Here is a 133,556-nt window from a genome sequence, read left to right on the forward strand (position 1 = left end):
CAGAGAGCCACATAAAATTACAGAAATACTCATCATAAATATTGATGAACGATACACAGTATATTGGATAGGCAATCACTTAAAAAAACTACAAACCTCAGATTTCCCACTTCCTGGTTGGATTTTTCTCAGGTTTTTGCCTGCCATATGAGTTCTGTTATACCCACAGACATTATTTTAACAGTTTTGGAAACTTTAGACTGTTTTCTATCCAAATCTACTAATTACATGCATATTCTAGCTTCTGGGCCTGAATAGCAGGCAGTTTACTCTGGGCACCTTATACATCCAAGGTACTCAATACTGCCCCCTATTCCCAAAGAAGTTTTAAGAACAAATTCTAATTTACAATGACGGCCTATGGGACTCCAAATCATGGCTGGATGTGACACAGCCTGGATTTGAACCAGGGACTGTAGTGACATCTCTTGCACTGAGAAGCAGTGCATTAGACCGCTGCACCATTCGGGAACCCTGTGCATTAGAAGCATGCAGCATAAGGTTTGGCTTAATGAGCTGAAGTAATTCATACAAATATCATTCCCAATTCACCTCTCCTACAAGACATTTCAGTTACTGTACATTTGAAATAAAAAATAATGACACTGGACATTAGTGTGATTGTCATACATCAAACTTGGGAGTCTCAGTAACTGTCCCAGAGGCCGTTGTATGTCCATAGCAACCGGTTGCCAAGGTCCTGGGGAAGTGTGTTCAGATCTTTGCGGCAGGTAGCTTAATGGTTAGAGCGTTGGATTTGTAACCGAAAGGTTGCAAGATCAAATCCCTGAGCTGACAAGGTAAAAATCTGTCGTTCTGCTCCCGAACCAGGAATTTAACCCACTGTTCTTAGGCCATCACTGAAAATAAGAATTTGTTCTTAACTGACTTGCCTAGTTTTAAATAAATGTGAAATTTGTTAAAAAATAAATCCCCACAATCACCAGGTCTGCTCCACTGAAGGTACAACTAACACAATAAATAAAAACAACATCTGTTAAAATGACATTGAAATTAAAATGAAATAAAATCAAGAGAGGCAGTGTGCATTGAGTTTAAGCCTTCTTACAATATGAACTGCTGTAGCTCCCAGGCCTGTACCACTCTATGAGGTTGGTAGGAGTCCTCCTCCCTGCGGTTACTCAATTCTACACATTTTAGAGGCTGCTGCCCTATACACATAGACATGGAATCACTGGTCACTTTAATAGTGTTAACACACTGCTTTACTCATTTCATGTCTGTATACTCTATTCTATTCGACTGTATTTTAGTCAATGCCACTCCAACATTGCTCGTCCTAATATTTATATATTTCTTAATTCCAGTCTTTTACTTTTAGATGTGTGTATTGTGGTGAATTGTTAGATACTACTGCATTGTTGGAGCTAGGAACACAAGCATTTCACTACACCTGCAATAACATCTGCTAAATATGTGTGTGACCAATAAAATGTGATTTGCATCTCATATACATGTGTCGGCTCCAGGTAGAGGCTGCCCTTAGTCACAGATCTAGGATCAGTAAACTCCCCAAAATCCTAACCATTATTATCCCCACAGCTTTTCCTCTAAACCATTCTGCATGGTGGACCTGGAAACAGAGGACAGGAGACAGTCAGGACTGAAGAGAATGTCTAACTAACAAAGATCCAACCATCAAGCTGTATATACAAATGTATAAATTTGAATGACCATGTATGGATAGCTGTTTAATGAATAGCTTATTGGGATACATGTGTACGCTACCACATGTGTGTTTTATCACACTTTAGATTAAAGCTGCAATATGTAACATTTGGGGGGATATACGACCAAATTCACATAGAAATGTGAGTTATAAATATATCATTCCCATTGAACCCAAGTCTAAGAAGTGGTTATATATGTTCTATATGTGCTATTTCTATGCTTCCCGTTCTTAAGTTTAGTTTTTCCGTTTATTTCAGGTTTTGTACACCAGCTTCAAACATCTGAAAATACAGTATTCTTGGTTATGGAAAATATATTTCACAGTGGTTAGATTCAGTGGTCACCAACCTTTTCTGAGTCAAGATCACTTTCGCAGTCAAAAAGCAAGCTGAGATGTACTGCTCAGTATCAAGGCACAAGGCGAGACCCAAATGCAGACATAGGAGGCAGATGGTTGGAGTCTTACAATGTTAATTAATCCAAAGTGGTAGGCAAGAGAATGGTTGTGGACAGGCAAAAAGGTCAAAACCAGATCAGGAGGTACAGAGTGGCAGACAGGCTCGTGGTCAAGGCAGGCAGAATGGTCAGGCAGGCAGGTACAAAGTCCAGAAACAGGCAAGGTTCAAAACCGGGAGGACTAGAAAATGAGAATGGGAAAACGGCACAGAAGAACTGGCACAGAGAGACAGGAAACACAGGGATAAATACACTGGCCCAGAGACACAGGAAACACAGGGATAAATACACTGGAGAAAACAAGCTACACCTTTAGGGGGTGGAGATAATAACGAGGACAGGTGAAACTGATCAGGGTGTGACACTTTTTACATTAACCTCACACAAACAGTTTTGTAGGAATGAGGTTTGGGCAGTAGGCCTAATACATTATCACAGCATATTGGCTATATGATTGGCCTAACCAGACCATACTATATTTCAAAACTCAAGCTTCGATAACAAAATAGATCAGTTGGTTTAGCACTTGTGAGGCACTGTGGAGCATGAATTGAAATATGTTGCTTTTCTATTTTACTAGACTGATGGTACCTGCATCTGATGGTCAACAAGGTCAAATCACGACGTTAGTGATCTTCAGGTGAAAAGTCGGAGCTCTAGAAAAATGCCAGAGTTTCCGACTTGGATGACCGCTCAAATTGATTTTTCCCAACGAGACTGACCAGAGACTGACCAGAGAGGGGACACTGTCTTCCACCTGCTCTCTCCTTCCTTTCCTCCAGTGAGACTGACCAGAGAGGGGACACCGTCTTCCACCTGCTCTCTCCTTCCTTTCCTCCGGTGAGACTGACCAGAGAGAGGGGACACCGTCTTCCACCTGCTCTCTCCTTCCTTTCCTCCGGTGAGACTGACCAGAGAGAGGGGACACCGTCTTCCACCTGCTCTCTCCTTCCTTGCCTCCGCTGAGACTGACCAGAGAGAGGGGACACCGTCTTCCACCTGCTCTCTCCTTCCTTTCCTCCGGTGAGACTGACCAGAGAGAGGGGACACCGTCTTCCACCTGCTCTCTCCTTCCTTTCCTCCGGTGAGACTGACCAGAGAGAGGGGACACCGTCTTCCACCTGCTCTCTCCTTCCTTTCCTCCGCTGAGACTGACCAGAGAGAGGGGACACCGTCTTCCACCTGCTCTCTCCTTCCTTTCCTCCGCTGAGACTGACCAGAGAGAGGGGACACCGTCTTCCACCTGCTCTCTCCTTCCTTTCCTCCGCTGAGACTGACCAGAGAGAGGGGACACCATCTTCCACCTGCTCTCTCCTTCCTTTCCTCCGGTGAGACTGACCAGAGAGAGGGGACACCGTCTTCCACCTGATGGTGAAACTCGAGTCGCACCGCATCTGCCTCATGCACAAATTCATGTTGTTCCTTTGACCAAAGAAAGTTAAATATTCCTTCATATTAAAATCTACACAACGAGCTGCTAATAATTATAAAATGCAGGTAACAGTAACAGCTCAACACGATTTTATAAAAGGAGCGCAAGCCTTTATAGTTTGTTGGCTTTTCTACAGTAATATTTGGTGATCGTCTAGGAATGCCTTGAAGATCGACCGGTTGGAGACCACTGGTTTAGATGGAACAATGATTCTCTATACTATACTTGCTTGTTTTGTCAGATAAACTGAAATTAGGCAAACTATTCGAATTTTAGCAACCAGGAAATGTTAGAGCGATTTCTGCATAGTGCACCTTTAAGGGTATGCTTCCTACAGAATAACTTTATAACACATTCATAACTGATATACCTATGTACTGCTTATGAATGTGGTATGAGTCATAATGTCCTAATGTGGATATCGTTCAAGTAAAGGGTTTAGGCTAGTCCTATTTGTCTTATGTCTTACATCTGCAAACCTCTAGTGATAAGACTGCAAACTACACCAGTCCAGATATAGTCAATGTGCTGCAAAGTGTATGTGACTTCTGAATAAACTGTAAGAACGAACTGACTACCATTTGCCCCACTCTTTTAGAGAATTACTGAGTGGATTAGAAATGCAAGGCCTTTGAACTAATCTCCATCTTGTGCCTTGGTACAGAGGTCAAACAAGTATAAAAAAAAAATAACCTAGCTAATCTTCCTGCTTTGAGGTCATTCTATTACAAACTAATTACCTCACACATTAATAGTAATGTTTCTTGTGGTTGACATTAGACTGCAGTGTACAATACAGAGCAGAGATCACTGTGTGTATGCTGGGTTCTGATTAACGTAAGGCCTTAATATCACGTTGTTCGTAATAATGGTCGGACCAAGGCGCAGCGTGCATAGAGTTCCACATGTTTATTCAAATGAAACTCACCAACAAAACAATAAACAGCAAACAAGATGTAACGACTGGAGTGCTCACAGGCACTACACAAAAACAAGATCCCACAAACTATAAGGTGGAAAAAAGGCAGCCTAAGTATGATCCCCAATCAGAGACAACGATAGACAGCTGCCTCTGATTGGGTACCATACCCAGCCAACAAAGAAATAGAAAAACTAGAAGGCCCACCCAAATCACACCCCGACCTAACCAAATAGAGAAATAAAAAGTCTCTCTAAGGTCAGGGAGTGACACTTAAAGCTGGGATCCGCAAAAGGTTAAACAGTTTTAGTTTTACAACGAGAAGATGAGCATCCAGCAACTTAATAATGATTAAAAATATCAAGTGCCGAAAAGCTTGCTCAATAGAAAGGGATTGCTGTGGGGTGAATTTGCGGTATGGATGTGGTACATGTATGTACATGTATACAGTACATGGTATGAATGTAAGGGTGATTCTACAGCTTTGGCAGAATGCCCAGACATTGTAGACAGTTGTGAGATTAGTGGAATGGGGCGTAACATAGTGGACCTCCCTCACCAAAATATGAATACAACAGTGTGTGTGCTCAACAGCTCTCCGATCATGGCGTAGCGCTGCAAACAGTGCTTGCTGAGGTAAGGAATACCCCTGTGAAGAGGAAGGACAGACATCACAACATTCTAAGCCTAAAAGCCTATGTGTGCCATGCAACATGAGATGCATACTCTCAAAACAACACTCCCCAGCAGTTGAGGAAAAAGGCCTGGTGGTGTTGCTGTCAGCCATGCTTATAGGAATGAATGAGCTGATGGCCAACAATAGCAAAGTTCAGTAGCTGCCTGTGTGGTTAGAATAGTCCCATTGTGGTTAGAATAGTCCCAGTGTGGTTAGAATAGTCCCCGTGTGATTAGACTAGACCCAGTGTGGTTAGAATAGTCCCAGTGTGGTTAGAATAGTCCCAGTGTGGTTAGAATAGTCCCAGTGTGGTAAGAATGGTCCCAGTGTGGTTAGACTAGACCCAGTGTGGTTAGAATAGTCCCAGTGTGGTTAGAATAGTCCCAGTGTGGTTAGACTAGACCCAGTGTGGTTAGACTAGACCCAGTGTGGTTAGAATAGTCCCAGTGTGGTTAGACTAGACCCAGTGTGGTTAGAATAGTCCCAGTGTGGTTAGACTAGACCCAGTGTGGTTAGATAGTCCCAGTGTGGTTAGACTAGACCCAGTGTGGTTAGAATAGTCCCAGTGTGGTTAGAATAGTCCCAGTGTGGTTAGACTAGACCCAGTGTGGTTAGAATAGTCCCAGTGTGGTTAGACTAGACCCAGTGTGGTTAGAATAGTCCCAGTGTGGTTAGAATAGTCCCAGTGTGGTTAGAATAGTCCCAGTGTGGTTAGACTAGACCCAGTGTGGTTAGACTAGACCCAGTGTGGTTAGAATAGTCCCAGTGTGGTTAGAATAGTCCCAGTGTGGTTAGACTAGACCCAGTGTGGTTAGACTAGACCCAGTGTGGTTAGAATAGTCCCAGTGTGGTTAGACTAGACCCAGTGTGGTTAGACTAGACCCAGTGTGGTTAGACTAGACCCAGTGTGGTTAGATTAGCTTCTGTGGCAGCGGAGGTTATAGTCCCTGCTGTGTGAGGATGGAGCCATGTCCCTGGTTAGGATCAGCAGTAAGCACTGAAAACTATGAGTGGAACTCCTTCAACAAGACATTCACAGAGCAACTGAGTGAAAGCTCACCACTGTCTTTAGCCAGCCTAAGCAACTTTCATGGTCACAGTCTATGCTCAAAGTCCTATGTGAGATAGAGGTGAGAACATTATACAGAGGTTCAATAAAACAGCTATGAAGGCACCTGCCTGTCACCTGGCAGTTTGCCCTGTTCTGTGAAGGGAGTAGTACACAGCTTTCTACAAGATCTTCAGTTTCTTAGAAATTTCTTGCATTTCTAGCATTAATTTCTCAGAATAAGAATAGACTGATGAGTTTCAGAAGAAAGGTCTTAGTTTCTGGCCATTTTGAGCCTGTAATCGAACCCACAAATGCTGATGCTCTAGATACTCAACTAGTCTAAAGGCCAGTTTTATTGCTTCTTTAATCAGAACAGGTTTCAGCTGTGCTAACAAAATTGCAAAAGGGTTTTCTAATGATCAATTAGCCTTTTAAAATTATAAACATGGATTAGCTAACGCAACGTGCCATTGGAACACAGGAGTGATGGTTGCTGATAATGGGCCTATGTAGATATTCCATAAAAAATCTGCCGTTTCCAGCTACAATAGTCATTAACAACGTTAACAATATCTACACTGTATTTCTGAACAAATTTGATGTTATTTTAGTGGACTTTTTTTTACCAGTTAACAGTTCTAAGGGACCTAAGGGACCCAAGGGACCCAAAACGTTTGAACGGTAGTGTATATGTATATGACGTGTGTTTAGACAGTATGGACATTATATGAATAGAAAAGGTGTGTACAGCAGTAGTTCTATAGGATGAGCCTTGACTAGAATACAATACACACATATGAAGTGGGTAAAACAGTATATATAAACATCATTAAAGTGACCAGTGTTCAATGAGTATGTAAGCTGCAGGGTAGAGTACTGGATGGTAGCCGGCTTGTAACAGTGGCTAAATTCAGGGTAGGGTACTTGGCGGAGGCGATTAGTGGTGACTAACAGTTTAATGGCCAGGAGAAGCTGATTTTCAATCTCTTGATCCCAGCTTTGATGTACCTCCACCTTCTCTGCCTTCTAGATGGTAGTCGGGTGAACAGGCCGTGGCTCGGTGGCTGAGGTCCTTGATGGTCTTCTTGGCCTTCCTGTGACACCAGGTTCTGTAGATGTCCTGGATGGCAGGCAGTGTGCCCCTGGTGATGTGTTGGGCTGACCGCACCATGGTCCTTGAAACAACCTACAAGGCAGCATCCTAACTTATCATCCTCTAAGGCTGAAATGTAATATTTTCAGCCTGTAAGGAATGGAGCTCACCCACTGTAAATGTAAATATTATCCACAAAACATAAAGTGTCCCTTATAAGTATACACGTATCAGTTATTATACACGCTAACAACCAGCATAGATCACAAGGTAGCTTGCGAGCCAGCCAACAAGACTACCTAGCAAGCTCGGAAGACTTGCCAAGTTAGCTGCGTTGTTTCTTGCATGTGATTGGCTGTGGCTTTGGGGGCGGAACGCAGCCTGGGAGAAAAACTGCCTGTCAGGTATTTTCAGCAATGCCCCTCATTGCGATCAACGTAGCCACGGGCTCCTTAAGGTGGGTGTCCTGCATTTTGTCAACATATTCAAACACCACTAACTTACAAAAAAAGTTGATTTGTCCAGCATTTCAGTAAGACTTTCTAACCTGTATATTTTGCAGCAGATAGGAAGAGGCAAATCAAGACGTTTCATTCTCGCCAAAATATGTCCAAAATGTGCCCAATGCGTTTCTATGGTCAAGATGATCTCGTTATAATACAGATCTCCATTTGCAGTCACGTTGCTCTTTTGACATGATATATATCATAAGGATGTGGTACTGGTGATGTTGAACACTTCTCCAATCTTTGTTGAAATCTGATATTCTGCACAGCGCAAGGCGAGATGTAAAGGCAACGTTTGCAATGTAAAATATCGTCAACCAATCACATTTGTCAAATCCTTTCGGTCTAAATTCCAGCGAAACTTGAAGAGGACCTTAACTACTTACAAAAAGCATGCTTCTGATGAAGATCTACAAAAGTAAGTAAATAACCGTATTAGACTGAAAATGTATAAGGTGATTAGACTGAAAAGATATACGGTGATTTCGTTAAACTTGTGAGGCTCTCCATGCTCATTAGTTGCTCATTCAACATCATTTGCCTCTACTTCACTCAATCTGTTTTTCAAAGTCTCCCTTCCTAACTATTTTATATCCCCTGAGACCAACCAGAACATTTTAATTGGCCAAGAATTCACAGATTTTCATAAAACAGCCACACATTTCGTGTCTTGTTCCTGCATGACCAAATTTTGCGCAACGCAAATGAGTAGCCTATATCTCTTGATACTACCCATCCCGGATCCGGGAGTGTAATCATCGACTGGCCCTAATTAGCATAACGCAACAGACATAAATATTACTAGAAAATATTCCTATTCATGAAAATCACAAGTGAAATATATTGAAACACAGCAGCTTAGCCTTTTGTTAATCACCCTGTCATCTCAGATTTTCTAAATATGCTTTACAGCCAAAGCAAGACAAGCATTTGTGTAAGTTTATCGATAGCCTAGCATAGCAATATATCCAGCTAGCAGCAGGTATCTTGGTCACGAAAATCAGAAAAGCAATCAAATTAAATCGTTTACCTTTGATGAGCTTCGGATGTTTTCACTCACGAGACTCCCAGTTAGATAGCAAATGTTCCTTTTTTCCAAAAATATTATTTTTGTAGCCGAAATAGCTCCTTTTGTACTTCACCTTTGGTTGAAAAATCGAGCGGAAATTGCAGTCACGAAAACACAGAAAAATATTCCAAATTAGTTCCATAATATCGACAGAAACATGGCAAACGTTGTTTATAATCAATCCTCAAGGTGTTTTTCAAATATCTATTTGATAATATATCCACCGGGACAATTGGTTTTTCAGTAGGAGCGAAAGGAAAAATGGCTACCTCTGTATTTTATCAGAGAATCACTCTGAGAGCCTTCAGGTGACCACTTACACAATGTAGCCGCTTATGGGTATTCTTCAACATAAAGGCATAAAACTACGTCACAATGCTGTAGACACCTTGGGGAATACGGAGAAAAAGTAATCTGGTTGATAGCCCATTCACTGCTCAATAGCGACGCATTGGAACGCAGCGCTTTCAAAACATGAGGCACTTCCAGATTGGATTTTTCTCAGGCTTTCGCCTGCAATATCAGTTCTGTTATACTCACAGACAATATTTTAAGTTTTGGAAACTTTAGAGTGTTTTCTATCCTAAGCTGTCAATTATATGCATATTCTAGCATCTTGTCCTGACAAAATATCCCGTTTACTTTGGGACGTTATTTTTCCAAAAATGAAAATACTGCCCCCTAGTCACAACAATATGCTTAGTTACTTCCGTGCACCAGGAGTTTTTTTTGTGGGTGTGCTGCCACAAAAAAAAAAAAATCGCTGTACTGTGAATGTCCAGCAAAATCAGCTCTTTGTCCCGCATTTGGGAATTGTACATGTTGGTCACCCTAGGAGGTATCATGCAGCTGAAGAAATGAATGAATTGCTTATCTCCTGATCTCGACAAAACAACTTTTGTTATGTAGTGATCATGAGATTTAAAAAAAAAAAAAAATTCATATGTTCTCTCTGGATTTCTGTAGATATAAGTAGGACAAGTGACATCCTGGCAACAAACTTTCTATCGGAGTTGTGCCTGTTGTTCATTTTATACCTGTGGTTCACATGCGTATCTACCCTCTCATGGCTAGAATGGTCCCACCTGAGCTTGCCTCCCGACTGCCGTCCATTTTCTAAGATATTTTTAATTATGACATTTATTTTCATTGTTAGAACTGCCATTTGAGTATTAGGTCAATATAAGGGATAATCTGTGGTGGTGGTGGTGACACCAGGGACCCTTGCTCGCTTTGCATTGTGGGACTTTAAGTTTCAATTAAAATTTGTTTGCCAGTGTGTGCATTTGAGGCTTTGTGTCAAAACAAAAATGCATATAAGTATCACAAATCAGTAAAGTCAATAATAACAATAATGTATATTTGTTCATCAGCCCTCACATTCAACTGACTGGACACACACACCGTGTCTATATATACAGTACTTTCGGAAATTATTCAGACCCCTTCCCCTTTTCCATATTTTAATACGTTACAGCCTTATTCTAAAATTGATTAAATTAATGTATTTCGTCATCAATCTACACACAATACCCCATAATGACCAGGTGAAAACAGGTTTTTAGGCATTTTTGCAAATGTATAAAAAAAACAGAAATATCTTATTTCCATCAGTATTCAGGGGCGGCAGCGTAGCCTAGTGGTTAGAGCATTGGACTAGTAACCGAAAGGTTGCAAGTTCAAATCCCCGAGCTGACAAGGTACAAAATCTGTCGTTCTGCCCTTGAACAGGCAGTTAACCCACTGTTCCTAGGCCGTCATTGAAAATAAGAATTTGTTCTTAACTGACTTGTCTAGTAAAATAAAGGTAAAAAAATAAATAAAAAAAACAAACAATTCAGACCCTTTTGTGATGAGACTCGAAATTAAGCTCAGGTGCATCTTGTTTCCATTGATCACCTTGAGATGTTTCTACAACTTGATTGGAGTCCACCTGTGGAAATTCAATTGATTGGACATGATTTAGAAAGGCACACACATGTGTATATATAAGGTGCCAAAGTTGACAGTGCATGTCAGAGCAAAAACCAGGTTGAGGGAAATGTCCATAGAGCTCCAAGACAGGATTGTGTCGAGGCACAGATCTGGGGAAGGGTACCAACACATTTCTGCAGCATTGAAGGTCCCCAAGAACCCATTCTTAAATGGAAGAAGTTTGGAACCACCAAGACTCTTCCTATAGCTGTTCGCCCGGCCAAACTGAGCAATCAGGGGAGAAGGGCCTTGGTCAGGGAGGTGACCAAGAACTCGATGGTCACTATGACAGAGCTCCGGAGTTCCTATATGGAGACGGGAGAACCTTTCAGAAGGACAACCATCTTTGCAGCACTCCACCAATCAGGCCGTTATGGTAGAGTGGCCAGAAGGAAGCCACTCATCAGTAAAAGGCACAAGACAGCACGCTTGGAGTTTGCCGAAAGGCACCTAAAGGACATTCAGACCATGAGAAACAAGATTCTCTGGTCTGATGAAACCAAGATTAAACTCTTGAATGCCAAGCGTCCAGTCTGGAGGAAATCAGGCACCATCCCTACGGTGAAGCATGGTGGTGGCAGCATCATGCTGTGGGGATGTTTTTCAGTGCCAGGGCCTGGGAGATTCGTCAGGATTGAGAAAGATGAATGGAGCAAAGTACAGAAACATCCTTGATGAAAACCTGCTCCAGAGAACTCAGGACCTCAGACTAGGGCGAAAGTCAACCTTCCAACAGGACAACGACCTTAAGCACACAGCCAAGACAACGCAGGAGTGGCTTTGGGACATGTCTCCGAATGTCCTTGAGTGGCCCAGCCAGAGTCCGGACTCGAACCCCATCGAAAATCTCTGAAAATAGCTGTGCAGCAACGCTCCCCTTCCAACCTGACTGAGCTTGAGAGGATCTGCAGAGAAGGATGGGAAAACTCCCCAAATACAGGTGTGCCAAGCTTGTAGCGTCATACAAGAGAAGACTTGAGGCTGTAACCATTGCCAAAGGTGCTTCAACCAAGTACTGAGTAAAGGGTCTGAATACTTACAGTACCAGTCAAAAGAAAAACCCATTCAAGGTTTTTTATTATTTTTACTATTTTCTACATTGTAGAATAATATTGAAGACATCAAGACATCAGAACTATGAAGTAACACACATGGAATCATGTAGTAACCAAAAAAATCTAAATATATTTGGATTCCACAAATGAACTTTTAACAAGGCACACCTGTTAATTGAAATGCATTCCAGGTGACTACCTCATGAAGCTGGTTGAGAAAATTCCAAGAGTGTGGAAAGCTGTCATCATGGGAAAGGGTGGATACTTTGAAGAATCTGAAATATATTTGGATTTGTTTAACAGTTTTTTGGTTACTACATGATTCCATATGTGTCATTTCATAGTATTTATGTAGGTGTGTCCAAACTTTTGACTGTTATTGTATGTAAATGTAATATTTCGTTTTTATTTTATACATTTGCAATCATTGCTTTGTCATTATGTGTGTAGATTGATGAGGGGGGAAAAATAATGTAATCCATTTTTTAATAAGACTGTAATGTAACAAAATGTGGAACAAGTCAAGGGTTCTGAATACTTTCCGAATGCATTGTATGTGTCTGGGCTTGAGCTTCTGAGAATCTGGGGACATTAATTAAAAAAATATATATAGTGTATCTTGACAATATACCTGAATAAAGCCTAAACTCTTAAAAAAGGTGCTATCTTGAACCTTAAATGGTTTTTCGGCTGTCCCCATAGGATAACCTTTTGAAGAACCCTTTTTGGTTGCAGGTAGAACCCTTTTGGGTCGCATGTAGAAACCTTTTTAAAAAGGGTTCTATGGGACAGCCGAAGAACCCTAAAGGAACCATTTTTTCTAAGAGTGTGCTCATATCATAGGCCTGCTTGGGCCTACTAGACCTACTCTTGTGGTCTCCTGGTCATCAGTAGAAATGTAACAGAGGACCAAGGAAAGTATATAGTACAATGTAGGCCTACTGCTTATGCAATACTGTTTGAACAGTATAACACTGCCATCTACAGTAGTGACAATGTATTTCATCTGTGAAGGAAACTGTATTGACCAATCAAATGAACAAACCTGTTTTAATGAGTTTTCAGGGGAAAATGGCCCCAAAGGCACCATGCGTCTTTTATTGTTAGATTATACACTTTGATTTGATTATATAATACAACCCCCTTAGTTTGAAGATAACAGAAAATACTAAAATTCAATGCACAATTGGTAACCAAGGCCACAATAAACCACCTTTTAACCAACTTGCCCATACCATTCAGATTATGATACATAAGATACAGTATCTCATCATCAATGTCAACAAAAACACACGTTTTCAACGGATGCTGAAAGTCACAAAAACTAACAGAAAACAATTAATTATGATAATGATAATAAAAAACATGGGCCTGTAAAAAAAGATAAAATTGAGAAATCCACTAGTAAAGATTAAGCAGTTGTTTTAAATCTAGCTCTTGAAGTATGACATTCAAAGCCTGGTGTACTAAATCCACCATACAAAGTCTGATGTAATGAATTCTTATGACAGAAGTCCAGTGAACCGTCCAAGGCAGAGACCATCCCCTAGCTAGGGGATGAAAGTTATTGTGTCATTAGGATAAAGTTCAGCTCAGCAATACTTGTAACACCACCATTTCAATGGCAAAGGATAAACACATATGGCCCATATCCCAGCCCAGCCCTGCCCTCCCACCATTCTTTTCAATATAAATAACAATCAATGGTCACACACCACAGCACAGAGGATAGCTCTCTTTCAAAACATCAAATCGTTTTTTCATTGGCTGATGGCATTGGCAAATTAAGATTAATTTCTTGAAGGTTCGCTCATAAATAGAATTTAGGAAAGATAAACTTATTTTAGGGTTAGGGAAAAGGCATACGTAGTCAGTTGTACAACTGAATGCATTCAGCCGAAATGTGGCTGCCTTAAGCAACATCATGGGCAGAAACAGCAGATTTTTCCACTGTGCCGGCTCAGGAATTCAAACCAACAAACTTTCGGTTACTGGCTCAACGCCCTTAGCCACTAGGCTACCTGCCGCCTTGCCAGATTGAAAGTGATATCCATCAATTGGGATCTCTTGAATGGGGAGATTGGATTAGAATTACCATGAGTTCTTACATGAGTTAAAACTCACTGTAAAATTTGGTCAGTTCCAATTTGGCAAATTCTAATCTAGTGAACATTTCACGGTAAGGTTGTATTCGGCGCACGTGACAAATAAAATTTAATTTGATTTGATTCTCAAGCCATGTTTTTAAGAAAACAGTGTTAATGTTAATCACAAATATAAACACGTCCCCAAAAGAATCCTATGTAACACATATTCCTGTTGCATCCGCTGACTCCCAGTACAGAAACGGTTCATTTCAATAACATAACTAAAGGCTGAAAATACAAATATTTGTTGCTTCACCCCTTCTTGATCTTTTAAGTGCACCACAGCACATTGATGTGTTGTTGTCTAGAGACCCGTAAAAGCCCAGGGATTGGAAACTGAATGATCTGATCATGCTATGCCCTTGCTGTACACGTGGACTGCAGCTAAACTTGTAACCATTCATGATAACACATCACGAGAAAAATGTATAATAGTTTATTCCATAACATAATATTCCTGGATCAGAAGTGCGCTTCAAGGATCTAGATGAGAAAGGATGAACTGCATAGTCATGTTCAGTTTCCTATTCTCCTATTCAATGATGCATTTACATCTGTCCACTTTATTTCTGTTTATTTAAAGACAAGAGGTAGTAAATAAGGCATTCCAGAGTGGCTGGCAACTGATCCATACTTGTCTTTGGAGAAAGGCACTTGGTTGCCATCCTATCTAATTTATAAACACCCCTCGGTAGAGCCCTTCTACGTTTAGGTTATTTTGTGTTTGCTCTTCTTCCATGGTTGTTGTACCTGTACCATTCCAATCTATCCACTTCTTCTTATATTGCTTAGAGTGTGTTCCCTTGGAGACAAAGCTCTTAACTTAGTTCACTTTCTCATGCCCTCAGTGAATCGCAACCTACTGTACATTTACAGTCATTACCAATTTGACCCACTTGTCTCAGCATATTTAACTATATGGGTTAAAAAGTTGCCTTTAAAACAAAACAATGAATTCTCCTAATTTCCTTTCTTGTCTTTTGAGAGACTTCCTCATTTTTCCTATTTCACATAAATGTGTGGAAGTTTAAAATGTTTTCATGTCAGTTCATTCTAACGTCGTTTTGAATGTTACTTGGCAGTTGAGCAGTCTGTACTGTACATATTGTCACGCAGTGCTTCGTCAGCTGATTCCCAAACCTCACTGCAGAACGGTGGGTGGGTCAGTCTTCGACGAGCCTGTAGACGTGGTAGAGCGGTGGATGGGTCAGTCTTTTACGAGCCTGTAGACGTGGTACTGTGCCCCGTGTTCACTTGTTGAGACCTCGAACACAAACGCTATACACAGCAAGGTCTCCTGAGTGTCACGGTCTGTCACCACCTGGGGAATGAACAGTAGGTCAACACTAGGTAAAATACATGTCATCCAACGGTAGTTGTATATAGTAGGTGAAACATCAATCAATTCACAAAGCACAACAAAAGGAGGAACAATGAAGCAAAACAATGAGGTCAAAAACATAATCTATTGTTCTAGGTTGAAATACAGTGACAGTCTATTCCCAAATAGTAAATTAGTTACTATCTTATTATCTTGTAATAAAGCATAATGTTACCTGAAGTATAGTGAAGTTTTCCAGAACACTGTTCATCATGTATTTTTCTGGCAGGTGTTTGAGCTTGTGGATGAAGTTGATCATGTACTCGCACATGGGAGAGCGGTGGATCCTGTAGACACTCTTCCCTCCCTCCATCCGGGCGTACTCTGTCTGCAAAACAGCAAAACAACATCTGACTTGAGGTAAACATTGTGATTGCATGAAATGCAATTATAGTGTCTGACAGTAAATTTGATTAGACCTTTATCTAACCTGGTAAGTCAGCTGTTTTGTGACTATAAAGCAGACCCAGTGGATAATGGGCTCACCTCTACTTTCTCGACCACCTGTTTGCCGAAGGAGCAGACTTTGGTGGAGACGGTGATGGTCATGTTCTCAGAGCTGCTGTATTGGCTGCTGACTCCGTAGAAGGAGCCTGGGCCGTCCTGCATGCCACTGCTGTTGAGATCCGCCTGCAGAGAGAGGACACACACAAGTCAGATTAACGCTTGACTAACAGGCCTAACCCCTTTTCATTCTACTCTAAATGAGAGAATACTCAAACTACCAAAAGGGACAGTGTGACTGTGTGAGAGTGTGAGTGAGAGTGTGACTGCGTGATTGTGTGAAAGTGTGACTGACTGTGTGACAGTGTGACTGTGAGAGTGTGACTGACTGTGCGACTGTGTGACTGACTGAGAGTGTGACTGACTGTGTGACAGTGTGACTGACAGTATGACTGACTGTGTGACAGTGAAACTGTGTGACTGATTGAGAGTGTGACAGTGTGAGAGCGTGATTGTGTGACTGTGTGACAGTGTGACTGTGTGAGTATGACTGCCTGTATGAAAGTGTGACTGTGTGACTGACTGTGTGACTGACTGTGACAGTGTGAGAGTATGACAGTGTAAGAGTGTGACATTCTGACAGTGTAAGAGTGTGACTGACTGTGACAGTGTGACTTTTAGTGTGAGTTTGACAGACAGTGTGACTGTGTGAGAGTGGGACTGACTGTGTGACAGTATGACTGTGTGACAGTTTGATAGTGTTACAGTTTGACTGACTGTGTGACTGACTGTGTGAGAGTGTCACTGACTGTGTGACAGTGCGACTGTGTGAGAATGTGACTGACTGTGTGACTGTGACAGTGTGGCCTCCCGGGTGGCACAGTGGTCTAAGGCACTGCATCGCGCACTAGCTCCGACACATTGGTGCGGCTGGCTTCCGGGTTGGATGTGCATTGTGTCAAGAAGCGGCTTGGTTGGGTTGTGTTTCGGAGGACGCATGGCTCTCGACCTTCGCCTCTCCCTAGTCCGTACGGGAGTTGCAGCGATGAGACAAGACTGTAACTACTAGCAATTGGATACCACGACATTGGGGAGAAGGAAAAAAAAGTGTGACAGTGTGACTGTGTGTCTGACTATGTGACAGTGTGATTGTGACTGTGTGTGAGTGTGACTGACTGTGTGACATTGTGACTGTGTGACAGTGACTGAGAGTGTGACTGGCTGTGTGACTGTGTGAGAGTGTGAAAGTTTGGCTGTGTGACTGTGTGAGAGTGACTGACTGTGTGAGAGTGTGACTGACTGTGTGACAGTGTGACTGTGTGAGAGTTTGACTGACTCTGGGACAGTGTGACAGGTTGACTATGTGACTGTGTGACAGGCTGACAGTGTGACAGGTTGACTATGTGACTGTGTGACAGGCTGACAGTGTGACAGGTTGACTGTGTGACAGGCTGACTATGTGACTGTGTGACAGGCTGACAGTGTGACTGTGTGAGAGTGTGACTGCCTGTTTGACAGTGTGACTATGTGAGAGTTTGACTGACTCTGTTACAGTGTGACTGTGTGACAGTGTGACTGATTGTGCAAATGTGTGAGAGTGTAACTGGCTGTGTGACTGTGTGAGAGTGTAACTGGCTGTGTGACTGTGTGAGAGTGTAACTGGCTGTGTGACTGTGTGAGAGTGTAGTGACTGTGTGACTGTGTGAGAGTGTGACTGGCTGTGTGACTGTGTGAGAGTGTAACTGGCTGTGTGACTGTGTGAGAGTGTAACTGGCTGTGTGACTGTGTGAGAGTATAACTGGCTGTGTGACTGTGTGAGAGTGTAACTGGCTGCGTGACTGTGTGAGAGTGTAACTGGCTGTGTGACTGTGTGAGAGTGTAACTGGCTGTGTGACTGTGTGAGAGTGTAACTGGCTGTGTGACTGTGTGAGAGTGTAACTGGCTGTGTGACTGTGTGAGAGTGTAACTGGCTGTGTGAATGTGTGAGAGTGTAACTGGCTGTGTGACTGTGTGAGAGTGTAACTGGCTGTGTGACTGTGTGAGAGTGTAACTGGCTGTGTGACTGTGTGAGAGTGTAACTGGCTGTGTGACTGTGTGAGAGTGTAACTGGATGTGTGACTGTGTGAGAGTGTAGTGACTGTGTGACTGTGTGAGAGTGTAGTGACTGTGTGACTGTGTGAGAGTGTAACTGGCTGTGTGACTGTGTGAGAGTGTAGTGACTGTGTGACTGTGTGAGAGTGTAGTGACTGTGTGACTGTGTGAGAGTGTAACTGGCTGTGTGACTGTGTGAGAGTGTAGTGACTGTGTGACTGTGTGAGAGTGTAGTGACTGTGTGAGAGTGTAACTGGCTGTGTGACTGTGTGAGAGTGTAACTGGCTGTGTGACTGTGTGAGAGTGTAGTGACTGTGTGAGAGTGTAACTGGCTGTGTGACTGTGTGAGAGTGTAACTGGCTGTGTGACTGTGTGAGAGTGTAACTGGCTGTGTGACTGTGTGAGAGTGTAGTGACTGTGTGACTGTGTGAGAGTGTGACTGGCTGTGTGACTGTGTGAGAGTGTAACTGGCTGTGTGACTGTGTGAGAGTGTAACTGGCTGTGTGACTGTGTGAGAGTATAACTGGCTGTGTGACTGTGTGAGAGTGTAACTGGCTGCGTGACTGTGTGAGAGTGTAACTGGCTGTGTGACTGTGTGAGAGTGTAACTGGCTGTGTGACTGTGTGAGAGTGTGACTGGCTGTGTGACTGTGTGAGAGTGTAACTGGCTGTGTGACTGTGTGAGAGTGTAACTGGCTGTGTGACTGTGTGAGAGTATAACTGGCTGTGTGACTGTGTGAGAGTGTAACTGGCTGCGTGACTGTGTGAGAGTGTAACTGGCTGTGTGACTGTGTGAGAGTGTAACTGGCTGTGTGACTGTGTGAGAGTGTAACTGGCTGTGTGACTGTGTGAGAGTTGTAACTGGCTGTGTGACTGTGTGAGAGTGTAACTGGCTGTGTGAATGTGTGAGAGTGTAACTGGCTGTGTGACTGTGTGAGAGTGTAACTGGCTGTGTGACTGTGTGAGAGTGTAACTGGCTGTGTGACTGTGTGAGAGTGTAACTGGCTGTGTGACTGTGTGAGAGTGTAACTGGATGTGTGACTGTGTGAGAGTGTAGTGACTGTGTGACTGTGTGAGAGTGTAGTGACTGTGTGACTGTGTGAGAGTGTAACTGGCTGTGTGACTGTGTGAGAGTGTAGTGACTGTGTGACTGTGTGAGAGTGTAGTGACTGTGTGACTGTGTGAGAGTGTAACTGGCTGTGTGACTGTGTGAGAGTGTAGTGACTGTGTGACTGTGTGAGAGTGTAGTGACTGTGTGAGAGTGTAACTGGCTGTGTGACTGTGTGAGAGTGTAACTGGCTGTGTGACTGTGTGAGAGTGTAGTGACTGTGTGAGAGTGTAACTGGCTGTGTGACTGTGTGAGAGTGTAACTGGCTGTGTGACTGTGTGAGAGTGTAACTGGCTGTGTGACTGTGTGAGAGTGGAACTGGATGTGTGACTGTGTGAGAGTGTAGTGACTGTGTGACTGTGTGAGAGTGTGGTGACTGTGTGACTGTGTGAGAGTGTAACTGGCTGTGTGACTGTGTGAGAGTGTAGTGACTGTGTCACTGTGTGAGAGTGTAGTGACTGTGTGAGAGTGTAACTGGCTGTGTGACTGTGTGAGAGTGTAGTGACTGTGTGACTGTGTGAGAGTGTAGTGACTGTGTGAGAGTGTAACTGGCTGTGTGACTGTGTGAGAGTGTAACTGGCTGTGTGACTGTGTGAGAGTGTAACTGGCTGTGTGACTGTGTGAGAGTGTAACTGGCTGTGTGACTGTGTGAGAGTGTAGTGACTGTGTGAGAGTGTAACTGGCTGTGTGACTGTGTGAGAGTGTAACTGGCTGTGTGACTGTGTGAGAGTGTAACTGGCTGTGTGACTGTGTGAGAGTGTAACTGGCTGTGTGACTGTGTGAGAGTGTAGTGACTGTGTGAGAGTGTAACTGGCTGTGTGACTGTGTGAGAGTGTAACTGGCTGTGTGACTGTGTGAGAGTGTAGTGACTGTGTGAGAGTGTAACTGGCTGTGTGACTGTGTGAGAGTGTAACTGGCTGTGTGACTGTGTGAGAGTGTAACTGGCTGTGTGACTGTGTGAGAGTGTAACTGGCTGTGGTGACTGTGTGAGAGTGTAGTGACTGTGTGAGAGTGTAACTGGCTGTGTGACTGTGTGAGAGTGTAACTGGCTGTGTGACTGTGTGAGAGTGTAACTGGCTGTGTGACTGTGTGAGAGTGTAGTGACTGTGTGAGAGTGTACTGGCTGTGTGACTGTGTGAGAGTGTAACTGGCTGTGTGACTGTGTGAGAGTGTAACTGGCTGTGTGACTGTGTGAGAGTGTAACTGGCTGTGTGACTGTGTGACTGTGTGAGAGTGTAACTGGCTGTGTGACTGTGTGAGAGTGTAGTGACTGTGTGACTGTGTGAGAGTGTAGTGACTGTGTGACTGTGTGAGAGTGTAACTGGCTGTGTGACTGTGTGAGAGTGTAGTGACTGTGTGACTGTGTGAGAGTGTAGTGACTGTGTGAATGTGTGAGAGTGTAACTGGCTATGTGACTGTGTGAGAGTGTAGTGACTGTGTGAGAGGTGTAACTGGCTGTGTGACTGTGTGAGAGTGTAACTGGCTGTGTGACTGTGTGAGAGTGTAACTGGCTGTGTGACTGTGTGAGAGTGTAACTGGCTTGTGACTGTGTGAGAGTGTACTGGCTGTGTGAGAGTGTAACTGGCTGTGTGAGAGTGTAACTGGCTGTGTGACTGTGTGAGAGTGTAACTGGCTGTGTGACTGTGTGAGAGTGTAACTGGCTGTGTGACTGTGTGAGAGTGTAACTGGCTGTGTGAGAGTGTAACTGGCTGTGTGACTGTGTGAGAGTGTAACTGGCTGTGTGACTGTGTGAGAGTGTAGTGACTGTGTGAGAGTGTAACTGGCTGTGTGACTGTGTGAGAGTGTAACTGGCTGTGTGAGAGTGTAACTGGCTGTGTGACTGTGTGAGAGTGTAACTGGCTGTGTGACTGTGGAGAGTGTAACTGGCTGTGTGACTGTGTGAGAGTGTAGTGACTGTGTGACTGTGTGAGAGTGTAGTGACTGTGTGACTGTGTGAGAGTGTAACTGGCTGTGTGACTGTGTGAGAGTGTAGTGACTGTGTGACTGTGTGAGAGTGTAGTGACTGTGTGACTATGTGAGAGTGTAACTGGCTGTGTGACTGTGTGAGAGTGTAGTGACTGTGTGAGAGTGTAACTGGCTGTGTGACTGTGTGAGAGTGTAACTGGCTGTGTGACTGTGTGAGAGTGTAACTGGCTGTGTGACTGTGTGAGAGTGTAGTGACTGTGTGACTGTGTGAGAGTGTAGTGACTGTGTGACTGTGTGAGAGTGTAACTGGCTGTGTGACTGTGTGAGAGTGTAGTGACTGTGTGACTATGTGAGAGTGTAACTGGCTGTGTGACTGTGTGAGAGTGTAGTGACTGTGTGAGAGTGTAACTGGCTGTGTGACTGTGTGAGAGTGTAACTGGCTGTGTGACTGTGTGAGAGTGTAGTGACTGTGTGACTGTGTGAGAGTGTAGTGACTGTGTGACTGTGTGAGAGTGTAACTGGCTGTGTGACTGTGTGAGAGTGTAGTGACTGTGTGAGAGTGTAGTGACTGTGTGACTATGTGAGAGTGTAACTGGCTGTGTGACTGTGTGAGAGTGTAGTGACTGTGTGAGAGTGTAACTGGCTGTGTGACTGTGTGAGAGTGTAACTGGCTGTGTGACTGTGTGAGAGTGTAACTGGCTGTGTGACTGTGTGAGAGTGTAGTGACTGTGTGACTGTGTGAGAGTGTAGTGACTGTGTGACTGTGTGAGAGTGTAACTGGCTGTGTGACTGTGTGAGAGTGTAGTGACTGTGTGAGAGTGTAACTGGCTGTGTGACTGTGTGAGAGTGTAACTGGCTGTGTGACTGTGTGAGAGTGTAACTGGCTGTGTGACTGTGTGAGAGTGTAACTGGCTGTGTGACTGTGTGAGAGTGTAACTGGCTGTGTGACTGTGTGAGAGTGTAACTGGCTGTGTGACTGTGTGAGAGTGTAACTGGCTGTGTGAGAGTGTAACTGGCTATGTGAGAGTGTAACTGGCTGTGTGAGAGTGTAACTGGCTGTGTGAGAGTGTAACTGGCTGTGTGACTGTGTGAGAGTGTAACTGGCTGTGTGACTGTGTGAGAGTGTAGTGACTGTGTGAGAGTGTAACTGGCTGTGTGACTGTGTGAGAGTGTAACTGGCTGTGTGAGAGTGTAACTGGCTGTGTGACTGTGTGAGAGTGTAACTGGCTGTGTGACTGTGTGAGAGTGTAACTGGCTGTGTGAGAGTGTAACTGGCTGTGTGAGAGTGTGAGAGTGTAACTGGCTGTGTGACTGTGTGAGAGTGTAACTGGATGTGTGAGAGTGTAGTGACTGTGTGAGAGTGTAACTGGCTGTGTGACTGTGTGAGAGTGTAACTGGCTGTGTGACTGTGTGAGAGTGTAACTGGCTGTGTGACTGTGTGAGAGTGTAACTGGCTGTGTGACTGTGTGAGAGTGTAACTGGCTGTGTGACTGTGTGAGAGTGTAACTGGCTGTGTGAGAGTGTAACTGGCTATGTGAGAGTGTAACTGGCTGTGTGAGAGTGTAACTGGCTGTGTGAGAGTGTAACTGGCTGTGTGACTGTGTGAGAGTGTAACTGGCTGTGTGACTGTGTGAGAGTGTAACTGGCTGTGTGACTGTGTGAGAGTGTAACTGGCTGTGTGACTGTGTGAGAGTGTAACTGGCTGTGTGACTGTGTGAGAGTGTAACTGGCTGTGTGACTGTGTGAGAGTGTAACTGACTGTGTGAGAGTGTAGTGACTGTGTGACTGTGTGAGAGTGTAACTGGCTGTGTGACTGTGTGAGAGTGTAACTGGCTGTGTGACTGTGTGAGAGTGTAACTGGCTGTGTGACTGTAACTGACTGTGTGACTGTGTGAGAGTGTAGTGACTGTGTGACTGTGTGAGAGTGTAACTGGCTGTGTGACTGTGTGAGAGTGTAGTGGCTGTGTGACTGTGTGAGAGTGTAGTGACTGTGTGACTGTGTGAGAGTGTAACTGGCTGTGTGACTGTGTAGTGGCTGTGTGACTGTGTGAGAGTGTAGTGACTGTGTGAGAGTGTAACTGGCTATGTGACTGTGTGAGAGTGTAGTGGCTGTGTGACTGTGTGAGAGTGTAGTGACTGTGTGACTGTGTGAGAGTGTAACTGGCTGTGTGACTGTGTGAGAGTGTAGTGGCTGTGTGACTGTGTGAGAGTGTAGTGGCTGTGTGACTGTGTGAGAGTGTAACTGGCTGTGTGACTGTGTGAGAGTGTAACTGGCTGTGTGACTGTGTGAGAGTGTAACTGGCTGTGTGACTGTGTGAGAGTGTAACTGGCTGTGTGACTGTGTGAGAGTGTAGTGACTGTGTGACTGTGTGAGAGTGTAACTGGCTGTGTGACTGTGTGACAGTGTAACTGGCTGTGTGACTGTGTGAGAGTGTAACTGGCTGTGTGACTGTGTGAGAGTGTAGTGACTGTGTGACTGTGTGAGAGTGTAACTGGCTGTGTGACTGTGTGAGAGTGTAGTGACTGTGTGACTGTGTGAGAGTGTAGTGACTGTGTGACTGTGTGAGAGTGTAGTGACTGTGTGAGAGTGTAACTGGCTGTGTGACTGTGTGAGAGTGTAGTGACTGTGTGACTGTGTGAGAGTGTAACTGGCTGTGTGACTGTGTGAGAGTGTAGTGACTGTGTGACTGTGTGAGAGTGTAGTGACTGTGTGAGAGTGTAGTGACTGTGTGACTGTGTGAGAGTGTAGTGACTGTGTGAGAGTGTAGTGACTGTGTGACTGTGTGAGAGTGTAACTGGCTGTGTGACTGTGTGAGAGTGTAACTGGCTGTGTGACTGTGTGAGAGTGTAACTGGCTGTGTGACTGTAAGAGAGTGTAACTGGCTGTGTGACTGTGTGAGAGTGTAGTGACTGTGTGAGAGTGTAACTGGCTGTGTGACTGTAAGAGAGTGTAACTGGCTGTGTGACTGTGTGAGAGTGTAGTGACTGTGTGAAAGATGCATTTTTCTGCTTTCAACCATGTTTAAAATCCATACACTGTCCAGTAAAAAGGTGAGGATTACACAATAATAAAAGTCATTTGTCACCCACCCAAAATTTGACTAGGAAAAAGGCGTTCTGTGGGCCTTTCTCATAAAGCTCTTTGAGTCCGCCCTTCTTCTCTGGGAACTTGTCGTAGATCTGCCTGATGTCCACTGCCTCCAGCAGAGGGTCGCTGTAGGACGGGTTGGTCTGGCCAATGTGGACAAACAGGTGTTTGCTGTACTGCAGGGGATAGAGAGAGGAAGATGGTCAGACCAGCCATCATGATAGAAGTCTAGCTTGGCCATACTGAGTTAGCGCTAGAAATTGAATCTGTCTCGCGTGACTCTGTGGACTATAAAACAAAGGCCTTTATCGACAACTTTGATTAGCACGGGTGGGTTAGTGTGGTTGGTTTGGTGACTCACGTTGTCAGGGTCCCTCTGCACCTCCATGAAGGCAGAGTACTCTAGCATCCGCAGCTTGGAGGAGGCGATGGTCCGGTCCTGCCACACGGGCACCGCCGTAGCAGCCGGGGGGAGGGGGGGTGCCAAAGGCTCATAGTCTGACAGAGAGAGAGAGATAGAGAGAGATAGAACAGCAGAACACACACACACAGAGAGAGAGAGAGAGAGAGAGAACAGCAGAACACACAGAGAGAGAGAACAGCAGAACACACGCACAGAGAGAGAGAGAGAGAACAGCAGAACACACAGAGAGAGAGAGAGAAAGAGAGAGAGAGAGAGAGAGAGAGAGAAGCAGAACACACAGAGAGAAGAGAGAGAGAGAGAGAGAGAGAGAGAGAGAGAGAGAGAGAGAGAGAGAGAGAGAGAGAGAGAGAGAGAGAGAGAGAGAGAGAGAGAGAACAGCAGAACAGAGAGAGAGAGAGAGAGAGAGAGAGAGAGAGGCAGTCAGGCTGAGGTCTCCAAAGCTGATGTTTAATTTCTGTATTAATGTTAAGCACCAGATATAGTGCTGATGTGTATGTTATATCACGTGTATCATTACTGTCATCATTGGACAGTTCCCTCTTTTAGGGATCATGAATGAGGATGTACTGTATGAATGCTAACTGACTCCATACTCACTTGATATAGGGGGAGGGGGAGGGCCTGGTAGAGTTGTATATGGAGACGGTGCAAAAGGTTTGATACTGAAAGAGAGTGATTATCACACACAGTTGAGGAGTCAAACTTTTCAGTTTTCATCCAGCTGTGTTTATTCCACATATTTCCAAAAGTTAAATTCCATGTGAAACCTGGTTATGCTAGTGGCATGTGGCTTTGGGCTTCATTGGCATGTCAGACAGACGTGGATCCACAGTATTATGACACGTTTCTCAACATAGGCATGTGTCTGTGGCTGCACCAGCTAGACGTAAGTCCACCTCTGCTTCACTCTGTCACCACTCTACACCATACATTTAGTGATGCTATTTACATACACTGATTGGTTGGTGGATTGATTATTTGATTGATGTTTCTCTGTGTGTGATTGTGGCACATCATTTCAGAGCGATGCTTAAGTGTGACACGTGAACGTACACAATGGGCCAAATCCTAACTTCAGATACGCTTTTTGTGCAAGTCATGCATAGATGTCAATGGAAGATTTACTTTACTATTGGAGTGACAAACATGGATCTCAAGTTAGGTGCTGTCATAGACTAATGTAACATTATGCCCCCAGTTTGTCATGAAATCACCCTATCGTGTAACGTCTTTACATCCCAAATGGCCAGAATGGAACGACTTTGCAAACAACTTCATAGCATGTTTGGTCTTCTCTCTCTCAGACGTGAAGCTGGTTGTGCCCTGGTCGTAAAGTTAGTGCAGGAGCAGGACAAATACTGAAGCAGAGTTAGTGCTGCCTTGTGCTACAGCTGGACTAGGAGGAAACTTACGCATAGCTGGTGCGGCCAAACCCAGGAGTCCTTCCCTGGTTGAGCTCTAGAATCAGCCTGATGTGCACAAATGCGATCCGTTAAACGTGCCAAAGAGAACCCGCCATTCCAATTCCAGTCACAAGTGTCAATCAAACAAACAAACAACCAATCAAACGAACAGTCCAAACACCTGAACCTGTCACTCAACAGATAGTAAACACAGTCATACTCACTCCTGAGAGGGGCCGGGTTGTCCTGGGATAGGGCCTGGCCAAAACTGGAAGGCAAAGATAACAGAGTCGGTTTCACAGAGTTTCACAAAAGCTCTGTCCTCAAGTTATATATTCACAGGCTCATTTGGTCAAGCTTTACATGAAGTAGCTCAGGGACTGTACTGTACTCCCATAGCCTACATCAATTACTAGTACAACAATAATGTAAATACTGTCAATGCAGAGAAAAGGCAATCATTGCAACCCCAAACCCAGTGTAGAAGGGCTCACCCTGGCTTGCGGGGGGTAGGGAGAGTGGGGCAGTGGGGGTAGCTGGCTTTTGATCAGGCTCGGAGACACAATCTGAGCAGACGACAACGCTGCCATGTTTTGGAGGGCCTTGTCTTTAGATGCCTGGTCCTGTTGACGAGGAAGGGGAAGTGAGGGAGATGCACCACTAGAGAGCAGTCTAACACCTAGTATACACTGACCTGGTTGACATAACTATTAGGCTACTCACAGTGCCCCGAGAGGAACACAGTTGGTTCAATAGTTTAAAAAACAACAACAGTTACAACCATTACTACTAGCTATCACTACTATATATATACTGTAAATATAACATTATCTGAACTTCTTATGTACTCCCATTAGGATCTTTAGTAAACAAACAGTCAATCTAATAAATAAATGAAACATCTGAGTCTTAACTTCAACTACGTTTGGAGTACTAGTAGGCTACAATAATGAAAAAGAAGACGTGAAGAGAACATGTATATGATTAATTCATCGAAGCAGATCAAAAAGATTTTAAGCCACATAATCAAAGAGAACATTCCAGGAGTCACATGATTGTAATTAGTAGAGACCTTGAAGGAAATGCCTCCTGCAGGAAGACAGACTGTCTGTGAGAAACTGTGGTTGACACAACCACTCTTATTATAGAAAAAGACAGTAAAATAGAACAAAAAGTTCCTCTTGTTTCAAAACAGAGAAACAGGACTCTTGATGAATATATACCGTAGGACTAATGGCCGCATTGGCCAGTGCACTGCACTGTATGTGGTCAGATAACAATTGGAATGAATGTGATTTGTCTGGAACGTTCTGCTGATTGTAATGGTCAGAGATAGAAAAGCAAAGCGTAGATGGTTATGGTTAAGCTTGGCATGTTTGTACCTGGACAATCGAGAGCATTCAACTTTACTGTATGTCTACCAGCAACAAAACAATACTGAAACATCAGAAACAACACTTTGTGTGTGCCTCATCACACTTGAACCAGTATCTGAACCCTCATAGCAATATTGCAATCATATTGTCATTGTACAAAGCAGAGTAAGAGAGAAAAGTGAAGTATCTCTAAATGCCAACACCTTGGTATATTCTCATCACTGTGCAACTATGTGACATTTCGTAGAAGGAAACAAGATATCCTACATTTGCCTTGTTGGTAGTATTACTTCACGTCTTGAAATAGGAAAGACATGTACCTGTAGAAGCAGCAGAAATCTGACCTAAAGAATCTCCAAATGCCAAATCCTTACTGTAAACAAAGTCAAATGAAAGTACCAAAACACAGCGAGTGCACTGTGTGAAACTGGTAGCAGTGATTTACTGAGCCACAACTGACTATAGACTCTGACCAGGTAGAGGAACACAGGCAACGTTTATGTTTCTCTACAGTATCACAATGTGACGATTCTAGCACTAAATAGTGTTAGTGCAGCCCTAGGTTAAGTAGTACCGTACATATTGGTAGTGGATGGGGTCATATCTTTGAGATGCTCAATCGGATTGTGATATTGGTCCTTCAAAGTATTGATCAGAAAAAGTGTCTGGTTTTGCATCCACATTCTACCATGCCTCAACATCCTCTTGGATCACAATTTTTATCAATAATAGCCTATGGACATGGAAGCATTTTGCTACACCCGCAATAACATCTGCTATATATGTGTTCATGTTCGCTGTTGCAGACGTATTTTTGTACGTAGCATACACTAAACAAGTGTTACAGAGAAGTGTGTCCTCAGAGAAGCAGAACCACCCTGCAAAAACATGATAATCAATGATTATCATGATCAGGTACGATGCACAGCAATGTGGTTCCAAGCACACACGTTTCCTATGGCTAAGATCTGCTTTATTATAGGATAGCAGTGAGGTTGGGTTGCCATGCCAGCAGAGGGCATTAGCAGAGTGGACAATCCACTGGCACCGCCAAGCAGGTGGGAAGCAAATCGTAAAAGTCAAATCCACTTACCAAATTCATGGCCTAAATCAAAGGAAAGAGAAACCATTAGTATACACATCTAAAGGCATATAATTCCAGGGATTACGTGATAAACTATGGGTTTGCTAATAGGCTGTGTCAGTACAAACTAAAAACATCAATAATGAAAAAGTTCTAGATGTACTGTAGGCCACGAGGATGTTGACGTAAAATGAATGTTCTTATCCCTGACGAAAAGTTAGCTAACACTAACTGAAAGACAGCAGGTATAATTCATAATATAGATAGAGTTAGGTAACTAACTGAAAGACAACAGGTAAAATTAATTATAGAGATAGAGTTAGGTAACTAACTGAAAGACAACAGGTATAATTCATTATATAGATAGAGTTAGGTAACTAACTGAAAGACAACAGGTATAATTCATTATATAGATAGAGTTAGGTAACTAACTGAAAGACAGCAGGTATAATTCATTATAGTGATAGAGTTAGGTAACTAACTGAAAGACAACAGGTATAATTCATTATATAGATAGAGTTAGGTAACTAACTGAAAGACAACAGGTATAATTCATTATATAGATAGAGTTAGGTAACTAACTGAAAGACAACAGGTATAATTCATTATAGTGATACAAGGTATAATACATTATGATGCACACATAAATGTATTGCAAGACTTTATAATGACTGAGTATCATCTCCTTTTGAGCCTGTGTTTATTATTAACGCATTCTAAGGATAATGCATTAAATCTGTTTGCTCTAAGCCAGGGGTGTTAAACATATGACAGGTGGGCTGCATATCATCAGCAAAATGAATACTAAAGCAAGAGCAGAATGCTAAACTAACTATAACATCTCTTATGTAGTTATATCGGAATACTCCATAAGGAGCCCTGATGTAAAGAAATGGGAGCTGATTTTATCTGGGACAGGAACTACGCAATGGACAATAATGTAGGGAAGGGTACAGTATTTCCCTCTCATTCAAATAAATGTCCAAACATTGAGGTGGTTACAATAATCAGTCTACTAGATACAGTCTACCAGAAAATAAATAGAGAAGTCTAAATAAAGAAGGTCCAATAAACTTCAATGAAGGTAGAGGGTGAACTACCAACTACATTTTGGGGAAATGATTTATACAGTATGCTAACTGACGGTAATATACACTTGAACACAATTTAACTGCACACAGGCACACTTTAACTGTACGCTGATTCACTTTGTGTTTGTAATTGTTTTGGGGTTGAGGGATTGAATGAAGATCTAAACTGGATGAGGATTAGTGTAACTGTAACACCTCTGCCTGCCGTCCTCTGATGGAATGAAGACAAGTGGCATATGTTCATTATATATTCATATAAAAATATATATAGGACAATGACCATAAGCAATGACCATATATATATATATATATTTGGAGCAAAAAAGTATTTAGTCAGCCACCAATTGTGCAAGTTCTCCCACTTAAAAAGATGAGAGAGGCCTGTAATTTTCATCATCGGTACACTTCAACTATGACAGACAAAATGAGAAGAAGAAAAATCCAGAAAATCACATTGTAGGATTTTTAATGAATTTATTTGCAAATTATGGTGGAAAATAAGTATTAAAAAGTAAAGTAAAGTTTATCTCAATACTTTGTTATATACCCTTCTGTCAGGCAATCACATTGTAGGATTTTTAATGAATTTATTTGCAAATTATGGTGGAAAATAAGTATTAAAAAGTAAAGTAAAGTTTATCTCAATACTTTGTTATATACCCTTCTGTCAGGGATTTCCTCCTCTTCTTCCGAAGAGGAGAGGTGAAAAGGATCAGAGGACCAATATGCTGCGTGGTAAGTGTCCATGGTTCTTTTAATACGAAAATGTACACATGAACAACTGAATACAAAAAACTATAAACGTGGAATGAACGAAACCCCAAATAGTACCGTGTGGTGAAAAACACAGACACGGAAACAAACACACAGTGAAACCCAGGCTACCTAAGTGTGATTCTCAATCAGAGACAACTACTAACACCTGCCTCTGATTGAGAACCATACTAGGCCGAAACGAAGAAATACCCAAATCATAGAAAAACAAACATAGACTGCCCACCCCAACTCACGCCCTGACCATACTAAATAATGACAAAACACAGGAAATAAAGGTCAGAACCTGACAGTACCCCCCCCCCCCAAAGGTGCGGACTCCGGCCGCAAAACCTTAACCTATAGGGGAGGGTCTGGGTGGGCGTCTGTCCGCGGTGGCGGCTCTGGTGCGGGACGCGGACCCCACTTCACCGTCGTCTTAGTCCGCCTTATTGTCCGCCTCCGTGGCTTTCTAACCATGGCAACCCTTCTCAATGACCCCACTGGACAGAGGGGCAGCTCGGGACAGAGGGGCGGAAGCTCTGGCGCCTCTGGGCTGAGGGGCTCTGGCGCCTCTGGGCTGAGGGGCTCTGGTGCCTCTGGGCTGAGGGGCTCTGGCAGCGCCGGACAGGCGGGAGACTCCGGCAGCGCCGGACAGGCGGGAGACTCCGGCAGCGCCGGACAGGCGGGACCACCTGTAGGGAGGAGACAGAGAGACAGCCTGGTGCGTGGGGCTGCCACAGGAACCACCATGCTGGGGAGACCTTCAGGAGGCTTGGTGTTAGGAGAAGGCACCTGAAGGACCGGGCTGTGGGGGAGCACTGGAGTTCTGGTGCGCAGCCTTGGCACCACTTCCCCAGGCTGGATAACTACTCTAGCCCGGACCCTCCAGAGTGCAGGCACAGGTTGAACCGGGCTGTGGGTAAGCACGGGAGATCTAGTGCTTACTACGCGCACCTCTCCCTTAGGCTCCACTCCCACATTTGCCCGGCACGAGCGGAGCGCAGGCATAGGACGCACTGCACCCTTCCAGCGCCCCGGAGACACAGCACGCAGAGCCGGCGCAGGATACCCTGGTCCGAAACGGCGTACCGGCGACCAGACACGCTGAGCAGGCACCATACGCCCTGGCTGGATGCCCACACTCGCATGACACTCTCGGGGGGCTGCCCTATAGCGCACCGTGCTTTGGGCACGTACTGGCGACACTGCATAACACGGTGCCTGACCAGTAACGAGCTGCTTATAATAAGCACGAGGAGTGAGCTCAGGTCTGCTACCTGGCTTAGCCCCACACCTCGTGTGCCCCCCCCCAAATGTTTTTGGGGCTGCCTCTCGTACCTGTCGCACTGCCGTGCTGCCTCCTCATATCGCCGCCGCTCAGCTTTCACTGCCTCCAGCTCTGCTTTGGGGCGGCGATATTCCCCAGCCTGTGACCAGGGTCGCTCTCCATTTAATATCTCCTCCCATGTCCAGGAGTCCTGTGATGCTGGCCGCTGTTGTTGCTGCTGCTGCTGCTGTCGTCGCTGTCTTTTACCACGCCGCTTGGTCCTTGGTTGGTGGGTGATTCTGTCAGGGATTTCCTCCTCTTCTTCCGAAGAGGAGAGGTGAAAAGGATCAGAGGACCAATATGCTGCTTGGTAAGTGTCCATGGTTCTTTTAATACGAAAATGTACACATGAACAACTGAATACAAAAAACAATAAACGTGGAATGAACGAAACCCAAAACAGTACCGTGTGGTGAAAAACACAGACACGGAAACAAACACACAGTGAAACCCAGGCTACCTAAGTATGATTCTCAATCAGAGACAACTACTGACACCTGCCTCTGATTGAGAACCATACTAGGCCGAAACAGAAACAGAAATACCCAAATCATAGAAAAACAAACATAGACTGCCCACCCCAACTCACGCCCTGACCATACTAAATAATGACAAAACACAGGTGTGTCAGAACATGACACCTTCGTTGGCAATGACAGAGGTCAAACGTTTTCTGTAAGTCTTCACCTGTAAGGTTTTCACACACTGTTGCTGGTATTTTGGCCCATTCCTCCATGCAGATCTCCTCTAGAGCAGTGATGTTTTGGGGCTGTTGCTGGGCAACACGGACTTTCAACTCCCTCCAAAGATTTTCTATGGGGTTGAGATCTGGAGACTGGCTAGGCCATTCCAGGACCTTGAAATGCTTCTTACGAAGCCACACCTTCGTTGCCCAGGCGGTGTGTTTGGGATCATTGTCATACTGAAAGACCCAGCCACGTTTCATCTTCAATGCCCTTGCTGATGGAAGGAGGTTTTCACTCAAAATATCACGATACATGGCCCCATTCATTCTTTCCTTTACACGGATCAGTCATCCTGGTCCCTTTGCAGAAAAACAGCCCCAAAGCATGATGTTTCCACCCCATGCTTCACAGTAGGTATGGTGTTCTTTGGATGCAACTCAGCATTCTTTGTCCTCCAAACACAACGAGTTGAGTTTTTACCAAAAAGTTATATTTTGGTTTCATCTGACCATATGACATTCTCCCAATCTTCTTCTGGATCAACCAAATGCTCTTTAGCAAACTTCAGATGGGCCTGGACATGTACTGGCTTAAGCAGGGGGACATGTCTGGCACTGCAGGATTTGACTCCCTGGCGGCGTAGTGTGTTACTGATGGTAGGCTTTGTTACTTTGGTCCCAGCTCTCTGCAGGTCATTCACTAGGTCCCCCCGTGTGGTTCTGGGATTTTTTCTCACCGTTCTTGTGATCATTTTGACCCCACGGGGTGAGATCTTGCGTGGAGCCCCAGATTCGAGGGAGATTATCAGTGGTCTTGTATGTCTTCCATTTCCTAATAATTGTTCCCACAGTTGATTTCTTCAAACCAAGCTGCTTACCTATTGCAGATTCAGACTTCCCAGCCTGGTGTAGGTCTACAATTTTGTTTCTGGTGTCCTTTGACAGCTCTTTGGTCTTGGCCATAGTGGAGTTTGGAGTGTGACTGTTTGAGGTTGCGGACAGGTGTCTTTTATACTGATAACAAGTTCAAACAGGTGCCATTAATACAGGTAACGAGTGGAGGACAGAGGAGCCTCTTAAAGAAGAAGTTACAGGTCTGTGAGAGCCAGAAATCTTGCTTGTTTGTAGGTGACCAAATACTTATTTTCCACCATAATTTGCAAATATATAAATAAAAAATCCTACAATGTGATTTGTTTTTCTCATTTTGTCTGTCAAAGTTGAAGTGTACCTATGATGAAAATTACAGGCCTCTCTCATCTTTTTAAGTGGGAGAACTTGCACAATTGGTGGCTAACTAAATACTTTTTTGCCCCACTGTATATATATATATATGCATTCGGGAAACTATTCAGACCCCTTGATTTTTTTCGTTACAGTCTTAATTTAAAATGTATTAAATAGTTTTTCCCCCTCATCAATCTACACACAATACCCTATAATGACAAAGCAAAAACAGGTTTATAGAAAATGTTGTCTTGGCTGTGTGCTTAGGGTCATTGTCCTGTTGGAAGGAGAACCTTCGCCCCAGTCTGAGGTCCTGAGCGCTCTGGAGCAGGTTTTCATCAAGGATCTCTCTGCACTTTGCTCTGTTCATCTTTCCCCTCTATCCTGACTAGACTCCCAGTCCCTGCCACTGAAAAACATCCCCACAGCATGATGCTGCCACCCCTATGCTTCAATGTAGGGATGGTGGCAGGTTTCTTCCAGACGTGACGCTTGGCATTCAGGCCAAAGATTTCAATCTTGGTCTCATCAGACCAGAGGATCTTGTTTCTCATTGTCTGACAGTCCTTTAAGTTTCTCCCATCTCCACAGAGGAACTCTGGAGCTCTGTCAGAGTGACCATCGGGTACTTGGTCACCTCCCTGACCAAGGCCTTTCTCCCCTGATTGCTCAGTTTGGCCTGGCGGCCAGCTTTAGGAATAGTCTTGGTGATTCCAAACTTCTTCCATTTAAGAATGATGGAGGCCACTGTGTTCTTGGGGACCTTCAATGCTGCAGACATTTTTTGCATTGACACAATCCTGTCTCGGAGCTCTATGGACAATTCCTTCGACCCCATGGCTTGGTTTTTGCTCTGACATGCACTGTCAACTGTGGGCCTTTCTATAGACAGGTGTGTCTATATAATTAATGTACAATTAATTGTATTTACCACAGGTGGACTCCAATCAAGTTGTAGAAACTTTTCAAGGATGATCTATACAATCTAAGGATGATGATCAATGGAAACAGGATGCACCGGAGCTCAATTTCTCGTCTCATAGCAAAGGGTCTGAATACTTAGGTATTTCTGTAAAAAAAAAAAATGTTTAACCTGTTTTAGCTTTGTCATTATGGGGTATTGTATGTAGACTGATGCGGAAAATGCTAATTTAATCAATTTTAGAATAAGGCTGTATGTAGCGTGATGTGGAAAAGGTCAAAGGGTCTGAATACTTTCAGAATGCACTGTATATGTATATATATTCTGCTGAATATAAGCAGAAGGAGCATGATGAGGAATAGGGCACAATATTATCTGGAAATAGTAGTATAGCAGACACTTGTTCTAAGCATACTGCTATAGTAGTGTATAGAGTATGATGGTTTAATTCTAACATGTAGGTATTTGCATTCGATTGGAGTAGTTAACTCTCATACAGAAGAACATTCAGAGACATCCAATGGAGATTGGGGTCAGAGCGGAGAGAAGGGTTGAAGACAGAGGAAGATTTGAGGAAAGCCTATAGGCAGAAGCATGGCTGGCATAGGTACAGTAGGGACAGGCGTGCAGCTGTAGCGACAAGGCCATCATGCAGCAACACCGTTCACCACAGACAGATCATACTGCTCACAGCATTCCTCTAGGCTACACCGCAGGCTGAGTTACTATATACAGGATAAGCAGTATAATAAAGACAGCTCCTATAATGTAATTTCTTTACAGCTTTGTACAGTACTGTACTAAGCATTGGGATGTATTTCAGTGGTCAACAGATGACCATATTTTTTAGACTGTTGCGCCCTGTGCCGTGCATGCATGGTAGCTACTAGCTATAACTTGTTGCTCTAGTCTCTCCCAGACACGTTAGCCTACATGATGAGTCACACAGTGACCTCAAGCCAATACACCCCAATGCAGACTGGGGGTCTCCTACAGTACTATTTACCAGGGTTGGTATTTTCTAGTCACGGAGAACCTATCCATCTACAGCTGTAAGAAGAACTAAAGTACTAATTGGTTAGCGCAAAGCCAAGCCTTGACCAGCCCCGCCCAGCCCGCAGAGAAGCGCATACCTTCAGCTTTGACTGGATCTCGCGAGATTTTCTCCGGGCGAGAACCTGCAAATGGCTAGAAACCTGCAGAGAAGAAGAGCCAAGAGGAGAAGAGCCAAGAGAAGAAGAGAAAGGGAGACCGAGAGAGAGACGACAAGAGAGGCCGTAACCAAGGAGGAAAGAGAAGCCCAGTCACAGTTGGCAGGAGGCCTGTTCAGTAGCACCTACCTTGATACCTGCTTGGTATTCTCGAACTTTCTTCCGTGCTAACACCTGTATGTGACTAGATACCTAAAGGGGTGCGAGACAGTTATAAAAATCATAGAGTACACACACACACATGGACATACACATGGATACAAACATATACTCACCAAACACACACACGGATATACACATGAATACAAGCACACACACACACGGACATGGATACAAGCACACACACACACACGGACATGGATACAAGCACACACACACACGGACATGGATACAAGCACACACATACCAAACACACACACACACACGGACATACACATGGATACAAGCACACACATACCAAACACACACACACACACACACGGACATACACATGGATACAAGCACACACACACACATGCAGGCCCACACCAAACACAAACACAAACACAAACACACACAATATTATACAGCTCCTCGAACATTAAATGAAGGCGATTCACACACCACTACATTATTTGTATTTTTTTGTATCTTTGATTTGAGTTGGATGGTGTTACTTGTCTTCAGTACAAATAGAAAAGACAGACAAATGTAATTTCTACAAATTAACAGAATACTGACACAATTGGCTGAGCTGTTACTGCAATACACCTACAGTTGAAGTCAGAAGTTTACATACACCATAGACAAATACAAATACAAATACAATTCCTGACATTTAATCCGAGTAACAATTCTCTGTTTTAGGTCAGTTAGGATCACCACTTTATTTTAAGAGTGTGAAATGTCAGAATAATAGTAGAGAGAATGATTTATTTCAGCTTTTATTTCTTTCATCGCATTCCCAATGGGTCAGAAGTTTACATACACTCAAAAAGTATTTGGTAGCATGGCTTTTAAATTGTTTAACTTGGGACAAACGTTTCGGGTAGCCTTCCACAATAAGTTGGGAGAGTTTTGGCCAATTCCTCCTAACAGAGCTGGTGTAACCAAGTCAGGTTTGTAGGCCTCCTTGCTCACACATGCTTTTTTAGTTCAGCCCACAAATTTTCTATAGGATTGAGGTCAGGGCTTTGTGATGGCCACTCCAATACCTGGTCTTTGTTGTCCTTAAGCCTTTTTGCCACAACTTTGGAAGTATGCTTGGGGTCATTGTCCATTTGGAAGACCCATTTGCGACCAAGCTTTAACTTCCTGACTGATGTCTTGAGATGTTGCTTCTATATATCCACATAATTTTCCATCCTCATGATGCTATCTATGTTGTGAAGTGCACCAGTCCCTCCTGCAGCAAAGCATACCCACAACATGATGCTGCCACCCCCGTGCTTCACGGTTGGGATGGTGTTCTTCGGCTTGCAAGCCTCCCTATTTTTCCTCCAAACATAACAATGGTCATTATGGCCAAACAGGTCTATTTTTCTTTCATCAGACCAGAGGACATTTTACAAAAAGTATGATCTTTGTCCCCATGTGCAGTTGCAAACCGTAGCCTGGCTTTTTTATGGCGGTTTTGGAGCAGTGGCTTCTTCCTTGTTGAGCGGCCTTTCAGGTTATGCCGATATAGGACTCGTTTTACTGTGGATATAGATACTTTTGTACCTGTTTCCTCCAGAATCTTCACAAGGTCCTTGTGTTGCTGTTGTTCTGGGATTGAATTGCACTTTTTGCACCAAAGTACATTCATCTCCAGGAGACAGAACGCGTTTCCTTCCTGAGCAGTATGACGGCAGCGTGGTCCCATGGTGTTTATATTTGCGTACTATTGTTTGTACAGATTAATGTGATAACTTCAGGTGTTTGGAAATTGCTCCCATGGATGAACCAGACTTGTGGAGGTCTACAATGTTTTTCTGAGGTCAATTTATTTAGATTTTCCCATGATGTCAAGCAAAGAGGCACTGAGTTTGAAGGTAAGCCTTGAAATATATCCACAGGTACACCTCCAATTTACTCAAATGATTAGCCTATCAGAAGCTTCTAAAGCCATGACATCATTTTCGGGAATTTTCCAAACTGTTTAAAGGCACAGTCAACTTACTGTATGTAAACTTCTGACCCGCTGAAATTGTGATACAGTGAATTATAAGTGAAATAATCTGTCTGTAAACAATTGTTGGAAAAATTACTTGTGCCATGCACAAAGTAGATGTCCTAACCAATTTGCCAAAACTATAGTTTGTTAACATGACATTTTTGGAGTGGTTGAAAAACAAGTTTTAATGACTCCAAACTAAGTGTATGTAAACTTCCGACTTCAACTGTAGTTCCCATGTTCCAAATGTTACAGCTACAGGATATCTAATACGTCTTGTAGACTTTTCTATCTCAATGCCATCAGACTGTTAAACAGCCGTCACTAGCACAGAGAGGCTGCAGCCTACATACACAGACTTGAAATCATTTGCCACTTTAATAAATGGAACACTAGTCACTTTAAATAATGTCACTTTAATAATGTTTACATATCTTGCATTACTTATCTCATATGTATATACTGTATTCTATACTATCTACAGTATCTCAGTCTATGCCGCTCTGACATTGTCCGTCCATATGTTAATACATTCTTAATTCCATTCCTTTACTTAGATTTGTGTGTATTAGGTATTTGTTGTGAAATTGGCAGAGATGTTACTTGTTAGATATTACTGCACTGTCGGAACAAGAAGCACAAGTATTTCGCTATACCCGCAATAACATCTGCTAAACACGTGTAAGTGACAAGTAACATTTGATTTAATTTGACTTCTAATAATAAATGTAGGTAAAATCGTTCAGGATATGAGTGTCTGCTAAATGACTTCAATGTAAATGTAATGTAAAATTAAGTCATTACAAAGTCTGAGTGGTAAAACATTTTAATCAACCCATTGCTGTAAAATAAAAAAGTATTGTTACCTGTTTTCTGGTGCGAGTTTTGCCTGTCCTCAGCTTGATGTACCTAGCTATCAACTCATTACGACCTGGAACAGAGAGGTGAACAACACCATGAAGAATACAACCTGGAAACAAATCTCATTGACACATTTAGCAACCATACAGCTTTTCTATAGCTGGTACACAGATGATAAAAGAGTAGGCTCTGAACTATGGTCAGTTAAAAGCATTTTTCACCCAAAAGATTGTTCATATTTGGAAAGAAAAGGCGGATTCTAGATCTGTGTCTGTGGCTACTTCTACGTTAACATGATTATACAAAACAAACACACGGTGGAGCTAAAGGTCTGCTGGTAAATAGCTACAGGATCTCAACAGAATGCTAGGTGCCGCACACCGTCGACCTCCCAAAAGGTTCTTCTTTGGAACACACACATTACTCAACCTCTCAGTCAGTAGGCGAACATTTCTTTATATCACTGACCCTGGGACACCACTTCCAAAATGTTTTCAACAGGCGTATAAAACAACGACAACTGGCTAGTTCAGGAGCTTTGATTTCATTAGCTCGTCTGACACCTCCTGACTTTTAGCTCATGCGTCACATAATTACAGACACAGTACTTTAAAAAAATAGAAGGAACATGTTGTTCATTATGTAACATCTACACTTGACATTCTGCACAAACAGGTCGGGCAGAGAAGGGCCTTCTATTCTTGGCTTTAATGGCTTTATCTCAGACAGATGACAGGGGCTTTAAAGGGGTTACTTTTCTCTGAATGCAACTTATCTGAACATTTTTCAAAAGAGAGCAACCGAACAGTGGAATCTATCAATGCTCAAAGTGATTAGTATTTTCCAGGGTTGTTAGGTCAAGTTTGTTGGATTTTCCAGGTACAGTTTGTGTTTCTTTGTACAAGGTAGGGAGGTCTGCATCTCAAAAATCTCATTTTAACATTTGCTGACTAGTAAGAGAAATGATAGGAAGTTCCCAAGAGGATCGGTGTGAATGTGCATCAGTATATATCTATGTTTATGTGAAAGAAGGAGATAAATAAATAGAGGGAGAAAAAGAGAGCGAAAGAAAGGGAGAAAGAGAGACAACAGTATCATGAATAATGACCTAAACTCCCCCACAAACCAGCCACCCGCTCATGGCACTCACTCTAAAACACATACACACACACACGTTTGTTTTACTATCCTTGTGGGCACCAAACAATTTGTGACTGACTGCCTTGATTCAGTCTCATGTAGCAACAATTGTTTTTTTTTTGTTTTTTTTACTTTCGATAAAAGCAGAGACACAGAGCTACTAAATTGTATATCATACACTGCATTTGAGGAACAATGGGAAAGTAATTCTGCTTTGAAAGTTGATAAACTTGTAACCACACTTTAAAGAAAATGGCCTTTGAATGTTTTGATAGACCTACTGGAGAGCTTTTCTTTGTCTACACACATTCAGCATCGTTCACACACTCTTTTTTATTTATTTTTTATTTATCCGTTACCAGGTAAGTAAGTTGACTGAGAACACGTTCTCATTTGCAGCAACGAACTGGGGAATAGTTACAGGGGAGAGGAGGGGGATGAATGAGCCAATTGTAAACTGGGGATTATTAGGTGACTGTGATGGTTTGAGGGCCAGATTGGGAATTTAGCCAGGACACCGGGGTTAACACCCCTACTCTTACGATAAGTGCCATGGGATCTTTAATGATCTCAGAGAGTCAGGACACCCATTTAACATCCTATCCGAAAGACGGAACCCTACACAGGGCAGTGTCCCCAATCACTGCCCTGGGGCATTGTGATATATTTTTTAGACCAGAAGAAAGAGTGCCTCCTACTGGCCCTCCAACACCACTTCCAGCAGCATCCATCCAGGGACTGACCAGGACCAACCCTGCTTAGCTTCAGAAGCAAACCAGCAGTGGTATGCAGGGTGGTATGCTGCTAAGCTTTAGGTCCACCAATCTCTTTAAGGGTTGATACGAGTGTTCTGTCCTAAAAACAGCTGTCAAAAACCCAAGCTATCTGGCTAACAGTTGTCGCAGTGACATTCTATTAAAATGGACACTTGCCTAGTGGAGTCTTTTGTTAAGACATGTAGCTAGCTAGCTAAACAATTAACCATAATCACAACGTTACTACCCTGTATGAATGTGCAGGTAGCTAACCAACCAGGTTCAATAATAGCTAGCTAACTAACAATAGGCTATAACAAGCAAATGGTTCTGAGATACGAATAATAAGTTCATACACGTAACGTTTGCTAGCGACCCAGCCAGCTAACTTTAACAGTACACTTTAACTTGAAATGAAAACCACTTTGTCAAAATTAGAAATGTGTAATACCTAAAAAAAAATGTAGCTAGCTAGACTATCTTACCCGTATTCATGGTTGGACGCTTCTCCCTGTCACGGATGCTATGGTTGCCCTTAGTTCGAAGATGTAATCCGGAGACAGGTGTTTTCTCCATCTCCTTAGCTATCATACTCTAATTCCACTGATTTCAAAACTTGGTCCTCCAGAAAGTGGAGAGCAACACTTATGCAGTTCTACTAAGCAATATGTATCTATTTTTAAAGCAGCGTTAGACAGGATTACCTACACATGCTAACCAGCTCAAATAGACAGAATTATATTCGTATTTACAGATGACATACAAGTTTGTTATTCACAATGACGGCCAACCCCAACCAAACCCTCCCCTAACCCGAACAACACTGGGCCAATTGTGCACCACACTATGAGACTCCTGATTACAGCCAGATGTGATACAGCCCAGGATCAAACCAGGGTCAGTAGTGACACCTCCTGCACTGTGATGCAGTTGGATTTCTGGTATCCACAATGATAGTAAAACAAAACAAAACACACACACACACACACACAGTCCAAGTTACGAACAAAGGATAGCCAAAGCTTTACATTATTGCAAACCCATGTTGAAAAAAGCCCTGTGACAGGCCAAGCCAACTGACTTCAGACAGCACCTCAGACACAATGACAGGAGAAAAGCTGACAATATGCCTTTTTCCTTGGTCCTTGGCCTGCTTTAGGCTCTGCTCTGCTTGGTGTAATTAACATAAAAGTACTACATGTTAGATGAGTGCTGGCAGGACTTGAGCCCCCTCTCTCTCTCTCTCTCTCCTTTTGTTCTCTCTCTTCCCCTGTCTATCTCTCTCTCCCTCATCTATCTCTCTCTCTCTCCCCCCTATCGCTCGGTCTCTTTCTCTCTCTCTACTGAGATGAGCTGCTTGGCCAGCCGATACTGAACTGAAGCAGCCAGTCAGTCAGCCAGCCGGCTCCTCCCCCTGGATTAGGAGGGACACACCCGCCCCAGCGCCTCCACATTCCTAGCATTCCTCCCAGCCTGTCACATCTGTGCTAGCCAGTCTGATTGGCCAGGTCCCTACTAGCGCAGCCGGTGCGGACTGCGGACACACACATGCACACAGCGCTAAGCAAGGGTTAACTGGCTGGGGTGGAGGTTGAGGGTGGGGTGAGGGGTTGGGGGTGAGAGGTACGGGGTCAAGGGTCAAGGGTTGAGGAGGGAGGATTAAAAAAATATACACTGCTCAAAAAAATAAAGGGAACACTTAAAACAACACAATGTAACTCCAAGTCAATCACACTTCTGTGAAATCAAACTGTCCACTTAGGAAGCAACACTGATTGACAATAAATTTCACATGCTGTTGTGCAAATGGAATAGACAACAGGTGGAAATTATAGGTAATTATCAAGACACCCCCAATAAAGGAGTGGTTCTGCAGGTGGTAACCACAGACCGACCACTTCTCAGTTCCTATGCTTCCTGGCTGATGTTTTGGTCACTTTTGAATGCTGGCGGTACTTTCACTCTAGTGGTAGCATGAGACGGAGTCTACAACCCACACAAATGGCTCAGGTAGTGCAACTCATCCAGGATGGAACATCAATGCGAGATGTTTCAAGAAGGTTTGCTGTGTCTGTCAACGTAGTGTCCAGAGCATGGAGACCAGGAGACAGGCCAGTACATCAGGAGACATGGAGGAGGCCGTAGGAGAGCAACAACCCAGCAGCAGGACCGCTACCTCCGCCTTTGTGCAAGGAGGAGCAGGAGGAGCACTGCCAGAGCCCTGCAAAATGACCTCCAGCAGGCCACAAATGTGCATGTGTCTGCTCAAACGGTCAGAAACAGACTCCATGAGGGTGGTATGAGGGCCGAACGTCCATAGGTGGGGGTTGTGCTTACAGCATTAGGCATTAGCCAGACAAAACCAAGATTGGCAAATTCGCCACTGGCGCCCTGTGCTCTTCACAGATGAAAGCAGGTTCACACTGGGCACGTGACAGACGTGACAGAGTCTGGAGATGCCGTGGAGAACGTTCTGCTGCCTGCAACATCCTCCAGCATGACCAGTTTGGCGGTGGGTCAGTCATGGTGTGGGGTGGCATTTCTTTGGGGGGCCGCACAGCCCTCCATGTGCTCGCCAGAGGTAGCCTGACTGCCATTAGGTACCGAGATGAGATTCTCAGACCCCTTGTGTGACCATATGCTGGTGCGGTTGGCCCTGGGTTCCTCCTAATGCAAGACAATGCTAGACCTCATGTGGCTGGAGTGTGTCAGCAGTTCCTGCAAGAGGAAGGCATTGATGCTATGGACTGGCCCGCCCACTCCCCAGACCTGAATCCAATTGAGCACATCTGGGTCATCAGGTCTCGCTCCATCCACTAACGCCACGTTGCACCACACACTGTCCAGGAGTTGGCGGATGCTTTAGTCCAGGTCTGGGAGGAGATCCCTCAGGAGACCATCCGCCACCTCATCAGGAGCATGCCCAGGCGTTGTAGGGAGGTCATACAGGCACGTGGAGGCCACACACACTACTGAGCCTCATTTTGACTTGTTTTAAGGACATTACATCAAAGTTGGATCAGCCTGTAGTGTGGTTTTCCACTTTAATTTTGAGTGACTCCAAATCCAGACCTCCATGGGTTGATACATTTCCATTGATACTTTTTGTATGATTTTGTTGTCAGCACATTCAACTATGTAAAGAAAAAAGTATTTAATAAGAATATTTCATTCATTCAGATCTAGGATGTGTTATTTTAGTGTTCCCTTTATTTTTATGAGCAGTGTATATATATTTAATCTTTATTTAACCAGGTAGGCAAGTTGAGAACAAGTTCTCATTTAAAATTTCGACCTGGCCAAGATAAAGCAAAGCAGTTCGACACATTCAACAACACAGAGTTACACATGGAGTAAAACAAACATACAGTCAATAATACAGTAGAAAAATAAGTCTATATACGATGTGAGCAAATGAGGTGAGATAAGGGTGGTAAAGGCAAAAAAAGGCCATGGTGGCAAAGTAAATACAATGGGTTTGGCGACGAGTATGAAGTGAGGACCAGCCAACGAGAGCGTATAGGTCGCAGTGGTGGGTAGTATATTGGGCTTTGGTGACAAAATGGATGGCACTGTGATAGACTGCATCCAATTTATTGAGAAGGGTATTGGAGGTTATTTTGTAAATGACATCGCCAAAGTCGAGGATCGGTAGGATGGTCAGTTTACGAGGGTATGTTTGGCAGCATGAGTGAAGGATGCTTTGTTGCGAAATAGGAAGCCAATTCTAGATTTAACTTTGGATTGGAGATGTTTGATGTGAGTCTGGAAGGAGAGTTTACAGTCTAACCAGATACCTAGGTATTTGTAGTTGTCCACATGTGCTAAGACAGAACCGTCCAGAGTAGTGATGCTGGACGGGCGGGCAGGTGCAGGCAGCGATCAGTAGAAGAGCATGCATTTAGTTTTACTTGTATTTAAGAGCAGTTGGAGGTCACGGAAGGAGAGTTGTATGGCATTGAAGCTCGTCTGGAGGGTTGTTAACACAGTGTCCAAAGAAGGGCCAGAAGTATACAGAATGGTGTCGTCTGCGTAGAGGTGGATCAGAGACTCACCAGCAGCAACAGCGACATCATTGATGTATACAGAGAAGAGAGTCGGCCCAAGAATTGAACCCTGTGGCACCCCCGTAGAGAATGCCAGAGGCCCGGACAACCGATTTGACACACTGAACTCTATCAGAGAAGTAGTTGGTGAACCAGGCGAGGCAATCGTTTGAGAAACCAAGGCTATTGAGTCTGCCGATGAGGATGTGGTGATTGACAGAGTCGAAAGCCTTGGCCAGGTCAATGAATACGGCTGCACAGTATTGTTTCTTATCGATAGCGGTTAAGATATTGTTTAGGCCCTTGAGCGTGGCTGAGGTGCACCCATGACCAGCTCTGAAATTGCATAGCGAAGAAGGTGCGGTGGGATGGTCAGTAATCTGTTTGTTGACTTGGCTTTCGAAGACCTTAGAAAGGCAGAGTAGGATAGATATAGGTATGTAGCAGTTTGGGTCAAGAGTGTCCCCCCCTTTGAAGAGGGGGATGACTGCAGCTGCTTTCCAATCTTTGGGAATCTCAGACAACACGAAAGAGAGGTTGAGCAGGCTAGTAATATGGTTTGCAACAATTTCAGCAGATCATTTTAGAAAGAAAGGGTACAGATTGTCTAGCCCGGATGATTTGTAGGGGTCCAGATTTTGCAGCTCTTTCAGAATATCAGCTGACTGGATTTGGGAGAAGGAGAAATGGGGAAGGCTTGGGCGAGTTGCTGTGGGGGGTACAGCGCAGTTGACCGGCGTAGGGGTAGCCAGGTGGAAAGCATGGCCAGCCGTAGAAAAATGCTTATTGAAATTCTCAATTATAGTGGATTTATCGGTGGTGACAGAGTTTCCTACCCTCAGTGCAGTGGGCAGCTGGGAGGAGGTGCTCTTATTCTCCATGGACTTTACAGTGTCCCCGAACGTTTTTGAATTTGTGTTGCAGGATGCAAATTTCTTCTTGAAAAAACTAGCCTTGGCTTTTCTAACTGCCTGTGTATATTGTTTTCTGACTTCCCTGAAAAGTTTCATATCTGCTAATGCAGAACGCCATAGGATGTTTTTGTGTTGGTTAAGGTCAGTCAGGTCTGGAGAGAACCAAGGGCTATATCTGTTCCTGGTTCTAAATTTCTTGAATGGGGCATGCTTATTTAAGATGGTGAGGAAGGCATTTAAAAACAATGACCAGGCATCCTCTACTTACGGGATGAGGTCAATATCCTTCCAGGATACCCGGGTCAAGTCGATTATAAAGGCCTGCTCGCTGAAGTTTTCCAGGGAGCGTTTGACAGTGATGATTGGAGGTCGCTTGACCGCTGACCCATTACGGATGCAGGCAATGAGGCAGTGATCTTGGTTGAAAACAGCAGAGGTGTATTTAGAGGGCAAGTTGGTTAGGATGATATGTAAGAGGGTGCCCGTGTTTACGGCTTTGGTGTGGTACCTGGTAGGTTCATTGATAATTTGTGTGAGATTGAGGGCATCAAGCTTAGATTGTAGGATGGCTGGGGTGTTAAGCATGTTCCAGTTTAGGTCACCTAGCAGCACGAGCTCTGAAGATAGATGGGAGGCAATCAGTTCACATATCGTGTCCAGAGCACAGCTGGGGGCAGAGAGGGGTTTATAGCAGGCGGCAACAGTGAGAGACTTGTTTTTAGTGTTGGATTTTTAAAAGTAGAAGTTCAAATAGTTTGGGTACAGACCTGGATAGTAGGACAGAACTCTGTAGGCTATCTCTGCAGTAGATTGCAACACCGCCCCCTTTGGCCGTTCTATCTGGTCTGAAAATGTTGTAGTTAGGGATGGAGATTTCAGAGTTTTTGGTGGTCTTCCTAAGCCAGAATTCAGACACGGCTAGGACATCTGGGTTGGCAGAGTGTGCTAAAGCAGTGACAAAAAAAAACTTCTAGGAGGCTTCTAATGTTAACATGCATAAAACCAAGGCTATTACGGTTACAGAAGTCATCAAAAGAGGGCGCCTGGGGAATAGGAGTGGAGCTAGGCACTGCAGGGTCTGGATTCACCTCTACATCACCAGAGGAACAGAGGATGAGTAGGATAAGGGTACGGCTAAAAGCTATGAGAATTGGTCGTCTAGGACGTCCGGAACAGAGAGTAAAAGGATGTTTCTGGGGACGATAAAATAGCTTCAAGGTATAATGTACAGACAAAGGTATGGTAGGATGTGAATACAGTGGAGGTAACTCTAGGCATTGAGTGATGATGAGAGAGATATTGTCTCTAGAAATATAATTGAAACCAGGTGATGTCATCGCATGTGTGGGTGGTGGAACTGAGAGGTTGGATAAGGTATAATGAGCAGGGCTAGAGGCTCTACAGTGAAATAAGCCAATAAACACTAATCAGAACAGCAATGGACAAGGCATATTGACATTAAGGAGAGGCATGCTTAGCCGAGTGATCATAAGGGTCAGGTGAGTAGTGGGGTTGGTTGGGGTCTTGGCGATTCATACAGCTAGCCGGGCCATGGGTAGCAAGCTGGCAGAGGATGGAGGTCTGTTTTTAGCCACCTGGTGCATTTCCGTCAGTAGATTAGTGGGGTTCGGTGTGGTAGAGGGGACCAATCCAATTGGCAAAATAGATATAGTTATAGTAACCCAAGAAAATTGTCCGATAGACCTATTCAGATAGTAGCCGATAAGACAGCTAAAGATTAGCGGGCCGCAGATGTGCGTTCAGGTAACGTCGCGACGGAGGGGCCAGTTGGATAACTCCCTCGGGCAGATAACGTTGGTAGTCCAGTCGTGAAGGCCCAGTGGGGCTCCGCATCGTCAGTAAAACGGGTCCGGATAGGTGATTGTAGCCCAGGAGTGGCTGATGGAACTCTTCAGCTGGCTAGCTCCGGAATAATTGATGTTTGCTCCGGGACCGACGTAAGCAATTGTCACTCGGATAGCAGCTAGATAGCTGCAAGATCCAGGTGTAAATGTCCAGAGCTTGGGGTAGAACTCCGGGGATATGGAGAGAAAATAGGTCCGGTATGCCCTTGTCTGAGTCGTGTTGTACAAAACTGCCGATAGTTTTACGAGCTAAAGGATAGCTGATGACCACCAACCGTGGTTAGCTGAATACTAACGTTAGCCAGTAAACTGCCTAGCTTCTATTGTGGATGGGGGTGGAGGGTGAGGGGTTGGGGGGGGGGTTAGGGGGAGATTGGGAGTGGAAGGTGAGTGTTTGGGGTGGAGGGTGAGGGTTTGTGGGGAGGGTGGAGAGTGAGGAGTTGGGGGTGGGCAGCGCGGGGGGGGGGTGGGGGTGGAGGGTGAGGAGTTGGGGTGGGAGTAGGTGGGCAGCTGGGGGGGGATTGGGGTGGAGGGTGAGGAGTTGGGGGGTAGGTGGGCAGCTGGGGGAGGGTGAGGGGTGGAGGGTGAGGGGTTGGGGGTTAGGGTGGAGGGTGAAGAGTTGGGGTGGGGGGTAGGTGGGCAGCTGAGGCTGTAACTCTAGGAGGATACACAAAGCCATAACTGTCTTTACCAACAACTGCCACCTGGCATCAGGGCTGCCCCCCCCCACACACACCCCTCCCTTCCCAAAATAACCCCTGTGTGTGACCCCTTACCCAACGGACAGTAACACCTGCCACTGACTGTCGCAGTCAGGAGGTGGGAGAGAACAATTACAACCCCCTACACCCCTGGCCCCCGACCCCTACCCTCTTCAGCCCAACTGCTACTATCAATCTTCTGGACTGAGGGAGCAGTGGAACTAACTATCAAACAAATGGCTTCTAGAATCTGTTCCCTCTGTACCGAATACACATTTTCAACATAAAAATAACTGGAAATGAGCTTAATTTACAAAGGCAGTTTTAAGAAAACTGTTCTATGTCTTCATTAAAGTTTGTAAGGTTGTAAGTAACTGACTGGGGTTGTGAGCCATGGAATTACCAAGTCTTTTACACATGACTTTTGCAAAGTAGAAGATTGATTTAGAGAGGCAGACTGGCTAGGCCTGTTCAGACTAGACAGAAGGTTCAGCTAGGCGGAAGAGACGGGGTCTCCATTCAAGGCCTCAAGTCAGGTGGTGGACAGGTTGGCACACACACACACACACACACACGAGTGCACACACACACACACACACACACACACACGAGTGCACACACACACACGAGTGCACACACACACGAGTGCACACACACACACACTCACAGTCCAAGTTACGAACAAGGACCACTAACACATACACAAGTGTATGCACACACAATAACTTTCGGTACATCTCCCTCGCTTGCCATCTTACCTCTATCTCAATCAATCGGCAACCACTCTACTTCACCCTGTTTCCATCTCTCTCTCTCTCTCCCTCCCTCCCTCCCTCCCTCAGATTGCTCAACACTCAGTTTGCAGAGCCCCGCAGGCAGACTCTGCCGTGATTAACCTCTTCCCTGCCATGACTATCCTCTTTTACTGCATGTCCACTGGAATTTTCCACTTACACACTGAGATGGAGAGCAGAGTTAACTCCCTCCCTCCCTCTGTCTATCTATTTATCTCCCCTCCCTCCCTCCCTCCCTCCCTTAACATATGTTAACATTGCCAAAGCAAGTGAGGTAGATAATATACAAAAGTGGAATAAACAATAAAAATGAACAGTAAACATTACACTCACAGAACTTCCAAAATAATAAAGACATTACAAATGTCATATTATGTATATATACAGTGTTGTAACGATGTCTATCTACTCCCTCCCTCCCTCCCTCCCTCCCTCCCTCCCTCCCTCCCTCCCTCCCTCCCTCCCTCCCTCCCTCCCTCCCTCCCTCCCTCCCTCCCTCCCTCCCTCCCTCTGTCTATCTATCTCCCACCCTCTTTCTCTCTCTCCCTCGTGTCTTTCTATCGATCTATCTCCCTCTGTCTCCCCCTCTCCCTCCATCTCTATCTCGCTCCCTGTCTATCTCCCTTACTCTCTCGCTCTCTCCAACCTTTCACATTGAGGTAATCCTAAATTGCTAACATACTGTTTGGCCATGACAGACAACATTCCTGACATCTCAGCAAGAGAATGACAGGGAAACACCAGGCCCTCTTAGTCATCACATGCTGCTTTCCTTTCCACTCCTCTCTTGTCTATGAAACTCAAGTTCAGCCTAACTAGCATACTCATCTACCAACTGCTGCATATATTACTCTGTCCTTCTACCGAATTCTACTGCATGCAATGAACCCATCGCTCATTCCTAGCGCAGCGTGCAAAGGTCACTAGGAGACATGTGTTTCCCTCCAGTGCCCTATTTTGCTGTTTTTTCCTTCTTACCCAGAGTGCATTACAGGAGGAGGAGGTGTGCTCAGGACTTGGCAGCATGCCTTCCTCCAGCAAGATAACACAGGTGAACAATATTTCAGCCGTGCTCCACCACAAAACAAGACACACCCTCCTCCCTTCATCCTCTCTTCCTCCTGACCCCTGAACTCTGCTGGCTGGTGGCCAAATACACACAGACGAATCATGGCCTCCATGTTCCAACCATTTTGAGGGTGTTCTACTTATTGATTTTTCATTCCAAATTATATTTTTCATCTTAAGGTCATCTGACATTCTGACCATAGGGAGAAACCGGGGCAATTCTGAGTGCCACATGATATCTTTGGTCAGTAGTCATCAGGGAACACTACCGATTTCCCACAAGAACATTCCTTGTGGAAAAATCCAGATGGAATTCCCAACAGGAGGGATGATGATGACTTGCCTGGTTTTGGAGGCCACGGCATTGGGCTTGCAGCGCTTCCCCAGTCAGAGACTGTGGAGTAGACAGTATTACACACAGTGCAATCGTTAAAATTCCCCCGGCCTCACGTCAGGGCAGAATTTAGATGTCTGAGGTCATCGCCTTGTGAGAATGCTTCTTCTGGGTTGGGGGCATGCCTCGCTGCCAGGAGGGCCTCAGATGACGTAAATGGATAGGGTGTTTACTGGTTTGGAAAAAAGAAAGCAGCCGCTCTTCTTGACCTCTACTGGGGGTCCTGACAGTGTGCTGCTTAGGGAGGGAACACGCTGCAGTTTGACCTGCCACTTCTGTTGTGCTCCTTTTCTGAGAAACAACACTGGGATATAGGTTCTGAACACTTCACTGTCCTGCTAAACCAGGAGAAGAGCCACCATCTTGCTTTTCCATTAAAGTCTCTTCTTCAATAGACTCGAGGGAAGGTCAATAGACAGACAGAGGTTAAACCATGGCAATGTTGTCAGAGGAAACTGTGCACTTCTGCAGTGCTATTATCGCGCAATTGGCAATACATGAATAAATTCACAGACAACTGAAAGGTGTTAATCTGGTCCATTCTCATTCATAGTAGGTTACCTGTAACACCCAGCCAACCAACTATGAAATAGCATTTAGCAACAGGTCCCTCTGACATATAGCAATGTCAATGAATATGCTCTAGCTAGCTAGCTAGCCATCCAGTCAGATCAGATACAGTTAAAAGGATGTAACTGTAACTGGAGGCAGACTCAACACCACATCCCCCAGGAGAGGAGAGCTAGTCAGAGTTTCGGTTTAGACCGCAGCCAGCCTAGCCAGAAACGCAGTTAACACAATGGCAGCTAGCACAGCGGCAGTTAACACAATGGCAGCTAGCAGAGCGGCAGTTAGCTCAACGACAGCTAACACAGCGGCAGCTAGCACAGCGGCAGTTAACACAATGGCAGCTAGCACAGCGGCAGTTAACACAATGGCAGCTAGCACAGCGGCAGTTAACACAATGGCAGCTAGCAGAGCGGCAGTTAGCGCAACGACAGCTAACACAGCGGCAGCTAGCACAGCGGCAGTTAACACAATGGCAGCTAGCACAGCGGCAGTTAGCACAACGACAGCTAGCCCACGGCAGCTAGCAGCTTAGTCAAATGTCTGTCCGCTAACAATCAAATCTGTCTCAGAACCCAAAGAATGACATTCCTGATAGACGCATGCTAAACATTCCATTTTACAGCAGCAAGGACAGAACAACAATGCAGACAGCCATGAAAATAAAACAACAAAAAATCCCTTAAATATATATAGTCTTGAAAAATGTTCTGATAGAAGCCGATGTTGGATTTAAAATGGTTTCAAAAGTGCAGGATTCAATTTAAGTTTATGAGACATGAACAATAATTAAAGGACTTGATGGTTACACAACAGGACTTGAGGAGACTCAGCCTATATCCTCTCCTCAGCCTATATCATCTCCTCAGCCTATATCATCTCCTCAGCCAATATCATGCTGGTTAACATAACACTGTTCCCCAAAACCAAGAGGTTTTGTGAGGACATTGTGAAGTCAAACCCCCCGAATAAGCCCACATCTCAACCCATGCTCCATGCATTTCCTGACTATTCACATTTCAATCTGTTTTATGTTCTTCAACTTGGCTGTCTTATTCAAAACCAGCAGCCCAGCCAGCCATTTCCCTGTTTTCTCACCCATCAGCAGCCCAGCCAGCCAATCCCCTGTTTTCTCACCCATCATAGGGAGAAAGAGTAACTTTAGACAAATGCAGCCAGTTTCTAACACCTGAATGTTTTATGATTCTAATCAGCAACTTGCCAATTTCTCCATCTGGATGCAGTGGATTTCAGCAAGTAACATGCTCTCTCCACCTGCGTTTTAATGAACATGCTGGTGGAGGAAATAGCTTAGATCCCTATAGGACCGTGTGAAGGTTTTATAGCACTCTTTGCAATGTTTTTGTTTCCATGGTTCGATTTATGGCGTTAAACAATTGCAAAGTCGGTCCAACTGGTTCAGGAAGCAGGAAAAGCTATTCTGGAGACCAGGTGAGAGACAGTGCATACCTGGTTATGGCAAGAAGCACCTTGGTGTGTTAGACTGACATGAAGTTATAAAGGACACTTGGTTTTGCCACTTTCCTAATTCACAGTCTAAGGACTGCAGATGAGGAAGAGAAGAGCAATAAATGGCAGGTGGGAAATAGCTGGAGACAGTACTGACAGGTGATGACACTGACAGAACCGGTTTGAAGCGTTAAGGAAAGCCAGGTGAAAACCAAGCTAAGGGGAGCTGCCTGTGGTGTCTTCTGGGTAACTAAGCTCCAGCTCTGATGCTATGTTTCTAGTGAGACTGGAACAACCAGCCCCTGGGTCAGGGGACGACAGGCTCAGACCTGTTCGGTTTCTGAGCACTGTCAGAAAAAATTGCTGTGACACATCGTATGGGAGAGCATATATGCATTGAGCAAGGACAGCTAGAGCCTCACCATGATGTTGTGATAAGAATTATGAAAAAAAATATCAAGTAATATTAAACATAAAAGAAACAGGATGTGTCTTTCTATAGGTTGTTATCAATAACATCATATTGAAACATTCCCTTCCCAGCTGGGGGGCAAGCCGCAGCATGCTCCAATGCATTACAGCAGAACACAGCAGGAATACACACTACATCTGTCAATATATTGGCCCCCATTTAATTGGAAATTTGAGTGACATAATATTAAACTGTACTTTACCTGACAATTATGTGTGGTTTAGGTACATTTTCCGTCCGTAGTGGCCTCTGCCTGTAAAGCAGCAGAAGGGCACAGATGCCCATGTAACGCTAGCTAGAAATAATGTTTGCCAGCTAGCAACTTTGTAAAGTCGCCTCAACATTATGGTAAGCTCTATACTTTTTTATCTCCAACAAACATACCTTCGCTAGCTAATATTATACCTCTTTCAGAATTGATTTTAAGGCTGTTTATCCACGATTGCTACTGGAAACCAACTTATAAAGATATTGAATAATGGACCAGCTATACCTATTGCCTATAGTAGTAATGACAGTAGTCGAGACAGACAACTTTACCAGGACAAGTTTAGACTCAAAATATAAGCTACTTGCCGATGTCAAGCTCTTCACAAAAGACTTCTCTGATGAAGCAAGCTAAATGACACGAGCTTAGCTATATCCCGAAAGGATATGCTACCCTCACTTAAACAATTGGTACTCTTAAACAATCGGTAGTCTTAAACAATCGGTAGTCTTAAACAATTGGTAGTCTTAAACAATCGGTAGTCTTAAACAATCGGTAGTCTTAAACAATTGGTAGTCTTAAACAATTGGTAGTCTTAAACAATCGGTAGTCTTAAACAATCGGTAGTCTTAAACAATTGGTAGTCTTAAACAATCGGTAGTCTTAAACAATTGGTAGTCTTAAACAATTGGTAGTCTTAAACAATCGGTAGTCTTAAACAATTGGTAGTCTTAAACAATCGGTAGTCTTAAACAATCGGTAGTCTTAAACAAATCTACTTTGAAACAAAAGCATACAATTCACACACATGGTTATGGGCTTAAAAAGACACCTGAACCATGTCAGATATAAAGTTGGAATGAATTACATTTTGAGTTAGTATTATCATAAGACTGAAATATAACAAAAACTTTGACTTAGTAACACCAGATTTTCAGTGTTTTATATTATTTTATCATGTTTATTAATTGTGAAATTATGAAAAATATTCATTTGATTGCAGGAAAGTACTACATGCTATCCACAAAGTTGAGCATTCACAATGTTGAGCATTCACAATGTTCCTGGCATTGTCTGTTGTGATGTTGGGCCTCTCAAGTTTCCTCCCCGTGTGGGAGGTGGGAATTTACCAGTTGTGAAGTCCTAAATAACAGTTGGATGCATTCATCTGATTTGAACTAGTTGAGAAATGCAGATTGGCTAATGGCCAACAACCTGCGTTAACCATAAACTAACAGTACAGCTATCATGCTTATAAACAAATTATAGAGTAAAAAAAAACAACACATTAATACGTTGCTTTTTATAAATAAGGTTTTGTTGTTGCATTTAACTGCTGGAAATAGTGTTATAGAGGCCATTTCCTTAGTAGGTAACGTCAGAGGTCACCATGTGGGAGAAGTGGACGCTCAAAATGATAAACGAGATTTGCACAAGTAAATACCAGTTGCAGGGATGTTCAAGTGGAGTTTTCCCAGTCATATGTGGTAAACTCCATAGAGAATGATAGAGGCCTCTAGTGGGCAAAATGGCATGTTAAAATGGGAAACTGGGTCCCACAAGGCACACACGTCAATTCAACGTTGGTTCAAAGTAATTTCATTGAAACTATGTGGAAACAACTTTGAATCAACCAGTGTGTGTCCGGTGGGGTGGAACTTACAAGTTCTTTGGATGGTCCCTCCTGGTGGCCCTGTTGGAGTCATGTCCAACCGGGTCATCAGGAGGGATCAGCCAATCGTGAAGAAGAAAACTCACTACTTCAAAATGAAGATTGCCTGAATGGCGCTGCCACTGCTGTCACGGGCGCCACAATGGCACAGATACAAAGATAAGTCCTGTATCTATCTCTATGGGTACATTTCCACTTCCATCTTGGTTATGAACACACCATGACACTGCCTCCTTCACTGCCAGATACGCAAGTGTGACTCATACACGGGGCGTGTCTGTAGTATGGTACATCTCCCACTCCGGGGTAATATGATGGCTGTCACTGTTAAGTAAGCACAACACAGGGTTGTGGACAATTCATTGAAATCTCCGGCTTTGGCTTGCTTAAATAGTTTCAAGCTTCAAGTTTTAATGGTACATGCACAAGTACAGTGAAATGCCTTTCTTGCAAGCTCTGACTGCCTTTCTTGCAAGCTCTATCAGTTTGCAAGAAAGGGTAATACCTGTTTTCTGAAATGGGTGCAAGAGGGAAGTTCGTAACTTAGCATGTTCATCCTATTCTCAGCAACCGGGAATAGGCATACTGTATATCCGCAGCTATAAACCAGACTGTAAAAAATCTAAACATAGTCAACCTATCGTTCTTGTAATTTCTTTGGCCCGATCGGAATCAGCTGCCAAGGGCTGCTTGAATGCAAGGTTAAGAAGATGTTGTGTTGTTGTCTCTTTGCGTTTCCATCTTGCTCCGGTATAGGCTACTGGGGTGATGTTGGTGTAAATATGTCAACATATTTGAGGTGTTGGCAGCTGCATAAACTATTCTCATTGAGTGTGGCGACATACTGTTAACGTTTTATCCACAACTCTCTGTCCATCGCCATTTTAATATACGGGAAGCCAAAATGTTCCCAAACTGGAGGATCCTCCAATTCTGGTTTATCGACCCCACCACTCACCACAATCGTACAGAACTAGTTCCTAGCTGCGCCTCACACAAGGACTGTTTGAAATGCGGCAATTGAGATTTGAATTTTGATTACAACGTATGCATAGGCTCTAGTTGTTTTAACGGAATAGCCTGAAATGTTTTTTTCAGCTCAGATTTACTCAATAGGCATAGGCCTACAATGCAGCGTAGGCATAGCCTATAGGCCAGCGTTTCCCAAACTCGGGCCTGGGGATCCCAAGGGGTGAACGTTTTGGTTTTTGCCCTAGCACTACACAGCTTATTCAAATGATGAAATAAATTATCAAGATTGTATCATTTGAATCAGTTGTATAGTGCTAAGGCAAAAAACGAAATGTGCAGCCCTTGGGGTCCCCAGGACCATGGTTGGCCTACACTGCTATAGGCCTAGTATTTTATTTGAACTATTTTAATGTATTCATTCACAGTGTGTACTGAACCGAGGTCCCCATACCGAACCGAGGTCCCCATATCGAACCGAGGTCCCCATATCGAACCGAGGTCCCCATATCGAACCGAGGTCCCCATAACGAACCGAGGTCCCCATACCGAACCGAGGTCCCCATACCGAACTGTTCGGTACAAATATGTGTACCGTTACACCCAGAATGTTTACTGATCATAAAAGCATGCAGTAACTTGCTTTATAACTATGATATAGACCATAGCAGGGGCTAAGCAACTGGAGTGCCACAGGTACTAAACGATTTTGTTTCAACTCAACACCACACCTGACCAACTGATCAGTTCAATTGAACACACCTGGTCTTCCAGGTCGGTTATATCAAAAACATAGGACCAGGGTGTTGCCTACCCCTGACCTAGAGCTTAATGTGCACAATTGTTTTGCATGGAATAATTGGAAATTTGTAGTTCGGATATGCTCATATTACAACCAAATAATTGTAACATTTATTTGAAAATCACACACAGTTCATGTTTTAACAGAGCTTGAGATGCACCTTATTGTGACATTTATTGATAATAACCAATAGACTACAAACTGCTGAGATTGTATTTTCCTTCCTCACTACAGAAGGGAATGGGATCCAAACACATTAAGCCACAGGTGTTTCAATACATGAGCCAGAAAGTGATGGAGGGCAGATTAACACATGGAATGAGTTGGATTTCTGTTTGTGTGTGTGTGTGTGTGTGTGTACGTTCCAGTTTTATATCTAGTTAAATAAGAATTAGAAAAAGTTTGTTAGGTATAACTACACAAATAAACTACTGTCTAGACTGGATTGGTTGATGACAAAGAACGTGTCTTTCAAGGTCAAACATCAATGATGTGGCAATCAAACCATAGCACCCTGTTTTGGTATCAGTACATTGACTGCCTGACACATCAAGTCATTAAAAAAATTATACTTGATGTTTTTAAGACCATAAAGGGCCCATGATGAAAAAAGGTACCATAAAAAATGTATTGTGTGTGAGTGTGGGATTGCTTGCTTGTGTCTTACTCACCATACATCTTGCCTTCATCTGAGAGGATGATCTTCCTCCGTCCACAGGGAGGGTAGATGGCCAGGGCCTCCTGGAAGCTCTGCTCTATGTCTGGGCTCCACACCCCCTCGGCGTCCCCGTCCATGGCCTTGTCCAGCTCATCGTTCCCCTCTTCCAGCCCATCCTCCGGGCTACCGTTGGCACTCCACTCGTTGGAAGCAATGGTGGCGGCTCCCCCTGGGCCCGACGACGAGCCCCACAGTCAGAGGATCTGGGGGAGAGAGAGAGAGAGAAAGAGAAGAATACACAGTCATTATCATCATCATCATTGTAACTGCTGTCAACAACTTCATCATCATTGTCACCATTAGCAGGCGAGTACATTTACAATTCAGTCGTATAAAGAAGGCTCCTTTGGTTGTCCGTTTTGAAATCTTTAAATATGTATGAACAAACAATACAGCCCTTGATTATTGTTATCATTGACACGTTTTTATGTGTCTAAAACTGCCAAATGAATTCAAGCTATTCTATAAAACCTTGTTTTAATAGCAAACTAATCAGCAGTGGCCTCAAAGAATTATTGTGGTTAGGGGAATGCTTCCCAATGTGGTTGCTTTATGGCTGAGAGCAGGCCGAGATCTTAAGTATTTTTCAAGCTGCCTCTTCTTCATCGTGTTGTAGAGTCCCCTAAGTATCCATCATCCCATGATGCTTGCGTTTTTATATTGGTAATATGGCCGATGTTGAAAAAAATACACATATTGGACAAATATGGGGAAGGCCATTTGGGATGGTCCTATGGGTTAACTCAACTCCTCACATTACAAGAACATTTTGAGGTTCCGCTGAAAAACAAATTCATGAGTGCATCATTGGAACATTTTAAAGTTGCGGTGTTGAAAACTTCCATAATGCAACTTAAAAAATATGAAGTGGAGGATTAAAAGAGATGTGAAAAGTAAAGCTATTTAATTGTTTACTAAAAATCACAACTACCACATGAACATGTCTCTTCACTAAAAGACAAAAGATGCACACAAGAGTTGAATAGGGAGAACCGGTTACCGAGATTTAGCAAGATTTCCTTCCCAAACCCTCTCCCCTTTTCAGGGAAAAATAACTGTGAGAAATAAATTATTTATATGAACAGCATAACGTGAAATGTAACTGTTAAATGATACGCAATGTCTAAATTTCAAAGGCGATTCTGCTGTCTCTGTCTGAAGATGGCGCCGAAGAACATGGCTGATGTTTTACATTCTCCCAACCAATTGTGCTATTTTGTAAAACAAATGTGCGTTTCATGTAACTTTTTTTTTTTTACTTATTGTGTACATAATGTTGCTGCTACCATCTCTGATGACTGAAAATAACTTCTGGACATCAGAAAAGCAATTACTCACCGCGGACAGGAAGAAGCTTTTTCCTTTAACGAGTCCGACGAGAAGGATATCCTGCTTTCACTGGAACAGGCCCAGATCCACGCCTTTTGCATGAAGAAAAGACGCCGGAAAAGGGGACGCAGATCGGGGATCCTTCTGAGAAGCCGGAGGCGAGCGAATAAACTCCCAATGCCTTCCATTCTTCTTGCTAACGTGCAATCATTGGAAAATAAAATTGATGACCTACTATTAAGATTATCCTACCAAAGGGGCATTAAAAACTGTAACATCTTATGTTTCACCGAGACGTGGCTGAACGAAGATACGGATAATATAGAGTTATCGTGATTTTCCATGCACCGGCAGAACAGAGACGCTACCACTCGTAAGACGAGGGGTGGGTGTGTGTGTCTTTTTGTCAATAACAGCTGGTGCGCGATGTCTAATATTAAAGAAGTCTTGAGGTATTGCTCGCCTGAGATAGAGTACCTTATGATAAGCTGCAGACCATATTATCTACCAAGAGAGTTCTCATCTGTATTATTCGTAGCCGTCTATTTACCACCACAAAACAAGGCTGGCACTAAGACCGCTCTCAACCAACTCTATAAGGCAATAGGCAAAGAAGAAAATGCTCACCCAGAAGCGACGCTCCTTGTGACCGGGGACTTTAATGCAGGAAAACTTAAATCAGTTTTACCAAATTTTTACCAGCATATCACATGTGCAACCAGAAAAAAAAAATCCTAGACCACCTTTAATCTACACACAGAGATGCAGCAAAGTCCCCAATTTGGCAAATCTGACCAAATCCTCCTGATTCCTGCTTACAAGCAAAAACTAAAGCAGGAAGTACCAGTGACTCGCTCAATACGGAAGTGGTCAGATGATGCGGATGCTACACTACAGAACTGTTTTGCTAGCACAGACTAGAATATGGTCCGGGATTCATCCAATGGAAACCCAGATGCGAGCTGCCCAGTGACGCGAGCCTACCAGACGAGCTAAATGCCTTTTATGCTCGCTTCGAGGCAAGCAACATTGAAGCATGCATGAGAGCACCAGCTGTTCTGGATGACTGTGTGATAACGCTCTCGGTAGCCGATGTGAACAAAACCTTTAAGCAGGTCAACATTCACAAAGCCACAGGGCCAGACGGATTACCAGGACGTGTACTCAAAGCATGCGCGGACCAACTGTCAAGTGTCTTCAATGCCATTTTCAACCTCTCCCTGACCGAGTCTGTAATACCTACATGTTTCAAGCAAACCACCATAGTCCCTGTGCCCAAGTATGCGAAGGTAACCTGCTTAAATGATTACCGCCCCGTGGCACTCACATCGGTAGCCATGAAGTGCTTTGAAAGGCTGGTCATGGCTCACATCAACTGCATCCTCCCGGACACCCTAGACCCACTCCAATTCGTATATCCCCCAAACAGATCCACAGATGACGCAATCTCAATCACACTCCACACAGCCCTTTCTCACCTGGACAAAAGGAACACGTATGTGAGAATGCTGTTCATTGACTACAGCTCAGCATTCAACACCATAGTGCCCACGAAGCTCATCACTAAGCTAAGGACTCTGGGACTAAACATCTCCCTCTGCACTGGATCCTAGACTTCCTGATGGGCCAACACTGGGGCCCCTCAGGGGTGTGTACTTAGTCCCCTCCTGTATTCCCTGTTCACCCACGACTGCGTGGCCAAACACAACAAACACAACACCATCATTACGTTTGCTGACGACACAACAGTGGTAGGCCTGATCACCAACAACAATGACACGGCCTACAGGGAGGAGGTCTGAGAACTGGCAGTGTTGTGCCAGGCCAACAACCTATCCCTCAATGTGAGTAAGACAAAGGAGCTGATCGTGGACTATAGGAAAAGGAGGGCTGAACAGGCCCCCATTAACATCGAGGGGGCTATAGTGGAGCGGGTCAAGAGTTTCAAGTTCCTTGGTGTCCACATCACCAACAAACTACCATGGTCCAAACATACCAAGACAGTCATGAAGCGGGCACGACGAAACCTGTTCACCCTCAGGAGACTGAAAAGATTTGGCATGGGTCCCCAAATCCTCAAAAGTTATTACAGCTGCATCATCGAGAGCATCCTCACAGGTTGCATCACCGCCTAGTATGGCAACTGCTCGGCATCTGACCGTTAGGCGCTACAGAAGGTAGTGCGAACGGCCCAGTACATCACTGGTGCCAAGCTTCCTGCCATCCAGGACCTATATAATAGGCGGTGTCAGAGGAAAGTCCATAACATTGTCAGAGACTCCAGGCACCCAAGTTATAGACTTCTTTCTCTGCTACCGCACAGCAAGCGGTACCGGAGCACCAAGTCTAGTACCAAAAGGCTCCTTAACAGCTTCTACACCCAAGTCATTAGAACGCTGAACAATTCATAAAAATCTATTTTTGTACACTGCTGCTACTCGCTGTTTGTTTGTTAACTATGCATAGTCACTTCACCCCCCCCCCCCCCCCAACTACATGTACAGATTACCTCAACTAGCCTGTACCCCTGCACACTGACTCGGTACCGGTGCCACCTGTATATAGCCTCGTTATTGTTATTCTTATTGTGTTACTTTTTATTATTACTTTTTTATTTTAGCCTACTTGGTAAATATTTTCTTCTTGAACTGCACTGTTGGTTAAGGGCTTGTAAGTAAGCATTTCACGGTAAAGTCTACACTTGTTGTATTCGGCGCATGTTGCAAATAAAGTTTGATTTTGACTTTAGATTTTTTTTTATCTGCATGATCAATCATCAACGCCCATGGTGGGGACAGACAGCACAGTATTGAGCACAGTTCTCAATGCATCTTTATGGTAACTTATTTTCTTGTGAAAGTTAAGACTATAGCCTATTCTAGCCTATGCTACAGTAATATAAGGACTGAATGCACGTCTAATTAACATCTCCATCTGTTTTATTATATTATTGTAAAGATTTTTTTGAATCTGCAGAGTTTTAAAACACCCTATCACTCGGATATCGTTGCTTTTAATCCGTGTGCACTCAAGCACTCTCTCACAGTATTTCTGGCTCTCCATTAATTCCATTAAAATTGCATCCAAAATAGATGGGCCTTATCCTGTTCAATTAATATGCAGTATATATTACTGAACAAAAATATAAATGAATCATGCAACAATTTTAATGATTTTACTGAGTTACAGTTCATATAAGGGAATTAATTACGCCCTAATCTATGGATTTCACATGACTGGGCAGGGGCTCAGCCATGGGTGGGCCTGGGAATTAGTTTTTCCCCACAAAAGGGCTTTATTACAGACAGAAATACTCCTCAGGTTCATCAGATTTCTGGGTGGCTGGTCTCAGATGATCCAGCAGGTGAAGATGCCGGATGTGGAGGTCCTGGGCTGGCGTGGTTCAGTGTATAGATAGATGTCCTAGCCTACCTATTTCAGGTAATAAATTCAATGCAGTATTAGACTTATATTTAGCTAATGAATGATGGGTTACTCATAAGCTTATAATTTATAGCCTCTGTCGCTTGCGCATTACACACCGGCGCTCAACTGGCCTGTCTCCTTAAAAAACGCTCCTTAGCTCTTGGAGTTGGAGTCCCAGGAAAAGCTAGACTAAATGCATTTCTTATACTTCTTATTATTGGAAGAGGGACGCAAGCTCTTGTTTGCAGCAGTCAATAGTAGGCGGGATGTCAGTAGGCAATAGCAGTTATTTATTCAGACCCATAACCATTCAGATGGCGCTAGGCTATAGCAGTTATTTATTCAGACCTATAACCATTCAGATGGCGCTAGGCTATAGCAGTTATTTATTCAGACCCATAACCATTCAGATGGCGCTAGGCTATAGCAGTTATTTATTCAGACCCATAACCATTCAGATGGCGCTAGGCTATAGCAGTTAATTATTCAGACCCCTAACCATTCAGATGGCGCTAGGCTATAGCAGTTATTTATTCAGACCCCTAACCATTCAGATGGCACTAGGCTATAGCAGTTATTTATTCAGACCCCTAACCATTCAGATGGCGCTAGGCTATAGCAGTTATTTATTCAGACCCATAACCATTCAGATGGCGCTAGGCTATAGCAGTTATTTATTCAGACCCATAACCATTCAGATGGTGCTAGGCTATAGCAGTTATTTATTCAGACCCATAACCATTCAGATGGCGCTAGGCTATAGCAGTTATTTATTCAGACCCATAACCATTCAGATGGCGCTAGGCTATAGCAGTTATTTATTCAGACCCATAACCATTCAGATGGCGCTAGGCTATAGCAGTTACTTATTCAGACCCATAACCATTCAGATGGCGCTAGGCTATAGCAGTTATTTATTCAGACCCATAACCATTCAGATGGCGCTAGGCTATAGCAGTTATTTATTCAGACCCATAACCATTCAGATGGCGCTAGGCTATAGCAGTTATTTATTCAGACCCATAACCATTCAGATGGCGCTAGGCTATAGCAGTTATTTATTCAGACCCCTAACCATTCAGATGGCGCTAGGCTATAGCAGTTATTTATTCAGACCCCTAACCATTCAGATGGCACTAGGCTATAGCAGTTATTTATTCAGACCCCTAACCATTCAGATGGCGCTAGGCTATAGCAGTTATTTATTCAGACCCCTAACCATTCAGATGGCGCTAGGCTATAGCAGTTATTTATTCAGACCCATTACCATTCAGATGGCGCTAGGCTATAGCAGTTATTTATTCAGACCCCTAACCATTCAGATGGCGCTAGGCTATAGCAGTTATTTATTCAGACCCATTACCATTCAGATGGCACTAGGCTTTAGTAGTTATTTATTCAGACCCATAACCATTCAGATGGCGCTAGGCTATAGCAGTTATTTATTCAGACCCATAACCATTCAGTCTCCTGAAGAGAAGTGAAAGCCTGCTGTATCTTATTCTTCTATTATTCAGGCATGTCATTACAATGTTGAAAATAACAAAACCTTATTTCATTTAACTGTTGAAAGTCGAGGAAGGAATTAAGCAACAATAGAGAGAGAAAGAGGGGGTAGGCTAACACATCCGTCACACAACATTAGGGGAAATATTATGAAAGGTATTAATGTGCCGGCCTACTAATTATGAACATTTTAAATAGGCACTATTACATTTCAAAATTAAAATCAAATTCAATAGCCTATAATTGTAATGTTGTAGGCTGCATGTCCTGCACCAGCATTGTATGCTGTCTCCCAGCTTCATGGTTTGAACGTGGTGTGTAATTCCAATCCATATAATACAGTATAGGCTAATACAATACAGTACAGTAATACAGTCTACACTCAAAAAGATTAGCCTTAGCTTGTTTCAGTTATTTACCCAAGAATAGATAGCTACATTTATGGACTTTGGTGTTTTTCTGTCGTGCGTAATGTACGGCAGTCTATATATCATAGGCTATGTATTGGATAACGGTACAATCATTTGGTCTTTTTTGGGCTTGGCTCTTTAAATGTCTTTAATGTATGGCTCATCAGGCTTGAATTTCCATGCCAATCAAAGCTCTAACCCAATCCAGACATATTTTTATGCTTTTTCATCTGGGCGTGGACAATACAAGGTGTCGAAAGCGTTCCACAGGGATTCTGGCCCATGTTGACTCCAATGCTTCCGCTGTGTCAAGTTGGCTGGATGTCCTTTGGGTGGTGGACCATTTGGGTGGTGGACCATTCTTGATACACACGGGAAACTGTTGGTGTGAAAAATCCAGGAGCATTGCAGTTCTTGACACAAACCGGTGCACCTGGCACCTACAACCATACCTCGTTCAAAGGCACTTAAATATATTCTTTCGCCCATTCATCTCAATGATCTCAAGGCTTAAAAATATATATTTTTTTAACCTGTCTCCTCCATTTCATCTACACTGAGTGAAGTGGATTTAACAAGTTACATCAATAAGGGATCCAGGCTTTCACCTGGATTCACCTGGTCAGTCTATGTCATGGAATGTTGCTAATGTTTTGTACACTCAGTGTATATGACAGTCTAGCACTTCAAATGACATCAGATCAAAGGCAGGAAAACCAGTTCTACCTCCTGAAGGAAAACCCTCCAGTCTGACTAGGCCTGAATGTAACACAGTAGGCTAGAGACAAACTGAGCACCACCACTAAGACTAGTGCCTAAGTCTATTTGAGGGAAAGTCTGGTTGAGGGACTGTATGAGATTTTGAGGTAAAGCTGAGAACTTTGGGCCCCCCAGGACCAGGGTTGGTCTTAAACTAGAGGTCGACCGATTAATCGGAATGGCCGATTAATTGGGGCCTATTTCAAGTTTTCATAACAATCGGAAATCGGGATTTTTGGGCGCCGATTTTTTAAATATTTTTTTTACACCTTTATTTAATCTTTATTTAACTAGGCAAGTCAGTTAAGAACACATTCTTATTTTCAATGACTGCCTAGGAACGGTGGGTTAACTGCCTCGTTCAGGGGCAGAAAGACAGATTTTCACCTTGTCAGCTCGGGGGATCCAATCTTGCAACCTTACAGTTAACTTGTCCAACGCAATAATGACCTGCCTCTCTCTCCTTGCACTCCACAAGGAGACTGCCTGTTACGCAAATGCAGTAAGCCAAGGTAAGTCGCTAGCTAGCATTAAACTTATCTTATAAAAAACAATCAATCATAATCACTAGTTAACTACACATGGTTGATGATATTACTAGATATCATCTAGCGTGTCCTGTGTTGCATATAATCTGACTGAGCATACAAGCATACAAGTATCTAAGTATCTGACTGAGCGGTGATAGGCAGAAGCGGTCGCGTAAACATGAATTCAAACAGCACTTTCATGCGTTTGCCAGCAGCTCTTCGTTGTGCGTCAAGCATTGCGCAGTTTATGACTTCAAACCTATCAACTCCCGAGATGAGGCTGGTGTGACCGAAGTGAAATGGCTGGCTAGTTAGCGCGTGCTAATAGCATTTCAAACTTCACTCTCTCTGAGCCTTGGGGTGGTTGTTTCCCTTGCTCATCATGGGTAAAGCTGCTTCGATGTGGTGGCTGTTGTCGTTGTGTTGCTGGTTCAAGCCCAGGAAGGAGCGAGGAGAGGGGTGGAAGCTATACTGTTACACTGGCAATACTAAAGTGCCAATAAGAACATCCAACAGTCAAAGGTTAATGAAATACAAATGGTATAGAGGGAAATAGTCCTATAATAACTACAACCTAAAACTTCTTACCTGGGAATGTTGAAGACTCATGTTAAAAGGAACCACCAGCTTTCATATGTTCTCATGTTCTGAGCAAGGAACTGAAACGTTAGCTTTCTTACATAGCACATATTGCACTTTTACGTTCTTCTCCAGCACTTTGTTTTTGCATTATTGAAACCAAATTGAACATGTTTCATTATCTACTTGAGGCTAAATAGATTTTATTGATGTATTATATTAAGTTAAAATAAGTGTTAATTCAGTATTGTTGTAATTGTCATTATTACAAATACAGTTTTTTTTTATCTGCTTTTTTGGTCCTCCAATAATCGGTATCGGTATTGAAAAATCATAATCGGTCGACCTCTATCTTAATCCCAATGACTGAATGTGGAGATCACGGCAAAATTCGAGAAGCTCTCGCCCAGCAGTCAGCAGGTAGGTCAGCAGCTCAAGTATTTAAAGCTAAAAGTCCACAGAGATCAGGCTGCAGCTATACATCTACACCAACACAACTCAAGATGAGCAGATCCAATTACCAGAAACATCCACAATCACTACAGTAAACATCCACTGTGGTAGAAAAGTATGGGTGCATATAGCATAATGCAAATGCACTGGTCTAGAAGAATCCATTGCATGTCAGGTCTATTAAGACCAGAAATGTGTCAAATGTGTCCAATTGATGTGTTCTTTTTTGGAGGCAGTCCCAGTGTTTTTCCTGGTAGTGAAGACACACAAACCCACCCTTCTTTAACACTGTCCGGGTGGTCAGCAAGACCACTGTGTGTTAAGACACGTTTAGAGTCTGTAAAGATATTAGATATTATGATATTAACTAAGCTGTTTCTCTCCGATAAACGCGAGGTGTAGGATCATAGACGTATAGGTATGGAGTAAGAGTCTCCTAGCCAACGGGGACTAACTTGTGGAATAGTGAGAGGGATTTGTCATGGGAATTTGACAATACTGATCAGAATCCCTGGGTAGTGGGCTATAGTGGTACATGAGTTTAGTGGGGTGCTGCTGTGCTGTGTGTGAAAGAGCTCTCATGGAGAGCGAGGCTTAAATTCCAGACATGTCCTTATTAAGAAAGGGCTGTGAGCGTTCACTGTTTCTCCTTCTGCCTCCCTTGTGTCAACCCGACGCCCTCCATCCCCTCCCCCACTCCACCCCTCCGCCCAGCGCTCAGAACGTCTCTGCCCAAATAAGGACGGGAGACCAGAGGATACATGTAAGGGGGAGGGAGGAGGGGAACGAGGGGAGGGGGGCGGATTGTCCAATTTAGGCGTCCACTTCGGGGTCTGGAAAACAGTAGGATTGTTTCTGCTGGAATGCAACATCAGCAGAGACAGAGAGAGACACAACCACACTCACAGCCTCTCCATGACGCTGCCTGATGTTAACGAGCAGAGAGAGAGAGAAGGCATTGTCAACGCTATGCCCATATAGACTTTCACTATATTACTGGGTAATTCAATTTGATGCAGTAGAATAGTGAAGAATAGACACAACAAAGGAAACTGAGAGAGCTGCATTTAACAGTTTGATTGTGTATTTAACTATCAACAAAGGTTGAACAAATCAGATCAAATGCTACAATATACCTATTTCCATTAGCCTACTACGATAATTGGGAATGGCTGGGACCAAGGCAATCAACAATTTCCGTGTTAACATCATTAGACAGTGTTAACATTATGAGACAGTGTTAACGGTATTCGACAGTGTTAACATTATTAGACAGTGACATTATTAGACAGTGTTAACATTATTAGACAGTGATAACGGTATTCGACAGTGTTAACATTATTAGACAGTGTTAACATTATTAGACAGTGTTAACGGTATTCGACAGTGTTAACATTATTAGACAGTGACATTATTAGACAGTGTTAACATTATTAGACAGTGACATTATTAGACAGTGTTAACATGATTAGACAGTGTTAACGTTATTAGACAGTGTTAACATTATTAGACAGTGTTAACGTTATTAGACAGTGACATTATTAGACAGTGTTAACATTATTAGACAGTGGCATTATTAGACAGTGACATTATTAGACAGTGTTAACGTTATTAGACAGTGTTAACATTATTAGACGGTGTTAACATTATTAGGTGTTAACGGTATTCGACAGTGTTAACTTTTTTAGACAGTGTTAATTTATTAGACAGTGTTAACATTATTACACAGTGACATTATTAGACAGTGTTAACATTATTAGACAGTGACATTACTAGACAGTGTTAAGTAGAGGTCGACCGATTAATCGGAATGGCTGATTAATTAGGGCCGATTTCAAGTTTTCATAACAATCGGAAATCGGTATTTTGGGCGTCGATTTTTTTAAATGTATTATTATTTTTATTTGTATACCTTTTTTAACTTGGCAAGTCAGATAAGAACACATTCTTATTTTCAATGACAGCCTAGGAACTATGGGTTAACTGCCTTGTGCAGGGGCAGAACGACAGATTTTCACCTTGTCAGCTCGTGGTATACAATCTTACAACCTTACAGTTAACTAGTCCAATGCAATAACGACCTGCCTCTCTCCCATTGCACTCCACAAGGAGACTGCCTGTTTTGCGAATGCAGTAAGCCAAGGTAAGTTGCTAGCTAGCATTAAACTAATCTTATAAAAACAATCAATCATAATCACTAGTTAACTACACATGGTTGATGATATTACTAGATATTATCTAGTGTGTCCTGCGTTGCATATAATCTGACTGAGCATACAAGCATACAAGTATCTGACTGAGCGGTGGTAGGCAGAAGCAGGCTCGTAAACATTCATTCAAACAGCACTTTCGTGCGTTTTGCCAGCAGCTCTTCGTTGTGCGTCAAGCATTGCGCTGTTTATGACTTCAAGCCTATCAACTCCCAAGATGAGGCTGGTGTAACGAAGTGAAATTGCTAGCTAGTTAGCACTCGCTAATAGCGTTTCAAACGTCACTCGCTCTGAGCCTTCGAGTAGTTGTTCCCCTTGCTCTGCATGGGTAACGCTGCTTCGATGGTGGCTGTTGTCGTTGTGTTGCTGGTTCGAGCCTAGGAAGGAGCAAGGAGAGGGGTGGAAGCTATACTGTTACACTGGCAATACTAAAGTGCCAATAAGAACATCCAACAGTCAAAGGTTAATGAAATACAAATGGTATAGAGGGAAATAGTCCTATAATTCCTATAATAACTATAACCTAAAACTTCTTACCTGGGAATATTGAAGACTCATGTTAAAAGGAACCACCAGCTTTCATATGTTCTCATGTTCTGAGCAAGGAACTGAAATGTTAGCCTTCTTACATAGCACATATTGCACTTTTACTTTCTTCTCCAACACTTTGTTTTTGCATTATTTAAACCAAATTGAACATGTTTCATTATTTACTTGAGGCTAAATTGATTTTATTGATGTATTATATTAAGTTAAAATAAGTGTTAATTCAGTGTTGTTGTAATTGTCATTATTACAAATAAATAAAATATTTATCGGCTTTTTTGGTCCTCCAAAAATCCAATAATCATAATCAGTCGACCTCTAGTGTTAAGGTTATTTGACAGTGTTAACGTTATTAAGACAGTGTTAACATTATTAGACAGTGTTAACGTTATTAGACAGTGACATTATTAGACATTAACATTATTAGACAGTGTTAACGTTATTAGACAGTGTTAACATTATTAGACAGTGTTAATGTTATTAGACAGTGACATTATTATACATTGTTAACATTATTAGACAGTGACATTATTATACAGTGTTAACATTATTAGACAGTGTTACCGTTATTAAGACAGTGTTAACGTTATTAGACAGTGACATTATTAGACATTAACATTATTAGACAGTGTTAACGTTATTAGACAGTGTTAACATTATTAGACAGTGTTAATGTTATTAGACAGTGACATTATTATACATTGTTAACATTATTAGACAGTGACATTATTATACAGTGTTAACATTATTAGACAGTGTTACCGTTATTAAGACAGTGTTAACGTTATTAGACAGTGTTAACATTTTATACAGTGTTAACATTATTAGACAGTGACATTATTAGGTGTTAACATTATTAGACAGTGACATTATTAGGTGTTAACATTATTAGACAGTGTTAATGTTATTAGACAGGGTTAACATTATTAGACAGTGTTAATGTTATTAGACAGGGTTAACATTATTAGACAGTGACATTATTAGACAGTGTTAACATTATTAGACAGTGTTAACATTATTAGACAGTGACATTATTAGATAGTGTTACCGTTATTAAAACACCCAACCATTCATAGGGATTATAAGGAGTTTAGTAAAATAGGGTTGCATTAGGCGGAAGGAGACTACAATATGACTTTGTCCTGGAATGTCCAATATAGCAACAGTATTGGGAGAACACTGTAAATCAGTGCCTTGGCACTCCATGACCATGTGGGCCTTTGAAAATGTAAAACTCTCAAACCCCTTTAGAAGACACAGGCTGTATATCAAATCGGCTGTTCCTCACACAGATGAAAGGCCCTTTGACTCCTTATGGGTGACACACAACACTCCTGTGATGGGAGGCACACTGATCCGGACAGAAATATGAGCACACACTTACAAACATCACACACAAACTCTTCTAGAATACTTTCCATGAATGGAGTCTTTCGCCTGTTGCCAGATGGGATATTAGGCGTCTTGATTGAATGACATGGTACGCTCAGATTGATCACAAAGTCAGATGAGACACACACAAGCATGCACGCACACACTTCCCCTCCTACACTCTCTGGGAGTGTGTCCAGCCACAGACCTGACTGAGACCATCATGCTACAGAATTCCAATGTGCAGCAGGAATGTAAATACCAGTGGAAAGCTATGCACCTCGCACATTCATTCAAACTCCACCATTCACAGCCCAGAAATCCTGTTTTCCCAGGCCTCATAGAGCTATCACGTTGCACTTTGTTTTCAGCAATCTGGTATATCTTTGCACAGGCCTCTTCTACAAAGCTTCAGCAATCTGGTATATATTTGCACAGGCCGCTTCTACAAAGCTTCAGCAATCTGGTATATCTTTGCACAGGCCTCTTCTACAAAGCCTCAGCAATCTGGTATATCTTTGCACAGGCCTCTTCTACAAAGGCTCAGCAATCTGGTAAATCTTTGCACAGGCCTCTTCTACAAAGCCTCTGCAAGTTTGGTATCCTTTTCTTCCTAAACTGCATACTTCCCCTCATACATCCCATGTAATGCTTGATATGTTATTGATATGTCTTTCTTATATGGAAAGTTGTAGGTATAAACACAGGAAGTGATTCCATGAGAGTCCTGAGAGTATGCGTGTTATAACATGTGTATTACTGTCCACAGTCAACGTGGGAAAACCCCCACAGTCAGCCACAGACAGTAAAACAAATAGAGGTAGTGTGTGTTTTGGCTGTGGGTGGAGGATTGTAAATGGATAACCAGTGATTTATTCACTCACACAGTGCATGTAGATGAGATCATGCTGATACATTCAAAATTTGATCCGTTTCTTGTTGGGGTTTTTTTGTTGGGAGAAAGGGGGATGAAAAGGAACAGACAACCCCGACTCTAAAGAGACAGTAGGTGGCTGTAACATTATGACATGGGGACTGTCCTTGCTCCATTCCAAAAGTGGTGGAAAAGTCACGTTTCATTCATACGATGCACTTTGAAACAAACATGATTTATTTCAGAAATAAATCGTAGTTTTACAGAGACAAAACATACCCTGATAGGGAGAAGTCTGCCTTTTGAGCTGGGACAATAGTGTAACTGACGAGGAAACCAGCGTCAGACAGACACCATCCTCACAAGGTAGATTAGGACTGGATAGCCAACCAAAGCTGTCAATCAAATGAAGTCATCTTACCACGAAGTCACTTCAAGTTAATGTGTAAAATGCTCTCGACAAACACACAACGCTCAACTGTGACACTACAAATTGAAATTTGTGAAGTTCCCTGTAAGTTACTAGGACGTCACTGAGGACCATATCAGGATGTATTCAGGACTTTAATTTTACTAGTCCTTAAGACATTGTGTGATGGTGGACCTTTTTATAGTTCCTGGTTTGTCCTGTGGAAGTTCTTGGGATGTTGTGTCATGGTCCCCTGAAGGTCTCTTGAACATTCTTGGGACGTTGTGTCATGGTTCCCTGGAGGTTTTTGTCACGTGATGGTGCCAAGTGTCCCAAACCATTATATGTAAAGTAATGAAATGGTGTGGGTTTTTTAAGTAAGTGGTACACTGTTCAGCTAAAATAGTGTAAAAATCTTGAATCAATTACAATATTTGAAATTATCACTTAGTACTAACTTCTCAATATGACCCCACCTGGGAATGTGCCCTACACATTCATTGCCCACAATACCTCTCTGCATTTAGCGAAAGAGTGCAATCTGCTAGGTTTGTGCGGTATACCGCAAATACCGTATACCGGAGTGTTTGGAAGAAGCCATTTTAGATATCAGTTAATCTGACTATTCACTCATTGATTTCATTTATTCATTTGAGCAATTTGAGTTTGGGTTGTCAGTGTAGTTGTAAATGTTGGTGGGGTATATTATTATGTTTTAAATGTTACTCCTGAATCACAATGATAAGTCTTTCTTCAGTGTATTTTTAACAAAGGTGAGATTTACTTTGAAGTGCAAAGTGTAGGAATAGTCGTACAGCAGGGTTTTACGTCAGCTGGCTTTGAGGTTCACCAATATGGGCCTAGAGGGAGTTTGTAAGAGTAAAACATGTTTTATTTCTTATTTTTTCCACCTTTATTTAACCAGGTAGGCTAGTTGAGAACAAGTTCTCATTTACAACTGCGACCTGTCCAAGATAAAGCAAAACAGTGCGACACAAACAACAACACAGAGTTACAAATGGAATAAACAAACGTACAGTCAATAACACAATAGAAAAATTATGTGCAGAAGATGTGCATAAGATGAATGTGCAAGTAGAGATACTGGGGTGCAAAATATATATATTTTTTAAATAAAACAACATGGGGATGAGGTAGTTGAATGGGCTATTTACAGATGGGCTATGTACAAGTGCAGTGATCTGTGAGCTGTAAGCTGATTTGACAGCTGATGCTTAAAGTTAGTGAGGGAGATATTAGTAGAAAACATGAAGGAAAGGCAGCCAAAGTAGGAATAGGCTTTGGGGGTGACTAGTGAAATATACCTGCTGGAGCGCGTGCTACAGGTGGGTGCTGCTATGGTGACCAGTGAGCTGAGATAAGGTGGGGCTTTACCTAGCAAAGACATATAGATGACCAGGAGCCAGTGGGTTTGGCGACGAATATGAAGCGAGGGCCAGCCAACTAGAGCATACAGGTCGCAGTATATGGGGCTTTGCTGACCAAACGGATGGCACTGTGATAGATTGCATCCAATTTGCTGAGCAGGGTGTTGGAGGCTATTCTATAAATGACATAGTTTTACTTGCATTTAAGAGCAGTTGGAGGCCATGGAAGGAGAGTTGTATGGCTTTGAAGCCCATCTGGAGGTTAGTTAACACAGTGTCCAAAGAAGGGCCAGAAGTATACAGAATGGTGTCGTCTGCGCAGAGGTGGATCAGAGAATCACCAGCAGCAAGAGCAACATACAGAGAAAAGAGTCGGCCCGAGAACTGAACCCTGTGGCACCCCCATAGAGACTGCCAGAGGTCCGGACAACAGGCCCTCCGATTTGACACACTGAACTCAGTCTGAGAAGTAGTTGGTGAACCAGGCGAGTCAGTTATTTGAGAAACCAAAGCTGTTGAGTCTGTCGATAAGAATGTGGTGATTGACAGAGTCAAAAGCCTTGGCCAGGTCGATGAATACAGCTGCACAGTATTGTCTTTTATTGATGGCGGTTATGATATCGTTTTGGACCTTGAGCGTCGCTGAAGTGCACCCATGACCAGCTAGGACACCAGATTGCATAGCGAAGAAGGTACGGTGGGATTTGAAATGGTCGGTGATCTGTTTGTTAACTTGGCTTTCGAAGACCTTAGAAAGGTAGGGTAGGATAGATATAGGTCTGTAACAGTTTGGGTCTAGAGTGTCTCCCCCTTTGAAGAGGGGGATGATCGCGGCAGCATTCCAATCTTTGGGTATTTCAGACGATACGAAAAAGAGTTTGAACAGGCTAGTAATAGGGTTTGCAACAATTGTGGTGGATTTTAGAAAGAGAGGGTCCAGATTGTCTAGCCCAGCTGATTTGTAGGGGTCCAGATTTTGAACTCTTTCAGAACGTCAGCTATCTGGATTTGGGTGAAGGGGAAATGGGGGAGGTTTTGGCAAGTTACTGTGGGGGGTGCAGAGCTGTTGACCGGGGTAGGGTTAGTGAGGTGGAAAGCATTGCCAGCCGTAGAAAAATGCTTATTGAAATTCTCAATTATCGTGGATTTATCGGTGGTGACAGTGTTTCCTAGCCTCAGTGCAGCTGGGAGGACGTGCTCTTATTCTCCATGGACTTTACAGTGTCCCAGAACTTTTTGGAATTTGTGCTACAGTATGCAAATTTCTGTTTGAAAAAGCCTTTGCTTTCCTAACTGCCTGTGTATATTGGTCCCTAACTTCCCTGAAAAGTTGCATATCACAGGGGCTATTCGATGCTAATGCAGTACACCACAGGATGTTTTTGTGCTGGTCAAGGGCAGTCAGGCCTGGAGTGAACCAAGGGCTATATCTGTTCCTGGTTCTACATTTTTAAATGGTTATTTAAGATGGTGAGGAAAGCACCTTTAAAGAATAACCAGGCATCCTCTACTGACGGAATGAGGTCATTAGGTTGATTAGAAAGGTCATTAGGTTGATTAGAAAGGCCTGCTCGCTGAAGTGTTTTAGGGAGCGTTTGACAGTGATGAGGGGTGGTCATTTGACCACAGACCCATTACAGACGCAGACAATGAGGTAGTGATCACTGAGATCCTGGTTGAAGACAGCAGAGGTGTATTCAGAGGGCAGGTTGGTCAGGATGATATCTATGAGGGTGCTCATATTTACAGATTTGGGGTTGTTCCTGGTAGGTTCATTGATAATTTGTGTGAGACTGAGGGCATCTAGCTTAGATTGTAGGACGGCCGGGGTGTTAAGCATGTCCCAGTTTAAGTCACCTAACAGTACGAGCTCTGAAGATAGATGGGAGGCATTCAATTCACATATGGTGTACAGGGCACATCTGGGGGCAGAGGTGGTCTATAACAAGCGGCAACGGTGAGAGACTTGTTTCTGGAAAGGTGGATTTTTAGAAGTTGAAGCTCGAATAGTTTGGGCACAGACCTGGATAGTATGACAGAACTCTGCAGGCTCTCTCTGCAGTAGATTGCAACTCCGCCCCCTTTGGCAGTTCTATCTTGTCGGAAAATGTTATAGTTAGGGATGGACATTTCTGGATTTTTGGTGGCCTTCCTAAGCCAGGATTCAGACACGGCTAGGAAATCTGGGTTGGCAGAGTGTGCTAAAGCAGTGACTAAAACAAACTTACGGGGAGGCTTCTAATATTAACATGCATTAAACCAAGGCTTTACGGTTACAGTGCGTTCGGAACAGAGAGTAAAAGGAACAGGTTTCTGGGCGTAGAAGAATAGATTCAAGGCATAATGTACAGTACAGACAAGGGTATGGTAGGATGTGAATACAGTGTAGGTAAACCGAGGCATTGAGTGACGATGAGAGAGGTTTTGTCTCTAGAGACACCATTTAAACCAGGTGACGTCACCGCATGTGTGGGAGGTGAAACAAAAGGGCATATTCAGCAGGGCTGGAGTCTTTACAGTGAAGTAAGACAATAATCACTAACCATAACAGCAATGACATATTGACATTTATTTTTTATTTGTATTATTTTTTTACCTTTATTTTACTAGGCAAGTCAGTTAAGAACAAATTCTTATTTTCAATGACGGCCTAGGGGGTTAACTGCCTGTTCAAGGGCAGAACGACAGATTTTGTACCTTGTCAGCTCGGGGATTTGAACTTGCAACCTTTCGGTTACTAGTCCAATGCTCTAACCACTAGGCTACCCTGCCGCCCCAAGGGAGAGGGATGCATAGCCGAGTGATTATAGGGACCAGTGGGAAGCTAGGCAAGCTGGAAACACGGCGATTCAGACAGCTAGCGGACCGGGACTAGCAGGCTAGCAGAAGGGCCTTAGGGGGACGTCGTGACGGAAGAAGTCTGTTGTAGTCCCCTCGAACGGTTACATCGGCAGATCAGTCGTGTTGGATTGGCAGGGCTCCGTGTAGGCAGCAAAAGGGTCCAGGCCAATTGGCAAAATAGGTATTGTAACCCAAGAAATTGGATGAATGTCCTCTTCAGCTAACAGTCCAATATGTTCTAGTCAGCTTGCGAGCCCCGCAGCTTGCGAGCCCCGGACATTGCGACAGAGGAGCCTGTTGAAACCCCGGATAATGTCGGTAGCCCAGTCGTGGTGGAATCGGCGGGGCTTCGTGTCAGCAGTAAAACGGGTTCAAGCCAATTGGCAAAAAAATGTATTGTAGCCTAAGGATTGGCTGATGGACCTCTTCAGCTAGCCAGGAGATGGGCCTAGCACGAGGCTAGTTCCTTTCTTTGGGACAGAGACTTTAGCCAGGGGGCAGCCACTTGGATAGCAGCTAGCTAGCTGAGCTGATCCAGGTGAAAAGGTTCAGAGCTTGCGGTAGGCAACCGGAGATGTGGAGAAAAAGCAGTCCGGTATGCTCTGGGTTGAATTGCGCTGTGCAGACTGGCAGGAGTTGACCAGCCTAAGGTTAGCTAATGACTGCTAGCAATGGCTAACTGACTATTAGCTGGTAGCTAGTTAGCTGACTAGCTTTTGTTGGGGGTTCCGGTTCTAAAGTATAGAAAATAGCAGATCCATACCACATTGTGTGAGGCAGGTTGCAGGAGAGTATGTTGAAACGGAGGTTAAAATGATATACGAAGGGGGGAAAAAACATATATACACGGGACACGACAAGACGAAGACGTCTGAACTGCTACGCCATCTTGGATGACAAGCTCTGCATGGTGTGATGTGTAATGAAACTAGGGTGCGCATGCACTGGGTAAAACATGTATTTTATGGAGGGGGGGGGGGTTTCTTTGTGACCATCTGGTGTTGTCTCTGGGACAAAACGGGAACTGGACAAAAACCTCAAATGGACCATGACACTTCCTGATGGCTTTAGGTGACCATTTCGTGATGTCCCGGGGACGTCCTAATGACACATTATTGTTTGCAGGGAAAAAGGGTGGCAGGTAGTCTAGTGGTTTAGAGTGTTGGGCCAGTAACTGTATGGTTGCTGGTTTGAATCTGGAGCTGGCAAAGTGGACTATCTGTGGCTGTGCCCTTGAGCAAGGCACTTAACCCTAGTTGCTCTGGATAAGAGTGTCTACTAAACAACTTAAAAATGGTACATGTTGGTGGACTGCATGGTCTTCCCTCCCATTTATTCATAATGCTTTTAGTCAGATTGTTCCTGTGTGTCAGAATGCAGGCATTGTTAGGACTGCTGTTGCAGCTGGGACACTTGCTGGTGAGGGAGAGATGACCCCTGAGGTCAGACCCAAAGCGCTGCACACACCCATCTTTCACCAATACTAGACAGACAGACAGACCATCCAGATTTTTCTCTCTTTCTGCACACAATCCCAGAAAATAAATCCCATTCTCATGGCTGAAGGGCATATTCTCAAACACAATTACACACAGATGCTCATTCTCTCTCTTTCTCGGAGACACCCACACACTCCGGGCCTCACAAACACACACTTGACGAAGAGAACAACAGGACTTGGCGATTGAAGGAGCAGCTGCTCTCTTAGGTCAGATTACAGTTACAGTAAACATTTTTGACTCTCTTGACAGGGCTGGAGACACTGCCTTACCCTTGACCAGCCCACACACACAGACACACACAGACACAGATACACACTCTTGCTCTTCCTCTCTCTAATCACAGGCAGCTTATTTTACCACTGGGTTACAGTACACACACAGGTTTAAATCCATTTAAAAATGTTCCATTTCAACAGTTGAAAAGGAAAGTGAGCTGCCTATTGAGTAGCCTAGTCGAGTCTTGCCTCTGAGAGGAAAGAGACGGAGAGAGGGCCAAGACACTGCCAACCCTCACTCCCTAACTCCCTCCCCTCCTAGACTCCCAAGAGTATGAGAGCCCCATCTCAGAGCACTAGAGGAGCTCTCCCTCCCCCTACTCTTCCCTCCCCTGTCTGTGTTTGGCCCTAATAAATTCTCTCCAGCTCCTCCAATAACTTCCTCCTACTTCCTCTTTGGCACAGCTCTCAGGAAACAATCAGGGCTGAGGGTGAGAGGAGGGCTGGACGACCAACAGCTCACACAGCAAGAGGCAGAGGGAGGGAAGGGAGATAGAGAGAGGAAAAAGAGAAGGAGAGACAGAGAGAGAGAGAAGGGAAAAGAGAGAGTGAGGCAGAAAGAGAGAGAGGGTAGAGGGGCTTATATTTATAGTCAGTAAGGCAGTTCACAGCTTGATACCATTTCAGAATTCCCCCAAAAAGGCATGTTTGACATGGAAAAGTCTGAAATCAAACAACATATTTCCAAGTCTGACAGAAGGAGATATAACATTTCAATCTTTCACAATCTGCCTTGACACATGAAAAAAGTATTCCTTGAAGTACAAAACATCAAGCCAGGGCCTGAATGGGGCAGTAATTGACGAATAGCAGCAGGTAGCCTAGCGGTTAAGAGCATTGAGAACGAAAAGTCACTGGTTTGAATCCCCAGGCCGGCAAGGTATAAAAACTGCCGTTCTGCCCATGGGCAAGACAGTTAACCCCCAACAACAACTGCTCCCTGATGACGTGGACCTCAATTAAGGCACCTCTCTGATTCAGAGGTTGGTTGAAGGTATTCAGATGTGTAACTGACTAGGTATACCCCTTTCCTAGTACAACACAGACTAGGGTCTACCTCAGTGTCTTTTATTTGATTTTAGTCATTTAGCAAACACACATATCCAGAACAACTTAAATGTGCAATTTGCTCAAGGGCACATCTACAGATTTTTCACCTAGTCGGCACGGGGATTCAAACCAGCGACCTTTCGGTTACTGCCCTCTCTTAACCGCTTGGCTACCTACGGGCCCCATGGAGTAAAGCCTTAATCTGGCCCACAAACAGAGGAAAGACTGACAAAGCAGAGAGCGCCAGACTGCTTCTTTTACAGCCTGATTCAGCAGTTTAATCTGACATTTTCCAGGGAGCGTTGCAGAGCAGTCATCCTCTCCTCCTAGCCTGAGTTGGTCATTCTGTGGTGAGACCAGCGGTTTGGTGCCCTAATCTGTGAAACTTTTACAACATGCGTAATTTATGCACAAGTATACACGCTAATAAGGCCACTCATCTACCCATATCAATTATGGAATCTGGCTACATAGTTATTTGCATCGCAAGAACAATAAGGAGGTTGAGAAGAGAGAGGGGTTTTTAATAAATAAAGGAACAAACTTTCAAACCCAAACCCAGAGGTGATCATCATTTTAAAATGACTTCACAGCCTTTGTGTAGCCTAGAACTCTTTTAACAGACAAATCATGTTGATCCTTTAAACAACACTTCTAGACAAGTATGATGCTTAGTATGGCTTAAATTGTTCAGTAAGTGTGTGGTTTGGTTTTAAAGGGGTCGTCCTCCAAATCCACACTCTGAAGGTAGGGACTAAGAGCAAGGCTTCGTATGAGTGAGTGCCCCTTAAAGTCAATGGAGAACCACTCCAACACAATGGCCACACACATCAGGCATAGGACTAGATCCCATATAGCCATGCCCAGATTGTTGCCTCCGTCATTTATAATGAACACCAGCTAGAAACCCAAACTAACAAACAGATGCATACTCTCCTGTTCACTGCTATATGAAGCATGGGTCATTGGGCCCACAGAGTTCTGTTGTCATTTTCTGGATACGTACATTAGAGATTTGGAGCTGGTCGCAACAAGAGCAACCGAAATGTTTAGCCATTTGGGACAAACGGACACAAAGGCTTTCCTGTTCTAGGTCACTCCCAAGCGCCTCCATTGAGTAGTTGGGGAGGCCAGAAGTCTTATCTGTTAGATAGGACCTTGCTGAATTTGGAGAATATGTAAACAAGCCCATGCACTCAATGCATTAACTTTATTCAAATGTTGATTAATGGTATTGTAATTAGGCTACTAAGACACAGTAATTGCTGAGGGGTACATTGAATTGGACTCTGGAAAAAAGGATAGCATCAAATACAGTATGTTTATAACCAAATCATAGAAGATTGAACTGGGCTGTAGCCCGTTCCTGCAGGCAAATGACCTCGTGGCCTCATGGGTGGAATGTTATTAATATTTTTCAGAATTTCATAATAAAAAAAATGAAACCCAACGAAAATCCTGTGTTTCTATGTCAAACAGTTTTGTTATGCGCTATTTATACAAAAGTATGTGGACACCCCTTCAAATGTATGGATTCGTCTATTTTAGCCATAACTGTTGCTGACAGGTGTACAAAATGACGTTAAATCAACTAATTTTAAGGGGTGTCCACAAACCTTTGCATATATAGTAGAGGTCGACAAATTAATCGGAATGGCTGATTAATTAGGGCCGATTTCAAGTTTTCATAACAATCGGAAATCGGTATTTTGGGCGCCGATTAATTTTATTTTATTTAAAAAATATATATAATTATACCTTTATTTAACTAGGCAAGTCGGTTAAGAACACATTCTTAATTTCAATGACGGCCTAGGAACGACAGATTTTCACCTTGTCAAATCGGGGGATCCAATCTTACAACCTTACAGTTAACTAGTCCAACGCAATAACGACCTGCCTCTCTCTCGTTGGAACTCCACAAGAGACTGCCAGGAGACTGCCTGTTACGCGAATGCAGTAAGCCAAGGGGAGTTGCTAGCTAGCATTAAACTTATCTTATAAAAAACAATCAATCATAATCACTAGTTAACTACACATGGTTGATGACATTACTAGATATTATCTAGTGTGTCCTGCATTGTGTAACGGATGAGAAATAGTTAGCGGTGGTGCGCGCTAAATAGCGTTTCAATCGGTGACATCACTTGCTCTGAGACCTTGAAGTAGTAGTTCCCCTTGCTCTGCAAGGGCCGCGGCTTTTGTGGAGCGATGGGTAACGATGCTTCGTGGGTGACTGTTGTTGATGTGTGCAGATGGTCCCTGGTTCGAGCCCGGGTATGGGCGAGGGGACGGTTTAAAGTTATACTGTTACATTGATGCTGTTGACCCGGATCACTGGTTGCTGCGGAAAAGGAGGAGGTCAAAAGGGGGGTGAGTGTAACGGATGCGAAACTGCTAGCTAGTTAGCGATGGTGCGCGCTAAATAGCGTTTCAATCGGTGACATCACCTGCTCTGAGACCTTGAAGTAGTAGTTCCCCTTGCTCTGCAAGGGCCGTGGCTTTTGTGGAGCGATGGGTAACGATGCTTCGTGGGTGACTGTTGTTGATGTGTGCAGACTGTCCCTGGTTCGCACCCCGGTATGGGCGAGGGGATGGTCTAAAGTTATACTGTTACAGTTGCATATAATCTGACTGAGCCTACAAGTATCTAAGTATCTGACTGAGCGGTGGTAGGCAGAAGCAGGCTCGTAAACATTCATTCAAAGAGCACTTTCGTGCATTTTGCCAGCAGCTCTTCGTTGTGCGTCAAGCATTGCGCTGTTTATGACTTCAAGCCTATCAACTCCCGAGATGAGGCTGGTGTAACCGAAGTGAAATGGCTAGCTAGTTAGCGCGCGCTAATAGCGTTTCAAACGTCACTCGCTCTGAGCCTTCTAGTAGTTGTTCCCCTTGCTCTGCATGGGTAACGCTGCTTCGAGGGTGGCTGTTGTCGTTGTGTTGCTGGTTCGAGCCCAGGGAGGAGCGAGGGGAGGGACGGAAGCTATACTGTTACACTGGCAATACTAAAGTGCCTATCTAACATCTAATAGTCAAAGGTTAATGAAATACAAATGGTATAGAGGGAAATAGTCCTATAATTCCTATAATAACTACAACCTAAAACTTCTTACCTGGGAATATTGAAGACTCATGTTAAAAGGAACCACAAGCTTTCATATGTTCTCATGTTCTGAGCAAGGAACTGAAACGTTAGCTTTCTTACATAGCACATATTGCACTTTTACTTTCTTCTCCAACACTTTGTTTTTGCATTATTTGAACCAAATTTAACATGTTTCATTATTTACTTGAGGCTAAATTGATTTTATTGATGTATTATATTAAGTTGAAATAAGTGTTAATTCAGTATTGTTGTAATTGTCATTATTACAAATAAAAATATAAAAAAATTGTCTGAATAATCGGTATCGGCTTTTTTGGGCCTCCAATAATCGGTATCGGCTTTTTTGGGCCTCCAATAATCGGTATCGGCTTTTTTGGGCCTCCAATAATCGGTATCGACTTTTTTGGGCCTCCAATAATCGGTATCGGCTTTTTTGGGCCTCCAATAATCGGTATCGGCTTTTTTGGGCCTCCAATAATCGGTATCGGCTTTTTTGGGCCTCCAATAATTGGTATCGGTATTGAAAAATCATAATCGGTCGACCTCTAATATATAGTATACAGTTGAAGTCAGAAGTTTACATACACCTTAGCCAAATACATTTAAACACAGTTTTTCACAATTCCTTTTTTTTTACCTTTATTTTACTAGGCAAGTCAGTTAAGAACAAATTCTTATTTTCAATGACGGCCTAGGAACAGTGGGTTAACTGCCTGTTCAAGGGCAGAACGACAGACATTTAATCCAAGTAAAAATGCCCTATCTTAGGTCAGTTAGGTCCACCACTTTATTTTAAGAATGTGAAATGTCAGAATAATAGTAGAGAGAATGATTTATTTCAGCTTTTATTTCTTTTATCACATTCCCAGTGGGTCACTCAATTAGTATTTGGTAACATAGCCTTTAAATTGTTAAACTTGGGTCAAACGTTTCGGGTAGCCTTCCACAAGCTTCCCACAATAAGTTGGGTGAATTTTGAATCTCGTTTTACTGTGGATATAGATACTTTTGTACCGGTTTCTTCCAGCGTCTTCACAAGGTCTTTGCTGATGTTCTGGGATTGATTTGCACTTTTCGCACCAAAGTACGTTCATCTCTAGGAGACAGAACACGTCTCCTTCCTGAGCGGTATGATGGCAGCGTGCTCCCATGGTGTTAATACTTGCACACTATTGTTTGTACAGATGAACATGGTACCTTCAGGCATTTGGAAATTGCTCCCAATAATGAACCAGACTTGTGGAGGTCTACAATGTTTTTCTGAGGTCTTGGCTGATTTCTTTTGATTTTCCCATGATATCAAGCAAAGAGGCACTGAGTTTGAAGGTAGTCCTTGAAATACATCCACAGGTACACCTCCAATTGACTCAAATGATGTCAATTAGCCTATCAGAAGCTTCTAAAGCCATGACATACTTTTCTGGAATTTTCCAAGCTGTTTAAAGGCACAGTCAACTTAGTGTATGTAAACTTCTGACCCACTGGAATTGTGATACAGTGAATTAATTATAAGCTAAATAATCTGCCTGTAAACAATTGTTGGAAAAATGACTTGTGTCATGCACAAAGTAGATGTCCTAACCAACTTGCCAAAACTATAGTTTGTTAACAAGAAATTTGTGGAGTGGTTGAAAAACTATTTTTAATGACTCCAACCTAAGTGTATGTAAACTTCTGACTTCAACTGTATATACGTTGTAATATTGGGATGCAAACTTAGAATTGAATACATTTAAACTCTATACCTGACATGGTACAGGTGTCTTCTTTTAAGCCCATAACCATGTGTGTGAGGTGTATACTTTTGTTTCAAAGTAGATTTGTTAACGACTACCAAGAAACACTGTGTGATCCTGATTTAGCCCATTGCAGTAAAAGGTTAAATGAAGTTTCCCAAATTAATATCCTTAATGATACAACTAATATGCACTCTTGAGGCCTGAGTTAGATGTTATACCATGTTGTAAAGGCCAGTTTGCTCTGAGGCTCTATCTGTGTGTTTGCAACAGTCACAAGTGGTATTTGTTCAGACCTCTGTTGACAGAAAGGTAAGTGCCACCATTTGGAAGACCACTTCTGGGGATGGTGCTAAAAGGCAACCAACTTCTGCACAAATGGGCAGAGCTCATTAGTCATTCTTCTGTGGCTTCAACACAAACCAGTGAAGGGTTGTCCCGACAAAAAAAAACTTGGTCGACCTAGAGTCATCTGTTTAATAAAATCAACTATATGTATGCTACTGGGCTTGTCTGATGCTTTAAGCATACAGTGATTAAATAATTAAGACACACAAATGACTCAATATGGAACCAGAAATCAAGATAGCCTAACCAGAAGAAGATAAAAACAGTTCCTGACCCTCCTCCTCCCGCTGCTGCTGGCCTTCACATATTCTGCTGTTATGCTCCTGTATTTGCCGGTAGATAATAGGCCACTGTATCTACCGATCTGCGTGCCAGTTATGATTTTGCAACAGTATGCAAATGTTTGTGGAACAGCTTCATTTAATTTACAATAAAGTATTTTTATCTCAAAATCCTTATCATGTGGTTAATCAAAATTCTAAAAGAAACGTATATTGCCATTAGCAACTATGTAAAAATAGCCTACATAAAGCTAACAAATAAAAACATTGCTGCCTGTAAGTAGAAAATATCCTGATAAAAATAAATAGACTATAAATCACATTGGCTATGCATGGCCTGTCTGCAAGGAACTTGAGGAACTATTGTCATTCTCAATGTATGTAAAAACAGACGTTCTTTTCTTGCTGTTTGAGATGAAGAAAAGAAGCTCCACAGTGGTGGTGAGTTAAGATAATCAGAAATAGTATCAGATCCTCAAATGGCAGTTGTGTGAAGTATCTATTTTACTGGGTAACATTCACTTTTACTTTTATTTTCTATTAAGGTATCTTTACTTTTACTCATGAATGACAATTGAGTACTTTTTCCACCACTGCCAAACGGGCACATTTATAGGCCTACATCTGCCTGGTAGTCTAGGCCTACTTCTATGTATAAATCAGGTGCGTGTCCTTACTCAACATTGATAGGAGCACTACAAACAAAATACAATGAATAAATTGACAACTCGTAAATGGAATGAAATAAACCAAAACGTGTTCCTCACAAGTGTAGCCTAGGTTGTGCAGTCTGCAAATAACGTGTCCACTCTGACAATGAGAACGGTAAAAGACTGTAATAGTAATATATTGAAAGCATTAACATAAATTACCTTAACCAAACAAACATTGTAGATTAGAAATTATGGTAATTAATGGTAAATGTACTACTGGTGATACTGGTGTGCCATCTCCGTGGCCTCCACAATGGATTAGTCCACTCAGACAGGAATGAATCAGACAGGTGTCTCAGGTGCCATAGAAATATATATATATATATATATATATATATATTTGTGACTGCTCGACTAAAAATATCTTGGTCGACCAACAACCTATCGACCAAACAATCGACCAGTTGACTAAATGGGGTCAGCCCTACAGTGAAGTTGCACTCAAATAGTCAGCAAAGATAGACCTAGAAACAGCCCAGAATCTCTGTAACAAACAACTACCTACTGTATTTTCAAGGAAGGTACATTTCAAAATAGTAGATGAATATAGGAGATGAATAGTAGCACACAAAATATAAAATGTTCAAATGATATGCTGTCTGAGAAAGTTGATTTAAAAAAACACAAATATTATAGACTCTGTTTATAATGCAGTACAGAAAATAGCCCATTTTATTCATGACCATTAAAACCACAGTTGTGGCAACATAAAAAAGATTTCCCTGATTACATTGTTAAATTACCCAAGAGAGTGACACATAACGTGCAAAATGCATGAAGATCTGAGTGAATGCCTGGACAGTAGCTGTGTTCTAATTTAATATGAAATAGCCACATCATCACCTCCCAAAGGGCTATTTGACCAAGAAGGACAGTGATGGAGTGCTGCATCAGATGATCTGGCCTCCACAATCACCCCACCCCAACCCAATTGAGATGGTGTGGGATGAGTTGGACCGCAGAGTGAAGGAAAAGCAGCCAAAAAGTGCTCAGCATAAGTGGGACCTCCTTCAAGACTGTTGGTAAAGCATTCCAGTTGAAGCTGGTTTAGAGAATGCCAAGAGTGTGCAAACCTGTCATCAAGGCAAAGGGTGGCTACTTTGAAGAATCTCAAATATAACAAATATTTTGATTTGTTTAACACTTTTTTGGTTAGTACATGATTCCATGTGTTATTTCATAGTTTTGATCTCTTCACTATTATTCTACAATGTAGAAAATAGTAAAAATAAAGAAAAACCCTTAAATGAGTAGGTGTGTCCAACCTTTTGACTGGTACTGTATATTATCAGCTTTTGCATTGGGAAATGACATGTTGTAAGTAGAGCTGGGAAATATCAGGGACATCACAATACGATATTATAACAATACTTATGTGTCAATTTGATATGTATTGCGATTCTCACGATTCTTACAATTCTATATGTATTGCAATTTGATTCTGTGGTTTTATTGCGATTCGATGTTCCAAATATGTCTGCTGCAGAAGGCCAAGAGGGAGCCATGAGAAAACAAGTTTTGATCAGTCATGGAAATAAAAATGCTAAAGACAAATTGGCTCCCTATTTAAAAAATAACACGGAGAGCAATCTATGAAGGAATAATAATGCAGTATGATGCAGGTACAGCCGACTAGAGCAAAAATAATATTGCGATGTTGACAAAACGATACGATATCTCGTCAAAAATAATATCTTCGAGATCTATCTGTATTTTTAATATCTGCACTTAACAGTCTTACCTCCATTCTGTTCTGAAACAAAAGCCCCTGCTCAGTGCTTGTTCACGAACCTGGGATGGAACAGGTTAATTCAATTATTGCTTCAACCGATGGCCTGAGGAACTACAGCAAGGAAGACCAACAAAGAAATGAGTCACTTTAACAGGATATTGTTCAAATAATCTAATAATTGACCAGGAGCCTTAAAGCAGACAGGCAGCTACGGCCTTTTGCCTTAAAAGTAAAGCTGCAAGATGTTAAAAAAAATACTTAGCCCATGGAATAGATTCAGAGTGAGTTGCAGTGTTGCAGTTTGTTTGAGAAGAGCTGATTGGGACTGAGAGCAAGAGCACTAGCCCACTACATGCATGTTGCATAAACACACTGAGAACAGAGGATCTGTTACAGCAGCAGATTTACCCTCCTCTTCTCCATCCCCATCTAAAATATCACACCTTCATTCACCAATGATGCTTCCATTACTTTCTTCTATTTCTACCTGTTCAGAGATAAAGTATTTTGGTCCAGCTTTGTAGATATTAAAGGGTATTAAGTGTGATCAATCTTCAATCTCAACTTTCACCCAAGTGTACACATATTTAGCAGATGTTATTGCGGGTGTAGCGAAGTGCAGTAAACAATTCTACCACAGGAAACTGAACTCAACAACATGTAACTTCAAATTATGGTCTGATGGGTTCTGTTTTATAACGGACCACCCAAAATAGGTAAAGACAATACTTTATTCCCCTGGTTTCATTTCACCATGTTTTGCCAGTAAGTGTATAAATGATTAATAACGGCCACAAAACTGTCTTTTACTTGTTTGTGCATGTAGCTCCAATTACTTCACTGTCAAGCCTAAAAAAAAGGGTTCCAAAAGGGTTATTCGGCTGTCCCCATAGGGTAACCCTTTTTGGTTGCAGGTATAACCCTTTTTGGTTCTAGGTAGAACCCTTTTGGGTATCCATATAGAACTCTATATTGAAAGGGTTGTACATGGAACCAAAAAGGGTTCTGCCTGGCACCAAAAGGGTTCTACTGGAACTCAAAAGGGTTCTACTGGAACTCAAAAGGGTACTACTGGAACTTTAAAGGGTTCTATGGGGACTGCCGAATAACCCTTTTAGGTTCTAGATAGCACCTTTTTTTCTAAGAGTGTAGGGTAAAATATGCCTGATTGTTTTTTTGTTTGGTTGCACTATTGGTTGTACTATTGGTTGCACTACTATGATACAAAGCAGGCTGCACTATAATATGTGGGCCAGACAGCTTGCGCCCTGGCGTCTGCCATCCAGCACATGTTGATTTTATCCACAAACACCAGACGCAATCAGGACAACCAGGTTGAAATGCCAACTATATTAGCTAGCTATCTTGCTGTTGCTCGCTAATTTGTCCTGGGATATAAACATTGGGTTGTTATTTTACCTGAAATGCACAAGGTCCTCTACTCTGACAATTAATCCACAGATAAAAGGGTAAACCAAGTTAGTTTCTCGTCATCTCTCCTCCTTCAGGCTTCTTCTTCTTTGGACTTTATATGGCGGTTGGCAACCAACTTTAAGGTGCATTACCACTACCAACTGGACTGGAGTGTGGACCTCAGTTCACCTTTCAATCACCCATGTGGGCATATGCTCCTAAAAAACAATGAGGAGGCAGAGGCGTGATTCGCAGCGTGTCAATCCTCACAAATCAAACCAAGTTCTATTTTAGCGACTGGCTACGCAGATGCTCGTTGACGCGCGCAAGCAGTGTGGGTGCAGTGACTGAAGAACATGTATGTGTAAATATATATATCGCTCGGACACGCGAGGCGAGCAGTGTAGTCAGCATGTAAGGCATCACCTCTAATATATGGAAGTATACTGAACAAAAGTATGAACACAACATGCAACAGTTTACATAAGGAAATACAGATATGCATCTGTTAGACACAAATACCGTAAAAAAAGTAGGGGTGTGGATCAGAAAACCAGTCAGTATCTGGTGTGACCACCATTTGTCTCGTGCAAAGCGACACATCTCCTTCGCATAGAGTTGATCAGGCTGTTTATTGTGGCCTGTGGAATGTTGTCCCACTACTCTTCAATGGCTGTGAGAAGTTGCTGGATATTGGCGAGAACTGGAACACGCTGTCGTACACGTCGATCCAGAGCATCCCAATCCCCATGCTCAATGGGTGACATGTCTGGTGACATGTCAGGCCATGGAAGAACTGGGACATTTTCAGCATCCAGGAATTGTGTAACAGATCATTGCGACATGTGCATTATAATGCTGAAACATGAGGTGATGGCAGTGGATAAATGGCACAACAATGGACCTCAGGATCGCGTCACAGTATCTCTGTGCATTCAAATTGTCATCGATTGTGTTCTTTGTCCATAGCTTATGCCTGCCCATACCATAACCCAACCACTGCCACAGGGCACTTTGTTCACAACATTGACATCAGCAAACGACTCATCCACACGACGCCATTCACGTGTTGTTGTTGTGAGGCCGGTTGGACGTACTGCCAAATTCCCTAAAACGACGTTGGGAGGCAGCGTATGGTAGAGAAATTAACATTTAATGATTTGGCAACAGCTCTGGTGGACATTCCTGCAGTCAGCATGCCAATTGCACGCTCCATCAAAACTTGAGACATCTGTGGCATTGTGTTGTGTGACAAAACTAGTGTGGCTTTTTATTGTCCCCAGCACAAGGTGCACCTGTGTAATGATAATGCTATTTAATCAGCTTCTTGATATGCCACATCTCTCAGTTGGATAGATTATCTTGGCAAAGGAGAAATGGTCACTAACAGAGACATAAACAAATTTGTGCACAAAATTTGAGAAATACGTTTTTTGTGCATATGTAAGATTTCTGGTATATTTTATTTCAGCTCATGAAACATGAGACCAACACTTTACATCTTGCATTTATATTTTTGTTCAGTGTGATTCACCAGACTCACCTCCCTGTTTTAGGGTATAAACTCCAGAGTGGCACAGCGGTCTAAGGCACTGCATCTCAGTGGTGTCACTACAGACACCCTGGTTCGAATGCAGGCTGTATCACAACCGGCTGTGATTGAGAGTCCCATAGGGCGGCGCACAATTGGCACAGCGTCGTCTGGGTTTGGCCAGTGTAGGCTGTCATTAACTGACTTGCCTAGTTAAATATATATATTTTTTTTTTATAAAAACTATTCCAAAAATGTCCCTTCAACCTGTTGACTCTATGTCCCTCTGTCAGAATAAATACTGTTTCCCTATACTGAAACTCATATTGCCACAATGCTCCAAAAGACATCACGCACTACACTTACTATATTATAGCTGGAGTACTAGTTCTATTAGGCAACACTTTTATCACAATCTCAACCAAATACTGTATGTCAACTTCAATCTGTACTGGAGACTGTATAGGCAAACACTGGTCTATCTCTTCGAGAGTCAGAGAAGGTGAAACTGTGACTGGGAGTGCCTGCAGTGCTTCAACAATTTGGGCTACTCAGTCCATCTGAAAGATTTACAGCTGGGCATACAGGATGCAGATGACCTGGGACTAGCGTTTGTAACTTTGTATGGATCCATTCTGTCAACTGTGTTCGTATGTCAATTATAAACAAGCCCTAAATTGTGATTTGGTGTGATTGCTTCGTATCGTTTGACCAAATGGTGATTGACTGGCTGTATCTTTCGAGTCGTGTCAAATATTTTGTAATAATCTGTTCTCGTTTCAGAGTGAATGGCTGATTTACCATTTGAATGTAACGTAGGAAAGTTTGACAGTCTGAGATATAACAAAGACACAGAACATGCCTATAATGTCAACCGTAAATGTTAACAGGCTATTAAAATTACGTAGCGAGAAACCTGAAAGACAACATTCTATTTTTTGGCCAAACCCTTTGAATGACACTGAATGTGCTGTAGCATTGTTGTGTACACCTGTTTACACGATTGTTAAGAAAGAACAACAATAATAAATCCTAAGTAAAGCATCGCACAGATTTTTGTAAAACAGGAAAAGTCTGTTTACCCAATCTTAACCAACAGTACACCATGAACATGTGATGCTTGAAGAGGTATTTATACAGTCATACAATTAGAATTATAAACCATTTCCATGCATTGAAAATCCTAATATAAGGATTTCCAGTGAAATATCACTGGTCCCTGTGGAAGAGATGAAGAAATATCCACAACTCTAAAATACAAACCCCTTACTTAAACATTATTTACCCATACAACAGAAAGGATGGTTGAAAGAAACTGTTGGAAAGAATACGTTTTTCTTGAAATACCGTCAGTAGGCTACCGCGAAATGTTTTGATTAGAAATCTGCACTGATTTGGCTGTCCAAACTGTTATTAAAGTGAGATGATGATGCATCTAATTGTCATGTAGCATACATGTATGGAGCATTGACACAGCGGTAATAGGGTTTTTACCTGAGACTCTAAACTATTGGATGATATAATTTCACAAGTATTAATAAAAATACTACTGTCCATTTGTCAGACTGTTTAGACTGTGGAGTAGTGTCTTGAAACAACATGTAACATACTAGAATCCTTCTCATCAAAGTCAGTAAGGGATACGCATAAATGAATAATGCATCATTCATTAAGGCACATCCAATTACAAATGAATACTAAATAAAAAATTCAAACAGACGTTTAATGTGTTTTGGACAAGAATAGAAAATACTTTCCATGTGTCCTAAGTAAATCTGAAAGTTTGTAGACAACAGTGCGTGTAGTGGGTGTTCTGGTGTGTGTCCTAAAGTTATGATGTGTTATGATATGATTGCTATATTTAGTCTCTGTTGTATATTTAAATATATGATTAACATGCATAAATAACCATGTCAAAATGTAGCAAGATCAGCAGTATATATGTGTTGCGTCGAAACTGAGATTAGTTTTGTCAGTGTTTCCATTTTTTCCAGAAAAAAAAACTGTAAACCTGTATTGAACACATAACATAATAGATTACTGTAATAAGATGAAGAATACGATGAAATAAATGTGTATTCTTGACCTAGGCCTTGTAGCGCGTATGTTTTTGGTTAATTGACACAATATGTTTTTGGTTACTGAAATGTCAACTTCTAAAGATGCAACAGCAGCTAGCAATATGCATTGGTTGGGGGGCTCGTATAAGGCCTCTTCTCTTCGACACAATGTTACCAAATTGGGTGATTCACTTACCTATGGGGTGCAGTAAAACAGCGCGTAAAATATCGAGTTATGTATTCCTCCAATTTGCCTTTTTCTGTCTGTCAATCCTCGGGTATGTAAAGACTTGATTCTTATGGAGAACAAGTTAGGAGGAAAGTGATCAGGATCCAAGCAGCTGTATGAAAAAGAAAGGAAACATGCTTGTTGTCCCATAGTTATGACAAAGAAAGCATTAGCCTACTAACGTCTTATGATTGTCAATGAGTAGAGTCAATAAAGTTAAATCTTAGCAAAGATGTCCTGCACACAAAAAAAGTCACACACAATTTATATAGCCGATCAATCCGTTATTTTCTTCCTTCCCAAAGGCAAGGAGTTCCATGGAAAAATGCAAAAAATGACAATGATCTGAAAACTTCACCATGAGAGCATGAAAACTTCACCGAAAGCTCTTAAACAAAGGGAACAAATTCATGCTTACTCACCTTTTTTTGGAAGTCACCCCTCCTGACAAAAGCGAAGATAACTTACTTATTTTTATACTATATATTTTTTTGGCGCCTTATAGTTTTCAGTAATATTTCTCCTGGTTTGACAGTGTAAGTGGAATGTTAAGTATGACTTTGGTATGAAATCAATGAACGCACTACACTGGAAAACGAAGAAAAAACGTTCAAGGAGGAGCCATTGGGTACCGTCAATCAAAATACTTGGGGGCAGTGCCTCCACTCAAATCTCCACCCCCATGACTTTTACTGCAGGATATTCCAGAGAAGTCTTTATCAATTTATAATTATTCTTTGAAGTTGCCTTTTGTTCTCTGGCCGTGCCACATAAAATGACAACATGAACTATGCAGTAACATGTTTATAGTATCAGTAAATATCACATGACTTGTTTTGCTCAATGTGAAAATGTCTATGTCTATTATTAGACTACTTTGCTACAAAGCCGGTGGAATAGATAATGCATACAAAATGAAGTGTTATATGAGACCTGTAGGCTACAATTAATAAAGTAAGAATAATTACAACAACAATATTAATTATTAACACAACAACAATAATAATGTAATTGTTAACATTTAGTCTAAACAAACATTCAACTTAATCCTTATTATTATTATTATATTACTGTTTGTTTCCTGCCGAGGAATTTACAAATTCCACTGAAGTAAGGTCGAATATAGGTCGAAAATGTCATTATGCATGTCAAGAGTGTCAAACTCCATGATGTAAACCCTTTCAGGTTCGAAATGTTTTAGAAGCTTTCATTTGAACATGTATACCTATTCACATCTGACAATAGAATAGCTCCCTCTGTTGGTAAAAAATAATGATTTCGATTGTTGGCATTGGAATTCGGCCTACGTTGCTAATAGGATTGGTTGCTGCTGAAAATGTTTTTTTTTTTTAAGTAGCGTTCCTCTAGAGAATTACAGACGACAAAAGAAAACGTGTGGGTAAAACAACAGCGTCATAGTCATAACTCGCGCTGTTAACTAAACATGGACACTTCAAGAAGACAACTTTCTGTGAAGTCAACTCTGAGGAAGTGTGCACATAATTGTCCAAAAACCTTGTCTGTGATTAGCTTCATTGCCTCTGCGAGTTTGGACAACTGCCGGAGCAGGTTCGGGCAGAGAGCACACCTTCCACTAGCTCTCAGGATCCTCAGCTGTCAGCCCAAACAGGTTTTTCCTCCTAAAATCAAGTTTCTTCTCTTACCCCACATTTTGTAAGGTAACAACATCTACAAAACAGTACGACTGTCTCAGAAAACTAGAAAACGAACAACTGATTCATTTGAAACCAGTGTTCTGCTGCTGACTGCTGACATTGTGTCATAAAGCATTGTCATTCAAAAGCAAGATGTCGAATTAATGCAGGTTCCCAGGGAGCATTGAGTTGACAATTATCTATCAAGTTAACACTAATATAGTACTGTGTCAAATGCACAGTAAACTATACAGCATAATGTTGTGTGTTTACTGTATGCAAATACATTTATCCTGTAAGAATTCATTTTAAACATGTCATACTTTATTTGCAGATTAATTCATTATTGAGCATGTTATCTTCAAGCCTGCACTTTGACTTTCATTCAAGAGAAGTTCACAAGAGACTGAAATGCATTGTTTACCTTTGGAACATATATTAACTATCCTTATCAAAACAACAATGGTCCACATCAGTGCCTTATATTTGTCAATATATGTCAATATAAGGCTCTTGTCCACATGATTCATACAAAGACAGAATATAGCCGAAGAGAGAACATATAACTTAAAAAGGCAGGTATCAGAACAACAACAAAATTGTCACTTGAGTGGAATGAGAACAGGAAATGATTAGAGAAATACTTGTGACTGCCCACAGTCACATGGTACAAGCATATTGCCTTATACCTCTGTCTCATAACTGTTCACAATGAAACCTCTAATTTGTCAAATTAAGTCAATTTCATAATCTGGAAATACCACAAATAATGCATGGAAACAAATATAACCCTAAAAATAATAAGAAAAAGTAGGCCTAAATAAATATACTTTGACATGTTTTTAAATTAATTTTATATAAGTCCACGTAGACACAGTTTTGTGTTACCAATATTTTTAAAAATTTACCAATAGATTGATTTTTTACCGACACATTACTGGATTTGTATGCCAAATTAAACGAATATTGGACATGTACTATGCTATAAAAGCATTGATGTAGGTGGAAAATAGGCTTTCACTCTTCAGATGTCACTTTCATCCCCCAATTGGTCCACGTCCCACTAAACTGAAATGGTGTAATGCCAAAGCACCAAAGCTCCAGTGCTCAGACTTGCATGGTGCATCAGCATCCCCTCACGTCCTTCACTGCACTCAAGGATCTCCAATTGGTCAAAATAATCTGGTTCTCAGAAAAGCTCATGATTATCATTGCAATGAGACACAAACAAACAAAACAATCCCGAGGCAGTCCATGATATGAAATGCACTTGGACCCCCATTCCATCTAGGACTTCCGACCTTCCATGTACCTTGCACTGATGTTGAGTAATGGTGAAGAAAATTCTTCTTTCTGGTAGTTGGCATCTGTATGCCAATAACGAGTTGCAGCAGCTTGAGGAGGCACCAGAGCCTAAATGGTTCCCTCTTATTCACAGGTTATTTTGCCATCGAAGCTTGATAGAGCGATGGCAAAGGCCTGCACTGCACACATAGGGTAGCTATAGTCCAGAGTGAAGGCATCGTCTGCTACTCGTCCAAACTGCATCACAATATAGTCCACTAGAATAAGAAAATAAATAAAATATTTTAAACACACAAAAAACATTTAACATTTACATTCTTAACAGGAAAATGGCAAATTACATTTTGTGACTTTATTCAACCTTATTCAACTTGACTTTTGTTCACCTGTATTATTTATGATATGTACTAGAAATAAACAATATGTAAATAATGTAATGATTGCGGTTTGAGACTCTTCTCACAATCCTTGCTGTGGACGATCTGAAAGTTCTTGATGGAGGCCTGTGTGACCCTGCCGTTGAAGTTCAGCACATGGGACGCCGTCTCCTCATTCCACGTGGGGGTCTTGTTGTGGAGCTCGATTAGATTGTCCAATTTTCTATTCTGGAACTTCATCAATAAACCATCGTTGTCCTGAAGAAATAGCAACATTAGCTAAGTCGTTCCATGAAATTAAGTTCCATGAAATTAGTGCCTTTTAAAATTAGTGCCTTTTGCCTCCCATTTACATTTTAAGTAGAAATTTTGCACAAATATAGAATTTTAAAAGCCTGTTCTATTCAATGAAGTGTCCTTTAATTTAATATAGACCACAAAATTCAAACATTTTTAAAGCCTGAGTTATTTTGTTGCTTTTGTTGCTTTGTCATTTCTGAAGATGATTTATTTCATGTGATTAGTGATTTATTTACGTCTGTCCCCCATTTTAAGGTCAACCCTATTACGTGAACTGAGCTCCCATTTGAATATGGTGAAACTTCCTTTTTAAAAGTAACATTGAACATCTAAAAGTGAAATCATAGAGTAAAAACAGGTGAGCTGGTTGTACTCTTTTTGGACATTTTCTGGTGGAAAACTGAGCGGGTCGAACATAACACGTCAACACTGTTACCCATAGATAGACAGGCTAGAATGTAAAAATAAATCATAATTGTGAAGTTTACATTCAATTACCACTTCCTTTTGTACACAACAAGCTTCCATTCTCCATGGCACAAGGGGATTTATGGATGATTTAAGTTGATATAATCAACCCTGTTACAGTCAACCAGGTTACGGTCAACCCTGTTTCGATCAAACCTGTTTCGATCAACCCTGTTACTTTGTTTAGCACTTATTACTAAGCACTTACTATAGTCACATTTTTATTTAACATCTCGAAATAGGAAAATATCTATTTTATGAAGTTGAACATGTGGTCTTTATGACAGAATGTTAAAATTAGGTGACATCAAGTAATTGTTTTACCGAGTTACACATCTCAAAAGGCACCAAATTGGTGGAACGACCCAGCTGGTCACAATAACAATATGGATAATGAGGAATAATGTGATAAAATCATCAGATATACTGTACCATACTGTATGTAGCTTACACAGCATGTAATGTCCTACAAAGATGAAATCATGATGAACAGTACTGCTGTTCCGTCCTCATCCATAACTCTGACAGAGTGGCATCTGTATAACAACGGTTTGCTTACACTGCGAGGTCGGATGGGTACTCGTTCACTGTCCTTGCCCATCCCTGGGATGATAACGGTCAACCTTCTGGGACCCTTCATTCCCAAGACATTTGTTTCCTATACCCAAAGGTCAGAGAGATAAGCGGAATTAGGAATGACATTTTTAGGGAAATTGGATTCCATCATAGATCAATTTAAACTAAGATTTTGTAATAACAATCTAATAATGAACAGTCTATTAACTACATTGAACAAAAATATAAATGCAACATGTAAAGTGTTGGTCCCATGTTTCATGAGCTGAAATAAAAGATCCCAGAAATGTTCCATATGCACAAAAAAGCTTATCAGGGGGTGTGAACAAATTTGTTTACACCCCCTGTTACACCCCTGTTTCATTTAACAAGATAATCCATCCACCTGACAGGTGTGGCATTCCAAGAAGCTGATTAAACATCATGATCATTACACAGGTGCACCTTGTGATGGGGACAATAAATGGTCACTCTAAAATGTGCTGTTTTGTCACACAACACAGTTTTGAGGGAGCGTGCAATTGGAATGCTGGCTCATATTCACCAGAGGTGTTGCCAGATAATTTAATGTTCATTACATTACCATTAGCTGCCTCCAACATCGTTTTAGAGAATTTGGGAGTATGTCCAACCGCTGACCACGTGTATGGCGTTGTGTGGGCGAATAGTTTGCTGACATCAACATTGTGAACAGAGTGCCCCATGGTGGGGTTATGGTATGGGCAGACATAAGCTACAGACAACAAACACTATTGCATTTTATCGATGGCACAGAGATACCGTGACGAAATCTTTGAAATTGTTGCATATTGCATTTATATTTTTGCTCAGTATACTTATAGGCCCTTTACAAACTCTTTATAACCCATTTTACTACACCATAATAATTAGCAATTTATAAAATACTTATGAACCCTTTGAAAAAACCTTTATAAATGGTTCATTAATGTACACTTCAATGCCTTACGTAAATAATGGCTGCTAATTCTTGGCGAGCGTTGGACATGTCTGGTAGAGCTCTGTCTGGGTGCAGTGCATTATCAAACACTGTGAACTTCGTGCCCAAGTAGTTGGACCTATGGAGTGTAAAGAATCACTCCGTGAATTACACATGCTTAAAGAATCATTTCATGAATTACACAAGTTTATGAAATGCCTGATTACAGCTGCAATAAAACATGTTTTATGGAAATTCTTCAGTTTGAGCTATGAATGTAGGTTACAGCATACCTCAACTTTCCAATGAAATTTTCTCCACCCCGAGACAAGTCTGTGGGGTCTATGGAGATAAGGTAATTGGAGGTTGTGCTTTTCTTTCGTTTTCTCCCAGCCAGTAGAAAGACCTGTAAAAACACATAATTAATCCCCTGGACAATGATTCCTCAAATGCATATCATACTGTATCACAAGTCCACAACTTGGTTTTATGCGCGTTGGCTCCATCTCGGATTGGTTTCAAAATGAATCTCAAATCTCTAAAGCTGTGTGTGACAGTAAACCCCCTAAACCTGTCCTCTGAGAGTGCCTCACCTTCTTCTCATTGTCCAGGTGGAGATAGTATGTGGGGTATAGGCCTTTGTCCAAGCCCCTCTGGTCCCGGGTCACCTTGCATTTGACAGTCACCCCCTGCTGGGCTGGCTGCAGAACAAACTCCTCCAGGCTGTCAAACTCAATGTCCGGGGACGGAGGCCTCTCCTCCTGGATGTGGGACAGGAAAGAATATGGTTATAAGCTTATCAGCATCTTTAACCAATGTTCGTTTGGGGACCTTTTAGGTTAATTTATATGTAATACTTTATTAAAAGATTGCAGAATTGTATACCCCACCTGCCATCACTGTGGCAAGACTGAGACCTAGCTAACTAAACAGACTATGACCTAGCTAACTAAACAGACTATGACCTAGCTAACTAAACAGACTATGACCTAGCTAACTAAACAGACTATGACCTAGCTAACTAAACAGACTATGACCTAGCTAACTAAACAGACTATGACCTAGCTAACTAAACAGACTATGACCTAGCTAACTAAACAGACTATGACCTAGCTGACTAAACAGACTGACCTAGATAACTAAACAGACTATGACCTAGCTAACTAAACAGACTATGACCTAGCTAACTAAACAGACTATGACCTAGCTAACTAAACAGACTATGACCTAGATAACTAAACAGACTATGACCTAGCTGACTAAACAGACTATGACCTAGATGACTAAACAGACTATGACCTAGCTAACTAAACAGACTATGACCTAGATGACTAAACAGACTATGACCTAGCTAACTAAACAGACTATGACCAAGCTGACTAAACAGACTATGACCTAGCTAACTAAACAGACTATGACCTAGATAACTAAACAGACTATGACCTAGATAACTAAACAGACTATGACCTAGCTAACTAAACAGACTATGACCTAGCTAACTAAACAGACTATGACCTAGCTAACTAAACAGACTATGACCTAGCTAACTAAACAGACTATGACCTAGATAACTAAACAGACTATGACCTAGCTAACTAAACAGACTATGACCTAAGCTAACTAAACAGACTATGACCTAGATAACTAAACAGACTATGACCTAGATAACTAAACAGACTATGACCTAGATAACTAAACAGACTATGACCTAGCTAACTAAACAGACTATGACCTAGCTAACTAAACAGACTATGACCTAGCTAACTAAACAGACTATGACCTAGCTAACTAAACAGACTATGACCTAGTCTAACTAAACAGACTATGACCTAGCTGACTAAACAGACTGACCTAGATAACTAAACAGACTATGACCTAGCTAACTAAACAGACTATGACCTAGCTAACTAAACATACTATGACCTAGCTAACTAAACAGACTATGACCTAGCTAACTAAACAGACTATGACCTAGCTGACTAAACAGACTGACCTAGATAACTAAACAGACTATGACCTAGATAACTAAACAGACAAACCTTTTTCTTCTTCCCTTTTCCCTTTTTCTTTTTTCCTTTTTCTGCTTCGGAGTCAGAATCATCACTGTCTGATGCTTTGGCTGGTAGGAAATAGAACGTTGGGAAATATCAGACAACTTTATTTTACAGACCAGCAGGAATATGGTCAAACACCGGAGCTGTGTTTAATTATAACAGAAAACACTTGCCTTTCTTCTTCTTCTTCTTGTCCTTGTCTTTGTCCTTGTCCTTGTCCTTGTCCCCCCCTGCTGAGAACATGGATGCTGGGTTGGCGTTCTCCTTCTTCTTTGATTTTGACTTGCTGGACTTGGTTTCTGGTTCGCTGTCTTCACTATCTGATTTGGCTGCTGGTTTAAAATAATCCACTTCTAGTTATGATCGTATCACAGTGTACCTACAGTGCTTTACCAACAGTACTGTGACACTGCAGTATGTGCTCTTGCAAAAGGGGTGTGAGACTTCCGATGTTGGAGATGTTTAGACACAAATCATACATGATGATGGATTATTGATTCTCAACCACAAAGTTAATCATTATCCCTAGTTGCATCAGTTTAAAATGAGTACTTAAAGCTATAGTGTTGAGGCTTACTGTACCTTTCTTCTTGCTCTTGGAGTCTGACTTATCCTTATCTCCATTTACAGAGAACAGAGAAGCTGGTTCCTTTTTCTTGGTGTCTTTCTTTGATTTTTTGTCAGACTCTTTGTCATCTGAAAAAAGACGTGAGACGAAAATACTTCTATCAGTGATGCTATTTAGTTTATATGTTTTGCACTGTCTTGTTGTGTAATCTGCAACAGCTTGTTAGGTGATGACAGCATAAGGCTGTGGCCTTCCGCCTCGTGTGCAGGACTAGTGTTTCCTTTCACTCAACATTACAATTCAATCTCCTACCTAATCCTCTTAAAACAGGTCTTATTCTTGTTGTCTACTAACTCCTTTAAGAAAATTGCTTTCCTATACATCTGTCCACCTTTAGCTTTGGATTTCTTCTCTTTGCCATCTTTGCCATCTTTTTCAGAAGCTTCCTTTGTGGTCTTTTTCTTTGTCTTCTTTTGTGGAGTCTCTTCCTCATCATCATCGTCGTCATCTTCTGTATCTGAACCTTGGGCAGAAAAGAAGAGTACATTTCATTGGGTTTTACAGAAGTTTTGATGCTATAACATGCAGTTCACCTTGGGCATAATACCAGTTATGTTTCTGACTGCTCACCTTTCTTTTTCTTTGGCACACTTTTTGTTTTCTTCTTTGGCTCGTCTTTCTCTTTTTCTATCCCTTTCCCTTTCTCTTTTTCTTTTTCAGTTTTTTCTTCATCTGCTTTCTTTTTCTTTACCTTTTTTCCATCTATTTGACAAACATAATGAAAAGAAACATCGTTAAGAAGATTGAGAGAGGGATGACCTCCAAAGAAATGTAATGTTTTGATATATTTATTCATTACATTTTTAAGCCGCTCACTCTATCTCAGATAAAAATGATTTGTTTAAGAAACAACATTTTGGCAGCAAGTTCACTTCGCCTGGGTCTGTTTGCTGGCAAAATACTGGTGATCTTTTACACAATAATTTCCATATATCTCTTTGGAAGATATCTCATCTGAACTGTCCGTACTTTGAACTGCAGGACTCTCCTCTCCAGACAGGTCATCGCTCTTCTTGCTCTTGGGCTTTTTGGGCTTTGCGTCGGCACCATTGGTGGCTGAGCTCGCTGTCTCTGCCTTCTTCTTCTTTGGCTTCTATAAAGCATTATCTATAGGAAGAAGAGTCAGGTATGAGACGAGGAGAGGAAAGAGAGGGTCAGACACCAGAGACAGATGACAAAGATATGAAGTAAGGAGAAAATCCTAATTTCAGATCTACATTGCCTTCAGAAAGTGTTGACTTACCCCTTGACTTATTCCACATTTTGTTGTGTTACAGACTGAATTTAAAATTTCACAACCATCTATACACAATACCCCATAATGAAATAGTGAAAACATGTTTTTAGAAAATGAAGCACATTTATTGAAAAGGAAAAACAGTAATATCTAATTTACATAAATATTCACACCCATTAGTCAATACTTTGTAGGAGAACCTTTGGCAGTGATTACAGCTGTGAGTCTTTCTGGGTTAGCCCTTGATTTTCCAACATTTGCACATGATAATTATCAAAGTTCTTCAATCTCTGTCAAATTGGTTAAACGGTGAATTCATTTCCCAGTGTCTGGTGGAAAGCAGACTGAACAGGTTTTCCTCTAGGAGTTTTCCTGTACTTAGCTCCATTCCGGGTTATTTTTTATCCTGAAAAACTCCCTTGTCCTTCACGATTACAAACATACCCATACCATGATGCAGCCACCACTATGCTTGAAAATATGGAGAATGGTACTCAGTAATGTGCTGTATTGGATTTGCCCCAACATAACACATTGTATTCAGGAGAAAAAGTGAATTGCTTTGCCACATTTTTTGGAGTATTTCATTAGTGCCTTGTTGCAAACAGAATGCATGTTTTGGAATATTTGTATTCTCTACAGGCTTCCTTCTTATCACTCTGTCAATTAGGTCAGTATTGTGGAATAACTACAATATTTTTAATCATCCTATCACAACCATTAAACTCTGTAACTACCTTTTGCATGAAGCATGCATTTATGTCAATGGGCACTGGTGTAAAGTATTTAAGTAAAAATAAAGTACTAAAATGCTTAAGTAGTTTTGGAGGTATCTGTACTTTATCTGTACTTTTACTTCACTACATTACTCAAGAAAAGAATATACTTTTTACTCCATACATTTTCCCTGACATCCAAAAGTTATTGTTACATTTTGAATGCTTATTAGCAGGACAGAAAAATTGTCCAATTCAAGAGAACATCCCTGGTCATCCCTACTACCTTTGATGTGGCAGACTCACTAAACACACATGCTTTGTTTGTAAATTATGCTGACTGTTGGAGTGTGCCCCTGGCTATCCGTAAAATAAAAAAAATAAAAATAAAATGGTGTCCGTGATTTATTTCGAATTCATTGCACACTTAACCAGCATGGCTACCACAGCATTCTGGAGCGATACGCCATCCCATCTGGTTTGCGCTTAGTGGGACTATTATTTGTTTTTCAGCAGGACAATGACTCAACACACCTCCAGGCTGTGTAAGGGCTATTTGACCAAGAAGGAGAGTGATGGAGTGCTGCATCAGATTACCTGGCCTCCACAATCACCTGACTTCAACCCAATTGAGATGGTCTGAGATGAGTTGTACCGCAGAGTGAAGGAAAAGCAGTCAACAAGTGCTCAGCATGTGTGGAAATTACTTCAAAACTGTTGGAAAGGCATTCCAGGTGAAGCTGGTTTAGAGAATGTCAAGAGTGTGCAAAGCTGTCGTCAAGGCAAAGGGTGGCTACTTTGAAGAAACTCAAATTCCATAGTTTTGATGTTTTCACTATTATTCTACAATGTAGAAAATAGTAAATATTTTATTTTTTTAATTGAATGGGTAGGTGTGTCCAAACTTTTGACTGGTACTGTATATTGGTCGATTTCTTTTGTAAAATTAACCAACAACCTATCTACCTTTGATAAGCATCTAGCTGGTGGCTTGCTAGTTAGTTAGCTCCCATGCCAATTTCAAGTCTTTCTAAACTAATATCTGACCAACTCAGAAATATGATGAAAGTTAACTGGCGAGCGCATCATGCTTTCTGACATTATGTTAGCTAGCTGTCCCCAGTTAGATTATGTGTTTTCACTTATTGCATATGCATGTACTTTTTTCCCATCACTGGAAATGTGTGCTTAGGAGCATGAGGATTTTAGTGACTTACCATTCAAAAGACAGTGGAATATGCAAGCAGAAAGGTATGGAGACAGAAACAAGTCAAACACTGTACATTTCAAATCACACTACTACAAATACAGTACACTTGATTATCCAAAAATGCATATTTTCAAGACATTCTCTTAAAACTGATTTGCTTTCAAAAAGGAAATAGTAATCAATCCATTAATATCTTCATTTGGAACTGATAATAATCATTAGAATATTCTAGTTAATCTATTTTATGTAACCTGTCCTAATGACACAGTGACCTAACAAACTGGTCAGGACTGAGAAAATCACAGTCAGCTGCCTCAGTCACGTGAACATGTTGTGTCACATCCAGTGCTACAGAGATTAAGTAGTTGTATATTAGTTGTAGTAATAGTGTTTTAGAGATTTACATATCAACTGCACAAGGCTGCTCCGGGAAAATAAGTATAGAAAGTAATGGCTCTGGACTTTTAAATCAATGCAAATGTAATTGAAATTAGGCAGATGTTTTACTTGCATTCTTAAAAACACTCTTGTGCAGTTGGAAGTGGGGCGGCAGTGTAGCCTAGTGGTTAGAGCATTGGACTAGTAACGGAAAGGTCCGAGCTGACAAGGTACAAAATCTGTCGTTCTGCCCTTGAACAGGCAGTTAACCCACTGTTCCTAGGCCGTCATTGAAAATAAGAATTTGTTCTTAACTGACTTGCCTAGTAAAATAAAGGTAAAAAAAAAAAAGTGCACTGGACAATCCAACTCTATTCAAACACAAGCACATACAGCTTCTCTCCCAATTAGTCCCATTTCCCACAGTAACCAAACAGTTGTCCACTATATGAGCCTTGATCTGGAATTATGTCAACCAACCTCCCAGAAATCCCTTTCAACACAACACACCACAAAACAACACAGCACAACCCAGCATCCCAAGACACAGAGAATAAGGATGTCATCCACTGTGATCCTGCTGGTCATTTGAACACTGACTGACGGGGTGCAGTGATGGATGTCCACAGTAATCCGATTAAGATGTGGCTCTATTTCTGTCCTCACCTTAGACAAGCTGTCAGTTGAGTAATGGCAGCCTACAGGCAAAGTCGTCAGGCAATTGTGAGGGGGGAACTGATGACCGAATTCAAAATCATTGCATCAACTGCATCAATATGTTTAAGGAAACAATATTTTTCATATTTTTGTATCCTTCAGATAGGTAAATCCTTCCCCCTCAGTTTTAATGGACATGAGGCCTCTGACAGTGCGGCAGAGAAGGAAGAGGCAAATGATCCACTCTCATCTTACCACCTGTGGGTTTTTCACCATGACGTGATAGCCAATGACAACCACAGTCCATTAACAACACTCTTTCTGAAATAAATCTGGGTACTATGTCCATAAAATAGGAGGAGAGACATGATTGGTTTCATGAATGACAGACAACATAGAACCCCCTCCCAAGTCTTTCCCACACTACAGCACATTTATCCCAGAACCTCCACACAACTAGGTGGCTAATTCTACATAACCAGCACTACTATGCACACCAGTCCAGGCTGGGGGAAATCAACTACAACTGTACAACTGTAACAATACCTAGTTACATAACCTTGCCTGGTTAAGTAAAGGTTAAATAGAAAATAACTGTAACAATACCACAGCAGCATTCTGTTGTAATAATCTGATTACTGGTCAACTGGTCTTCTATCCAGTGAATTGTCTAACGATCTAGAGGGAATAACTTTAAGTCATTCATCTGTATTCATCTAAACACCATGACGGTGTATCTGAATCAAAATGTTACATAAAGAAATGCTCTAAGTTCATCACCATTATTCCCTCTCTCACATCCTTTCAACAACAAAAACTCTTCAAAACACAGTTTCTATAACGTTACCTTCTCTGCAGACATGGTGTGGCCAGTGACTTCGGCTCTAATAAACTACAAACTCCTCTTTACCGAAAACGTTCTTAGTAAAAAGAAAGACAAAATGAGGCAATTCAACACAATGGAGGTTAATTAAGAGAGTGAGGAGCCTTGAACTGAATGGTTCACCATCAGCAGAAAGTTGCTAATAGGATTTATGTGTAAAGCCATCTGTTCTTCAGAGACAGAGACACGTCAACAGGACGAACCAACATGGCGTGGGACTAGGGGTAAGAAGTATGTTATGAGTACACAGAGGACAAGCACAGGTCCACTATATATATCTTGACAACCCCCTCCTGGATGTAATGGTCGATGTGACTCACAACCAACCAACTTTGTCTCAGACACAACAATTTATTCTCACATGACCAAAAAAAGTGGCGCAAATAGACATGTAGATGAACAGCTAGTGTCTTAACAATGGACAAAAAAGGCACACCCAGCTACCTAGATGTGGTTTTTGTTATGGTGGACTTTTACCTTCTGTGGAGAGGACTCATCTTGAGACCAGTGGAATACATTTTGAAATAGCATGACACTTTTTAATAGTTATTTTACTCAGACACTCGTTCTGGCAAGACAGAAATTACATTGTGTTGAATAGAGCTGACAGTATTTATTATTCTTCATGATAGAGTGTGATGTCTGTTCTACAAAGTATATCTATAGAATTGCTCTCTCCAGAACACATCCCAGCAGAGGTTGGTTTGTGCCATTATTATTATTGGTGTGCCCAACCCATCACCGGGGCACACTGCCTGCCCTCCAGGACACCTACAGCACCCGGTGGCCAAAAATATCATCAAGGACATCAACCACCCAAGCCACGGCCTGTTCAACCCGCTATCATCCAGAAAGCGAGGTCAGTACAGGTGCATCAAAGCTGGAACCGAGAGACTGAAAAACTGCTTCTATCTCAAGGACATCAGACTTTTAAATAGCCGTCACTAGCCGGCTACCACCCGGTTACTCAACCCTGCACCTTAGAGGCTGCTGCCCTGTGTACATAGACATGGAATCACTGGCCACTTTAAGAATGTAACACTAGTCACTTTAATAATGTTTACATTTAGCTGTACTCATTTCATATGTATATGCTGTATTCTTTTCTAATCTATTTTAGTCCATGTCACTTCGACATTGCTCGTCCTAATATATGTAGTGCATTCGGAAAGTATTTAGATCCCTTTACTTTTTCTACATTTTGTTATGTTACCGCCTTGTTCTAAAACGGAGTAAATAAAATATTTAAAATCCTCATCAATCTACACACAATACCACATAATGACAAAGCGAAAACAGGTCATTTGAATTTTTTGAGTATTAAAAATAAAAAACTGAAATACCTTATTGTAACGTACAGCAGGTCAGCCACCAGGGGGAGACTCGTCTAGGCCTGGTGACAGACGGAGTATACATCACGAGGCGATTACTCCCTCTGCTGGACGTGACAGGTCTTGACGGGCTCTCCAGCCAGGACTAATTGGGGCTGATTGTGGTTGGTGAGTAAATCAAGGGCTGATTGCTCACCTTCTGGACGGGTCCCATAAAGCTGCCAGAAGGGCAGCACACGGGAGAAGGTACTGGGGGAAGAAAGGTTATTACTGTATAGTTGGGGACGATTCCAGAGGTAAAAGGAGGGAGTTCAGTTTTTGTTCCCCACAGGATACAACAAGACCCGGAGCCCAGAAGACGGTACCCCGGAGAGGGTCTCATGGGGGAGACCTATTATTTTATTTTGGTTTGTTATTCAAATAAACACCCTTGAAACCAAGCTAATCCTACTCTGTCCGTGTCTGATCTGTGTAAGCGTTTTGACCAAACCCCCTGGTCTGCCACAAGTGGTGGAGAATGCGGGCAATCTGTTAACTTGGTCAGATCAGGGTTGACGTTTACGCAGCATCAGCATGGACGAGTTGATAGCTCAGTTTGTCCGGGCCCAACAAGAAGTTCAGGAAAGAACGCTGGAGGAACAGTGACTACAAAATGTCCGCCTCATTGAGGAAATCAGGAAGCTACAAGGAGGAGCGTCTACTGAATCACATCCAAACTAGTTTTTAATCAAGGGAAGATGATAACATCGAAAACATACCTCTGTACGTTTGAACGGACAGCGCTACGGGAAGGATGGCCAAGGCAGAAGTGGGCAAGTCTGCTGACCCCGTTCCTCTCTGGGAATGCCCAAAAGGCGTATTGGGACCTGAACGATGAACAGGCGGCTAACTACGACAGACTCAAATGGGAGATAGTCAGCTTCTACGGTTACATCGGGCTCAACTATTCCATCGGGTTCAACTATTCCACAACTGGAGGTTCATAACCGACGCAGCCCCCTGACCCCAGACGAGCAACCTACTGTGCTTCACCAGGGCATGGCTCCAACCGATGTATCCACCCTCTCTAATCCTAGACAAAGTGGTCCTGGATCGCTTCTTAAGGGCACTACCCCCCGACATGAAGAGGGCAGAGTCTATGTGCGCCCCAGACCTTGGAGGGCCTCCTGGAAGCAGTGGAGATGCATCAGAACACTCAGGCCCTGCTGAGTGGGAGCAGGGCCGAGTCGGCGAACCATTCGAGGGGACGGAAGTACAGCCCAACTGCTGTGTACCCCGAACCAACAGTCGGCAGGGCCAAAAGACCACAAACCCGTGGAGAGGTGGCTGGGGTAGGGCCGACCCGCCACCAACGACCCCAGGTAGATAGAGACCAAAGGAGGTGTTTTGGATGTGGCGCCCAGGGGCACATTGTCTGGAATTTCCCGGCTCAACGACCCATCGCCTGTGCAGCCCTGAAGCGAACGGTTGACCAACCTGTATCTATGTGTCCGGAGTCAGAGGGGGCACTGGAACCCGACCCCTCTGGGGAACCACTGGAGCCCACTGTAGCCCAGCCTACCCCTCCTCGATTTCAAGGGGCCAGTCGAGACACCCGCTGGGGGCCAACTGAGGGGGCAATTCGGGACGGCCCAGTGGGAGGATCCGAACTTGAAAGCCTCCACAGCCCAAGTGATAGCGGTGGATGGACAGCTACTTCCGGGGTGAGTGACTGGCAATACCCCCATTTCCAAATCAAGAATAACCTTTCGTATCAGGTGTCACGCCAACAGGGGAACTTCGAGAGGTATTGTTGCTGCCCCGACAGTGTCCCCGACAGTGTCCCACACCCACACCCACCTGTGGAGGGCGCACCTGGGAATGGAGAAGACCCGGGAATGGATCGCTGCCCGGTACCACTGGCCTGGGATGAGGAGGGCCGTGGAAGACTACTGTCGCAGCTGCCCTGAGTGTCAAATCACTGCCCCAAAAGCACACTTCCGAAACACACTGGTCCCCCTACCGATCATCGGGGTTCCCTTTGAACGCATCGCCATGGATATAGCGGGATCCCTGGTAAAAACAGCATGAGGACATCGGTACATCCTGGTAATACTAGATCATGCCACCCAGTATCCCGAGGCGACGGTATCCAAGGGAATCGCCCGGGAGCTGTTCCACCTTTCAGCTGAGTGGGCATCCCGAACAAGATCCTGACAGACCAAGGTACTGAGTTTATGTCCCGCCTAATGAAAGATTTGTGTGCTCTCCTGCAAATCAAGCAGATCCGGACCTCCGTTTTTCACACGCAGACAGATGGGCTCATCGAGCGGTTCAATAAAAAGCTCAAACAAATGCTGCGGAAGGTCATCGAGAACTGGGACCAGCTACTACCCCATCTAATGTTCTCAATCCAAGAACTACCCCAGTCCTCCACAGGTTTTTCCCCTTTCAAACTCCTTTAAGGGAGGAGGCCACACGTCCTAGTGGACCTCGCCAAGGAGGTGTGGGAAGCCCAGCCGATCCCCTTACGCAGCGTGGTAGAGCACATGGAGACGATGAGGGAGTGGATGACAGCCATATGGCCCGTGGTAGGGAACATATGGAGAAGGCCCAATGCGCCCAAGCCTAAGTCTACAATCGAGGAACCCAGTCCCGAGAATTCCAAGTGGGAGACAGGGTGTTGGTCTTAATCCCCATGGCTTAAAGTAAGTTCCTGGCAACATGGCACAGGCCCTATGAGGTGATAGAGAAGCTGGGACGTGTAAATTACCGCGTATGGCAGCCGGGGAGACGGAAAACCCAACAGATGTACCTCATGAACCTGTTGAAGAAGTGGCACGAGAGGACAGCCTTGGCCGTGTTATGGTCGGAACCCAGGATGCCAACGGTATCAGTGGTGGTCCCGAGCAATGTGGACCTTAACCTGGCCCAGAAGCAAGAGCTCAGGGAGCTCGTCGATCGGGAACACAGCACTGTTCTCTGAGAAGCCGGGCCGCACGATGCTCATTGAACACCACATCCATACCCGGCCCGGGGAAACAGTACGAAAGAGGCCATATTGGATTGCTGAGGCCCGAAGGAAGGCCGTGAAGCAGGAAGTGAAGGTTATACTGAGGATGGGGGTTGTTGAAGAGTCCAACAGTGCATGGTGCAGCCCCATCATGTTGGTGCCCAAACTGGACGGTAGCCTGTGCTTCTGTAATGATTTCCGTGGTGTGAACGACATCAGCTTGTTCGACGCCTACCCCATGCCGAGGGTGTACAAGCTCATTGACTGATTGGGAAAGGCCCGGTTCATCAGCACCCTTGACCTGACCAAAGGATATTGGCAGATACCGTTGGCAGCCTCCTCCCGGGAGAAGACGGCGTTTTTGACACCAGATGGATTATATCAGTACCAGGTACTCCCGCTTACCAGGTACTCCCGCGGAGCCCCGCCCACATTCCAGCGACTGATGGACAAACTACTTCGACCCCACCAGCAGTACGCAGCGGCCTATTTGGATCATATTATCATCCACAGCCAAGGTTGGGAAGAGCACCTGACGCGCCTGATGCTCTCAGACAAGCCAGGGTTGACAGTGAACCCCAGGAAATGCAAACTAGTGTTCGAAGTGGTGGAGTACCTGGGATATTTGATCGGACGGGGGAACGTCAAGCCCCAGGAGAGGAAGGTTCATGCGGTACGTGACTGGCCCGTTCCACTCACCAAAACACAGGTCAAGTCCTTCCGGCCTGGGACTGGCAAGATACTATAGCCGGTTTATTCCCAACTTTGCGGCTATAGCTTCCCCCCTCACTGATCTAACCAGGGCCCGCCTCCCGAAAACAGTGAAATGGACAGACCAGACCGAAGCGACATTCAGGCGGCTGAAGGAAGCGATGTACTCCCATCCGATTCTCGTAATGCCCGATTTCCAGGTGCCGATGTTGGTCCAGACGGATGCATGTGATGTTAGGCTAAGGGCCGTTCTGTCCTAGATACACAATGGGGAGGAGCACCCCATCATGTACATAAGCCGAAAGCTGATAGGGGGAGAAGGGTCTTGGTCAGGGAGGTGACCAAGACCACAATGGTCACTCTGATGGAACTCCAGAGTTCCTCTGTGGAGATTGGAGAACCTTCCAGAAGGACAACCATCTCTGCAGCACTCCACCAATCATGCCTTTATGGTAGAGTGGCCAGACAAAAGCCACTCCTCGGCAAAATGCACATTACAGCCTACTTGGAATTGGCCAAAAGGCACCTAAAGACTATCAGACCATGAGAAACAAGAATCTCTGGTCTGATGAAACCAAGATTTGGCCTGAATGCTAAGCGACATGTCTGGAAGAAACCTGCCACCATCCCTACGGTGAAGCATGGTGGTGGCAGCATCATGCTGTGGGGATGTTTTTCAGCAGCAGGGACTGGGAGACTAGTCAGGATCAACGGAAAGATGAGCAGAGCAAAGTACAGAGAGATTCTTGATGAAAACCTGCTCCAGAGTGCTCAGGACCTCAGACTGGGGCGAAGATTCACCTTCCAACAGGACAATGATCATAAGCACACAGCCAAGACAATGCAGGAGTCTCTGAATGTCCTTGAGTGGCCCAGCCCGAGCCTGGCCTTGAACCCGATCAAACATCTCTGGAAAGACCTGAAAACATCTGTGCAGCAATGCTTCCCATCCAAGCTGACAGAACTTTAGAGAATCTGCAGAGAAGAATGGGATAAACTCCCCAAATAAAGGTGTGCCAAGCTTGTAGAGTCATACCCAAGAAGAGCCGAGGCTGTTATCGCTTCCAAAGGTGCTTCAACAAAGTACTGTGAAGGGTCTGAATACTTATGTAAATGTGATATTTCTGTATTTTTTTATACATTTGCAAAATTGTTTTGCTTTTTATGTATGGGTATTGTTTGTAAATTGATTAGGGAACAAATCCAATCCAAAAAATCTATTTCAGAATAAGGCTGCGACATAACAAATTGTGGAAAAAAATCCAGGGGTCTGAATACTTTCCGAATGCACTGTATATATTTCTTAATCCATCCATTATTTTATTTTTAGATTGGATTGGATTGCACAGTTGGAGCTAAGAACACAAGTATTTCGCTACACCTACAATAACACCTGCTAAATATGTTTATGTGACCAATAAAATTGTATTTTATTTATTAGGTCACATTGTGAGGGAACTGGGCCTACTGTAATTATCATCATGGTAACAGTAGAACTTTCCCCTGACAGACCCTGATTGGTCTTACTTGGACAGAATCTATGGAAACAAGGTGTGGGTATTATTAGTAGCCGTGGAGAAATGTGTGAGCTCTCGGGTATGAGAAGGATTGGCATGCAGCCATTTCTAACATGCTCAAGCACTGTCAAGCTCATATGAAGACCACTACAGCGGTACTAAAGAGGCACTGGGCCAGGGGGGGACATCTACAGTTGGCCAAATATACTGGCACCCTTGCACTTTTCTTGAAGGTCCAATTAAGCAGCCATTTTTTATCTCAATATAAATCATTTCTGGGTAACAATTAAGTATCTTACTGTGGTCAAAAATAATGGTCAAACAGAAACATAAATTGCTTCTTACAAAGAGCAATTTCTCAAGCAGGAATTTTGACAGGACGGTCTGGGAGTTATCTAAGTGGGGAGGGAAAACTGAAAACTAGCTGTTAATGGCAGAAAGATTTGGAACTCTCTTATTGGCCTATTAACTAATTTACTGCCTGATGATGTCATCTCACCACAACATGCTGAAATGTATTTTCAAACAGCTATTAGACTGAAAGTGCATTATCATAATTTTCACAATTTCACAGTATTATTTTAACCTCTTAAAAAAGTTTTCCACAAAAATAGCAACAGATTTTCATGCAAATATTCTAAAATCCGCTTAAATATGAGCAATTTCCCACCAGTGGTGTGTTTCCACCAAACTGACTTGTTGCAGAAAGAACTCAGTGCGTGATGATTTAATGCACACAAAATGTACTTTTTTGCTTCAGTTTTCATGTACCCAATAAAAATCTCAGGTTGAATGTGTTTCCATAACGTTATCAACTATACCAATAGTTTTGTCACAAAAACTGTTGCGTTAAATAGGAAATGTGCCTACTCTGGTTTTGCCACGTGAGCTCTAGCCAACATCTTGCAGATACAGTGCAGATAAAGGGCTGTGCGGCAAGGCTAGTCTTGGCATCATGTCACCAGAATAAGACCCTCGATATTTATTGGAATGAAGCATCAAGAATACAAGTGGACTTAAACCACCCTGTGAAGTTCATCAGCCAACAGGTGCTCAGCATATGTGGGAACTCCGTCAAGACTGTTGGAAAATCTTTCCAGGTGAAGCTGGTTTAGAGAATGTCAAGAGTGTGCAAAGCTGTCATCAAGGCAGGGGGTGGCTACTTTGAAGAATCTCAAACACTTTTTTGGTTACTACGTAAATTCCAAATGTGTTATTTCATAGTTTGGATGTCTTCACTATTATTCTACAATGTCAGAAAATAGTAAAAATAAAGAAAAAAACCTTGAATGAGTAAGTGTGCCCAAAATGTTCTGGAGTAGCTCCTCATTTCTTCCAATTGTGGCTCCATGCAGGGAGACAGTGTTGCGGAGCTGGTCCGAGTCTACTGGGTCAGTCATGGCCAGTTCGTACTATAACGACACAGGACAAGACCAAAATGCAGACACAGGAGGCAGATGGTTAGAGTCTCTGATATTTATTAATAGACAAGGGGCAGGGAAAGAGGCAGGTAGAGGACAGGCAGAAGTTTGTAAACCAGGTCAGAGTCAGATGCGTACAGGACGGCAGGTAGGCTCGAGGTCAGGGCAGGCAGAATGGTATGGCAGGCCAGCTCAGGGTCAGGGCAAGCAGAAAAGGTTGGAACCGGGAGGACTAGAAACCAGGGACTAAAAAAACATGCAGGCTTGATAAGACAAGACGATCTGGCAACAGACAAACAGAAACCACCAGTATATATACACAGGGAATAATGGAACAAATGGGAGACACCTGGTGGGGGGTAGAGGCAAGCACAAGACAGGTGAAATAGATCAGGGTGTGACAGTACCATACCCCCCCCCCCCCCGCATACCTGGTTGACCGGGGTGCCGGCGTTGAAAGTCAGCCATGAGGGCCAGGTCCAGGAAGTCCTTAGCGGGGACCCAGCACCTCTCTTCCGGACCGTAAGCCTCCCATTCAACCAGGCACTGGAAACCTCTGGAGGTGTCTCACCGTGTATGCCGGATGGCCATCCATGAGACGAGGAGGGGGGTTGGGCCTGGAAACAGGAGACAAAGGGCTGTGAGACAAAGGTTTAATCTTTGACACATGAAAAGTGGGATGTATACGGAGGGTTTGGGGCAACAGAAGATAAACAGCTTTGGGACTAATGATTTTAGAGATGGGAAAGGGGCCGATAAAGCAGGGAGAAAGTTTACGGGACTCCACTCTGAGGGGCAAATCCCGAGTAGAGAGCCATACCCTCTGTCCGACACTATAGCGGGGAGCCGTGGTCCAGTGGAGGTCCGCCTGTCGCTGATACCTGGAGGTGGTCTTAAGAAGAGCGGACCGGGCTCTCTTCCAGGTATGCCGACAGTGACGGACGAACTTCTGTGCTGAAGATACGCTGACCTCTTCCTCTTGCTCTGGGAAGAGCGGAGGCTGGTAACCCAGGGAACACTCGAAAAGCGAGAGCCCAGTGGCCGAGCAGGGAAGGGTGTATTCAAGATTCTTATGATCGGTCCAAACTAAGAATGAGTTTTCTGCCCTTTCAAGCCAGTGCTTCCACTCCTCCAGTGCCATCTTGACTGCAAGAAGATCCCGATTACCAACGCCATAGTTCCTCTCAAATCAAATCAAATCAATGTTTATTTGTCACATGCGCTGAATACAACAGGTGTAAACCTTACAGTGAAATGCTTACTTATAGGCTCTAACCAATAGTGCAAAAAAGGTATTAGGTGAACAATACAAAGAAATAAAACAAAGAAATAAAAACAACAGAAAAAGAGAGTGAAAAACAGTAGCGAGGCTACATACAGACACCGGTCAGTCAGGCTGATTGAGGTAGTATGCACATGTAGATATGGTTAAAGTGACATATGCATATATTGTAAGAGAGAGTAACAGCAGCGTAAAAGATGGGTTGCAGGGGGGGGCACACAATGCAAATAGTCCGGGTAACCATTTGATTACCTGTTTAGGAGTTTTATGGCTTGGGGGTAAAAACTGTTGAGAAGCCTTTTTGTCCTAGACTTGACACTCCGGTACCCATGCGATAGTAGAGAGAACAGTCTATGATAGGGGTGGCTGGGGTCTTTGACATTTTTGGGGGCTTTCCTCTGACACTGCCTGGTGTAGAGGACCTGGATGGCAGGCAGCTTAGCCAAAGTGATGTACTGGGCCGTACGCACTACACTCTGAAGTGCCTTGCGGTTGGAGGCCGAGCAATTGCCGTACCAGACAGTGATGCAACCAGGGCACTCGATGTTGCAGCTGTAGAACCTTTTAAGGATCTCAGGACCCATGCCAAATCCTTTTAGTTTCCTGAGGGGGAATAGGCTTTGTCATGCCCTCTTCATGACTGTCTTGGTGTGGATCCTTGTCTCTACCCCCCACCAGGTGTCTCCCATTTGTTCCATTATTCCCTGTGTATATATACTGGTGGTTTCTGTTTGTCTGTTGCCAAACCATGTTTGTTTGTTGGTGATGTGGACACCAAGGAACTTGAAGCTCTCAACCTACAGCCCCGTCGATGAGAATGGGGGTGTGCTCGGTCCTCTTTTTCCTGTAGTCCACAATCATCTCCTTTGTCTTGATCACATTGAGGGAGAGGTTGTTGTCCTGGCAACACATGGCCAGGTCTCTGACCTCCTCCCTATAGACTGTCTCGTCGTTGTCGGTGATCCCACCTACCACTGTTGCGTCGTCTGCAAACTTAATGATGGCGTCGGAGTCGTGCCTGGCCATGCAGTCGTGGGTGAACAGGAAGTACAGGAGGGGACTGAGCAAGCACCCCTGGGGGGCTTCAGTGTTGAGGATCAGCATGGCAGATGTGTTGCTACCTACCCTCCCCACCTGGGGGCGGCCCTACAGGAATTCCAGGATCCAGTTGCAGAGGGAGGTGTTTAGTCCCAGGTTGCTTAGCTTAGTGATGAGCTTTGAGGGTACTATGGTGTTGAATGCTGGCTGAGCTGTAGTCAATGAATAGCATTCTCACATAAGTGTTCCTTTTGTCCATGTGGGAAAGGGCAGTGTGGAGAGAGGTAGAGATTGCATCATCTGTGGATCTGTTTGGGCAGTATGCAAATTGGAGTGGGTCTAGGGTTTCTGGGATAATGGTGTTGATGTGAGCCATTACCAGCCTTTCAAAGAACTTCATGGCTACGGACGTGAGTTCTTGGGCACAGGGACTATGGTGGTCTGCTTGAAACATGTTGGGTTTACAGACTCAATCAGGGACATGTTGAAAATATCAGTGAAGACACCTGCCAGTTGGTCAGCACATGCCGGGAGCACACGTCCTGATAATCCGTCTGGCCCCACAGCTTGCCTTGAAGCGAGCATAGAAGTGATTTAGCTCGTCTGGTAGGCTCGTGCCACTGGGCAGCTCACGGCTGTGCTTTGCTTTGTAGTCTGTACTAGTTTGCAAGCCCTGCCACATAAGACGAGCATCGGAGCCGGCGTAGTATGATTCAATCGTAGCCCTGTATTGGTGCTTTGTCTATTTGATGGTTCGTCACAGGGCATAGCAGGATATCTTGTAAGCTTCCGGGTTAGAGTTCCGCACCTTGAAAGCAGCAGCTCTACCCTTTAGCTCAGTGCGAATGTTGCCTGTAATCCATGGCTTCTGGTTGGGGTATGTTCATACAGTCACTGTGGGGACGACGTCCTCGATGCACTTATTGATAATGCCAGTGACTGATGTGGTGTACTCCTCAATGCCATCGGAAGAATCCTGGAACATGTTCCAGTCTGTGATATCAAAACAGTCGTGTAGTTTAGCATCTGCATCATCTGACCACTTTTTTTATAGACCGAGTCACTGGTGCTTCCTGCTTTAATTTTTGCTTGTAAGCAGGATTCAGGAGGATAGAGTTGTGGTCGGATTTACCAAATGTAGGGCAAGGGAGAGCTTTGTGCAAGTCGTTGTGTGTGGAGTACAGGTGATGTAGAATTTTTTGCCCATGCGGCGGTGTAGTGCCCGGGAGGAGATCAAAGGCACAATCGAAGGGACAATGCAGAGGAAGGGAGGTGGCGGAAGTTGAATGTGCCTTTAAACAGCTTGGAAAATTCCAGAAAATTATGTCATGGCTTTAGAAGCTTCTGATAGGCTAATTAACTAAATTTGAGTCAAGTGGAGGTATACCTGTGGATGTATATCAAGGCCTACCTTCAAGCTCAGTGCCTCTTTGCTTGACATCACGGGAAAATCAAAAGAAATCAGCCAAGACTTCAGAAAAAAAAAATGTAGACCTCCAAAAGTCTGGGTCATCCGTGGGAGCAATTTCCAAATGCCTGAAGATACCGCGTTCATCTGTACAAACAATAGTACGCAAGTATAAACACCATGGGACAACGCAGCCGTCATACCACTCAGGAAGGAGATGTGTTCTGTCTCCTAGAGATGAACGTTCTATGGTGCGAAAAGTGAAAATCCATCCCAGAACAACAGCAAAGGACCTTGTGAGTCTAATATCAACATAACCTGAAAGGCCGCTCAGCAAGGAGGAAGCGACTGCTCCAAAACCGCCATAAAAAAGCCAGACTACGGTTTACAACGGCACATGGGGACAAAGATCGTACTTTTTGGAGAAATGTCCTCTGGTCTGATGAAAGAAAAATAGAACTGTTTGGTCATAATGACCAACGCCATGTTTGGAGGAAAAACGCTTGCAAGCCGAAGAATACCATCCCAACCGTGAAGCACGGGGTGGCAGCATCATTGCTGTGGGAGGGGCTGGCGCACTTCAGAAAATACATGGCATCATGAGGGAGGAAAATTACGTGGATATATTGAAGCAACATCTCAGGACATCAGTCAGGAAGTTAATATGGCGAGGAGTTCCCCTTGGGGAATTCAAAAATATTCTTTAGAAATATTTAACTTTCACACATTAACAAATCCAATACAGCAAATGAAAGATAAACATCTTGTTAATCTACCTATCATGTCCGATTTTTTTAATGTTTTACAGCGAAAACACAACATATATTTATGTTAGACCACCACCAAATCAAAAAGAAACCACAGCCATTTTTCCAGCCAAAGATAGGAGTCACAAAAGCAGAATTAGAGATAAAATGAATCACTAACCTTTGGTAATCTTCATCAGATGACACTCATATGACATGTTACACAATACATTTATGTTTTGTTCGATAATATGCATTTTTATATCCACACATCTCGGTTTACATTGACGCCATGTTCAGAAATGCCTCCAAAATATCCGGAGTAATTACAGAGAGCTATGCCAGATAACAGAAATACTCATCATTAACTTTGACGAAAGATACATGTTCTACATATAATTAAAGATACACTGGTTCTTAATGCAACCACTGTGTCGGATTTTTTAAAAACGTTACGAAAAAAGCCTACCATGCAATAATCTGAGACGGCACTCAGACGTTAATATATTTTTTTTGTTTGGCAGCATGATCGAAGGATGCTTTGTTGTGACATAGGAAGCCGATTCTAGATTTAATTTTTGGATTGTAGTTGCTTAATGTGAGTCTGGAAAAAGAGTTCACAATATAACCAGAAACGTAGGTATTTTTTGTTTTCCACATATTCTAAGTCATAACTGTCCAGAATAGTAAAGGTAGACGGGCGGGCAGGTGCAGGCAGCGATCGGTTGAAGACCATGCATTTAGTTTTACTTGCATTTAAGAGCAGTTGGAGGCCAAGGAAGGAGAGTTGTATGGCATTGAAGATCGTCTGGAGGTTAGTTAACACAGTGTCCAAAGAAGGGCCAGAAGTATTCAGAAGGGTGTCTACTGTGTAGAAGTGAATAAGAGAATCACCAGCAGCAAGAGCAACATCATTGATGTATACAGAAAAAAGAGTCAGCCCGAGATTAGAACCCTGTGGCACCCCCATAGAGACTGCCAGAGTTCCGGACAACGGGCCCTCCGATTTGACACTGAACTCTGTCAGAGAATTAGTTGTTGAACCAGGGGAGGCAGTCATTTGAGAAACCGAGGCTGTTGAGTCTGCCGATAAGAATGTGGTGATTGACAGAGTCGAAAGCCTTGGCCAGGTCGATGAATACAGCTGCACAGTATTGTCTCTTATCGATTGCGGTTATGATATCGTTTAGGAACTTGAGCGTGGCTGAGGTACACCCATGACCAGCTCTGAAAACAGATTGCATAGTGAAGAAGGTACGGTGGGATTTGAAATGGTCGGTGATCTGTTTGTTAATTTGGCTTTCGAAGACCTTAGAAAGGTAGAGTTGGATAGATATAGATCTCTAACAGTTTGGGTCTAGAATGTCTCGCCCTTTGAAGAGGATGATGACCACGGCAGCTTTCCAATCTTTGGGGATCTCAGACGATACGAAAGAGAGTTTGAACAGGCTTTTAATAGGGGTTGCAACAATTGCAGCGGAGAAATTTAGAAAGAGATGGTCACGATTGTCTAGCCCGGCTGATTTGTCGGGGTCCAGATTTTGCAGCTGTTTCAGAACATCGGCTATCTGGATTTTGGTGAAGGAGAAATGGGCAAGTTGCTGTGGGGGGTGCAGGGCTGTTGACCAGGGCAAGGGTAGCCAGGTGGAAAGCATGGCCAGCCGTAGAAAAATGCTTATTGAAATTCTCAATTATAGTGGATTTATCGGTGGTGACAGTGTTTCCTATCCTCAGTGCAGTGGGCAACTGAGAGGGGGTGCTCTTATTCTCCATGGACTTTACAGTGTCCCAGAATTGTGGGGAGTTTGTGCTACAGGATGCAAATTTCTGTTTGAAAAGATAGCCTTTGCTTTCCTAACTGCCTGTGTATATTGGTTCCTAAGTTCCCTGAAAAGTTGCATATCGCGGGGGCTGTTCGATGCGAATGCAGTACGTCTGGAGTGAACCAAGGGCTATATCTGTTCTTAGTTCTGCATTTTTTGAACGGAGCATACTTATCTAAGTAGGTGAGGAAGTTACTTTTAAAGAATGACCAGGCATCCTCAACTGACGGGATGAGGTCAATATCCTTCCAGGATACCCGGGCCAGGTTGATTAGAAAGTCCTGCTCGCAGAAGTGTTTTAGGGAGCTTTTGACAGAGATGAGGGGTGGTCGTTTGATTGCGGGCCCGTAGCGGATACAGGCAATGAGGCAGTGATCGCTGAGATCCTGATTGAAGACAGCGGAGGTGTATTTGGAGGGCCAGTTGGTCAGTATAACGTGAGTGTGAGATAGTGTGAGATTGAGGGCATCTAGTTTAGATTGTAGGACGGGCGGGGTGTTAAGCATGTCCCAGTTTAGGTTACCTAGCAGTACGAGCTCTGACGATAGATGGGGTCAATGAATTCACATATGATATCCAGGGCACAGCTGGGGGCAGAAGGTGGTCTATAGCAAGCAGCAATGGTGGGAGACTTGTTTCTGGAAAGGTGGATTTATAAAAGTAGAAACTCCAAAAGTTTTGGCTCAGACCTGGATAGTATTACAGAAATCTGCAGGCTATCTCTGCAGTAGATTGCAACTCTGCATGCTTATTCATTTCTGTCTTGTCAGAAAATGTTATAGTTAGGGATGTAAATTTAGGGTTTTTGGTGGTCTTCCTAATCCAGGATTCTGACACGACTAGGACATCCGGGTTGGCATAGTGTGCTAAAGCAGTGACTAAAACAAACTTAGGGAGGAGGCTTCTAATGTTAACATGCATGAAACTAAGGCTTTTATGGCTTCAGAAGTCAACAAATGAGAGCACCTGGGGAATGGCAGTGGAGCTAGACATTGCAGGGCCTGGATTAACCTCTACATCAACAGAGGAACAGAGGAGGAGTAGGAAAATGGCACGGCTAAAGGCTATAAGAACTGGTCATCTAGTCCATTCAGAATAGAGAGTAAAAGGAGTAGGTTTCTGGGCATGGAAGAATAGCTACAAAGCATAATGTACAGATAAAGGTATGGTAGGATTTTAATACAGTGGAGGTAAACCAAGGCATTGAGTGACAATGAGAGAGGTATTGTCTCCAGAGACACCATTTAAATCAGGTGAGGTCACTGCATGTGTGGGAGGTGGAACAAAAGGGCTAGCTAAGGTAACGATGCTTCGAGGGTGACTGTTATTGATGTGTGCAGAGGGTCCCTGGTTCGCGCCCGGGTATGGGCGAGGGGACGATCTAAAGTGATGCTGTTGACCCGGATCACTGGTTGCTGCGGAAAAGGAGAAAGGTCAAAAGGGGGGTGAGTGTAACGGATGTGAAACGGTCAGCGGGGACGGTTTAAAGTTATACTGTTATACTGTTACACATACCACATTGAGTGAGGCGGGTTGCAGGAGAGTATGTTGGAGTTTAAAAATATTTGTAAAAATATATACGAAATATATGTGAAGAAAAAATATAAATACACGGGACACGACAAGATTAAGACAAAGACGCCTGACTGCTACACCATCTCGGATCGCCTGACTGCTACACCATCTCGGAATACCTTTGACTGGCTCTAAGTGGGTGCTGATCATTGGATGTGTTGTGGTCCGGTGGTCTCCCCACACACAGCCCTCCACAATGACTGCCCACAGGGGTCCCATACTGATCCTGGCCATGTTGGCTGGTCATAGCACCACTTCACCAAGAGAATTCCCCACACATGATCTGGCCCCCTCAACTGGGCTCCTCAACCTGTTAATCAGATTTCTAGCAGGGCAGCAGGTCTCCGCCACTACGACCCACCCCACCAGGACAAGACATCCTGACCCGCCACCCTACCCTCTCCCCAATTACAGCTTACACTAATCTGCTCTGCACCATCTGGGGACTTTTCAATCCATTTTAGACAAAATGGTGAGTTCTGATAGGTTTGGAGTGTCAACTTCTATCCAAAGTGTGCTCTGACCTTGCCACGATTAGAAAAAAAAGATTCAACATTCATCCTAGTATATGAACGTAAACCTGTGTGTGTTTACCAATGGTGGAGAATGGTGTTATAGCATATTGCTAGTCATATGATGCACAGTTGTAGTTCTCCCTTTCTACCACCTGATGCTGCTGAATGTCAGTATACCACAAGCATTGCAGGAGCCAGCACCACCACATGGGGGCGCAAATCAGACATTTGAGAGATTCTATACAGCCATTACACAGTATACAGCCATTTTAATTAGAGGCAAATTGAATAAGAGTCACCTCTATACGGGATCCTTAGGATATCAGTACCCTAAACACTAACCTTAACCCAGATGCTGTGTGGCAGGTAGCCTAGTGGTTAGAGCGTCAGACTAGTAACCGAAAGGTTGCAAGATCGAATCCCTGAACTAACAAGGTAAAAATCTGTTGTTCTACCCCTGAACAAGGCAGTTAACTCACTATTCCCTGGTAGGCCGTCATTGAAAATAAGAATTTGTTCTTAACTTCCTTTCCTAGTTAAAAACCATAACCTAAATGGTTATGGTTAAATGGTCAACTTCATTGGGGTACGGATGTCCCAAGGAACCCAGACAGCACAGATCATTTAACCAAAGGGGTAGTCAATCACAGGCCCCTACAATATTTACTTTGCAGCTATATGTTTCTTTAAACAAAATGTGTGATGATCATGTGTTATTCATTATGAATATGTACTTACATTGCATTTAGGCTTCACTCTAACTGATAACTGTAACTACATTTTCATTAATTGTACTATATTATTAGTATAATACTGGTGGTGAAGTAGTAAATGGGAAAGGGAAAGGGGGATACCTAGTCAATTGTACAACTGAATACATTCAACTGAAATGTGTCTTCCTCATTTAACCCAACCCCCCTGAATCAGAGAGGTGTGGTAGTAATGTATTGTTAGTCAATTCAACAGGTAGTAGTAGTAGTAGGTCATATGCTAGTAGTAGTAGTAGGTCATATGCTAGTAGTAGTAGTAGTAGTCATAGTAGTATTAGTATTAGTCATAGTAGAATTAGTAGGAGTAGTAGTAGTAGAAGTAGTAGTGGTAGTAGTATTAGACATAGTAGTAGTAATATTAGTATGAGTAGTAGTGGTAGTAGTATTAGACATAGTAGTAGTACTATTAGTAGGAGTAGTAGTAGTAGTAGGTCATATGCTAGTAGTATTAGGAGTATTATTATTAGTAGTAGTAGCAGTAGCACTAGTAGTGTTGGTAGTAGTATTAGTTGTATTAGTAGGACATATGCTAGTAGTAGTAGTAGGTCATATGCTAGTATTAATAGTAATAGTAGTAGTAGCTAGTGTTAGTAGTATTGGTTGTAGTATTCGTTGTATTAGTAGGGCATGTGCTAGTAGTAACAGTAGTAGTTTTAATAGTAGTAGGTGTAGTAGTAGTAGTAGTAGCAGCAGCATTAGTAATAGTAGTAGTAGTAGTAGTAGTAGTAGTAGTAGTAGTAGTACTAGTATTAGTAGTTGTAGTATTTGTAGTAGCAGTATTATTAGTAGTAGTAGTACTAGTATTAGTTGTAGTAGTATTTGTAGTAGCAGTATTATTAGTTGTATTAGTAAAATTAGTAGTAGTAGTAGTAATCTAATTGTTTGTTATATCAGTAGGCATAACCAGTAACATCAGTCATACTGTAGTAATGATAGTATCACTTGTACCATATACAGACTTTACAGTATACAGCCTTTACACTATACAGGCTGTAGGTCACATGTACTGTACATGTAATCTGCAGACTGCACCTGTCTGTGTTTCAACAGTAAATCAGTATTCAGGCTATTCAATGAAAGCCTCCTCTCGTCCCCTCCTCTCTCCTCTCTGTTTGGCCCCTCACACTGGCCAGCCTGTTGCCTGTTGAAAAGAGTCTAGACTAATGGCTTTGCTGCCATTTCTGTAAACCCTTGACAGTAACACAGCACTTGGCAGACAGCCTAAGGAAGGCCAATGACCTCAGGGGTGTTGGGGAGAGGGCGTCAAGATCTTAAAGAGACAGTACTCCTAGCTGACTGTAACTGGGGGAATGGGGGGGATAGTGTTTGTGTTCACAGCAATTTGACATGTATTGTAGGCCTACTGTTGTTAATCAGGCTGAATGTGTTACTCATGACAGGATGGGGGTTAACATCGCATCCATAATGATAAGTAGGCAAGACATACCAAGAAAACCTAGTTTAAGCAACATTCTGACACATCAACAACTGTAACAACAAAACAGAACAAAATCAAAACACAAAATACACTGCTCGAAAATAAAAGTGCAGGACAGGAGACTCGTTCTTAAGGTTGCGCAAACAGTGACCTGGCAGGAAACTATGTTATTAAGTACACAAAGCCAGGTACTGCTCCAGGGGAAATTATGATATTTCAGTTTGCCAGTTATTGCCAAACAAGCAGGCAGTGTGGTTGAGGAAGGGGAGAACGACTGGCCCCTCTCATTGAAGCCACGGAGTTCAAGGCCAACCACTGTACTATAGGCATTGTTTTATTAAAGAAACAGGATGCAAATAATTGTGCTAAATATTTGTGTAAATAAATAAAAATTACAAGGCATTCATGGTACCACTAATTGCTTCTAATACACCAGATGTATATCCTTGAACTGATTATTTTAAAATCACACACAGAAGACATTATAACGATAATTTAGTTGCTAATGGCAGCCTGCATACCCAGGTCGGCCTTCAACTTGAGTTATTTAATGAGGGGGCAGCACTGAGCTAGCCTGAAACGTCACTTCCTGGAGTAGCTCAAACTGCGCATTTTATGTTTCCATGAGACACCATCTTAACTGCCTTCCTTGGGTTCAAATGTGCTATTGAGTCCTCACATGGGTATGAATGGTGTCACGTGATCGATGACTTTGTCCATTTATATACAATCTTTGGGTTGAGGACATGAACCCTGTGCACTGTAAAGGTGAATCATGCACACACACACAGAGAGAGAGAGAGAGAGAGAGAGAGAGAGAGAGAGAGAGAGAGAGAGAGAGAGAGAGAGAGAGAGAGAGAGAGAGAGAGAGAGAGAGAGAGAGAGAGAGAGAGAGAGAGAGAGAGAGAGAGAGAGAGAGAGAGAGAGCCAGAGAGAGAGAGCCAGAGAGAGAGAGCCAGAGAGAGAGAGCCAGAGAGAGAGAGAGAGAGAGAGAGAGAGAGAGAGAGAGAGAGAGAGAGAGAGAGAGAGAGATGTTGTATCTCAGGAAGTGCAAACAATGAAGATGAAACAGGAAGATGTGGGCTGAATGAATCAGGGCCTGAAGGAACTGCTGTTCAGAGGAGAGTTGAAGACAGGGACAATGGCAGGAGGTCTCTTTACTATTCACTATAAACAACATCATGTTCTAGAACCACCAGCACCAGGCTCTCAGGGCAATATAATAGAATAATAATACACAACAGGAATCCCTGATCTATGATCGTTGTGCATGGAGCGTTTCTCGTACACTGGATTCCAAATTAACCACGAGACCCCTCAGAACAAGAATAAACTGACGACTTTCAGAATTTCTGGCCATTTCTGGCCATCATTGCAAAAGGGTTTTCTAATGATCAATTAGCATTTTAAAATTATCAACTTGGATTAGCAAACACAACGTGCCATTGGAACACAGGAGTGATGGTTGCTGATAATGGACCTCTGTAAGCATATGTAGATATTCCATAAAAAATCAGCCGTTTCCAGCTACAATAGTTCTTTACAACATTAACAATGTCTACACTGTATTTCTGATCAATTTGATATTATTTTAATGGACCAAAAATGTGCTTTTCTTTTAAAACAAGGACATTTCTAAGTGACCCCAAACTTTTGAACGGTATTGTATACTCGCATAAAACATAGTTAGTGTATACTGCCCTACAACGGCAAATAACGGTAACTATGAATTTGGTGAACATTTTTGGATCCGTATATAGGGTATAGGGCAGTATACCTTTGTAGAGCAGTATACTCAGACAGTTGAGGCCATGGCATGTGAGTCCAAGAGAGAGATCCCGGCCAACATGATGCTGTTTATGAGGAGAGGTGTGGTTGCTATCACCTGATAAGCCCTTCTCTCTGAACTCTATTCACAGACAGAGTGCTCCGCGAAGCACAACCAATGAGAGGGAAAGAAACGTAGAAACTACAGGAGGTTGGTGGCACCTTAGTTGGCGAGGACAGGCTCATTTTAATTTAAATTTTTTATCTTCGTAAGTCAGTTAAAAACAAATTCTTATTTAAAATGCCAGCCTTCCCTGACCAAACCCTAACAATGCTGGGCCAATTGTGGGCTGCCCTATCACAGCTAGTTGTGATACCGCCTGGAATTGAACCAGGGTCTGTAGTGAAGCCTCTAGCACTGAGATGCAGTGCCTTAGACTGTTGCGCCACTCGGAAGCCCTTTGACTCATTCATGGTAATGACTGGAGCGGAATTAGTGGAATGGTATAAATACATGGTGTTCATGTGTTTGATGCCATTCCATTAGCTCCTTTCCGGCCATTATCAGCAGCATCCACTGCTAGTAACCGTATTCTTGATTGTTGAGTGAAATATCCGGTAGCGTGGGTTTTTCAAAATTGTTTTATTTGTTTGAAATAAACAACCACGTGTTTATCAGTCGAGACATCTAATTGTAGATACGATACAAAACGGTTAGACTTAACTCCAGGACGTCACATTTTCCTGAGAATCACATTTCGATAGTTCTCCGTAACAGCGGCCTCGCATCTCTCTTCGTTGGAACCCCAGTGTTCTCCCTCAGGTGTTACCATGGAAACTCTACACAGCAAAAAGACCAGACACAACAGTCAAATGGTAACATTAGGAAAAGGTTACTAGAGCAGGTCGATGCCGATCCAGTGTTGTGTGAAATCTAATAAAGAAAAAAGTCGAGGGCTTTTTTACATTTCTCACCAGCCTCTCAAGTGTTTCCAATCCACACAATAAAAATATCCAAATAAGAAAAACTGGATAATGTTACACTTTGCTTTTGCCTTAAACTGCTAAACCCTTGTCTGAAAAATACTTGGTACAAGTAAAAGGAGAAGAGAGAGGAAAGCCAGGATTCCCCGAAGAGGGAGGGCAACACTAACGTGTGCCAGAGGAGGATTTCACCACCAGCAAGGGTTGTGTGTCTGTGTGTGTGTGTGCGTGAGTGGGTAAACCTGCAGCTAATGGAGGGTCCCAGTGGAGAGTGTGTGTTCTGGGGCTACAGAGACCATTAACTTCATAGATTCCACATCAACTTCGACACACACACACACACACCCACACAGCACTGTACTGTATATTCACGTGTAGTCGATTAGCATCCTTATGGCATATGGAGCACCTATGATTAGAAAACAGTGTGGTTTGCAAGGGATTATCAAATGATTAGGATGAATTTGCAAAGTAAATTGTATGCAAAAACATTTTTTATTAACAGCTATACATTTAGTAGTCACAGCACACATGGGTTTTGATTGGATCACAAGACGTTTTCAGTTGCCATGAATTGTTGTAGACTTACCAAGTTCTGTTCAGTGACAGTAGGTGAGTAGATGACATTTTAGATTTGACTGATTTATGTATCCAGACACATTTGTTTTAATCCCTGGATTGACTCATATCTCTGTCTTCCCCAGCACACTGCTTCAACTGTACACAAACAGGATACAGTATGTTACTGCTGCCCCTTCCTAACAACACTAGCCTACATAGAGATGTGAAATACATCTGACCTTCCATTTGCCAGACAGCTAGCTGTGTTAAGGGTCAACGTGTTTCCTGATAACTGGGCTAGGGTTGAGGCTGTTTGCAGAGCCACCAGGCTGCATTTAATTCCAAGAAGTTCCCTCTCCTATGTCCTCCTTTACTCCCCTTTTATGAATCTGAGACAACTTGGTAGGTTTAAGCAATAGCTTCACCACCCAGTTTCTGCCATGTTGCTTTAACAAATCCAGTCCGATCAGATCTTTTAAGGGTCGTGGAGGAAACACCTTCCTGAAATGAAGAGCAGGCCGTACTGGGCCAGGCACAGAGAGACTTTGGGCGTGTTCCACATTGCAGCCGGCTTTAAAGTTGAGTCGAGACTGACCGATCTACAAATCACCTTGCATCATAAATAACTACTTATTATTATCTGTAGATCAGTCAGTCACTCTCAATTTAACCATGATGCAACACAGCCTTTCCCTGCCCTGGGGTGACATCTTGCCTTGAGGACAGTGTCCTGCTCTGACTCTGGCTGTGGGAGAGGCACAGTTGTGCAAACAGACTGTAATAATCGGGCCGTCACAGCACCTGAGTGTCTCGGTGGAACAGGAGAGCTATGTGCATTAGTTGGTGGGTGGTTGGGTTACTGTTTTCTGATCATAAACCACCAAGTTATACTACCCATTTTATAACAATGAAAGATTCTCCATATCAAATGGAGATTTTTTTATTGTCTTGTTATTCAACCTTTAAAAATAACATTTACATTGCTGTACACATTTCTAAAAAGATTGTATTGACAAATATAATCTCTTCATTATATTAAATTCAACAGACGTATCATAACTCAAATCCTTCACATGAAAGGAAAGAACATATTTGACAGAGGCTCCCAGGACTAGCCAAGTCAAAAGTAGTATACAGTAATTCGGGTGAGGCATTCAGAACCTGCTGTGAACTCTAGAGCAAACAGCCATGAACCTTACGAGAGCCTGTTCTGCCTGCTCTGCCCTACCTGCCTTAAATACCTTGCCTGCTTGTCATATTGCCTGCCTGCCTTGCCTTCCTACCTGCCTTGACTTCCTGTCTGCCTTTCCTTTCCTTTCCTTTCCTTTCCTTTCCTTTCCTTTCCTTTCCTTTCCTTTCCTCGCCTCGCCTCGTCCCGCCCCGCCCCACCCCGCCCTGCCTGTTTTGCCTTGCCTTCCTGTCTGTCTGTCTTGCCTTGCCTTCCTGTCTGCCTGTCTTGCCTGGCACACATCTGAAATGGAGGACAAGGGATCCAGGAAGTAGCGCTACATTAGAGAACAGCCTGCATTTTCTCTCTCCCTCTCTGCTGGGCATACATACACATGAGAGACCAGAGCACACAGTCCTATTGTTACTGTTCAGTATGTGATCATCAGAATCTTGGAGAGATTTTGACCCTTGCCCTAATAAAACTGAAAAAGATGGCTGGTTACTGTGCACTGCCTGAACTGGCAATGCCATAAGAGGGATGCCTGAGTGTGGCCACTGCCCCTGAAGCTTTCCCAACTGAGGGTGGAGTGAGAGAGAGAGAGCAGAGAGCCAGCCCGAGCTGCCTAACAGAGACTTAGAAGCAGGCAGCACTCTTTTGAACCGCTGCCAACGGAGGCTGGCCCAGGCCATTGCAGCTGAAACTTTTACAAGCTCACTGCTGGTGAGCAGGAAGAGAGAGACACAGAGAAAGATTTGTAAAGGAAGTATTCTCCAGTTCCTCTCTGCGCTCGCTCCTGAAGTTTTGGCAACCTTATTTCTTTCTAGATAATTGTTAGGGTTTATTAAAAGGGGAATCTATACAAGAAAACATAAAACACATTGGGAGGAGTGTGTATGAGGATTGAGATACATTGAAGGACAGAAATCAATGAGAAAATAACAAAAGAGCAGAAGATGTCAAAGAGAGAGAGCTGCCCGGGATAATGCCTGCGAAAAGAAGAGCATGATGACATCACAGAGAGCAGCCCGGGATAATGCCCGAGAAAAGAAGAGCATGATGATGTTGCAGAGAGAGCTGCCCGGGATAATGCCCGAGAAAAGAAGAGCATGATGATGTCACATAGAGAGCTGCCCTGGGTAATGCCTGAGAAAAGTAGAGCATGATGACTCACAGAGAGAGCTGCCCGGGATAATGCCTGAGAAAAGTAGAGTATGATTATAGTTCTTGCCTGCAGCACTTGTTTATCTGACATACTGTATGTGTCTATGTCTCTCTCTGGTGGACATACGGGGGAGGAAGGGGGAGACACTTTTTGGCACAGTAACACTGGATTATTTTGGTGACTTAGATTTTTCTTGGCATGGAGTCCCACGGAACTCTGTCATTGTATTTATTTTACTACTGCCGTCTGTTCCCAGAAGTTTTCCTTGCCCTCAGTGTTGCTTCAATTCAAAACAAAGACACAGGCAGGTGCAGAACAGCTACAGACAGTCTGTAATGACTACGGAAAATGGGAATCGTGAGGCATGTACTACCTGGGACTAATGCCAACTGCTGACAAAAGGCTTCACTGCACGCTCTGCAGTCTTTAACTCCTCCTCTTCTTCTCCCCAAATGCAACGGAGATCTCCAGCATTGACTTGTTTTGATATAATAAGTCTGGCAAAGCTTTTTGGGGTGCAAGAACCGATGTGAGTATTTAATTCTGATACCTATCTCCGCATTCGTGTGTTTTTTCCTGCTCCCTCTGCCTCAGTGTGTTACTGTGAGGTGTGTTGATGATGATAGACTGTCAGTCTCTGGGTTTAAGGGCCTTGCGGGGTGACTTTGTTTCATTGTTCCTTACAGACACTATTTTAGAGAGGATTTCAAAGTTCAAGAGCTCAGTTTACGCTATCGAACACTTTCAGTTCTAAGACAAAATATGATTTTGAGCAGGCTGTTGTGACCTCATGTGCTCTCTCTCTCTCTGTCTCTCGTGCTCTATCTCTCTCTCTCTGCAGCTGGACCAAAGTGGACAGGGAGATAGGAGGGCAGGGAGAGAGGAGGGCAGCGAGAGAAGAGGGTGGGGAGAGAGAAGGGTGGGAGAGAGGAGGGCAGGGAGAGAGGAGGGCAGGGAGAGAAGAGGGTAGGGAGAGAGGAGGGCAGGGAGAGAGGAGGGCAGGGAGAGAGGAGGGCAGGGAGAGAGGAGGGCAGGGAGAGAAGAGGGCGGGGAGAGAGAAGGGCAGGGAGAGAGGAGGGCAGGGAGAGAGGAGGGCAGGGAGAGAGGAGGGCATGGCAGAGACTGCTCTCAAGCCCCAACCCCTGTTCGAGTGGGGTTGCTCGTCAGCACGCCGCTCAGCCTTTCCCTCATTCTGCAGGGGAAAGAGAGGGATGTGGAAACGCGCTCTCCTCTCTTTTCTTCCCACCCTTTTTTCTCCACCAACTTGGCCTGTTCCCCTCGGGTCATGTCTGCCGAGATCCCTGCTCTGTCCTTTACAAAATCTACCTCCAGGTATTTCCATGTTTAATACTGCTTCTTAGCCAGCGCCCTGCGACTTTATTTTTTCCATTTACCTCTTCTTTACTCCTATCTTTTATCTTTTATCTTTTCCTCTTTTACACCATAATCTTCCTCCTGTACACGTGTCTGCCTCGCCCCCGCCGCCTAATAATCTCTGCCATTACTGAACGGTAGAAATTAAGCAGATTTTTGTTAAGGTAAAGAGAATTAGCTAGACGACGAGCATATTCTGCACTTTGTTAACCCAGTGAAGTTTGATACAGTGATAGCTATTCACTTCAGGGTCAAACGTTTAGCGCATGAGGCAGCCACTCAGGACGATATGCATTATTTTATATTGAATGTGATGGACAGCTTTGTTTGTGTATGACGTTTTAGGTAGAACAGTCACCCGAGGATAAAGACATAGGCCTCTTAGTGGTCTCATGGCTAGCTCTGGCCTTTCAGGCTTTTAGTGAACAATAACAATTAATGCATCGTTATGAGGAAAAGAAAGCCTAATCACACTACTATGCCATAAATCCCATAGCCCTAAAAAGAAACAAACTGCACCAAGAGGGAAGTACTTTGAGATAAAAGGACTTTGGCATATTTACACTGCGGTTTACCTTTCTCGCAGAATTAAATTCCATAAGGTTTAAAACATAGTGAAAAATAGGCAACCAGACTCCTGCATTGTATGTTGTGGAGAAATCACTATACAAACACTTTACAATTGGTATACTATAGAATACTATACAAACACTTTACAATTGGTATACTATAGAGTACTATACAAACACTTTACAATTGGTATACTATAGAGTACTATACAAACACTATACAATTGGTATGATCAAAATAACAACAGTAGAGCAGCTCTATAGTGAACATAATAAAGTCAACAAGTTGGCTCTAGTATTATGGACAGTTTTGTTATTTTGATTCTATTCAGAAATTCAACGTCACTTACAATGTGTCTGTAATGTATATACTGTATGTCTGCACACACAAACAGTTACGATATGCTGATGTTTTGGATTATTTGATATATCAAAAATATTGAGACCCTGATCTTAAGGTTTTTGCATGAACTATTACATCACATCTAAAAATATAACAATTTAGAAAGCCCTGGTGGCTGTGTAACACAAAAGCTCTCTCTACCAAATGTGTTAAAAAGTGAAACAGAGATGTCAAACTAAATTACAACATTAAATGAGCTGATAAGGAATGGGGGGACTACTTCTTTGGTAACTAACGGTCTGTTAGTTACTGCTGTTACCTACAGACCTGTCCAGAAACCAGTACGAACCAGATCATTCTGATGCAAGCAATGTTCGATGCATGAAGGGGTTCGTAGAGTATAGTATGATTTTCGGGTCTCAATTTCAGCATTTCTGCACTCACAAAGTAGCTTGAAGTTGTTATTGTTGGCATGTCGCAATTAAGATTGTGCAGAAACGATCACGTTAATAGAAGAAGAAGAAAAGGTCTGGATTGATGTTGAAGTGGCTCGTGGTCATTAACAGTAGCTCTACTTTCAACAAAGGGACGTCAAAAGTCGCCATTTTGTCAGTACACGTACACTTACTACAATGTGCAGCATTAATAAATTGCTCATGTAGCCAAGGCCTACACTTTCAAGGCCTACACTCTCCAGTTTTAGAATATTACCTACAGTCTATTATTTGGTTAGTGTGCGAGTGTGTTTGTGTGTGATGGTGTGTATGTGTGTGTTTGTGTCTGATGGTGTGTTTGTGCATGTTTATGCGTGTGTGTGAGAAAGAGGGAGAGCATGTCATACAGAAAGCCAAAGCTACAGTAAGAGAGAAATATAAAAAAGAGGTGGGGGCAGGGAAGGTGGGGAAGGGACAGAAAACGAGCTCCTCCTCCCCTTGTTCGTTGCGTTCTCCTCAGATGAACTTGTCATGTTACTTGATGATGTGTTCTTTTGGAAGTCAGGCCATTCATATCCCCTGTTATTTGTGTCTCCTCCCCCCGGTTACAGTGACCCACTGGTTACCAGGAACAAAGTCTCATTGCCTACATCAGGAACTATAAGCATACTCAAACAATCCGATTTGATAATACTTGAAGGCCAATGAGAAGTTTAAAAAAATAACAATATTGAAAGTAATGTTTAACTCTGATGTATCCAACTGCTATCGAGGGAAAAGTTCTGGATTTAAGTGAACATATTGTATTGTTAGATGGAAACAGGAGTAGACCATATAACCTGGCTCTGAAAAAGAACAATAGGTGTTATCCTAACAAATTAAATCAAATCCAACTGTATTTGTCATATGAGCCGAATACAAAATGTGTAGACCTTACCGTGAAATGCTTACCAACAGTGCAGTTCAAGAAGAGTTAAGACAAATAAAATAAAAAGTAACATAATAACATAACAATAACGAGGCTATATACAGGGGCACTGGTACAGAGTCAGTGTGCGGGGTGCAGGTTAGTTGAGGTAATTTGTACATGTAGGTAGGGGTGAAGTGACTATGTATAGATAATAACAGAGAGTAGCAGGGGGGGGGGGGGTAAATGTAAATAGTCCGGTGGCCAGTTGATTAATTGTTCAGTAGTCTTATTGTCACGCTCGTCGAAAGGAATGGACCAAGGCGCAGCGTGGTGAGCAGACATTTTAGTTTATTTATAATGTCGCCAACAAACAAGAAATAACAAACAACGTAAAGTTACGTAGTGCTCGCAGGCCACTACACATAGACAACTACCCACAATCACAGGTGGGAAAAGGGCTGCCTAAGTATGATCCCCAATCAGGGACAACGATAGACAGCTGCCTCTGATTGGGAACCACACTCGGCCAGAAACAAATAAATAAAGAACATAGAATCCCCACC

The 133,556-nt window shown here is 43.0% G+C and overlaps 2 protein-coding genes across 9 annotated transcripts; both read right to left on the reverse strand.

Annotated features, from left to right (window-relative positions):
• Positions 1 to 12,981: 12,981 nt before the first annotated feature.
• On the reverse strand, positions 12,982 to 92,349 carry LOC109899179 (transcriptional enhancer factor TEF-5). 7 transcript variants are annotated; one of them, XM_031832551.1, is made up of 15 exons: positions 92,193 to 92,348; positions 91,738 to 91,882; positions 57,117 to 57,366; positions 38,614 to 38,678; positions 35,536 to 35,598; positions 28,404 to 28,415; positions 26,429 to 26,557; positions 26,159 to 26,202; positions 25,944 to 26,000; positions 25,129 to 25,193; positions 24,469 to 24,605; positions 24,110 to 24,283; positions 15,938 to 16,081; positions 15,627 to 15,779; positions 12,982 to 15,391 (listed from the first exon to the last, which is right to left on the reverse strand). In XM_031832551.1, exons 3-15 carry the CDS (start codon positions 57,238 to 57,240, stop codon positions 15,278 to 15,280), a joined length of 1,281 nt encoding a protein of 426 aa, XP_031688411.1. In that variant the 5' UTR covers positions 57,241 to 57,366; positions 91,738 to 91,882; positions 92,193 to 92,348; the 3' UTR covers positions 12,982 to 15,277. The 7 variants fall into 7 exon arrangements, with proteins under 7 accessions (XP_031688411.1, XP_031688346.1, XP_031688467.1 ...); XM_031832486.1 differs by lacking the exon at positions 35,536 to 35,598 and adding an exon at positions 35,743 to 35,805; XM_031832607.1 differs by lacking the exons at positions 28,404 to 28,415; positions 35,536 to 35,598 and adding an exon at positions 35,743 to 35,805 and having other exon boundaries at positions 92,193 to 92,349.
• A 1,378-nt stretch (positions 92,350 to 93,727) lies between these two features.
• LOC109878478 (TUB like protein 1) lies at positions 93,728 to 105,295 on the reverse strand. Of its 2 annotated transcripts, none has more exons than XM_031832775.1 (13): positions 105,116 to 105,295; positions 101,040 to 101,163; positions 100,641 to 100,772; positions 100,402 to 100,533; positions 100,025 to 100,138; positions 99,616 to 99,774; positions 99,428 to 99,507; positions 97,982 to 98,149; positions 97,682 to 97,794; positions 97,419 to 97,527; positions 96,435 to 96,533; positions 95,194 to 95,365; positions 93,728 to 94,987 (listed from the first exon to the last, which is right to left on the reverse strand). In XM_031832775.1, exons 1-13 carry the CDS (start codon positions 105,128 to 105,130, stop codon positions 94,854 to 94,856), a joined length of 1,551 nt encoding a protein of 516 aa, XP_031688635.1. In that variant the 5' UTR covers positions 105,131 to 105,295; the 3' UTR covers positions 93,728 to 94,853. The 2 variants fall into 2 exon arrangements, with proteins under 2 accessions (XP_031688635.1, XP_031688646.1); XM_031832786.1 differs by having other exon boundaries at positions 99,616 to 99,771; positions 105,116 to 105,278.
• Between the last annotated feature and the right edge of the window lie 28,261 nt (positions 105,296 to 133,556).

Source organism: Oncorhynchus kisutch, linkage group LG1 (genome assembly GCF_002021735.2).
Source record: "Oncorhynchus kisutch isolate 150728-3 linkage group LG1, Okis_V2, whole genome shotgun sequence".
Lineage (NCBI taxonomy): Eukaryota > Metazoa > Chordata > Actinopteri > Salmoniformes > Salmonidae > Oncorhynchus > Oncorhynchus kisutch.

Coding starts and splice junctions, on each gene's coding strand:
- LOC109899179 (XM_031832551.1), bottom strand. CDS start 57,240: ATGGACGGGGACGCCGAGGGGGTGTGGAGCCCAGACATAGAGCAGAGC. Junction 26,203..26,428: donor CCTACCCCCCGCAAGCCAGG/GTGAGCCCTTCT, acceptor TTTGCCTTCCAG/TTTTGGCCAGGCCCTATCCC. Junction 24,606..25,128: donor TCCCCCTCCCCCTATATCAA/GTGAGTATGGAG, acceptor TCTCTCTGTCAG/ACTATGAGCCTTTGGCACCC.
- LOC109878478 (XM_031832775.1), bottom strand. Junction 100,534..100,640: donor TGTGCCAAAGAAAAAGAAAG/GTGAGCAGTCAG, acceptor TTTCTGCCCAAG/GTTCAGATACAGAAGATGAC. Junction 99,508..99,615: donor CAAGAAGAAGAAGAAGAAAG/GCAAGTGTTTTC, acceptor ATTTCCTACCAG/CCAAAGCATCAGACAGTGAT.